General features: G+C 47.4%; 4 protein-coding genes across 10 annotated transcripts in view; 3 read left to right on the top strand and 1 right to left on the bottom strand.

Moving 5' to 3' along the window:
- LOC144170353 (uncharacterized) overlaps positions 1–56,386 on the top strand; it is a 313,794-nt gene extending 257,408 nt beyond the window's left edge. For 6 of the 7 annotated variants that reach the window (XM_077700102.1, XM_077700101.1, XM_077700103.1 and 3 more), the window contains 16 exons: positions 34,575–34,704; positions 38,029–38,299; positions 38,887–39,493; positions 41,219–41,464; positions 42,491–42,653; positions 43,331–43,443; positions 43,554–43,724; positions 44,387–44,575; positions 45,327–45,506; positions 45,664–45,768; positions 45,901–46,158; positions 46,733–46,861; positions 47,579–47,663; positions 49,269–49,427; positions 53,005–53,082; positions 54,204–56,386. In XM_077700102.1, coding sequence (XP_077556228.1) covers positions 34,575–34,704; positions 38,029–38,299; positions 38,887–39,493; positions 41,219–41,464; positions 42,491–42,653; positions 43,331–43,443; positions 43,554–43,724; positions 44,387–44,575; positions 45,327–45,506; positions 45,664–45,768; positions 45,901–46,158; positions 46,733–46,861; positions 47,579–47,663; positions 49,269–49,427; positions 53,005–53,082; positions 54,204–54,439 — 3,120 coding nt within the window. In that variant the 3' untranslated portion in view covers positions 54,440–56,386. Of the gene's footprint in view, positions 1–14,051; positions 14,485–34,574; positions 34,705–38,028; positions 38,300–38,886; positions 39,494–41,218; positions 41,465–42,490; positions 42,654–43,330; positions 43,444–43,553; positions 43,725–44,386; positions 44,576–45,326; positions 45,507–45,663; positions 45,769–45,900; positions 46,159–46,732; positions 46,862–47,578; positions 47,664–49,268; positions 49,428–53,004; positions 53,083–54,203 lie in introns of those variants that run through there. The other variant, XM_077700105.1, reaches the window with a different exon arrangement.
- Positions 56,387–59,915: 3,529 nt separating this feature from the next.
- Positions 59,916–92,537, top strand: LOC144170351 (mitogen-activated protein kinase kinase kinase 20-like). Its single transcript, XM_077700099.1, has 21 exons — positions 59,916–60,037; positions 62,168–62,557; positions 65,019–65,106; positions 66,065–66,169; positions 67,556–67,621; positions 69,152–69,180; positions 70,299–70,382; positions 71,049–71,189; positions 74,026–74,100; positions 74,885–74,939; positions 75,070–75,121; positions 75,842–75,977; positions 76,376–76,420; positions 77,113–77,143; positions 80,456–80,592; positions 80,986–81,045; positions 81,882–82,229; positions 82,673–82,747; positions 83,383–83,650; positions 84,229–84,556; positions 86,149–92,537. The coding sequence occupies exons 2-21, from the start codon at positions 62,180–62,182 to the stop codon at positions 86,534–86,536; spliced, it is 2,889 nt and encodes a 962-aa protein (XP_077556225.1). The 5' UTR covers positions 59,916–60,037; positions 62,168–62,179; the 3' UTR covers positions 86,537–92,537.
- Positions 92,538–98,401: 5,864 nt separating this feature from the next.
- LOC144170350 (carcinine transporter-like) lies at positions 98,402–116,537 on the top strand. The gene is made up of 11 exons (XM_077700098.1): positions 98,402–98,649; positions 99,679–100,080; positions 102,595–102,698; positions 102,814–102,968; positions 103,641–103,809; positions 105,071–105,200; positions 105,454–105,545; positions 107,056–107,270; positions 107,895–108,076; positions 109,002–109,180; positions 114,072–116,537. The coding sequence occupies exons 2-11, from the start codon at positions 99,679–99,681 to the stop codon at positions 114,121–114,123; spliced, it is 1,680 nt and encodes a 559-aa protein (XP_077556224.1). The 5' UTR covers positions 98,402–98,649; the 3' UTR covers positions 114,124–116,537.
- Positions 116,538–118,852: 2,315 nt separating this feature from the next.
- LOC144170349 (intraflagellar transport protein 81 homolog) lies at positions 118,853–136,290 on the bottom strand. Its single transcript, XM_077700097.1, has 14 exons — positions 136,065–136,290; positions 134,907–135,010; positions 133,823–134,003; positions 132,656–132,811; positions 126,845–126,955; positions 126,619–126,703; positions 126,095–126,258; positions 125,859–125,954; positions 125,588–125,734; positions 125,334–125,483; positions 123,337–123,555; positions 122,143–122,229; positions 120,965–121,131; positions 118,853–119,911 (listed from the first exon to the last, which is right to left on the bottom strand). The coding sequence occupies exons 1-14, from the start codon at positions 136,206–136,208 to the stop codon at positions 119,662–119,664; spliced, it is 2,061 nt and encodes a 686-aa protein (XP_077556223.1). The 5' UTR covers positions 136,209–136,290; the 3' UTR covers positions 118,853–119,661.
- Between the last annotated feature and the right edge of the window lie 5,528 nt (positions 136,291–141,818).

The following is a 141,818-nucleotide window of genomic DNA, read 5'->3' as shown; positions in this document are numbered from 1 at the left end:
GACTGAGAGCCTGGAAGACAAACAGTGCAGGCTCTTCGTTATCGGTGCATCGCAGGACTGTCGGTACAATGCGACCCCCCCCCCCCCTACCTTCGCGTCGTACGTTGCGTTGTACGACGCTCTTCCTTGTGTTTATTTTGTGATGCGGCGAAGAAAAAGTTACGGCATCAGCGTCGATCGATACGATCGTTGCCCTGTTCGCATCTTGTACCCTCACTGACCAACCGTTTGCACATAACAAGGTAGTATTATCGTAAGGTGCGGCTAAACTTAAAGCGGAGGAGGTGGGGCCTCTCGGGGTTCTAGCAATTGACCTCGTTTTCCCGCACGCGGCGTGCGTATTTCACGTTGTGCGGCGCGGCGCCGATGGCCCGTGAGATACGCCTAGATTGATCGCCCGTTTCTCTCTGGAGGCGGCGTGTGGAGACCTAAGTTGGGAAAGTTAGGTTCTCTAGAAGACGCATGGTTGCCGGTTAACTTGGGAGAGAGTGAAAGGGGGAAAAGGACGGGGCCGTGATTAGTCGTTCGGTAGTTGGTGTAGGCTGGTTGAAAACGAGTGCGTTCACCGGTCGTGGAATGCGTGTTTGCGACCTAATTTCGCTTCTGGAGAATCGCACGAGGCGAATTACGCGGTGCAGGGTGAGCGTGTGTGACCTGTCTGAACAGGCTGGATGACAGAGTGCCTTGATCAGGTCTGAGGCGCGACATTGGACGTGGGGGATGGGAATGGCATCGCTTCAGCGTTTCTTGAAGGCCTCGCGTTCTGTAGGAGTGGTTTCGGTTGGATCAAGTCGTGTGCCTTAGGCAGCGCTCGTATTGTACACTTCCTTCACCCCGTCTCTCTTGTTTCGTGTAATCATACGATACAGAATGTGGGACCCTGAAATCAGTTTTGCCACTCCCGAAAAGGCTGTATTCTTTTTCAGAACATGTAAACCTGCAAGGTTTTCTGGGGAAAAAAGAGAGAGAGAGAGAGAGAGAGAGAGAGAGAGAGAGAGAGAGAGAGAGAGAGAGAGAGAGAGAGAGAGAGAGAGAGAGAGAGAGAGAGAGAGAGAGAGAGAGAGAGAGAGAGAGAGAGAGAGAGAGAGAGAGAGAATAGTGTTTTCTGCCAGAGCTCGGAGGTTGTAAATGCCGTTATTTAACGAATTGCCGAGCGCTCTAATATTACTTTTTTGTAACGTTTAGAAAACAAAGGGATATAGAAGGACGTTCCACGAACTGAAACCGATTATTGCGTGCGCCGTTTCTGATTCTCTAGCTTAATTATTCTGTATACTTTCGTACAGCCGCGACGCGCATCTTTAAGGTTAGAGAACATACGCTCACGCTTGAAATAGGGAGCCGTTTCGCTGACGTTAATGCGAGTAGTAGCGCTCGACTGGGGGAAACGTCGCTTTGTGTTGCAGGGTAGCAGGCGACGCGCTTCGAACTCTCCCGCCTGCTCGCGCAGAATTCTTCCCCTCTACTTCATTCACTGCACTGAGAGGCTTCACACTCCAGCGTAACGACGTCCCCTAGCAACGCTTTCTCCGCTTTTATCGCCGGGCGCCGTTGTCTAAAGGGGCACTAAGATAAAAAAAATACAGCTGTTCAGTTTAAAAGAACCAGCCGTTGGTAAGGGACTTAACAACTACATTCAAGCCACCAAAAACGTTTTTACCCCCCCCTCCCCCCCCCCCCCCTTCCCACACCGATATCGCAAGAAGCATTGAAGAACTTTCAAATTTCGCGCCACACTGACGTAACATGGGAGGGAGTGGTGTAATCAGGGCCAGCACTAAAACAGTTATTAGCACGTTAGCTGCGCCGCTGCTGAGCACGAGGTCGCGGGTTCGATTCCCGGCCGCGGCGGCCGCTTTTCTAATGGAGGCGAAAAGCAAAAACGCCTGTGTGTACGAGATTTCGGCGCACGTTAAAGATCTCCAGGTGGTCGAAATTAACCCGGAGCCCTCCACTACATCGCCTGCGTTGCGTCGGCGCGTTAAACCCTACAACCAATCAATCAATCAACGTTAGCTGCGCGTTAGCATTCAAGTGATAAGATTAAACAGTTATACGTCCCACTACAATCGGCCAATCACGTTTCCTGGCGGTGGCTTTTGTCGGCGGCCGCCAAACGCACAAACGAGATTATGTGACGTCATAGAGGAATCGTCCCGAAGGGGCTGGGGAGGCGCCACTGCTTCGTCTGTTTTGCTTAATATCTGGATATTTGTTCGAAGTTTGCGATAGAATCGGCATCATTGTTACGGGGACAAGGCAGTGTTTTTAACGAACCAAGCTTGTGTTTTGCCTTCACGGCCCCTTGAAGATGGAGACATGCGCACTCGGGCGTAAAAAAAGAACGGATGGAAATGGCGACGTAGTCAATTTCTTCCCGCTGTCACGCGTGCGTGCCCGCGAGTTGTGGCGTGCACGGCTTTTACGGCTCAATCTCACCAGCTCCAACGCCGCCGTCGTTGCGACGCGGCCTTTCTGGGAATCTGGCGACTACGCGTGTGCCATTTTTTCCCAGCTATGCATGCGGTTCGCACTGGGAGGAATTTACGAGCGGTGCGTTCCGAGAAGGACAGCTGGGTCGAAGAGTATACCAATTAGGACGATCAATGGGCGATGCCAGTGTTGCCTGGAACTATCCAGTGAGCCGCGCAAGTGGCCGTTAAGCGCCGTAAGCCGACCGGTGTCGTTGTTTGGTTCGCGTCGACGCCTGATTTGTGTACAAGCACGCGCGCACAAGTTTTATGCTGTTGTCATTTTTCTTTTCAAGGCGAGAGCCTCGTGCATGGCCCGTTCTGCGAAAATCCGGCGTCGACGTTGTCAGCGTGCTTTCGGTGATGGTGCCAGAAATGCTATTGGCTGAGACGTCAACGTCTGCCCACCCACAATATTTATCCTATTCTCACAACTTTCGCATAACTTTTCGCCTCCATTACATGCCATTCTTACAACTTTCCCAGAGTCTGAGTAATCACCTTCACACTATAAGGAGACCCGTACGGCGTCTTCCCCACAATGTTCCAGGATGAGCAATAAAAGGGGCCTAGTGCGCGAATTTTGGGAATGATGAAGCCCAACATATGATTTGACAAAAATAAAAAAGCATGCACCCAGGGACGACATGCAAGGCGTGCAGGGCGTTTCGCATTGCGCAATGTCCCCGCGCAGATCCCCTTTATCATTCAGATCGAACGCTCTCGGCCCTGTCATTCGTCCAATTTGCGCATCAGTCCACTTTATTTGTCCTTCTGGAGCATTGTGGGGAAGATGCCGTACGGGGACGTTTCAGAGGGCAGGTTTTAGCCGGACTGATAAAGGTAATTGTGAAATGCCATTGACCTCGTCGATGCATCCATCTCTTGGCGTTCTGTCTGCCTGCGAGTTTCCTGGCAATCTGCCTTGCACTGCTTCGAATTTCCTTTCTGTCTTGCCTCCTCGTATCTTCTGTATACCTGCGGACGCAGATACGGACGACACACGATGAGATCGGCTTCCCCGCTGCGTGCATAGCGTCGTGCGTTGCGCACAGTGCCAACGGCAACGAACCGGGCTCGAAGGAACGCGTGCCTGTTGTCCCCCTCTCGAGGTTATTGATTCGCCGGGTTGACTTCCATTGGAGGCGGACCGATTCATCGTCTCGGTCCGAGCGAGCCCATTGTCTTCCGCCCGGAGTGGTCGGGGCTTTCCGTGATCACGATTTGGCTCCCCTTCCGCGGAGCCTTGTCTCCGCCACCACCAGGGAGGTATCCGCATACCTGGCGCCTGCGTGACCCGTCTGCAGCGTCTATTATTTCCGAAGGCAGCGCGATCGTTGGCCTCTCTGCTTTCGCCGCGCCGGATGTCTTCCTTCCTTTGAGGGAGGAGGGTAAATTCATCGGCGAATCATTGTGCGGTGCCGCCTACCACCGCCCCCCTTATTGTTCTTTTCAGCGCAGTGGTATGCATACCTCATTCCGTTGCGAATAGTTGGGTCGCACGACGGAGTTCCTCGCCTCGGGGACGTTGTTCTCGGTGCCGTGGATTTCTTTCATCATCGTACAGTCGTCAAATTAAAAATCATGCACCCCTCCTTCTAACAACGACTATGGTTGAACGCGAAGCTTTCTCGTGATGGATTCCTTGGTTGGCCAATCCCACACTGCGAGTATGTGCTATGCTACTCCGGAAGTGCGCACTACTTTTCTAGAATGCCCGCAGCAACTCTGCACTCCGTAGGCCTAACGTTTGGGCCTGACGTACGGCGCGGATCGGTCTTCGCGTTCGCTTTGACCATGTCGAAATCGAGCAGCCGAATAGACGGCGGCTTCATAACGCGAGGGACCCAGGTTTGATTCTGGCAACGGGAGGCGTTTTTTTCTTTCACTCCCCCCACAATCAATCATCATGGTCAGAGAAAGTTGGCTTTCCTGCAGGGCGTATGGGCGTACAACGGCATCAGTGAGGACACTAAAGCTTCGCTTGAAAAACTAATCTGTTTTGGTTTATCCTTTCTCTCGTTTATTTGCTACCACCGTGGTCACTAGGCCAGGGTTCTGCCGTTTTGTGATAAATTCAGGTGCGTATGGGCGAAGTCTCTCACTGCACATATGCAGACTATACAGCAAGTTTATGATTATAGTATTCTCCTCCAGAGAACCTGGTGACGTCCCCCTTCAGATTTTTTTTTTTTTTTTTTTAAGTAGAATGCGTGACTGTAGAGAAATTTTCCGGCAAACCTGGAACTCTGAATTCGCGTTATTTTATTGTTATTGCTTACAGTTTTTACCTTTACGGTGGTATCTTCAAGTGCACGGTAAGCACGTGCCGCAACCCACGCTTACGTGGCGCAAAAGAATCTTCGTGCGCGTGGTGTCCGAACGGGGCGGGAACCGGCGTACCCACGCGGGCGCTGGCCCAGCTGTCGGGAATGGGCGGGCAGCGGAGGAATCCTGGACACGCTGCCGTTTCGCCCTTGTTCCGCTTACATTCGGGGTCAGCGACGGTCCCGCTTGGCGGCCTCTCGTTCCTGGCGCGAATCAAACTATGCACTTCCTCGCTTCCTACGTGGTAGCCCGGCGGAAACCGTGCCCACTTCCGGCTGCCCCTTCCGCGCGCTAGCATAAAAAAAGAGACAAAAAAGGAAACTCGCCTGTGTTTGTTTATAGCTCGCAAGGCCTCGGTCACTGAAGTTCGTATGGAAATCCACGATCTCGACTTTTCCGCTGCCCACTGCCGTTTTCCGGTCTTGTCTTCGTGGCGCGGTGCATCATTTCCTTTTATCTACCGTAACCGGATGTACGCCCTTTGCTCACCATGCAAAAATCTTATCTGTAATGTTATCTGAGTGACTCGTTCTGCATTTCCTTAATAGCCGTATTGGCTATATAGTAGCGAGTGGGATACAGATCGGGAAGCGAAGAAAATCTGTGTGCGTTTCTGGTCTCGGTGATCGTTGCATTCAGCCACGAATTAGTGGCACCTACCTACCTAACTCGCTATCTTTCTGAAGCCTTATCGACCTGTAAGGCTTAAGCGGTTTAGCATGGGCCTGCTTTCTACACGCGCACCTAAAGTCATCGTGCCCTTGTAGCGTGTAGGCTTTCTGGTGTTCTTCGCAAACGAACCTTTTGTGAACCACTTCGGTAACGTCCTCAGTGGACACCTGTGTCGCAGGTATACGTGTGGAATTTAGCGGTGCACCTTACGGTTTTACTCAGTTCTGCACGTTTAGCTACTGAGATATCATGCTTTTTTTTTAATCTTTTTTTTCTGTTTAAGTACATAACTTCACATCTAACCTGAAAAAAAATAAGAGGGAGTGGCAATTAATTGTTTCTTCCTATACATTCTAGCACCTCGCGCGCTGTTTCCACATCGCGTTCCCAAATTTTTATGTTTCGTTTCTTTTTTTATTTACAGCTATACCGTGCTGGTCGAGAACGTTTTTAGTTGGGTTGCTTTATCAATTCAGTGTAATTTAGAAGAAAAAAACGCGTTGAAAGCTGTTTTTTTTTTTTTTTTTCGCGTTTCACAGCCTTACGGGATTCGCTATTCACACACCATTCTCAGGGTCTTGTAACTGAGGAAATTGCTTCTTTCGTGTTCGTTACAACAACGTAGTTGTGACTTGGCGCCTTTAGGTCGGGAGACCATGCACGTCGGCAGGATTTTGTCTAGAGGGCCGCAAACCCGTTGAATCGTGGGCGGAGAGGGAGAGAGGGAGGGAGGGGGCAAGTGCCCCCTTTGCACCCCCTGCCGAGTGGATTGATTCCTTTCTCTAACGGCTGCGTTTTCTATTGATGGGAGAATACTCGCGTGGGTGTTCATAACGTATAAGGCCGAAATACTCTGTCAACTGCAAGTCCTCCTCCTCCTCGTCTCTTGCTCCCCCCGGGAGGCTCTTCATCATGGAGGAAGGTTTCTATGGTAATACGATAGGCTTTTTGAAGCTCGGATACGGGCATACACGGGTATCTACAGGCAGCTGGATGAAACATGTGTTGCTGCGGCAGCGATCGGGAAACCACAGAGAGCATATTGTCGTAGAGTGCATAGAGACGCGACTACGGCGGGGAGAGGGGGAAACGACGTTGGCGGAGGCTTCGCGGTTTGGTGTGAGGAGGAGCCATACCGGGGACGAAGAAGCGGCTGGAGTGGTGGTGGGAGAGAGGTAGAGACGAGAGGGGGACGTGAGGGGAGTAATCAAACGGATGAGAATTTAGAACAACAGGGGGCGTAAAAAAAGTGTGCAAGGGCAGGAAAAGGGGGGGTGGGAGCGGTGGAAGTTTAAAACCCATGGGGTAAGGGGAGATAGGGGGAGGCAAATCTATTAGGTTAGCTAACGGTAGTGCAAATTGTAATGGACCTCGAGGTTTCCCGGCTTTAATCCCCGTTTGATATGAATGATATGAATCCCCGTTTGATATGATTTGATTTAATCCCCGTTTGATATGAATGAGGGCTTTAATCGAACTAGCTGCAGGGGCAGCGCGAGCGCGTGCCACCGCTTCGTTGCAAGAACTGAAGTTGATGATGATGAGCGTCGTCTGCCATGCGTGATGAGGAAGAACTTCCAACACAAATAAATAAAACAGGCAAGTCGGTTGCTGGCAACCGACGTCCCGATTCTTGTCATTGACATCGTCATCAAAATCCCGTGTTATCTCCACTGACGTGAAACCTGGGAATGGGCGAAGTACGCAGTATATAAGTGTATTCTTGACGCCTTGGCTTTTTTTGCCCACGGAGGTGAAACCGTTGGGGGGTAGAGGCATACAGCTTTGCTGTAAGTATCGTGTCTTTGAAGCACGAAGCGTTATAGCGCGAGGCGTAAGCGATTGTTGCGGTGTGTTCTTGTAGTACGCGTTTTCGCCCACGAAGATGAAACGTTCTAGCGCGAGGGGTTGGAAAACGAGTGTGTCGGTGTTTAGTACGGTGACTACATGATACGACGGCAACATTAGACGCCGACAGCCCGAGCCGCTAAAGGGCTTCGCCCATAAAACAAATGTATAAGGTTATTTACGGTATTGGAGTTTTTGCATTCCTTCGCAAGCGACTTATAAAGCGCTAGACACATGTACGACGGGCGCACGCGATTCGCATACGACTGATCGTTACGACTTATTATTGTTAGGATTCGCCAAAACCGGTCCTAACAATAAGTCGTAACGATCAGTCGAATGCGAATCGCGTGCGCCATGGGTCCAGCGCTTTAGAAGAAAAAATCTCGACTCTAGGGTTTGCCGTATCGTACGGACTCCGGCTATGCCGACTAACCAGAAAAGCAATGCCGACACCTCATCTTCTACTAGACGCGGAGGAGGCCAGAAATCTTAGGAAAATCCAGACCAATACCTGCCCACATAAGTCCAGATTAGCACTTATGTTTCCGGATAAGTATAACGAATAATGCCATAAATGTCATCAGAAGGCAGACCTCTTCCACACTGTATGGAGCTGCCCGACCATATGGCAACAGAACAACTACAACACATCACTAGAGTCCTGGGAAGCGGCACTGTCCAGCTCGGACCTCTCCAGTCAGGGAGAACTGCTGGAACAGCTAGGGGCTTTCGCCACTGGAGTCCTGGAAATAGGATTCCACACTTTACTACTACTACTACTACTACTACTACTACTCTAATAAAAAAGAAATTTAAGGACGCAAGAAGGGGCTTGTGTTCTTACGCAATCGTCATCGTCTTGGTGTCATCTTGCATTGTCACTAATGCACCTCGCGCGCTTCTTCCTCCTCCTCCCCCTCTTCCTCTTAGGCCGTCCGGCTGTCTTTGCACTCCCCTCCCCCCCAAAAAAAAGAATATAAAGAAATGTTACCGTTCTCGCTAAGCAAAGGAGGAGTTTTCATAACATGTGAAAGTGGACCGTACCGGACTGCATAGTGAGAGTTTTACCGCTCCGCAGACCCATCCCCGAGACGCGCGACTGAGCGTGTGCACTCGTTGTCGCCGTGGTTAAATCCGACATTGTTCTCGTCCACTGAATGGCCGCAGCTCCTGGGAATAGACACACTCAAGCTGCGAGCGCAAAGTCGTCTGCGCTCTCTTCGCTGTCGTGCGTCCGCAGACGAGTATAAGTAGGAGGCCACACTTTTGCTTGCCGGCTCTTCTCGCTCTGGCAGCCGCGGACAGAAAGAAATGAGGCGTCGTGGGGCGACGATGGGGCCGCCGCGCCTTTTGGTCTTCGGGAATGACGCGCACATGGGGGGACGCCGCCGAAGGATCCGAAACGAACTTCTTTTGTCTGCGCTTCGCGTCGCCGGGTGTGTGGACGGCGGCATTGTCGGCATCGGCTAATCTTCTGGATGTCTGTGGCGAATGCGACACTGGGCAGGAGCGCTATAATGAATACACGGGAGAGCACAAAAGAGGTTTCTCGGCGTGGGTGTGCCCTTTCACGCTGAGGACTCGAAAGCCACGGCGGGAGGGCTCAAATTGCTTCTGTATAAAGTCAGTCTCCGAAGTGTCTTGCTTTGAACAAGTTTCCGAAAGCGGTTTTTGGGGCGCGCTTTAAAATGGAACTCGGTTGATGCTTCGAGAACGAACGGATTGACGGTATACCTGAATTCGCATTGGTATTAGCTTGGTCTAAGTGGTGTATGGCGTGATAAAATAATAGTGATAACGTTGGTTACTGTTCGTGTTTAGCGCTGGAGTGATGAGGGGTAACTGGGCGCATATATGGATTTGGGGTCTGTGGAATATTTCTCTGTGCGCGAGTGCTGGTGGATTTGGGCTGGGGGGTTATGTAGAAGTACCAATGATTTGCATCCAGAAACGAGAACTGTTGTTACGAACCCTCCTTGCAATGTTTCCGGCTTTGCCACTGTTTATCACGCTACCGAAGTGGTGCCTGCCGAGAATGTCTCCGTGTTAATTCCCTGAAGCAGAACATGTTGATTCAATCTGTTAAAGTTTATATCCCTTTCACGTGTGATCTTCAGCCTAAGAAAGTAATACATAGCTGCCAAGTCATCTGAACTGTAGCTTTAATACACAGGAACAAAGCTATCGGCGGTAAGCGTCGTGGATTAGGGTACAGGATCGTGTGGATAAAGTTCTAGCTCAACGGGGCGAGGAGAGTATGATTTGTACCAGGCTTGTGTTTGGTGTGTTTCTAAATATGAGGCAAGTGGACTGCATTTGGGATAATTAATTAATTAATTAATTAATAGCAGGACCGAAAGCGGAAGAGAGGCATAAAGTATTCGCTAAAAGGGGAAGGAAATCCGGGAGGCAAAGAATGCATAATCGACTGACGCGGGCTTGGAAATCAAGACACGGTAGGAATCGGAAAATTACGCGATTGACTATTATCGTGATCAATGGTTCGTTCCGCTGGCTTCGCTCTTTCCCGCAAGGCCGGGCCTCACCCGTGCGTTATTACGTAAACGCTTTTCTAACGACTTCTCTATTTTTCACCTTCTGTCGGATACACGTAAGAAGCCGTCGTGCCGTAGCGTGCAGGCACGCCCGGCGGACACCGCTTGGATACTCATCGTCCCCGGTGGTGTTCTTGTCATTTGTTGTGTTCTCCCTCTCTCGAAGCGATGTAAACTTTATTTTTGTCGCCGCTAATTGTCTCGCGTATTGTGCGCCGTTCGCCAGTCACGACTTTTGTGCTTCCAGCGAGGTCACCTTAGCAGGCGCGCTGTTGTACAATGAGCTCGCCCTCCACAGCGGGGCTTCCTTCCTTTCCTGGACGGCGCCAGGTTGAGGGGATCGCATTGTCCCGTCCCGCTTCTATCACCGGTTTGTTTTGGTTCCCGTAACCTTGCCGGACGCGTGCGGTACATCTGCCGCCGCGGTTGTCCGCGCGGGCTTCTCCCGCCGCATCCTTGCTCGCGTGAATCAGAAGCCATTAGCTGCCGTCACGTCGGGCATGCTCGCGCCGCGAGGCCGCCTCGGAGGACGCAGATAAGAAGGCTGGAAAAAAACGTAACCGAAACCAAAATGCTGGCGTCGACGTCGTATAAAAACACACCGTCAAAAGAAAAAAGAAAACGGTGCTGTACGGTTCTGTGGCGACCAGGATGTTGCGGTCTTGTGTCTTCGTGTGTAGGCTGGGCGAGATGTTCGGATTGGGCCTCGTTTTGAGACAACCGTGTCCGTTTCCGCGTTCGCGGGGCGTGCGGACACCCGAGTTACACTTCAGTGGACTCGAGGTGAAGCACGCATGCTGCAATGCGTTGAAGCCCTCTCGCGTCTCCTGACGCAATTTTTTGTCAGCTTGCCCTAAGTGTAGGCTTTGTGAGTGTCGCAATAACCATTCTAGTTGTTTAACAAACACAGCAATCTCACACAGGTCTGCGCAGCCAAGAAGTGTTTTGCGGCTAAAACTGTTGTATCTGGCGCGTTTGTTGCGCTTATACATTGAGTATGACACGGCTTCCTGGGAAGGAGGCTATACCTGGGTCGCTGGTAGCTCACGAATTCTATAGTTCATATCACAAGCTAGCTGCAGCACTGTGGAGGCTACATTGTTATCAATAGTGCGCCCACGGAGGGCGCCTAACTCGCCGTGAAGGGGGTCCTGAAAGGACACTCCCTTCTCCCCTCTCGGTAAGTGGCACCGCAAGGCCCCGGCGCCTTTTGTCGCTTCCTTCGCGGTGAGTTAGGCGCCCTGAGGGGGACAACAATGTAGCCTCCACAGTGCTGCAGCCAGCTTGTGATATGAACTATAGTTAGGTTCGCGTGTCCTTCACTAGGGGACTTCACAAGAGTACTTAACGTTCAGAAAACCGCTGTGTACGTGGGTCGAATTCAGTGTCAGTAGCGCATGTGCAGTCAAAAATAACCGAGGCGTGGGTTCAGGAATTTTGGCGAATTTATCCGCATATGGGTCTGGGAAGTCAGTCATTCTTAACTGAGAACCGCCCGCACGGCGCACATGCTCAGTTTATGCTGACTGCTGCGTAGCAGCGAAATTCGCTTGAATTCACGACCCCCCCCCCCCTCCCCCGCCCCAATCGTACATTTGACTGCACCTGTACTCTGAAGCCACGCCCATATATTTTACTCGCCACCTTTGCACGTGTTCCTTCTTATTATACGTGCGGGATCACTTCGAGGTGTTCGAGTTTCTGCCAGCGGAGACTCGACTTTAGTTTTGTGCGCCGGAATGGATTACTTTAGGAAAGCGGATTTATAATAACACGTTGAACATATAACGGTTTAACGAAGGGCGTGCAAAAGGGAGGGGTGTCTGCTATAAGCATTCTTGGGCGTGGCGCGCTAATCGCGGCTTTCGAATTTCCCGAAAGTCGCCTGCTTTTTTCACTGGATTAAGTAAGACTGAAGGGGAGGAAAGAAAGGGTAGGCGGGTCGACCATTGCGCCTGGTGGGCGAACGTAAGAGAGCGAGAGGAAGAGGACGTGAGCGATCGGTCACTGTCCGCACCTGTCGCCAGCTGGCGTCGTCTGCGCCCCTGTCGGCGTCGCCATTATGCCGTTTTCGTCTGCTACAATCAGCTCGTCTCATCTGCTCGCCTCTGTCTACAGCCGGCGTTGCGGAGGAGCCAAGCGTAATATTAAAAAAACAAAATGCAATGGTGCAAAGACTATTTCGCGAGTCTGCAACCGGCAGGGGCGGTGTACGCGTTTCCCGCAATGGCTGGCTGCTCGGCGCTGTGCCTGCCCCGCAGGCAGGTCAGCACCGGAAGATGGAAAGTTTGTCATACGCGCGTGCGTTCCGTTCGCGCGTTGGGCGCCGTGTAAGTGCCACAAACTCTGCGCGCACACACACGCGGGCGCAGAAAGAAAAGCTTGGTTACGTGCCAAGGTTTCCCCCTTTTTTTTCGCCATGCAGCTAAACAGCGTCGGCCGACGTGTGCGCGCCTTGCACCGTGGCGGGCCCAATGATCGTAAATAATTTTGGCTCGCGCTGTCGCGGGAAGCTGGCTGACTTAGCTGGGCGGAGTCCGAGCGCGGTTTCTTGAAGGCGAGTGCGCTTAACGACCTTAGGGACATTTATAACGAGGCCTTACCCGTTGGGGTTATGCTGAAAGGCACGCGGCCGTGCGATAAAAAGCGGCGCAGCGAGAGGAGTTGTTCGTATACTCGCCGAGGTGCGAGGAACTGCGCGCCGTGGCTTCGTGGAATGTTCGCGGCAGTGCGATGCCTTGCTACGGGAGCCTTCCTGCTCGCATGGGCTTCTCCACTACAGCTGGGAAGTCCGCCATCACCTTTTTTTGTGCGAGTTGGTTCGTGCTGTAAGTGCCGCATTAGGAGGAGTCCGAGCTGTAGAATGATCCCTTAGTTTCGCATCGCTCTTGTGCTGCCTCTTTATTTGGCCTGCGCCACCCTGTGTCAGCAACCTCTTATCCTTCGCGTGAGGTCGCGAAGATGTTGCGCCTTGAGGTGCGTAATACGGTTATGAGAGGCTTATAACAGAATCCACACGCATGCAGCAGAAATGTTTGTTTCCTCAAGACAGGAAGCAGACTTCGTTATAAATGGTACTTCGTTAAAAGCGGCCGGGATGATTTGCTCGTCATGCACTGCACTGGAGACCGCTAAGAACTTCTGGGAAAGCGATAATTCGAATAAAGCGATTTTGTTATAGCGAGGTACTACCCTACTTGCACTTCTGGCGCCCAATTTATTCGTTCTGTTTTACTAAGGGGGAGGGCTACTCGTTTGACCTTCACATCAAACCACTCCCGTGGGGATGGTTAGGGATTTTTCTGTTGTGATTAGCTATCAGGCATTGACGACGCGCGGTAATGTGTGTGTTTCTATGTGCCCGTCGCCATTATCGCCGCCAACATTGTCAATGTTGCTGCTGCTGATGGAAATGCGGCGGGTCTTACGTGCGGACACTTTTGCTTAGAGCCCGCACGTGACAAAAATCTATTACCTCTGGGAACGCAATGGGAGCTGCTTGAAATAGTCGTGTTACTGCTGCACTGTAGCAGAAAGTGGCGCTCGATGGAGAACGGAACGTGCAATGCGTGCGGAACAGCTTGTACGCCGCACGTGACTGATTGAAGCAGTGGGTCGGCGGAGCGCGCCTCGTTTCTCGAACACCGAGAATCGGAGCAGGGGCGCTTTACGGGGCGGCTGTTCGATTGTAACGGCGCCTTTACTACAGGACGTCCCGTTGAGTAACGCGCGGCGAACGGGACGAGTGGAAGCTGGGGGTGGGAACGTGACAGTAACCTCTGGCGAAGCCGGCCTTGCTGCGCGAGAAAGGAGGCCACGGCCCGAGCCTCGCGGTAGCCCGACGAACTGGGTGGCTGCCGCTGCTGGAAGGGCCCCCACCGACGGTGAGAGGAGCGCGCTAACCCTGGGGCGGCAAGCGCCACCTCCTCTGGAAGTCTGGAAGGCGCCCTGCTTGAAGGGTCGAGGTGAATCTCTCATCGCGGCCGTGCCCTGGGAACCGTTTTCGTTCACCCGCCGCCAGCGCGTGCGAGGAGCCTCGTAGCACGTGACCGACGCGGCAGCTGTCCGGGGAAAGGAGGACAGGCACGAGGGAAGCGTTGCGGAGAGGGCGCCGGGAGAGGGGGACAAGACGACCCCCTCTGTGAGAAAGGAAATGCGGCTGCTCCTTGTGCGCGGGACGTCCCACGCCGGGATTGTTGGAATGCCCGCGACGATGATGGTTGTGCAGCGGCGAGTGTCGCCGCGAGCGACTTTGGCCGTCGCGGCGTCGACTTGTTGACGCGGCCCTTTCTGTGGTGGTGCCCTGCGCCGTGCTTTGATCTTCGCGCTTGACGCTGTTTTCCGTGTACTGAGGTCGTGTGCTCTTGTGTGGTCCAAGTGACGACGCCGGCGGATGTTGAAGACCTGTCCCTGGATTGCGCGACCGTTACACTAGCCCTTCTACTGCTCTCAGCTACGCCGTGTTGGACATGAGGCGCAAGAAGTTGAGGCTGTTGCGGCCGCCGGATGAGGCCAGCCAGCAGGGTCGGCGTCGATCCCTGCCTTTCCAGGTGGCCGACGTCTGGGGAGCCGTGCTGTCGTTGTCCAAGAGCACGCTGAGACTTCTTGTGAGTCGAATGGCCTACTGCGAGCGCGCGGAGTCATGCGGCTCCGTCTGTGGATATAAGCGTTTGCGCCGAGCGCGGTTGAAATGCATTGCTTGTACTGGCCTAGTTTAAAGTAGTCTCGTGTTTTTTGCGCAGTATTTGGTTGAAATATTCAATACACTATGAAACGTGGATGCGGGAATCGCCTCGCTCTAGAGCCTCCGTGACAGGGCAGAAAAACAATTGAAAAATTGGGCTAGGTTCGCTTGAACGACTATTTTAGTGTTTCTGCCGAGAAAAGGTTCTCACAAAACGCATTTTCTACGCCTAATTGACGCTGTTTTTTTTTTTTTTACTTGCACAGTGCCTGCAAGTTACCAGAAGGAGATGCAAATATCGTGTAGATAAGTTTTCTGTATATGTGCGCTACGCCGGGCTTACTCCTTATTCGATACGCCCTTGCATAACTGCTCAATGTGATTTCTCAAAGTACAGCTTATATTCTCCGTGATCTGAGCCTGCCTAAATTTTGATGGCATTGCTAACGCCTAAAATACGCGAGCGAGTCAGGACCCTTGCTGGGCAAAAACGTTTGCTGCAAAAACCGCCGCCTTTCTTACGGAGCTCATTTTCTCGTTTAATAGTACGCGTGTTTTAGACTCTACGCGTCGTATGTCACATAAATTACGTCATTTCAGGATTGCTACATCAGTATTTTCATTGCATGCGTGTTCCTGTGCGCATCATCTGAATATTTATCTTTGACGGTGTACAACGACTGTATGCCACGAAATGACAATTAGCATAGGTGCGGTCTTGTTTCCGTAACGCCATGAAAGTACTGGCGGGAAACCAAACTTGATGGGAACGGTTCCATCGCGCGTTTCGCGATTTCGAACGTCAGCGTTCCTGCCGTGCGCTCCTGGTCAAGCCTTGTAATGATGGAACGAGGTCGCATTTTTACGATGTTAAAAAAATATGGGACCACTGTTCGCTTGACGACGCCCGTAGATTGCTCGGCTCTTTTGTGGGCATCTGCACCCTTGGCGAGTCTCTTTGGCGTCGTCCACGCAAAGGTCTTCGCCCTATTAATACGAGTTGCCGTCGGGTCGCGTAATTGAGACTAATGATTTGCGTGCCCGTATCCTTCTTGCACTTTATAAAAAGAAGCTCCGCCTGAGCGCCCTCTCCCTTCATGCGATGACTCACGCCGAAACGCGCGAGACGTTGCACCGGCCGGGTGCTTCGTGGAAAATATTTGCTGTCTTCCTAGTTGTGGCGCAACGACTGCTGCCAACCGTCGGGCAGCAGGCATGGCGTGTGCTTTTGGAGTAGTCACGAGTTTGGACTGAGCGTCTTCTCGAGACTGCTTTTTTTGGACCGTTTGCAGCAATATTGCAATATGCTGCGTACTGGTGCCACGTTAACGTAAAGCTAGAAATTTGTAAGCAAGAAAGTGCCGGAAAGCTGGATAAGAAAATTAAGGCCGAATTCCTCGTTTGAAAGATTAAATTACTTATTTTATTGATTGATTGATATTTGAATCCCTTTTGTGTTTTGGTAACAGCACGTGTCGTACGTTCTAGAGTACCAAAAGCTTGATCAGGGCTAGTTGGTTGAACATACTGAATAAATTTGAGGCGCTAAACAACGGGGACCAGAAGAAACAAGTAGACACAGACAAGGCGCCACTTCCAACTAAACTTTAATTGCGAAAACCCCTGGATTAAATACACTGTTTTGACGTCATGTTGGGCTGTAAAAAACAACGCAGGGGGCCACATGGCTGAGCACTGCAAAAGGTGCACTCAGCAGGGAACTAAATGCACTCCGCTCTTCAAACAGGCCACGTTTTTAAAATGGGTGAGAGGTAGGCAAGAAAGAGAAATTGTGGAGGCGTACTTCATTCACAAGGCGGGAGATAAGTGCATCAGTACACCATCGGTTACATTATCATTCAAAGAACTCCAATTTTTAGATGGAGGTTGGCACACGTTGTTGGTGTGACGTTTTTGCATGACGTCAAAACAGTGTATTTAATCCAGGGTTTTTCGCAATTAAAGTTTAGTTGGAAGTGACGCCTTGTCTGTGTCTACCTGTTTCTTCTGGTCCCCGTTGTTTAGCGCCTCAAATTTATTCAGCAGTTCTTAGAGTACGTTCTTACAAACACTGCCCTTCCAATTTTAGCGCTGATAGATGTTAGCGGCAGTCAAATTTTGTCCGTACCAGGTGTATTGTGCTATGTCGTTCTATCTCGATCACGTCACGGTATACCTCCCAAAACATATGCTCCCTTCTGGGGGAAAGATGCATACCTTCTCGCACCGGTGACGCTGATCGTACGATGTTTGTTTGTGAAATAAATCCTGGGGAGTGCTCTCGTATTTGTTTCTATGACGGGAAGCGAGGCTCAGGCCTGGCGGCGAGGGCGACTCCGGCCAAGTCTGAAGTCTTAGTGTAAGGCTTTAACCGCCGGCCCAATAAAAGTTTTTTTCCAATCCAATCTCCGTAGAAACCTCGAGGCCGTCGTCTCTTGTTTCTCGCGAAGCGTCGCTTTACCCAGTCATAGTGCAAGGAGCGGAGTCAGCAGAGGCGTGATTTATTTGTCACCTAAACACTGTGTCCCCATTGTTGCGATTTCTGATCGAGATTTTGTCCTCGGATTTTGACAGAATCGCACATTGTTTCAGCCTGCGTGTTCACGCACCGGAATTTCTGTTCACCGACGTCTCACACTAAACAAACATGCGAAAGAACTTCTAGTTCTGTTTGTGAAAATTCCGTTATTCTGAGCTTTGTTTAGACTCCTTTTTGGCTAAAGTTATCCAAGACTACCGCCCCTTGCCACGCTTGCCTTCTCTGGGGATCCACTCTGTTACCCTTAATGGCCAACGGGTTATCTTGCCTTCGCATTACATGCCCTGCCCACGCCCATTTCTTCCTAATTTCTGCTAACATGTTCTTAACACTCGTTTGTTCCCTGACCCGCTTTCTTCTTGTCCCTCAACGTTACACCTATCATCTTCCGTTCCATTGCTCGCTGAGTCGTCCTCAATTTAAGTTGAACCCATTTAGCGAGACTCTCAGTTTCTGCCCCGTAGGTGAGTACTATAGCGTCACTAAATAAAGGCTGCGTAGCTCACTTAGTGACGCTAGTGAGTACCGGTAAGATGCAACTGTTATACTGTTTCCCCTTCGGAGACAATGGTAGGCTGCCATTCATTATCTGCAAACGTCTGCCGAACGCACTCCACCCTATTCTTATCCTTCTAATTATCTCTGCCTTATCGTTGGGATCCAACGTCATTACTTGACCTAAGATATATTTGCTTGCCACTTCCATTGCCTCGCCACCTATATCAAACCGCTGGGCTCGATCCCGAGCCTATTGAGCGTTACTTCCGTTTTTTTTCTGCGAATTAATTTTCAGGCCCACAGGGGGCGGCAGAAAGTTAGGTCGGCAGATGAGATCGATAAGTTTGTTGGGATAAATTGGTTCGCAGTTAGCACAGGACCGGGATAATTGGAGACCTATGGGAGAGGCCTTTGCCCTGCAGTGGATGTAGACAGTCTGATGGTAATCCAAGACTAAGGTACGGGCAGACCGTGAATGCATTTTCACAAAAGCCGGTGTCAAAATTATAGGTAAGCCGAGAATTTAAGCTTAGCATGCGCTACTTATTTGTTTATTGTTCGCCCTTAGTGCGAACAAGTAAAAACGGTACCTATTCACGTAACACGTACCGTTATTACCGCACACTTACACGAGCTGTGTGTTTTGATGTCGACACTGACCTTATTCACATCTTGGGTTGCACGGTCTTAGCCACGCATATCTCTATCACCGTTCGTACGCGTGTTTATTTGGCACTTACGTGGAGTGCAAATGAGCGTGTATATAGGAGAAAGCGTGCATCTTCGTTCGGAGGGCATTTAAGTGGTCCTGTTTAGGAGCAGGATGAGGTGTAACAACGCGCCCCGCTGCACGCCCAGATTCTCCGCCTGGAGAGCTTTGGTGATTGCGCTGCCGTACGGGGGAAATTAACACCGTTGATCGTGGCGATAGCGCGAGAAAATAAGGCCCCCCTCGTGACGTCACCCAGAAGTGAATCGCGCCACTATTACGAAGCTAGTTTCGCCGTGTAATTGGGCCGATTACGTGGAGGCCGGGGAGAATGTGTCCCGACAAAAATTGCAGCCCCCTCGCTCCGGCATATATATATATAGGCGGCGTCGTCTGCATTTATCGAGAGGCACACCCTCGGACAATGCGTAGCACTCGCTGCTCGCAGGGACGCGTGTGTCTGCACCCGTGGGCGGTGAAATTCCAGCGCCGCGTCGAAAGTTAAGCCTAACTACTTACTACTGTTTTTTTTTTTTTTTTCTGCGCACCGCTGGGGGGGCGCGCGCTGCGTTCGACATCTCGTAATCGGCCTTGTAAAACACGCGACACTTCATTTGGTACGATCGGCGAGGTTCTTAAACACACGAGGAAACGCGTGTAGGTTTATACTCGATAGCTCAGATACAGGCGAAGCCTTATGTAGCACACGCCTTCTGTACAACTTTTTACCTGCGCGCAGTCCTTCTCGGGTGCATGATCGCGATGGATGGCCTGTCCCGTGAATGTTGAGTCCTGGTACACGGGTTGGCAGTGCGAAGATGGTTCCTTGTATTGCGCGCACCCTGTCCGTGGTTGCACGGGGAGACGGTGGGGCTTAATTTCCAGGGTATGCTCGAGCATCCACGCGCTCGGCAGCTCCCGTGTGCCGCATAAAGGAGGTCACCGGCCGGCACGACCGTGCGCTCGGCAGAGCTGCCGTCGGAATGCAAATGCGACGCCCGAACACCGCGGCGATCGACTCGAAATAGAATCAAAAGGCCCGCGGGGACGGGACAAGCAACAACGCAGCCCGAACCCTTATTCCCCCTCCCGTTTCTTTTTTCTCGCGAACAAGTTTCCCGTAACGTGCACAGACGAGAAATATGGCCCTCGCTGGTGTCGTGATGGTACACCTTGGTGTTGTATCGAGCTCGATGTGGGAGCACTTTACGTGCGTATTGTACTGGCCTAGTGGCCTTAACGCGTTCGCGATTGCGAGATCGCTCTTGTCTCTTCTTTCCGCCGAGTCTTCATTTATATCGCGGACGTGGGTGGCCCCCGTATACAGATTTCCGTTTTGTTGTTCGTGTGGGAAACGGGCGCAGTGATATTTTTGCGGTAGCTGGCTTAACAGCGGGCGTGGTATCGATTACGCGTTCAGTTATATTTGGCTCCGCGCGCGCGCGTGTGTGAGATGGACGTCAGTTCGGTTGTTGTCAACGCCGTCCCCAAAAGCGAGTGATAGAGCTGACGGGACTGGATCCTCTTTTGGTACGCTGCTTAGCCCATGCTCTTTTTAGAGGATGTGTAAAGAAAAGTTTAATTGAAACTTTTAGAATGGCTGTCATCCACTCTGAAGTACTATATCTGAAAAATAAAAGTTAGACATTGATCCCTGATCGAATGACTGCTGCGAAGCTGCTGCCCATAAGTTGATTTCAGACGTATAAAAAGGCACGAACTGTAATCGTACTCCTCAGCCACGATCTTCCTCTCCTCTGAGAGCGATAAAGGAGGATGCATACTTGTTGTTTGTTTCTTTGTTTCTTTGTTTTCTCTCCACATGGACGATGGCGATGATGACGGGAGCTCGAAATATTTCGAAAAACGTTCTCTAACTCTTTCCTGCAAAATTGGCAGTTCCCGTACAATATAAGCTATACACTCCTCTTCAAATTTATACCCCTGCTACTCTGGCATCCGAATGTTATTCGAACCGAATGCCATTCAGAATCCGCTGTGCTACACAACAATTTCAATGGCGTTTGAAAGCTTTGACAATCTGTTTTTACACATTAATGCAACAATCAAATTTAGTAACAGACTTTGTCAGTAAAATGACATCGCAATATAAAGAACGCAATCGTTGACGTGGTTTTGCTGAATTCGGAATCGCAATCGAGGTTTTTTGTGGTTTTGTGCTGTCTGTCCACACTGGTTTGTCGCTTTCTCGCGCTGGCGCTGAGTACGAAATTATTACGTCATGATATCATGATTTCAGTAAACGTGCCAGTAGTAAAAAAATATTTTGTTTGTTTTAAGTACGCCAGTAATGTATTTGTTTGCTGGCTTGGAACGCCCTGCGCGAGAGTGCTGGAAATGGCATTCGAGAGCCCCAAATGTGTCTCGGGGTGCTCGGCTGGAATGTCATTTGAGCCGAATGGAATTTTAAAACCCAGCGGAGCAGCACAACTTCGCATTTGAGTAAAATGACATTTTGTTAAAATTACATTCAGACGCTAGTGGAACAGGTGTATTAAGAATCTGTTAGTCGACTTCACCGGTTAATATCAGACAAAAAGATTTGCGCCGCAAGAAACCGGGCGTATACGCTGCCAGCTGATAATATTTCTTCAGCTCATCGCTTGCACTAAATATATTTGGCACCCCATTGCACTGTCACTAACCGAAACCCATCCTCCTGTCCACCATGTATACTGCTGGGCTTCCGTATGACGACGGCCGTTCGTGTCCCTCGCTCGGCACGCAGGGCGCTTCCGCCCTGGCGCATACGGCGTTTCGCTCTCGCACCTGTTGTCGTCCGTTGGGGCGCACTTCCGCCGGCTGCCACTTGTGCTTTTTAAGTGCACTCGCTATAACGTACTTCTAATGGCGTTACTCGATGCTCGTCGTGCGACTTGCGTCGGCGCAAAGCGCTGACGGTGGACGCACGCTATACCGAACGCTTCCTCCGCACGCGCCTGTCGCTCTCATTTAGATCGTGCATATATCGGCGGGAAACAAAGTATATGTGTAGCGCCGCACGATTCTGTCCCGTCGGTCCCGTTTTAAAATGGCGCTCGCCCGAGCGATTTCGTGCCGGGCCCAACTTGCGCTCTTGACAGCTGTAGGGGAGGTGAGCTTCAAGTTTCCCGTGGCGTAGTCGCTATGCGCGTCAAATTTGAGATGGTGCGTAAGTTTAGGGTTTGTTTACTTAATGAGATACACGCAGGCCTTTGTGCCTGCCGCACTGCAAGGCGGAACGGCTAACGGAAGGGCCGTTTAAAATGTTTGTAATCACGAGCATGACGTAGAGAAAAGGAAAAAGGCGGTCGCACGTATGGAGGAAATTGCACGTCAAGAGGGTGCGCGCACAAACATGGCGTGCTGCGCAAGTTTCGTTGTCAAAGCGTTGCCGAGTAGCCGTGGTCCCACGTACTTTCTTTTTCTTTTATCATTTATTTCTTTAATTTAGGGCCGATGTAGTGGAGCAACGCGAGTGTTGCCTTGGCGTTGTCGTCAAAAATTGGGGCAAACCCCTATTTTTCTTCGTCTTTTTATTACGGAAGTAATATTACCAAACTATGCAAGTTACCGAATGCTCTGCGTTCTTATCGCTCCAGCGCGCCCGCTGGTTCGATTGGAAGCATCTTTTCTGCGTGCGAGTTTGCTTCCCGGTTCCAGCTTGCATCTGAGGGGCGACCTTCTTGCGACTGCGCGGCGTGTGTTCACGAATGTGGAACGTTCGCCGCGCGCGCTCTTATCGACGCCGACTTGCGGCGAACTGTGTCCAAAACGCCAACCCCTTCCCCCATGCCCAGATTAATTTTATACCTACATAACAGGCTCTATTGGCTCGCAGGTTAGTTGAGCGACGGTCTGTGAGAGATTAGTCGACGTGTGGTCGTGTTTAGTATTATTATTTTCTCACAATGAGGTCGTCGTTGTGAGAGGGGGCAAGCGGTGTGGACCTACTTCGTAATGTCGACGTGCGGACGTCCGCTCGTATACGCTTCGATCGAGGTCCGTTCGCACGCCTATAGTGTATCGACCCACTAGTGCGACCTTATTTCAAGCGACGAAAAGAAGCCCGATAGGCAGCGAGAGGCAATAGCATCTGTCCCGGATGCCTCTAATCGACGTTTTTGTCTCACTATTTTGCTTCGGCGAATACTAGCGTAACTGTCACTTGGGGAAAGACGGGTGGGCTCGCATGTATTATCGAGATGGAAGGAAAGGTAGTCCTTCTGCCTCTTTCCGAGCAGTTGGTTTTCTGCGTAGTTCTGAAAGCGTTATCTGCCACCTTAATGCTAGAAAAAGCAGCTAAAAAAAAAACCAGCACACATATACACGGTGTTTTTTCGTTTTGTTTTGTTTTATTCTCACCAATGTGTGGTCGTTTGTAACAGTAGTTGCGTCCGCACTGTATTGCTGTTCAGATTTGGTCGGTCGAAAATGCGGTGCGCGCGGATGTGGATCGCGATCATGCGAGCTTCATGCGGCGTATGTGAAGTTTCAGAACTGGTCGACGACGACTTTGGTATTTCAAGTTCGGCCGTGGAGCACCCGAGTTTAACACATCATAGTGTGAGATGTAGTTTTTCTTTTTTTTTTTCAGGAATGTTGGTTGCTCTTCGCTGTCTCTGTTCATGAAATTCGACCAACGGCCACATTGCCCCCCCTCCAAAAAAAAAAAAGCATCCATGGTAACGGCAGTATAACAAAAGCCGCGAGAAAATAATTGTTGGTGTGGTGAAGATCACAAGACGTCAGTGGCAAACTTTGTAGCCAGCCAATTAGGCTTCATCTCATTTCGTTTATTTTATACGGCGGACCTTCGCAGATTCAATCTGGTTGGCACAAATAAATAATAATAATGGTTGTAAATACAGAAGGAAAAGGAGGCACCGGTGCACCATGTACAACTTTTTCTTTCTCGGCTTGTCTTAGAAAGTGACACCTTAGTGCAGGCCCCGCAAAACGTTGGCCAGGCACGCGTCACGCATTGTGATAACTGGCCAAGAAATGCACTGCAGGCAGATTTAATAACAAAAGTGCCGCGCGCTCGCTTGTCATCACTGTTTTAGGCGACAGTCCTATACTTCACATGAACCGTTTTGGCCAGACGTAAATGTTAACGTGTTGGCCAGTACTGGCCAGACGTAAATGTTAACAGCATATTTCATATCATATGTAATCACCATTCGGCCCTTTACACCGGTAATTATTTTCATTATCTCCCAACTTACCACTTCGTGACCCATTGTAAATTTTAGACCACTCGTATTGACTTTTAATATTTTTTGACGCTATTTGCCCTCTGTTGGCCTTGTGCCATTAAACAACAATCGTCTTCGAAAGCGGTGCGCTCACAGCGACCTCTGTACACAGTGCAGGGTGCCTATATGTAGAGCCCCAATCATAGGTGGCTTAAATCGCAAGAGCCCGATGTGTCAGTTCAGTTTCAGTTTTAGTTTATTGTTTCAACAGAAATGGTACAGTGCATAAATAACTCTAGGAGGTCCCATAGTCATAGACTGGGGAGGGACCTCCTATCCAAGTGCTTTACCTCGTCGTCTCTCGCGGTGGCAGTGGAAGGCACACCTCAACCTCTGTCTGGAACCCGAGAGCGTCTGCAGCGTGCTTGGAGTTATCTACATTTAACGATTTTGGGAAAATTGTTGTTTCTCTCTCGTGAGTGGTCCGCATTGGTCGCAGCGGGGAAAAAGGGCCCTCCGGACTTTCTTGGGAGTACAAGCGAATGGGTTCTCTGATCCGAAAGGCGAAGCGAGACTTGAGGTCGGCGGAAATGTGCGGGATGTGCCCCTTTCCACTCTGCTGCTGCATGCTTACCCGCACAGCTCAACTGACCTGCTCAGATGCGTCGGTCGTGCGTGCGTTCGCCGATAAAGCGCCGTCCGTGCAACATAGTTGCGATAATCAGTTGGGCAGCCGCATCATTATGGAGATCACGTATACGCGAATGAGTTCGGAGAACCCAGTTCGACCAGTATCGCTTTTGCCTCGGGTCGCCACCCCTTGTGGGAGTGAAATCGGAGAAGACTGGCGGGGATGTATGGGGTTTACGCTCCTTACGTGTAATGTCCCCGTTTCGGTTTTAACCATGGTTTCGACTGCAGAGCGGCTATGTCAGTGGCGCAGCGCGATCCTTGCTCGAGGGGGTTTTCTATTGGGACATTCGCACTCTGGGTGGGTGGACGATGGCCTATTCACGCAGTTCGCTCCGATTTGCATGCTTTGATGAACAAGCGTAGGTATAAGTGAAACATTTTCTTTGCTCTTTTTTAAAGCAATTGGGAAGAGCATAAATTTTGCAAAATATTCCTTCTGATTCTCAACCTGTTTACCTAGCTTTGTTCTGTTGCTATTAGTTTGGGCGTTTTACACTTGTATTTTCGAATGTTTTATGCTCGTATATCTGTAGCTTGCCGAAATGGCTGTAGTAATGACTGAGTGTTAAGCCGTAGCTAAGGCATAGTGTCTTCAAACAGTGTAAATTACCGTTGGTCAATTCCTGGCTGCGACCAGCCCTAACAGTTTAGCACGTTTCGTTGGTTCCGAGTATCGCGGAAGACGTCGAGCATCGCTTGAAAAGTCCCACGTTATTCTCTCGCGTTTACGCGCCAAACTCGATTACTCTGATTGACGAAACACCATAGGAACATCGATTCGGCGGCGACGCAAGAACAAATGACGGTTCGCAGACTTAACACTTTCGGAGTGAAAGCGACAAGGAGAGAGAGAGAGAGAGAGAGAGAGAGAGAGTATTAAGCAATAATGTGAAATGTGAGAGTGGTTCGTCAGTCCCATGCGCTGTCCGGACTGCCTGCCGTAGCCCTGGTGACAAGGACTTCTAAGGCCCGGATGCACGGGGTGTCCTTGCATGCAGGGTGTCCGATAAATAAAGAGCGCGGAGGTTGAGGGCGTAGTCTTGTAACAGGAAAGTTCTGCCGCTGGCAATAGGTCTGCTGGCCTCGCTGTCCGGTTCCTGTTGTACGGAGGTGGGGGAGGCCTGCGCTGGGTTTTTCCTCCAGCAAATTGTAGAGGCGGCATTCTTGAGCGCTATTGTCTACCTTGTTCCTGCTCTGTCCGCGCGTATGCATTCGTGCGCGGTCGCGGACGCGTATTTGTACGGCGTCGGCAGTGACAAAAGGAGCCGGCTAGTTCGTTGGCGTCTTTCTCTTTTTTTAAAGACAGTGTATGCGAAAGTGAGGTACGATTCTGCTTGTCAAGTATGTCTTGCGTGCTTTGAAGTGTTCGCTTTAAGCCGTCGAGTAGGCGGCGCGCGATTTGGACTGTTTCTTTTTTTTTTTTTTTTCTTGTTCTCTGCGAGCACGTTCTCTAGCAGCTGCTTGCATATCTACGGCCGCTTTAGCCGCTGCTCGGATACACCCGACGAATGCCATCGACATCAACATCGGCTACTTGCCGCGGATTGTATCACCCTCATATATACGTCGTTATCTACCCTTACAGATAACGACATACGGTGACATTGGCGTTGCTCTCGCCAAGGTCACCGATGCAGCGCAGTTAATAGTGTAAAGAAAAATAACGGCGTTATAGTACGTAACGTATTCAAACATCTGCCGGCGACAGCTCAACGGTTCGTGCTCCTCCGGGAGCCGCTCAGCATTTTCCTTGCAAGAGGGACCTTAAGTTAAAAAGGGACGGAAAGCCGCCGCAATGCCTGCTGCTTTCAGATTCAGTTTTCACTCTCGCCCTTGAGACGACCACGATATCGAGGGGGAAGGAGCACACCGCGAACCCGTATACGTCTTCCCCATAAAACCATCAGAGTAATGGCGGTTCTGTGGGGCGCCCACGTGGGACCGCATATGGGTGCGTACGTGTCCTTCGGAGACGGGGACGGACAGGTGGGGTCTCGGGACGGAAGTTTGAGCATGATAAAAAAAGTAAAGGAGCACCAAGGGGTATCACACGGGGGGAAGGGAGATACCCTCGCCACGTCCGGACGATAGTAAGCAGCGGCACCCTGTTCGGAAGGTGTAGAAGAGGAGGGGGCGGGTTGCCCATTCACTTGGCCAGGCTTTCTTGAAAACACGCAGCCTCGGAGGTCGGCGTGCGTCCGTTATTTCGGGCACCTCTGCTGCTGCACTGATGGTGGCCCGTTTCTTCTTGCATCACAAAATGCGGGGCTTCGTTCTCTCCCCTCGTCCTGCTTCCGGTGGGGCGGGGGACAAGGTTGAACAAGAACGACTGAAAAAAAAAAAAAAGTTCTCTGGAGGAATTGAGGAACGTCAGGCGGGTAGGTGCGGTTGTGAGAGAGAGAGAGAAAAAAAAAGTAGAGCTGTGTACGACGACCCCCTGGGTTTGCTTGTTTTGGATTCCTCCCGCGAGTTTGGTTTGCTTCGACTTCGAGTAAGCCGGCTGGTTCCAATCGTAAACACGTCTCGGCCGTGCGCAGGTCGCATATCTCGTTTGGGGAGAAACAAATGTAACATTGGCAGAAATGTTGGCCTCGCTCTTTCGTTTTCGTTTTTCGTCCGGTTATTTCCTTTTCGGTTCCCTTTGTCGGCGCAGTGGTAAAAATTACTACGTTGTGTTTCGCTCGGCGCCGCGTTCTGTGCGCGGTAAATTTCGTTCTACGGCACCCAGCGCGGGGCAGGTTAGGTTACGAGGAACGTGCAAGGAAGCTGAGGGAACTGCGGGCGCAGCGAAGTGTGCGTCGCATCCTCAAATACAATGGCAGACAAACTGAGCGCGGCGTATATTATATGTCCTACTCTTCGTTTCCCCCTACATTGTTTCTCAGCGTCTCGTGCCGAGGCGTCAGCGGCCGGCTCGAATTGTCGCCACAACACGTCTCCTTTTCCTTTCTCGGGCCCCAGTGTTAGCGACGGGGTACAAAAATACAACCGAAGACAGAGAATCTCTCGGCGCCGTCTCCTTTCTTTCCTTTCCCCCTTGCTTTCTCGACAGCAGACGATCCGCGGCGCCATCCAGAAATTTATTGGGTTACTTAAACTTCACGCGCTCGCGACGGTCGTCTTAAGGCTTCCTCAGAGAAGGGCTGCACATTTTCGCGGCGTTTTCTTTTGTGAGCTTTAGCACGCTGCATTACCGGGTTGCGCTTCCGCCTTCCAGTGCCGTTATTTTGATGATGAGTTCTTCTTTTTTTCTTTCTGCGCTGCTGCCTCCCGTATATCGGGTTTCGCGTGGGAGTTTCATATCTGGTGCCGCACTGCGGATGGCATTTGGTCGCGGAGAGCCTTGCGCTTTATACGTACACGTATGCGTAAGTGCTGCCTGACGCCCAAGTTGTGTGTTCGCTTTTATGGGTTGCTGTAACTCGTGCTTACGTCAGTCTTAAGTGAAACCGCGAAAAACGCTGATCTCGTCGTCGCCGCTGGGGCTTAGCGCTGATCGTGATGTGCGGCTGGAACTCGCGAGGCTCGTAGCGTATACGACACGGATCAAGAACGGGCCCTCGCCCAAGCTGTCGCCGAGGGGATATCATGAAGGCTAGGCGGCGCTGCGTTAACATCAGCAGTATCGTCGCTCGTCCCTACCCGGGTTTGTTCTTTTTTTTTTTTTTTTTCAGGGTGAAATTTGAGAACTGGAGTTTATGAGCAGCCAACGCCCCGTAGGTAGATGTCCGAATTTACCCAACTAATCACTCGTTTTGGCAAATCATGAACTCTGCGAGCGGATGGTATGCTGTCCTGCAGCCATTCATAGAGCGGGACACGATCGCGCCATAGTCAGTATTGACTATTTCTGAGAGCGTGGTTTTGGCTCAGTGGACAGTGTGCAAGAACAGGGGCGGAATTCTCATTTTTGTCCATTTCATGTCCGTTTCAAAGTGTCCTTTTCGAGCGGGCCGTCATTGGCTGAAAGCGCACGACGAAGGTGTGACGCGATTCGAGCGAGGCGGGGCTGGAGCGTCGCGCCTCTAAACGGACAGAACTCAGCATTCTGCCCTGGCTCCAAAAATAAGCCTCCTGATAGCTCGTCCGGGAGGCTGAAAGCTGCGCGTGTAAATAGCAAGCAGACCTAAATGGCAACTAACTGTTCTTTCGTACGGTTGCGATTTTGAACGCGGCGATTGAAGGCTAGCGTGACGAATAGGTACAGCCGCCTTGGTGGAGCCACATGGCGGATGTGTGGGTGGACTGCAGGCAGGCCGCCCGGCGGCCCTTTCTTCCAGCTGGCTTCACGCGTCGGCGGCCTTTGCTGGCGCCGAGTGCTTTGTGCGGAGCGGAGAGCCGAGACGCAGCGCGTTGTTATTCGTGTTCCGCGTACCCACCTGCATGCACACAGACGCACGAGTCATGCTCAGCCGCACGACCGGCTCCGTGTTGTCCGTCTGTGTTAGCGGATCGCAATGAGCCGGATGTGTATGCGGCACGGCTCGATGGCTGAAACGGCACCCCGCTGTCCGTGCACGTCTTACGCCCCGTCGCATTCAGGGTTCGCCGTCGCGTAGTGACGTAAGCTTGATCGTCACCTCATGATCAGCAGGATGGTGTGGCCGCAGTACGTCCTCAAATAACTTTCAGTCCTCAAATACGTCCTCAAATACTTCCTCAAATAACTGCCAAAATAACTTTCGGTAGATATCTACCGAGGTTTAGAACGGAGAAGCAGAATGAGTTCCTTCGAGGGGCAGGTGTTCAATTCGTAGCTGATGAATGTCGCCCACAGGCTTAGTATTACGCAGCTACTTGGTTGTTGCGTGAGGTTTCGTTATTTAATCATAGAACATATAATGACTGCCCATCCACCAGCAAACATTTTTTCGTGCATCGTTTGTTTGTACAAGTACTACAGCATTCCCATCGTAATCGTCATCATCGCCTTTGGGGAGGTGGATTTGCCTGTCCTCTCCACCATATCTTAGCGGATCCAGGTTTTTTCCGAGGGGAGGGTCAGCTTCTATTAGTGATGGTAAATGATGATGGTGATGATGATCAGGAGGAGGATAGTAGTCATTTTTACTCACCAAAGTTTTGGGCAAACAAAAATACAAGAAAAAGAAGACAAATCATCAACTAGACTTCTATAACCTTAGGAGTAATCTTCTTGGGGGGTATAAATTCCAAAGTTAAGAAGTGGAGGGGGGTTCAGGACATCCTAACTCCCCCTGCGAATCCGCCAATGTATTTTAGTTCCTCTTTATCAGTAGAGAAGTTCACTGTGTTTGGAATTCTGATGCGGAGGCGGGATGAATACTCGTCCTCAGTGGTAAAGCAGGCGTGAGAGCAGGGTAGGGAAGAGCAGGGAGGAGGGGTCGGTCGAATGCCTGCCTCTAGCCTAAAGGGGATGAAAAGCATGCATGTGCCATTCATATTCTATGAAGTTACCAGTTCCACACAAGAAAACACACAAAAAACGAACGTTTCCTCGGTTCGATATGCATGCTGCTTTGCTGACGCTGGGCGCTTTGCGGCGAAGCATCCATTCAGCATTGCTTGCTGCGGCCTGCAAACACGCACCGTGCGTGCATCAGGAGGGTTTGGCGTGCCGTCTAACGAGAACGCAGCCGAATCCGTTGCGCCTCGCCGCCCAATGAATGCATGGCGCACAAGATGCCTGAATGCGACGCACGGGCGCAAGAGGTGACATCGCATGAGTGAACCCGAAACAGTCGCGTTGCTTCGAACCTGTTTGCGATTCAGGCTTGCATGTACGACCTACCGTGGATTACATACAGTTGTGTGTGAACCACGCCGCTTGCATAAGTGACAGTGCCAACTGCAGATGGCGCCGAAACAGTTCACCCAGATCCAGGGGCCGTAGCCAGAAATTTTTTTTCGGGGGGGTTATAAATTTTGAGAAGGGGGTATTTTTGCTGAAAGCAACAGTAAGTATTGCTTACGTACTGCCTGGAAAAGATTTCGGAAGGGGTTCGAACCCCCCCCCCTCTGGGTACGGCCTTGCCCAGAGCATTCTTGAACAGCAGTGTTCCGGAGTACTGTGGATCGGGATCTTTTACTTCGGTTCCGTGCTGCGTATTGGTCTGCGTCATTTTTTGTTTCTTTCGGCGGGGAAAAATAGTGTGTTGAATTGATTATAGCGGAAGCCCTATGTGAGAAGGTTATCCCGAGATTCCTGTTTTGAGTTCTCGAAGTCACGCTTGCCAACTTTGGTACACAACCGTGGTGATGCAAATAGGTGGTACGCGCAATGTGTAATCGCTCGGAAATTGAAATCCGCGTTCGGAAGGTATCTATAGATCCTGGTTGCTGCATAGCAACCGAGTTTTTGTATTTACATTTGTATTTACATGTTAGCGGATATGCTTGACCGATATCATTTGATCGCGTGTGGGCGACCGCGCGACAGGTTTTCTTTGCAGTCCAGTTCCCTTACGGGAGAGGGGCATTCTTATTTGGTGGCTTCTTTGTCTTGTGTGCTCCCCGCAGTTGATGATGACTGTGGCGATTGATTTCATAGCTCAGCTGTTTTCGTCGATCTTTCTAGTCCCACTGTGGCCCTGTTGACATTTCCATTCGCGGAATGTCTAAAAGAAGCGTATACGGCGCATCGAGTGACAGGCAACTGCAAAGAACTCAGTTCCCGTTTCTTGCAAGTGCCACTGCAAGGACGCTAAAATTCGAGCTCTATACGCCTCGAGATTCGCGATCGCTGCGCCGCCTGCCGCCGCTTCTCCGCGGCGTTTGCGGGATTAGCGCTGCGTGGCTGATAGGTGGTCATGCAGTGTTTTGGTTCTCTTTCGCCTCTCTTTGCCTTTCCGCGCACTAAACAACTTGTTATGGTGACGTCTGTAAGCTAACTGCACGTTTAGGGCGCTTAAAAAAAAACAGCTGAGTCTTGGTTGAGCGCTCTAACGCCAACAAGAGCTACCCGGAGAGGCGCTTCTGCGCGCTTCTTGGCCGCTCTTGCGGGCGTCGGCGACGGCAGCAGCATATCACCGCTGTCAACTTCGAACACGTCAGCATAAGTGTATTCTATTTATTGCCGCCTCGTTTAGACCTGATATTGGCACTGTAAGAGGTTGGTTCGTTTAACAGCGCAGATAACAAATGCGGCTTTGCTTCGAATATGTACGTCGTAGAAAAATATGTTTCGGGGATGTGATAACCCAATAGCTGACAAAAACTTGTGCCTTTTATGGGAATATAAGCCACGCGAAAATGTTAAGTACACTCAAAGGCTGTGCATTGTCAGATATGTGCCCACTCATGCCTTATAGTAAGAACCAAGGTATATGTTAATGAAACCACGGGAAAATGAATGGTCTGCAAGTCAGAAATAAATAGAATAGTCGTACGGGAATGAAAAAAAAAAAAAGCCGAGTGCAGCCTCTGAAATGGTAAAGACGTTTTTTGAGCAAGGTAGTTGTCACTGCAGACCAACTAGATGCGAAATGCGCTATTTCGCTAGACATGGGAAGGGGGGGGGGGGGGGGGGGGGAGGAGGAGGAGGACGCTCAACTATCGTTGTTTACAAATGCGGAGTGAAATCAACGAATGAACGTTTTAGTAATCACACACACAAGCTGCGTGTTCACTTTTCGTTTGTTTTTCGACTTCAACGAACGGCTGATCACTCGGCGGACGCATTTTTTGAAGAATACAGGGTAGGCAGTTCACAAGCCATACGAGGTGTCGTTGGAAGAGTTGATTGATATGATTGATTGCAGGGTTTAACGCGCCGACGCAACGGAGACGATGAGGCACGCCGTAGTGGAGGGCTCCGGATTAATTTTGACCACCTGGAGATCCTTAACATGCGCCGAAATCTCGTACACACGGGCTCGTTGGAAGAGTGTCGTATCTGATAAGGGTCTCTGATTTCGGTTTATGCTAGATTCTGCAGTCTCCCTGTGTCAGATGACGATGTTTCTAAGAAGAGTTTGGTCACGGACGCGGATTACTCTAAAGCCCATCTTCGCGCTTCTCGTAGAGGATGAATGCAACAGATGAATCTTTGTGAGCGCTCACCTCGGGACAAGACGACACAGCATTAAATTTGTCGTCGTGTGCTGACTCCGGAGTGTAATTTTGCATTATCCATCGTACTTCTTTGGTAAAATCTTTGTTAAATTTATGCCGCATTGTCTTGTTCATGGTACTGATCAATATCTGATATGTGAATATTGGCAGGCGTAACTTGCATTCTGTCAGGTATGAGTGCTCCGGTGGATTTTGTAAGTGCACAAAGTCGATTTAAATCATAGTGTGTATGGCCGCAGCATGACCATCGGAGGAAACACTGCTTACGGAGACACTGCCACTAAATTTCAGGGCAGCGGAATTGTAATCAGCTGCATGTAAATGCTGGCTTCGGGACGCCGGCATGTGACACCCGCCCGGCGCTCATAGATCTCACTAAGATCGCGTCATAAACGTTTATACTCTCGTTGACACACCACGCTTGCAAACAGAGTGCCTGCTCCACGTTATTCGGTGTTTCGAACGCGGACAAACGGTAAATCGCGGTCTTGAACGAGCCCCAAAAGCAGCGGCGACAGGGGGAAGTGGGCCGGGGACTCCCGCGCCTGCTTTTGAAATGGGCCGCTAGGGGGATTTCAGTGGCGCCCCTACAGGCCGCGCTCGAGGCGTATACCGTCTTATCCTTCAACATAGCTCGACGAAAGCGCACACATTCCTGGTTGGAGTCGGGGCCTATTTTCCGGCCGGCGCCTTTCGATCCACACGCGTGCAACATCGACTCCGCATAGTTTCGGAATGCGTTTGAGTGGCTTCGATCAGCTACTGGCCCGTAATAGTTGGTAGGTGTACGCGTGAATGCGTCCGCCTTCAATGGAGAAGCTGGAGGCGTTCTTTCTTCTCTGAGCAAAGCGCTCGCTTGCTCGTGCAGCCCATTCTCGTGGGGCGATCGGCCGCGCCGCCTGGAGGAAGAAGAGTCGCGAACGGTTCGTGCTCCGTCCTTCCTCTTGTGTGGCTTACGTGCCGGCCTCTCGTCTGCTCGACTCGCGCCGTGATTGTGCTGTTTGCGTTCACGCGCCATTAAAGCCCGCGGCGGCTCGGACAGGGCCGGGGAGGAGGAGGAGGAGCGTTCAGGCGACGAGGCCCAGAAGTGTGCCAGGGCTGTTCGCCGGTCTCGTTGAATGCAGGTGACGCGGACGAATATACGGCACAGCGCAGATGCGTACATCAACGTCCACAACGGAATCGGAGTGTCAGGGGAAAGGGCGCCGTTCTTTCCGCGTTCCATCTTTTCGTATACAATGTTTTATTAAAGGATGTACAAAAAAAAAAAATTACTAGCCGTGTTCAATAGCCTGGAGATTGCATGTTTTGCGCGCCCAGGCGACCGATCGAGCTCTGACCCTCCGGATTATACTCGGGTACAAGTTAAGAACGGCTGTACCCTAGTATAGCTTAATTGTGTAATGGGGCTACCACAAGACGGCTGTTGTGTCCAGTCAGTTTTTTATGACGTCACTGCAACGTGCCTCACAAGTAAACCGTTCGGCCGCGAGCACGCAGTCACATGTTCGAAGGTTAGTATATGGGGAAGCCGCACTCTAGAAGCCCCTGTATGCCGGCTTTACCGCAATCCTTCAGAAAAGCCAATCACAGCGATCAACAGTGGAAACGCGGCGAACGGCGAGGCCCTGCGTACGACTCCACTCTGAAATGATATCTGTGCAATGATCACGCTCTCATTGCGCTGCGTCCCTGTATGCGGTCTCTTCTAGTTGTCATTTCGGAGTGGTCGGAACTGCTCCAATGCAGCTCCTTACTTTATTGACCAATAGAATTCCTGTTGCGGGAGCAGTTTTGGGCTGCCCAGGAATGGCAAATAAGAGAGAACAGATGTCTAGCGCTTGTCCTGTGCTCTTCGTTTCTTGCTTTCTTTTTGGCCCGTTCTCTCGTGTTCTAATAATGTTTCGCAACCTACGTAACATCACGGCAGCACGGACGCGCCGGATTTAAAAATGCGAAGATTCTATTGTAACTGGACTTCCGGATGTCGTTGTTAATTTTTAACTGCATATTTTTTTCCTTCTGTATTACTTGATGCCAGTTATCCTCAGGTGGTACCCGCAGGCGCCGGTGCCTCATTACTCAATCTGGTGTGCGTTCATTTTGATTGTGCATAGTTATCGCTTTTTTTTTAATTTATATTTGTGACTAGTTCCATTTAGAGTTCAATGCCTCGCAGACTTCTTGGATTTGGACTTCTTGCTGTCGGTGGTTTCCTTACCTGCTCTGTAACACTGATAGGCTTAATTTTACATCTTCTGGAACAAGTGGTCGGTGTTCTGCATTCTCATCGAAGCCTCTCTTCTTTTCTCGTGCCGCCGCAGGACCTGAACGGGAGCATCTCGGACAGTGGAGTGCCGGCCTGCGACGTGACCTCCGCCGCCGACCGCAGGTCCTCGCCTCCCGCCTGCCGCAGGGCTTCGGCCGATGGCGGCGCCTGCAGCCCCTTGCCGTGTGAGTGCACCCACGACCGTGTTCGCTTTGCTTTTTGTGGAAAACACGTGCGAACAAACCATGCCCACTTTAAGCGTCCCGAGCCTTGTAACCACGCACACAATGCTTTGGCGCCAAATTCAAACGCACAGTTCCGCTTGCGCGAAAAATGCGAAAGGGATGCGATTAAACCTATAGCTGTATCTAGTCTGTACTGAATGCGGAAGAATGCCGTTGATGGAGAAATTGGAATGCGGCAAGAATTGAGGGTCCGAAAGCTTTGTAGAGGCAGCAAACTCGGCATCGACTTCGAAGGCCGCTAACGTGGGCTTGCTGTCTGCGGAGCAGGACCGGCGGTGGTTGGTAGTGGTGCTGGATATCTACGGGAGCACGGAAGGGGCGCTATGTACATGAACTCTAGCGGAGTATAGTCCGCAACGAAAGTAGGGGAGGCCTCCGCCCCGTGAGGCTTCCGCCCGAGAAGCTTAAAAGCTATTTAAAATCCGGAGGGGCGTAGACGCGGACGTACGCGTAGGTGCACCGCACAAAAAAATTATTCATAAGTGCCGCCGTGCTTCCGGCGCTAACTCGGCATCGATCATTTTTTTATGCACGGCCCACCCTGAGCGTAATGAAGGCAAAAAAAAAAAAGTCTATAGGTAAAGCGGCGGGTACGGATACGAAAAAAGAAGAAAGGCGCAGGTGGTCTGACATCCTGTGCGTATCAAGAATGAATAACCGAGTTTCGTCCTCCGTGTTGAAGTCATGTTTAACAGGATGGAAAGTTGGGCGAGTTGGTGTTGGTTCATCTTGAAAACAGGCGCGGAAAAGACATTGACCAAGAAAAGAAATACGCAGGACGACGCGCTGCTAGCAACTGGCAACATTTATAAAGGAACAGAAATATACAGTGCAGCCGACCCACGTAACACAACTGATTAACACTTATACAGAGATTATCAACAAAATTACAACCTATCAGGTACAGTTTGCTATCACCGCACGTGTCGGCCCAGAAACGCTAACTCTGCGTCTTGTATAATGACCGAAGGAGGACCTAACGCACGTCGACCCCTCCCGGCTCATTTTCCAAGCTACCATAATCTCCCTTTGCGTCCTGCCAGGCCTGTGCCTAAACAACACGGTTGTTTTTTCGAAAATGGGTTTACACCCCCCTGTACCTGGCACTCTTTACAGTGCGTACAGTGCGAAGCCAGGTGCGTGCAAGGCCTGCCCACCAGCGAACTATGGGCAGCGAACTATGGGTAAAAAGTGCCAGGTACAAGTGTGCAAACCCATTTTCGAAAAAAAAAAAAAAAAAAACCCGCGTTGTTTAGGCACAGGGGCTTGGAAAATCAGCCGGGAGGGGTCGACGTGCGTTAGTCATCCTTCGGTCATTCTACAAGACGCAGAGTTGGCGTTTTTGGGCCGACACGTGCGGTGATAGCACACTGTACCTGATAGGTTGCAATTTTGTTGATAATCTCCGTGTAAGTGTTAATCAGTTGTGTTATGTGGGTTGGTTGCACTATATATTTCTGTTCCTTTATAAATGTTAGTAGCGCGTCGTCCTGTGTATTTCTTTCTTCTCTTGGTCAACGTCTTCTCCGCGCCTCTTTTCAAGAAGTCACGTTTGTACCGAATGTATGTTGTGTACGAGGAAGGTTCCATCGAGGTCTGTTCGTCTGTCTTCGTTGAACTGATAAATGGGAAAGATTGTCAAGCTCGGCCTGCCTGTGTCGCCTACCGTTCCCTTTTTCTCTAACTCTCCTCCCCTTTCCCTTGCCCTGTTTAGACCACTGATCTCCCTTGTCAGTAAAAAGTATTAGTGCCGCTACTTTTCTCTCTCCCTGTTTCGACACGGAACAGCACCAGCCAACCTGCCGTTGGAATGGATGCGCAGCTCGTGCCTGGGGCACTATGGACGACGATCCAAGCAGATGTATCAGCGCACGCGCCTCGGCGCCGGCTCTGTTGTGCCCAGCTGGGCCGCAGACAGCGAGACGCCCTCGAAGCGATAAAAAACTCCCCCCGTTCCCAAAGGACCTTCCCCTTCCTTGCTCGATCGCGCTTGGCGCGTCTCCCCGCACACATGGTGTCGCCTCACTCTCCGGCCGGCTGTGAGAGGAACAGGAGCATGTGGCGGTCGCGCACGAAGGCTTAAAAAGAAAATGAAAAAAAAAAATGCAATGCTTGGGCTCTCTGCGCCTGTTCCACCCCCGAGCGCCGAAATTTCGCCGTGGCACATTCTGGAAGCCCGCTTCCCCGCATAGCCAACGACGCATGCGGCGGTGCCGCACTTTACTGTTACCTCCGTTTTTCACGGTTTACTAGTCGCATGATCCTGAGTTAAAAAGTTGCTGAGCTCAAAATCAGCAAAAAAAACTGAGTTAAAAAGTTACTGGGGGCTCTACCTCGCCACTCCGTGGGAACCACACCTGCCCTTGTTATATAACCACTGTCTATGTGAAGGCGCAATCGGCTCTGACACTCTGCCCCCTGTTTCAACGCAAGGCCATTTTCAAAGAGGGGAGCACCCCCCTTATTCGTCCGAATGCCACCCACAGAATGTAAAATAAATTGCAATGGGTATAAGTTGCGCTGCTTATGTAAAAACGCCCGGGTAAGGCTACATGGTAGTTACGAATCGTTTTACCCGTCTGCTGAGCCCCCGGTACGGGCCCTTGGCCTTCAGTTAGTATTGCTTAATTGCCAATGTCCAGTTAATTAAATATTGTCATTGTTGTTGGCCTCAGCTGGCATGCAAATGTGAAGGGCAAATTTGTATAACTGGTTGAAGGGCTGATGAGGAAATAATTCGAGGCGTTCTTTTTTTTTTTTTATTTGCTCAATGGCTCACTGCATCACTGAATTTTAGATGTGAATAGTCAAACGAAATCCATAAATGATCTATAAAAAGACCTTTAATTGTGTCAGTCAGTTTATAATACAAGCTAGTTTGTGGAAAATGTCACTGCGCATATTTTCATGACCTACTTGGGCACTTACAACTTAAAACAATAAACAGTTATCACAGCCTGGTATTACAATTATTATAGGCAGTGTATTTGGGGATAAAGGATGGAAACTGTGACCATTGCTTTTGTTTATATGCAGCTGTCATTAGGACTGATGGCTGGTAGTGGACTTGCCAGTTGTTTTGACGCGATCTTCCTAGTTATCCCGCTCAAAGAAACATTTGCAAGTGAAATTCTTCGGCACGCTGAGAGCTTCGTGCCCATGTAAGCGACAAATCTTTTATTTGTTTGTTTGTTTGCTTGCTTTTTTATTGTTTGTTTTCTTTGAATTATGTATGACCGCCTGTGGTTTTTGTTTCCGGCGCAGCCCCCACACGCCCCGTTGCTTCGTCCTCCCTGCCTGTGCCCCATGCCGGACCCGAAGGCCGAACTGGGGGCTGCCATGCTGCCAGGGGCTCGCCCCTTCCACCACCAGCACCACCACCCTCGGCCCCTGCGGTGTCGGCAAGCAAGGGCTTGCTGCTTGGCCGACCAGGGAAGCTGATCCGTGACCGACCCATCTCGCGCTCGGAGCGCCACCTCAAGGCTGCCAGCACGCCCGAGTTCCACAGCGGCAGCTCCGAAGATGTCTGCTGCAGGTTCGCCGAAAGCATGGTTTCATTCGTGGGTCAAGCGGCACTGTGTGCACTGGGGTGGCTGTGCTAAGTGAACTTCCCCTCCCTTTTTCATTAAATTTAGGGTGCACTTTGTTTCTGGAGGGCCAGCTGTAGCTAGCAAAACTTCCCAGCGGTTGTCCTGAGTGAATTCTATTTTGGTTAGAGGGCAGACATTCAAAGACAAACCACCTGAATACTATGTGTGACAACGAGACACATCAGCTGTAGAAATATGTCGGAATGGTCGGTCCTGACCATTTTTCAAGAGAGTGATGTTTTCGGAAGTGTCAAAAGATAAATGCTGCATGGGTGAAATAGAATTGTGAGTCATGGCTGTGAGTCATGGCTGGTTTGGAGGCACACGCTTTTGGTGCATTGCCAAATGTCCCTCTTTGTTTTGTAACGTTGCTTTGTACGCAATCATTTGGAACTCAAAATGAACCTGTCAACGTGAACTTTGTGTGCAATGAATTTATTAACACAACACAATACGAGTGCTACATTTTTAGTCATAGGCTGCAGTCATACCGGTGAGACCAAAGAGGACTTGTTTTGTGGCTGCCTTGCAGGAAAGTGCGCCGCCCCTGGTCCCAGCTGTACAGCGATGCCGAGGCAGAGCAGCTGTTTGCTGCAGTGGGCAGCATGTCCGATCTTGACCAGCAGCAGCAGCACCACCAGCAGCAGCCACCAGAACCCTCCCCCCTTGATGCCGGTCACCAGGCGGGGGGTCTGCCCCCGCGCTACTCGTCCCTGCGGGCATCTAACCCTAGGCTCATTGCCGACAGCGTGCTGCAAAAGTTCCGCAAGACCTTCTCGCTGCGCTTCCAGCGGAGCCGCAAGGGGTCCACCACGTCGCTGCCCGGCGTGGCCGCCTCGGCCCCTGCCTCCACGGGGGTGTGCTCTGCGCTTCTGGCTAACGGGACAGGCGGCGACGGCGACTGGCCCCCCTGTGACTGGTCGGCGGCGCTGCCGGCACCTCCCCTGCCGAGTGCCAAAGCGGGAGGGGACGAGGAAGAGGGGGGCTTCCTGCCGGGCCCCACCATCCTGCGGTCGTCGTGCGAGCGCCGCCTGCACCGCAAGAACCGGGAGCTGCGCGGTTCCAAGTGCAGCAGCGCGGATAGTGGGATCCAGCTGGAAGCCCTCGGGGGCGGCCCAGCTGACCAGCAGCTGTCGGAGGTGAGCATTCTTTGTAGATAGAGATTTTTTTTTTTCTGGACCAGACTTTGTGTGGGTGTGTTAGTGTGTGTTAACTTGTAAATATGCCCCTCTCTCTCCTGTGTTCTGTAAATATGTCACCTCTATCATCTGTCTCTCCTCTCTCTGAATCTGTCATCCTCTGCCCAACCCACACCAGCAGGCGTTCTGGTGTCCACCCCTAGGTGTGACAATTTACGCCTGCTGGTGGTCTTTCCTTTCCTTTTTCTTGACAATAAATTCATTCATTTATTCATTCATGTGGTTTGTTCCACCTCCGTGCTCTCCTGCTTTTATGAGTGTGGTAAACATTCTTCCTAACCGAATGAGACCGACCACCTCTTTGAGGATGATTTCTTTTTTAATCATTGGGGAAAACAGGGTTGCATGCCTTTTTTTTTTTTGCCTGTGTAAGGCTAGAAAAGTCTATTTTTAACATATTGTGGGCTGTGTCGAATAGTATCGAACAATAAAGGGTATCGAACAATATCGTAATTACAATGCAAAATTGTGTTGCACAAAAGCATTATGGGAATGTTTTTCTGATTTTCTAGGTAGTTCAGTATTAAATTTAGTGTGGGATAACGACATTCAAGAACAAGTGAAACATTTTTGATTGTACAGAAGATAGGTGCCCGCTATTAGAACAATAAACGGTTACCACAGAATAAAAATAAAAATAGAATCAGGCAAAAATGTCATTAGAAGAAAACAGTGTACATAGTTCAGCTTCAAGCCTCATACATAATGATCACAGCAAGTGTGGAGATGGGCTTAAAGGAACACCCAAGTGTGTATACAATTTGGCTTGTATTAACAAAAAAAAAAATGGATTGGAAGTTGCACAAAGAAAGGCAATCATGGCATGGAGTGAAATGCTCCCTCCTCCGTTCCTAGAGCACTAGGAACGCTAGAAAATTGAAGAAAAGTGAACCCAACGTGAGCCAGAGTGGCAGGAAAGTGCCTTGTGGGGCCACGCCAGCTCATGTCGCTGGCATCTTGGGGAAGCAAAGCTGTGGAAAGGGCCATGGCATGGTACTTGTAAAAGTGAAACTGCTATGAAAGCAAGTGCAGAGCTCGTACTTCATTAAGTGTGGCCAATGCCTGACATGCTGTTCAGTTTCTAATTTGCTCAGTTGTGGAAGTAAACATTTTAGTGTTAAACCACCCATTGTTTGTCTATTCTACGCACAGCGACAAATTTGCATCAAAAACAGTCAGGGTGCTCTTAGGAAGCTTTTTAAAGTAAAGTACCCTTATAGCAATACTGAACAATTTTTCTGGTTTTGTCAGTATCGTCATACATGTACTTCATGTAAACCACTGTTTCAGTCAATTTCTTACTGTGTTTATCGCACTAATATTGGGAGCTACTAATATTGGGAACTATAGTTCATCTCACAAGCTACCTGCAGCAATGTGGAGGCTACATTGTTGTCCCCCTCAGGGCGCCTAACTCACCGCGAAGGAAGCGACAAAAGGCGCTGGGGCCGTGCGGTGCCACTTGCCGAGAGGGGAGAAGGGAGTGTCCTTTCAGGACCCCCTTCACGGCGGATTAGGCGCCTTCAGCGGGCGCACTATTGATAATAATGTAGCCTCCACAGTGCTGCAGGTAGCTTGTGATATGAACTATAAGTTGTTGTTGCTATTTCCGAGAGTCCTATGCTATCAGCCAACATCATCTTGTGTCGTATTTTTGTTCTCCAGGCCGACTCCACGGATGATAGCAGCCAAACCAGCATTCAGAGGCAGGCGGAGAGCATTTCGGCCGTGATCACAATCAATGGCGTCACCTGCTCGGGGCGTCAGGGATCCCAGTCTAGTCTTTCACCAGCCAGGCCCGACGCAGAGTCTGCGGCCCCCTCCCTCTGTGAGGACAATCAGCAACCCAGCTCGCCACACTCAAGTCCCAAGGGGCCACCGTATGCACACAAAGCACCGCCCCTGGAGAGGGTAAGGCCACTCTGCGTGCCAGCTCTCTGGTACCCTAAAAATGCTGATCTCAAAATTGGGAAGCTGTAAATGGTTTTGTTGAACTTTGTGTATGGGCTGTAATATTCTAACCGGAGTGATGCTCAGTATTTTTTTAACCAGCATTGCTGTCTATTAGGGATAAATGCAGCATAACGAAGGGAGTACGAGTAGGGGAAGGCTGTTAACTCAATTAAGGGCTCAAGTAAGAAAATTCGTGGGAAACAAAAGGGCGTGAGCATCACAAGGCAAACAGCGAGACTTTGTGTACCAAGGCTTTAACGTTATAAAAAGCCCTGGTTCAGCTTGCAGGAATAAGTAGAAATGAGAGTGGAGAAAGTTGAGAGAACTCACATTTTTGTATACAGCTGACGCTTACAGTAGCAAAACAGGTTTTAATGAAGTTGGAAATAAAAATGGCTCTCATTCATAACGTCATGAAACTGACTACCTGCTCAAAATGCATACAGAGATTGTGCAAGTTCTGTTACATCGTTTTCACATTGTTACAGTGATGTGCTGCGTATTACCTTTGTCAGTGTTTTCTGTATCCTAAAAGGTATTAACAGTCCTAAACTATACTTAATTGTTTAGAAATATAAAGCCAGTATTTTTGAAAGATGTTGAAAAGAACAGGTTTCTAGCTGGTTGCAACCTTCAAGCCAAACCCAATTTTTATCGCATGTATATCGCAAATTAAATACCTGGTAACAAAGGACCCTAGGTGTAGTCGAGCAACCGAGCAACCGCTATTCTTTTTTTCTGTAGTAGCAGTAGATGTGGCTCTGCAACCTGGTTGTGGAAGATTTTTGTAATAAATACAAACACCTGCCTGAGTAGCAGCAAAAAAGCAAAAAAAAAAAAAGAAAGTTCTTACGTGATCAGGTAGTCTACAAAGCCCTCACTTTGCAGTCAAAATATCCCCCGCATTAGTACTCTGAAAAACAAAAATCTAAACCCTCGTCCTTACTGTACATGGTGTCTTTTTTTTTTTTTAATTACCAACAGCAATTTTCAACGCCACCACCGATCAAAACTAGGATTGAGAGGAGTCGGCCAACCTTGCGTCGGCAGAAAGGCCGGAGTGCACTGCGGAGGTCCATCAGCCAGCCTTTGGACCTGGAGAAGTCTGACAATGGTGACCTGCCTCGTAAGGACCAGCTTTCTCACGGTAAGAGTGCACTTTGTTCAGGTGCTGTACACAGCTGCTGGAAATTTGATTTGAAAGAAAAGCGCAAAGATGGAACTTTTAAACAAAGCATGCAGCACATACATAGTTGCAATACCACTTGGAACAGCAGGGTGTATCTTTGGCACAACCGCCACAGTGGCACAGTGGCTAAGGCGTTGCGCTGCTGAGCACAAGGACGTGGGTTCAATTCCCAACTGCAGCGGCCACTTTTCTGACAAAGGCGAAAAGTGAAAACGGCCATGTGTTTGAGATTTCGGCGCACGATAAAGATCCCCAGGTGGTCAAAATTAATCCTGAGCCCTCCACTACGGCGCACCTCATCGCCTTTGTAGCTTCGGTGCGTAAAAACCACAGAATTCTAGTCATAATCAATAATCAAGTATCTTCAGCGCATAGTATAACCCAAATTTAAACTTGTAATCTGAAGTAGAACATTCTGCTGGGCTAGTTGGTGGTAAGTTCTTTGCTATGAAATGAAACAAAAACCACACAGGCAGCAAACACAAAATGGACTGGATGACTGCTTGTCTTGTCTGCTTGGTGCTTGCCATCATATTTTTTGTTGCGCGTCATACCACGGGCATTGGAATCTGAACTTAATAAATTACTTTGAACTGCGCCTTATTTGGGACAATGCTCCCCACTTCTGCTCCAAGGTTCCCTGGGCTTGTCCGACCAGGAGGCATCCAGGGACCACAGCACGGCGTCCTCGGATGAAGATTTTTCATCGGACGGAGATGGGGATTCATATTCCCATATTCCTAACGATGTGAGTGCTCCTTGTTTGAGAAAAATTGTTAGCATTAACATTAGCGAGCCAACCTGAGGTTATCATGTGGGAAAATCTGGCATTTTCTGCATATTTTTTTTTTCTTTCAGTATGAAGGTGTTACATATGTCGAAGCTCTTTGGGACCACGTGACCTTGGACTCGGAGGAGCTGGCCTTCCAGGCTGGCGAAGTGATCGAAGTGACCGATATGTCTGACAAGGACTGGTGGTGGGGGTCGGTTGAGCAACGGCATGGCTGGTTCCCGGCAGCCTTTGTTCGGGTGAGTGAAACTTTCGTCTTTCATCACACTGGGCATTTCTAATGGCAAGGGACCAGGTAATATAAATGACCACTAGAGTGTGCAAATGCAGTGCCACATTGCCGATGCACTGGGATTTCTCTGCCGTACTGTGTTCCTCATTGCCGCATTTTGAATCTTCCCACTTTGGGTACTTGGCAGGCATTGTGTGATCCGGGGCATGCTAAAACGTTGCAGCAAATTGGGATCTTTCTCGCTTCCTTGCCCTCCTAGGCTGTTGCTAAAATAATAAAAAGACACTTGTGTCAATAATTTTGCGTGGTGCTACCAAACCTGAGAACCCTTGTGTCCGAACTTGTCTGAGAGGAAATATTAATGTACCAGTGCCCATTTAACATGTGAGTGCTTGATATGAATGGGGTTGGTCTGATGATTATGCACAGGCAGCGGGCATTTATAGGTGTGCTCTTGTTGGGGTGTGTTACTGCAAGCAGTTTGCTTTCCACACTTGTTGGTAATTTGGTTGGTTGTAGACAATCGCAGCTTTGAAGGCATGGTAAAGAAGCATGAGGAATTTGATTGTCTGCCTCCGGAAAGACAAGCTTGCTCAAATTCTTTAAACTTCGCTGTTCCTTTACTTAATGCTTTGGCTATCACAAGAGTGGTGCATGGTCGGTTTGCAGCTCAAGGTGGGGCAGAGTGACACAGTGGAGGACTGCATCACCAAGATGGCCGCCGGAACCCTGACACAGCACAAACCCCGCAAGATGAGCATTGGCCTGCTGAGCAATGAGGAGGTGCGGGCCAAGGTGGTCATGGAGATTGTGAACACCGAGCGGGACTTTGTGCACCATCTGAAGGATGTCGTCGAGGTAAGCAGGAAAACATTTTGCCTTTCTGTTGTAACAAGGGCCTAAAGTCAATTAGTAAACAAGTTGGCCCATATTGATATCTGCCATGTCTATAGATGGTATTCACTGAAAACTTTAGCTGTCAATTTCTTCGCTTGGCAACACTGGAAACCGCCACGGACATGGCCAGTGCACCACGGACATGATGTGGCCTGTGCCACTGCGCCCGCACACCGCAGAAAAAAAATGCCGGCGTGTGTCGTCTGCTCGTTTCAACCCAATTCTCAACAGTGGTGTCAACAGATAGGTTATTAACCGTACTCACATTGGAGTCAAGGCATCAAGGCATTACTTTGTGTTTGGTGGGGTAGAGTTTGGAGCGTCCAACACACATCATGTGCTTACCACAGACAAGTGTTGCCATCCCGCGAAGCCCGGCGTAACCAGTGACGGAACACTCATATGGTTGCCTGCATACGTGCCTCGCCAGTGAATACAACCTATAGCTTACGGGGCTATACCACACTTGGTAACAACAGCGTTTTAATAAGCAGGGAAATTAAAAACGTTACAATTGGTGTTGCTACCATTTCCCATTTTCAGTACTACAGCTCGTGGTGTCGCAAATCTTGAAGACGAATTTGTGGATTATGTTGAAGCTGTAATCTCAACACACGTGCTTGTCTTGATACTTGTTTGGGCCATGTTTTGATCAGCAAAACATATACCCTTGATGAATAAATTTTGCACATTTTCTTCTGTTTTTCATCAGGGGTACCTGGCACAAGTGCGACGGCGGCCTGACATGTTCTCCGAGGAGCGTCGCCATACCATCTTTGGCAACATCGAGCACCTCTATGAATTCCAGAGCGGCTTCCTCAAGCGCCTCGAGTCAGCTGTGAACTGGGAGCACCCCCACCTCAGTGAAATCGGATGCGTTTTTGTGGGGCATGTACGTCGCCCTTTTGTGGTATTTTATTTTCACTTTACGGCACTCTACCATCCACCACCAATTGCACTAGTTTATATGATAGAGTACTTCGCAGCTGCAATTTTGAAACGTCGCGGTGAAATGTGGTCCTGAATCATATTGCTTTTTTTTATTTCAGAGGCAAGACTTCAAGATTTACTCCGAGTACTGCAACAACCACCCACTAGCAGTGAGCGAGCTCCAGGAGGTTTACGCCGACCCCAAATACGTTCAGTTCTTTGAGGTGAGGGTTTGTGTCTTATCACTACCTAGAAGCTTCCCCGTTTCGGCTGCCCTCTTGAGTTACACGTACGGTATCGTAGACGGCCTCGTTAATAGACCCCTCATCTCTCTTTCGTTCCGTCCTCCCTTGCAGGCGTGCCGACTGCTGCAGGACATGATCGGCATCTCGCTGGACGGCTTCCTGCTGACGCCCGTGCAGAAGATCTGCAAGTACCCGCTGCAGCTGGCCGAGCTGCTCAAGTACACGCGCCCCGAGCACCCCGACTACCGGCCCGTGCAGGAGGCCCTGGCTGCCATGCGGGGCGTCGCCCAGATGGTCAACGAGCGCAAGCGCCGCATGGAGTGCCTCGAGAAGCTCGCCGAGTGGCAGAGCACCGTCTACAACTGGGAGGTGAGGGGCTCACCACCCACATCCACAGGATGGAGGGAGGAGATAGGTGCCTTTCCCTCTCCTGCACCTTCTACCTGATTACGGACTATTATCTGGGTGCATTGCATGCAGGCTGGCGTGCAGGCCTTTGCAGCATTTGAAGCTGCTTGGAGCATATTATGGAAGAAAGCTAACATTATGCTTCGGGACCACTGCCTTTCTTCATTCTAACATCTGTGAATAAGGCAGCAAGTCTGACTGACTAGCACGTTATCCAAGCAGGATTTAAAGAGATTGCATGCGCACCGACATGAACAGTAACGTGGTTTAATAATCAGGCCAGGGGGCCTCACTTGATCTGAAAGCCTCAGTATCTCAGAAAAACATAGATTTCAGTCTTGGGACGCAAGCTATGTTATGAGACTGCTTCATCTTGCACAATCTCCTTGAATGGGAAAAGCTATTTCCGAGCTTTATTACTTTAGGTATCGTAAGTCCTTCTGTTGGTATAAAATGAAGCTGCTTCTACTGACGTCAAGAGCACGGCCACCCAACTTGAACGATTAAATTTTCATTTTTTCTCTGCATTCAACAGGGTCCCGACTTGCTTGACACAAGCTCCATGCTGGTCCACTCTGGTGAGGCAGTTCGAGTGTCGTCGCTGTGGTCCAGGGATGTGGTCAGCCTGTTTCTGTTCGACAACCTGCTAATCTACTGCAAAAAGGCAAGTTTTCCATCATCAATGCAAGGCAGAGTTAGCACTGGGGCTATATGGCAAGCTGTGGTGTAATCCTTTCTCGGTTAGGATCCAGAGTACAAATGTGATAGTTTACATCGCCCAGCCTATCTCACAGCATAGGTGTTGGTCTACACAAGCAACGCTACATTTCTTTCACCAAAACCATTTCGTAAAATATTTGCTAGTTAATCCTGTAAAGTTTCAAGCAGCAGATGCCAGAGTTGCTCTCAATAAAATGCTGAGGGCTATCAAGGGAGAAAAAAACTTTGTAAGCAAGTTATTATGTATTTTGAATGACACAGGCACTGCTAGCTGCAACTGTATAGGTAGATGGGGTGCCTTGTTAGATACTTTGCTATGAAGTGCATGGTTTGTTCATCTAGGCTGTAATGCCATAGATTGTTGGCATGTTGTCATCTAAATTAATTGCAATTTTTTCTGTAAAAACTGGTCACTTTTGAGCGCCTCCGTGAGTCACTAATGAATGCTTTGTACATCAGTGTGATGAAACTACTATGGACACTCATTCTTAGCAAGGGGCTCCTGCAAAGAACAGAATACCGTTGAGAGCAAGAGTACTAGTACTCATTTTGTGGTGCAGGTTCCTTTGGCAGTGCACGTAGGTTGTTGGGGCTTTGTTCCTGTAATTTGATGTTTGTTTCAGCGTGCTGAGCACAGCTATACTGAAATGTGTCTTTGCAGGACATAATAAAAAGGAACACATTGTCCTACAAGGGCAGGCTGAACATGAACTCCTGCTGTGTTGTGGATGTGGAAAATGGCAAAGGTAAGCAAGGAGCATTATTCGTTCCCTTCAAGTGGTTCCTGTCAATTTCATGGGTAAAATTAAGATAAAGCCTAGTGTCAAGATTTGTAAAGCGAAAAGTAGAAAAGTTGTGGGCAAACATCATTGCACCTAAAGTAACAAAGAAAGCTGGGCGAGTTGGTAAGGGTTGTGGGGACCAGGGTTCTGACGGCGGCCTAGCTCGATCCTCGAGATCCGGCCGCAAGGCTAGCTCCACTGAACACCGCCACGGATCACCAACTTGGCGTATCGGCAGTGAACAGCAAGGAACACAGGACACAGAATTTGCCCACTCCGACGTTTATTGCAATGCAATAAAGGAGACGTCGGGCGCGTCGTTCTACACCGCCGACCACCTTAGCCAGGGCGGGAGAGACAGGCGCAAGGGCGGACAAAGGCAGGCCAAAAAGGAGCGAGTCGTATTTACGGCCGCCTCCGGCGATGGTTCGTGTCCAAAGAGGCCCTCTCCTTGTCGCCCGTCGCGGACCAGGCCGCCGGAGCTTCCGGGCAAAACCTGTCACGTGAGGGGGTCGGCCGCGCCCCCTCGCTCTCACGGGGATCCTCCCGGAGGGGAAAGCGCGCGACCGCGAAGAGAGAGGTACCACCGCTCTCGCCTCCGCAGCGGGCCGAGAGGGATAGGAAAGATGGCGGAGCTCCGCAATTCCCACAGGGTTCATGGTGAAACGAAGCGCGAAGAAACGACAACCAGGTGGAACAAATGCAATGGGACAGAGTGCTACTATCAACTAAACTTTTATTGACACTGAAATATATTCAGGAAGAAAACAGATAACATACAAAATAAGGTACTGCACAACTTGGGCCAGACACGAGCGAACCTTTTAAGTAACATCCAGATATTCAACTTCAACATTAGACAGAGATGCGGAAGGGGCACTTGCACACTTATCACCCATTTTCGCAATGTGAGCTGCCTCCACGATTTCGCGCATCTTTTGGTCATGGTGTCGATATAAAATTGCTGTTTCATTGAACAGGGGACGGCATCCACACGACGAGCAATGCACAGACAGGTTTGAGAGCTTAGGTTTGAGAAAAGACGCGCGAAATCGTGAGGCAGCTCACATTACGAAAAGGGGTGATAAGTGTGTAAGTGCCCCTTCCGTATCTCTGTATAATCTTGAAGTTGAATATCTGGATGTTACTTAACAGAAGGTTTGCTTGTGTCTGGCCCAAGTTGTGCAGTATCTTATGTTATCTCTTTTCTTCATGTGCATATTTTCGTATCTTTTTCAATAAAAGTTTGGTTTATAGTAGGGCTCCGTCCTGTTATATTTGTTCCTCCTGGTTGTCGTTTCTTCTCGCTTCGTTTCACCATAAACCATTGCACCTTTTTGTTTTCTTTTTCTTGCTTTATTCATCTATCAAAAGTCTAGCAAGTTGACAACCAAAATCAGAAAACCTCTTTTTAAACATTTAAAAATTACTTCTTTTTTCTTGTATGAGGAGGGGCAGGCAGTCTGGTAATGTCAGCTTGTCCGCATGCTTGGCAAGGGGCACAGTTTTCTGGCCCTGGTAGTTGTTGCTCGAGTGGTGCTGCGATGCTCCTCCCCCTGTGCTGCCCAGATGCCCAGTTTGGCACGACGGTGCGGAATGCGTGGAAGATCTACTGCACCAGCAGGGACAAGTGGTACCTGTTCTTCACCAAGACGGCCGCTGAGAAGGAGCAGTGGCTCCAGGCGTTCTTCACCGAGAGGGACCGAGTGCGCGACGACAGGGAGCAGGGTGAGGCCCTTGGAAAACCTCCTTTTGCGTGTGGCGGTTAATGTGCCTGCAAAGTTAGCTCAGATGTCTTCATACAAGCATTCTTGAGCAGATATTTGTGTGAAAAAAGTACGTGGTAAAAATGCATAGTAAGTTATTTTTAATTATATAAGCCAACTAAGCAAAATAGCGAAGTGCAAAACAAAATGAGAAATTATAGCAACATGCAGCTGGCAGGAGCAAGCTTCTGGTAGATGTAGTAGTAGTATTAGTAAAACCCTATTACAAGAGACACTGTTATAAGAGACAGTTGAAAATGGCTGGGTTAGTTTCCTTATGTTTGCCATGTTAGCAACATTGCATACAAGAGACATGGTTACAAAAGACAGGCACTAAGGGCAGCTTTTTTGGGTCCGTAGAGTAATTTCTTCACATTTTCAAAAGGAAACTGTTGATGGGTGGCCTATATTTAAGGTCCTGTAGAAAGCTGCCTTAAAGATGAAGCTGTGGCCTGCATCCAAAAGACCGCAGAGGTTCCAAATGTGGACCTTGTGTGCTCCGAAACACTTACCGGTCATGTGATCCTCGTGACAGTAAATGGCGCCATAGAGGGTGAACCTGGAGAGCAGGATGACGGCAGGACATCGCAGGGCAAAAAGTGTCAACATGAGGCTGACAAACATCTGGGGCACTTTAGCAGCAGTGTGAGCAGCAAGAAGGCTTGCGAAGTGAGGTGCTTTACCTCCAGAAGTTGCGAAGGAGGCTGTTAAAGTAAAGCTTCAGTGTCCGCATTGATGCCATTGTATGCCAATACACCCTGCAGGAAAGCCAACTTTCTTTGATGATGATGATGAATGATCGGCGGGTGAGTTGAAAGAAGAATGAAAACGCTTCTCGTGGCTGGAATCAAACCTGGGTCCCTTGCGTTATGCAGCCGGCGTCGATCCGATTGCCCCATTTCGACACAGTCGAAGCAAACACCAAACAGCAGGTACCGATTCGCACCTTACACTCCAAACCCAAACGTTAGGCCTACGAAGTGCACACCTGACAGTGGCTGTGGGTATTCTAGAAAAGTGGTGCGTACCTCCAGAAAAGCACATACTCGCTGTGTGGGAGTGGCCAGCCAAGGAATCCATCATGAGAAAGCTTTGCGTTCAACCATCGTCGTCGTTAGATGCATAGCTTTTTACAATCTGCAGTCACTAGAGTTACTATGAAGGAATCCTGAGCAATTTCCTGAAGACAGGTTCAGACGCACTTTGATTCTAATACGTATATGTATATATAAAGGAATCTAGTCCGACTCCGCAGTGTTTTTAAAATTTTTACTTGCAGGAGAACTTGGTTACAAGAGACTCGTTTCCTGGGTTCCTTGAGTGCCTCTTGTGATGAGGTTTTGTTGTACACCTGTAAAGTCCAAAGAGCCATCCTACCGTAATTGAATGAATGAATGAATTTATTTCACAAGGATGGCCGAAGAGGGAAAGGGATAGTGAAAGGAAGGAAAGATCAGGGTGTCTACCACCTGGAAAAGAGGGAAAACCGGGAATTCTCAGGGATTTTTAATAGTCTGGAAAAACTCAGAGAAAGCTCATGGAATTTGTGCTTCGACCAGGAAAAATTAGCTGTACTTTATAAAGTAAGCAAAATTCACGGTAATGCTGGCGCAAGTAACCAAGTCAAAAGTGGACAGCCCTCCGGAGCCGCCGCAAATGGCACCGCCTGAAGTCATGGGTTCCAGTGAGAACTAGCTTCATACAGCTTGCAAGTCTCCCCTCCCCCTTGACCCCCTGTACACTTCCCTTGTGTTCTGGCATTTTTCCCAGACTCCTGAAAGGAGGAAGAAAATGTTGCGTGCTGTGATAGCTTGTTGTGGCAGCCTAAGGGAGTCTACAGGAGCAGGGGCAGTAGTAGCTTTCAATCCTATGCTGGAACACCTGGCACCATCTCGTGTGGTTTCTAGTTAGTTGACGCACGTTGCGAATCTTTTGAGTTGTGAATCTGGCGTAATAATAATAAAAACACATTTCTCTTAATTTCCAGCTTCAAAAGTTGGCAGCTGTGTTCAAAATACGTTTTAAGTGTCGAATATATACATTGTACCCTGTTTTAAGAGTTACTTTTGACTGCAAGCCGGCACTGCTTAGAAAGGCAGAGCCTGTTTCGGCTCCGTAGCTTTCACTGCGCACCAAAAGAAATTTATGTGGAGTCACCATAGCGGGGCGTAGTTGAGCTGTTTCTGATTTCCAATGTGAATCCCAAATAAACTCTTCCCACTCATCCTGCGCAGCGCTTTGATGCTAGAAGTATGGCGGTGTTTAATTAAGGGCACCTAATGTGGCGGTGTTTAAGAAGCAGTTGTCCCTCATACTAGCCAAAATAAACTCTTTGAAGCAGTGAAATGCAGCACTGAGGCATTGAGTGCAAGCTGAGAACATGGCAGTGCAATTTTACCATTTTCTTTTTTTATATATTTCGTTCACTGTGAATTTTACTACCACGCTGTTATGTTTTCTTTTTGAATGAGATAAAAGCTACTGGTTAGCATTCAAACTTTGTTATGTCACATTTTATTTTATAAGGTGCTCTTTAGAGGGTGACAGCAACTGGTGAAGTGGTGTCAGCCCGTGTTGACGTAAAACAGAGTTTCGTGTCACTTGTGGAATTTATCAAAAAGACTCGGGGAAAATTTGGAAAACTCGGGGAATTTGAAAATGCCAACTTGGTGGACACCCTGAAGATAGTCCACATTTTTAGGTCCTTCCCACAAGGTGTGCCTCTTTGGTGAAGGCCCACATCGTGAGCAGCGTGTCTTCCACTTGGTTTGGGTAGAGCCATTCGTTCAGGCTTCATTCGGACAGCTACTATATGCTTATTGGCAACTGAATGTTATACATGCTCTGAGAACCTCGAATGTACTGCAGAGAGGGAAAACATTGATTTTGCTTTGTTTCATTCGAAATGCAATGTTTGTTTGCTGGGTGTTGTCAGTTCATCTTATTTTGTTTTATTAACTCATGTAAAGTATCAATCTTACCTTAAGAATATTATTTTTTCTGGCAGTTGAACAAATCCAGGCAATTTGATGAAAATAGGGAACCGACCTGTCTAACGCAAATGAGCTTAGCTGTTTTTCGTATAGTCACAACGGAGTTAATTCTGGTAGTAAGGCGTGGGGCCTGAGCTTGCCGCATTTACACGGGATAAGCCACTTTTAAACGTACGTGTTACGTATAGTGGTTCGCACAGACAAAAACATCAGTGGGATGTTCCTGAAAATAGATGCTGTGTGGTAACAAGATCGAGGCACACTAAAAACAAACAAAAAAAAGTTCTGTGTTTTAAGCTTCCTCTTGGCTGGCATTCATTTAATTGTGCCCATTTCACTTCAAAGTGCTTCCTCATGAAATCAGAATAAATTACTTTGTAAGCGCGTTGATTTGCTTTGGGGTCTACTTAGCTCTGTAGTGAGCCCATGATGGTGAAAGTGCAACACTGTGCAGTCCTACCTTGCAGTAAACAAAGAATGCAGGTGCATACTATGGCACATGGAAAAAGTTGCTGCCTGGTAATGTGTGACCGTGTTTCTTTCTAGGCTATGTCGTGACGGAGAGTGCAAAGAAGTCGGCCAAGATGGCCGTCAACAACAAGCTCAAGCCAAAACGTCCAAGAGGTAAGCGGAGTGAGCCGACATCTCTGTTGCTTAATTAAACCAGTTCTTTTTAACAGCAGCGCTGTTTAAGCTTTTAGTTCCGTCGCCTAGTGGCACCAGAAGACTCAGCCCAGCCAAGCGCGCTATGCGCCTCTCCAGGATTGCCCAGCATTGTCCAGGCTTGCAAGTTGGCTTACGCCACGTAAGGAGCTTGGGAGAAAAAAAAGAAAAGAAAAAACGAACGCAAGTGAGCATGTGCCTCGTGAGGAGTGCCTGCCAACGGCCAGCTCGACCTTCGAGAACACTCTGCTTAGCGTTCGTGGTGTGATCTATCACATGCTTTTCTCCTTGCCAGTACACGTGCATTTGCTCCTGAAGTGAGGAGCGCAGACGCCAAGTTCTTGCTACGGACGCCAAGTTCGCGAAGCCAGTTGCCGTCAGTTCTAGCGCGTGCTAACGCGATACTTTTTGGGAGAGATGTGAAAGCCTGCGGACAAAATGATCCGAACCTGCCAGTCATGGAAATAAATATGGAATAAATATGGAAAACTTTAAGCGGCAAGTTCAGAAATACATTTGAGGAGCAACAGCCGGGTCTCCGACGAAAGAGGAAGGGCCGTCGGCCCTGCTGTTTCTCCAGCCTTGCACCAGTAGTGCAAGCTGCACAATTGTTTTTACTGCAGTAGCTTACACTTGTTTTATTGATTAAATAAATTGGTTTATTGGCTTGGTGCAATATCTTGGCCAGTAATATGGCAGGTATGTTCTGAAATTTTTTGGAATATTGGCTTTGTTCGAAGACCAGAGCCCTTATGGTAGAGCCATGCATGCCACGGTTCCATGGGTGAGGATATAGGTATGCGTGAAAATGTGCAAGGTGTGAGCTGTACAAAGGGCAAGTGTGACCAAGTTTTGTGACTGACGTTTTTCAGACAGAATGAAATTAAGGTAAAATAAGGTACTTCCCCCCATTCTTTCGACATGTTTGGTTTTCGCATTTAGTTCTATGATCTCGTATGTGATTTTGTAGTTCAGATTTATTGGAGGGAAATCCAACATTAGAACTGGGTGAGTGGCAAGGCTCACTCCTCCTTTATCCCTGCAAGGCACTGCTAACTTTGTCCGTGTTATTCCGCCCGCAGCCAAGCTTCCCAAGGGGCCCCGAACGCAGCACCCCGATGTGGCAGTGGTCGAGATCCTCCTTGAGCCGCCCGGACCAAAGCCTCGGACCGGCAGTCTGCCGTCGACCCTCCACACCAGCCACCACAGCGTCCCCACGCACAACGGCTTGCCAAAGAAGAAAGGCTCGGGCTGGTTCCACTTCGGCAGCGGCAAGAAAGTCAAGAAAGTGGTCGCCTCCACTTCGACCTTACCGTGAACACACTGTTGTGCGCGCTTTACGGGCACAGCTGCAGCTTTTTTTATTTATACTTTTATGCACAAAGGACCAGGTTGGACCCCAGGATTGCAGTCGCTACCGCGTGCATTTCACTTTGTGCACCCGCGAGAGACCACGATGTAGTCGCAAACCATTTTTATACGATCAAATTGCGTGGACCACCTTCTTCTTGCAGGCCCTCGGGTGTCTCCGCCAAAAAAAAAAAAAAAAAAAGCGAGCGCTTGCCGTGCAGTCCAAAACCATGCAATCACAAGACGCCTGCATCTTTGTTTATTTGTTGCGAGTGCTAATAAAACGTAAAATTTTTTTTTTACAAAAGTTAACGCGATAATCATTTTGAGCAGTTAATCCTGCCTGTGTGTGGTACTACTGTAAGCGGACAATGGAAATGCACTACAACACGCCTATACCCCTGGCAGTGGCCAGTCTGCCTTGCAGATTGCAATGTCACCTTGTTGCTCTGTTGAGGATTCGAAGTGGACTCTAGGTTTAAAGTTTCTTGGTCTCTGAGATTGGAGTGACGGTGATACATATAACGTGCCCGCTTACACAGAAAAGACGTTACCATTAGTCAAGGTGCTGCCCTCGATCAGCTAGAAATCTGAAAAGCTTTGTCAATCATTGCTTCTACTGCCTACTGTCTGCCAATGCCCCTTGTGCTGTTCAATCGCAGGTATATGTCCCTGTATACTTTGCCATGATTGTCGCTTGGAGGCAATAACTAATGCAGCTTGAACATCCCTATTAACAGGTATATGTTGTACCCCGCATGTTTCCCCTTTTTTATGTGTCTTTGCTGCGAGTGCTCGTCTAAGAAAGGTGCTCACCCGCCCTAACCAAACTTGCAACCGCATGCATTTCACCGGACAAAACCCTCCCGTAATAAATTTAATTGTGTGTACTATACTAGTGATCGACTGAGGCCTGTCAGGTGAGGATACTGAGTGTGCTGTTACGTGCTGTGCAGATCTATACCATTTCTCTATGCACCTGCCTGAGTTTTGCAAAAGAGTGGCAGAAATTGTTAAGTTTAGCATATGCCCCCCCTCCCCTCCCTCGCACATACATCTGTAAACATGGGCGCTAGTGCTAATACTGTTAGTTTATCATGCTTGCAGGGCCTTGAAGGGCACAGTTGCACGATTCATGTTCCGCACTGTTTATAAAGACTGTTCTGTACATAACTGTCCAGCCAGCAAACGCTATAGATGTTCTGTATAATGACCTAGTGTAGACGAGGCAGCCGAGACATTACAATCTTGTTCGCCGCAAGGCAAGTGTAAACCCTGTCCCCCCTTCTTCCTGTGCGCCTTACAGGAATGTTCGAGGCATTGTTGTTGCCAGTGCAGCGAAATGTTGACGGCTTTGTGTACAGGTACGACTCACTCACAGGTCTTTTCAGACTGTAACATTGTTGCATTCAGGTGTTGTCTGTATAGATGGCTGTAGAGTTTCCCCCGTATATCTTTCTTGGCCAATGACTGCACCGTTTCTGAGTGCTACTTGGCACGGCATTTGGCTGTCAGGGACAAAGCCTCGTCTGGTTGGAAGTGTAACGCCAGCGGTCCGTGCTAATTTTGTGGGTTTGCTAACGGAGGCATTGTCGCCAGGTTCGGGCCACTAGCTCCTTCCGAACAGCGGCACAACCTCTCTTGTGTAAAACGTCTTCCAGCAACAGGCACCTGTCTTGGACCAGCTAGTCTTCAGCAGGCGGAAAAGAGGACATTGGCACCTGAGTCATGGCACAGAGTGGATGTCCCAAGGCCTAAGCCCTTAGTGTGTCCACCAACTGTGTGTGTGTATAATTTTGGGCCTCTTGTAAAATATGTGCCTGTATATTTTAAATGTGTACATACTTTTATATGTTTCCACCATCTCTATGGGTGTTGCAGAGTGTTTTATGCATGGAATAAATATATGTTTACATTTATAAACGTTGTCCACCCCGTGTGCTGGTAGGTGTATGTCACTGCAGAGAAGTTGCTGTACATTTGGCTAACGAGGGATATTTGCAAGAATAAGTGAGTCCCGAGAAAAGTGGAATGTCTAGTGTCGTGGAAAGGCAGTAAATCTGAGGTAGCAAAAGTGAAGAAGCTCTGTGCTACAGTTCTACTGGGGCCTAAGGGCCGTATTTCGAGTCCCTCCTCTACTCCATTTGCTCCCTCCATTCGGCTGAGGGGAGGATTCCGCATTGCTTATGCACGGGGAAAACGATTTCAAGGATCTCCTCGACCGGAAGCTCGAGTGGAGGAAAGACTCGGAATACCAGGGTAAGTCTCCATGTTGCACACCTGAATTCGGGTCTATGGTACTGCAGAACTTTTTCATCGTTCGTACAGTGAACTACTTTATTCGACGTCGGAACACGGCATGAAGTACTAATGGGGAAGAGCGAATCTCAGCAAGCTTTTGTGCTGGTGGGGATGCCTCTGGGGTTCTTTGGCATCGTCCAACAGAACCACCAGGCGGTATTCAGCATGCACAGGGAGTTCTGGGGCTCTACAATTTGGGAAGCGGGCTTTTCAGCTTGGTGGGGGGGAAAAGCAAAGGCCCTAATGTCCATGCTGTCATTTAGCATGTCTGGCTCATATATTTAAATGTGCTCCTCTCGGTAGCGAAACAGTAGCTGTGGTTGAGGAATTGCTCGTTATGCTAACGTGCGATCGAGAAAAGCTTAAACCAACTATGCTTCCAAACTACAGAATACAATCCATGTTTAGCATATGATGTTCAAGCAGTGACTGCTCTCATTGGAACGTTCTTATGAGTTTCGTGTTGCAGTATAATGGACATGGCACCCTGAAAGAAGTTTGAAATGACTGCAAACAATGAGCTATGAATCTTGTAATGGAACTAGTGCAGGTCCCTAACAATCGCCAACATCAAGGAAGGAAAGGTAATGATACCAGACGAAGAAAGCATGAAAAATTAAAAGTCAACACGCTTTATGCGGTCGATTAAAGAAGGGGAAATACACTGGAATCACGAGTCCGATTCTAAGAGGAGTCAAATTGGACAAACGAATTGTCTCACAGTTTGGAAGGCATGTTCGTGAAGGTACAGATCAGTTGCGTGGCTGCTTTAGGCGTAGGCAAGCTAGTGGTGTAGATCCGTGCTGGTCCGTGCTGTCTCTAGCTGCTCTCTAGACCATCACAGGGGAACCACGGCTGCATGCCAGGTAGTGGGGACAGCAGCGTTAGGTCAGCAGGCTGACCTGTGGCTGTTTCATGACCACCGCAGGGCAGCGGCGGAGCACCCATTTACCCTGCCAGAATCGTCGCTTCCACTTTGTCTCTATTCCCGTAGCACACAACCACACAGTAGTGATTGGCCGTTGTCTCTCAGAAAATCGTCTTGTAAATATACTGAAAAAAACTTTTTTTTTTTAGAGGGGAGCAGCGCACTAGCGATGGGTACAAGTTGCTGGCTGCAGCAGAAAGAATTCATACTACAATAACCTGTAACATACACCAATACACCACTCTGGCAAGCAACAGCATTAGGCAGAACATTCAGCTGTCATGGAGTATCTCTTCGAACTGTTCTGCAGGACGAATTAGTCCACAAGTGTTCTACTATTTACAGTGTGTCTCACGGACGTGAAGAAAAAAAAAGTTGTCTTCATGTGATTGTGGATAAGCCCCAACTGTGCGGCCGACCAGGTCAAGTTAAAAATATGGCGGATCTGATAATCTATGCACAGAAATAAAATTTTTAACTGCAAAAGGTGCAGTAAGCATCACTTTGTAGCACTGTGGAAGAGGATGAGAGGGTTCCTTAATGAAAGCAGAAATCGGCCCTGCACAATGCTGGGATTGTTTCTTCAGATGGTTGGTGAATGCGTGATGAGGGTTAAATGCTAGAAATTTTAAACGTCTTGCACTCACAAGCACACACAAAAAGAAGGTGTAGAGAGAGGCAAACTGCACTGTAGTCCACATGATTTTAGGAAAACCACAAGGGCTTGGAAGCCCTGCACCATCTTTGCTGTTGCATGGGCATAAAAAGTATTTCATGTTTTCACCCGTAGTAAACTTCGCATCATCATTTGTGCAAACAAGAAGCACAGACAAGAACACAACACGTGTTCGGCGTCCTCTCTTCCACCGCTAAGGGGACACAAAGGTGGTATCGCCAATACGATCTACTTCGAGGCCCAGGCTAGAGCACTGGGGAGGGAAAGCTAAGTGACAAGCACAAGGTTTGATGAAAATGAAACAACGGACAAGCAAAGTAACTTCACGTGACTGTAGAGTAAATGTACCTTTTACAACATTCATGCATGAATGCACGCTTCATAGACACGTGGGGCCCTCACGATTGTGCTCCGTTTGGACGACTACTGCCACTTGGAGGAGCCGGAGGAAACAATAGCCACGCACATGATTGGAGAGCGAACAAAGAGGGTGTACGCTGTGTTTCTGTTGACGATGTAGAACAAAAATGCATAAAACACTGACCATAAACAGCGTCGCTGCGATTCAAAGTACAATTTTTCTGAAATGCTTTATTAACATAATTAATTTCAGAACTGCTTAATCCTCGCAAGCAAACATCGGGCTGTCCGCTTCACCACAGTGGCTTTGTGATGCTGCTGGAATGGCCTAGAAGCGACAGATTCTTGTTTTATTTGTATGAAAACTGCCCAAGGTAATCCATACACCTATAGTAACTAGAAGCTTTAGTTCACGGTAGTTATGTAGTTGTTTTAATTGTTCTGAAAAAACAACACAAAAGCCATTTTCTGTTGTAGACGCCTAGTATTGACCGGAAACACAAATGACACTCGGCGTAATGGCAGAGTCGAATTTGCTTCCTGATAGTTCCGATAAAACACGAGTTCCATCCCTTTCCTGAAACCATACTCTCCCCGTACGAGGCATTTGTTTACACAATGGCACAGAAAACTAAACTCTGCGTAACATTCGAGGTCACATTAGATTAAAGATACGGAACATCCGTAAGAAAGTCGGCTTTGCCACAAGGCGTTTTCTGTGTATCCTAATCTACACTATCTACACTACAAAATCTAGGTCATCTAGGTACCGCTACAATGAACTGGTTGTAGAACGCATAGAGTTTCTTAGTACTAACTTCTTCTTCTTACTTCTTAGTACTAAGTACTCTAAGTACAAGTACTAATACTTAGTACTTAGTAGTAAACTTAGTAGTTAATACTTCTTAGTACTAAGTAGAATTAACTCTATGTACTGTAAGAAACTCTATGGTAGAACGTACGAGCGGTACGAGTGGACATAGAGTTAGAGCTCAGCCAACGCCAATAAATTACAAAACAAAATGATTTAATTCTTACTGGCATTAGGAAGGGATTTTTTTATTAAAGACGATAGTCTAATTATAAATGATTATAATAAGGACACTTTTTACTTTTAATATACATAAATGCTTGAACACCAGTTTGTGAGGCGCCCCGTGCGGCTAGATGAACAAGTTGAGGTCACGTGCCTGTCGTCTGCACTGAACTAGGCCTAAAATTCCACCATAGGCCGTAACGCACGTACTAACTTTCCGTACCCTCATGAGACCCTTCATTTGATTACTGACTGAAGGCTTCAGGTGAGCCACATTGATTTCTTTCACATGCAATGCTCGCACAGCGGGAAAAAAATGGTGTGGTGGTTTTGCAATCTGCGGAACTTGTTAGAAGCACATATCCGATACTGTTGTAGCTAAAACTGAACACGACCGATCTTCGCCGCGGACCGCGGAAACACACTCTGCGATTGCCAATAATGGCCATGTCTCAGTGCCGTTACTCAAAACTTTAATAGCATATATGTTGGTATGGAAAAACGTTTTATTGGCTGCTAACCGCACGGGTAGCGAAGTGATGTTGCGACAGTCCGTGAAACCGAGCGCAATGTTTTCTGCGAGGATATTTCACGGTGTGTGCTCTGATGTCCCGAGTGTATGTGCGCGTTTGTTTTTGTTTGTTTGTGTGTTGTCAAAGCTTAGACGTTGTAGCCGTAGTTATAGGCTGAAACGACGTTGTGATTGAGGCAGCAGTTTTCAAGTTTCAGGGCAATAAAAGCGTTAGCAGTGATTGCGTGCCAACGTAGTTGAGAAAGTCTTTCTGCTTACTAATCTGAATTGGCACACTTGTAGCCGCTGAGTGTGTGGAAAACAAGTAAGCGAGGTCAGCTATTGCGCATTACAGTTTTTTGTCGCAGTGGTGTGATTATTGAGGCGAGACGCTGCCTCTGGCAGCCAGGTATATATCTGTATTTGTTTCGACGTCATTATTCGTGCGCCTTGTGTCAGTGCTTTTAGTTGTGTCGCATGTAATTAAAGTGTTGCTGATCATAAGATTACTTCACTGTGCGAAAAGTTAAGTTAACGCAAAATTCCTTAACGAATCGGTACTGTCTGATACGTTGTGTGTGGTTTTCTCGTGCGACGTGGTCGTCATGCTTAGCTTTGATTGGAAATTTCGGTCCACTTGACACATCTGCTGAACATTGATGTCGTTCGCCGACTGAGGACTCTGCACTGTATAATTTAATTAAGGTTTAGTGACGTAAATAAAGCAGCTCACATATTTTTTGCTTAGACGAGTTGTTTCTAACTTTCGCAAGTTTCCACTCAACATTACATGCATTAACAAGTATTCAGAAGTTATGAAGCTAAAAACAGACTTTCAGTTCCACATATTTCCCAGAAGTATTTATGTCCATTCCTTTTACTGAAACTGCATACAATTAATGCTGTAGTTGTATGCGTGTGTGACCGTGCAGGGCTCTTTTTCTGTCACACACTCTGCTTGAATACGTTTTGGGTGAAACACCTAGGCTCATTCCTATAATAGAAAAACAATTAGGTCTTCAGACACCGAAGCTTCATACGAAAAAGCTGTGTGGGAAACTAGCATAACCAGCAATGTGTTTGGCCTTCACCATAATGGAAAACGCACTAGACATTGGTGCTTAAAACAAATGAAGACTGGGAAAGTTGGTGCAAGCGCTTACTCTTCATCCCGTCTTTCGCATACCTCACCTGTTTGTGCTTAAGTGCTTAACTTTTTTTGGCTTGTAAATTGCCGGAAAAAAAAAAAAACTTTTTGTTGCAGGCGGCCTGTTCACAAAAGCTGCCAGGCTGCGCAATGCTTTGTTTGTCCCCTTACTGTCCTCCATGTTTCTTCGCTTGCTCTGGGGTTCAAAATGTGCAGACTGGTCATTCAAACTAGCTTGAACTTGAGTTAAGCAGTGACAGTAACAAATAGCAGAATACGAATGAATTAATTTTGTGGGAGCTTTTTTTTAGCTATACATGCTCACTTGTAAGGACAGCAGAGCATTTGGAAAGAATTTGTCAAGATGTTCGCCTAAAAATCATAATTAGGATGCTAAAGATGGCCACCCGAATAGAAATTGGTTTCTTCATTTCAACCAACAACAAAAGTGAAATGTTTTACATGGGCACTGTTGCAGTTAAAAAAATTTGCTGGACACCCAGTGGTTCCAGATGTCCATTGGTTAAGGTTACGGGAACTGTGATGTAGTCACAGCAGCCCATCAGTCATTTATAGATCTACCTTATTCATAAACGTGCTGTCACAGTTGCACCAGAAACTAATTGTTGAACTGGTTGCTGATAAAACCAACCTTTGCCAGGTTGCCAGTTCTGCTTTCGTAGCACTATCATGCTACTAAATATTTGCTCGTAACCCAATGGTTCTACTTTTCCCAGGCCACATTGACAATGGCCGCCGAGTCTGGTGGAGCTGCTGCCACTCTAGTTCCTTCGCAAGCCGAGGAGAGCACTTTGGTTCCCTCGCAAGTTGAGGAGAGCAGCCTCGACTTGTCCCTGAACCAGCAGACGTTGCCGACAAGTGAAGAATTTGCGGAGGACGAGCGCTCCAACGATGGCAGTGCTTCCTGGCAGGATGGCAGTGAGCTGACGACCGAGTGTGCAAACTCGGAGTCCTCGTTGTGCCCTCCGTTTCTGGAGGTGGACTTTGCAGACCTGCACTTTTACGAGCGGTGTGGGGGCGGGGCCTTCGGAAGCGTCTACCGGGCAAGCTGGAAATCCCAGGGGCTCCAAGTGGCTGTCAAGAAGCTCCTAGTCCTCGAGAAAGAAGTAAGTCCCTGAATAAATCTAACAAGGAGCAAGGGCTCCTATCCTTGATGAGTCATATTTCGTACCAAGTTTGTTTTGTGCAGGAATCAGGAGTGCTAATCCGCCTTTGTGAAAACACAGATTATATTTGGTCAGCTCAATATCATACTGTAAGTCTGTCATAGAGCATCACAGAAGAGTGACATGTTGAGCTGGGGTGGAAGTGAAACTGTTAGACCGACACACATGGAAGCTCAAAAGTGACCCACCTTTATTGCAGTGGTGCACCCTGCTTCTACTTATCTGTGCAAGTGCTTTTCCTCAGTACTTGTGGGCAGGGTGTGTTACACTCGCTCTGCGGTGAGGCAGTAACTTAGTGCAGCAGCTACGCACCCTCTCAGCTGAAAATTTTCTGGGCACAGCGCTTACTAGCTGAATAAAAAAAAATCGCTGAGAAAGTTAGTGATGAACGAATCGTAGCTTTTAACAAGCAGTAAAGTAAATGAATGAATTAATTTATTCATATAGGAGAGGTCGAACGCCTCATGTTGGGGAGGAGGATGGGCCGGAGGGGAAAAGGGAAGAAAAAGAGCCAGTTTGCACTGAATGCATCCATTGTGCTTCACATATTGATTTCTACCCATAGATACGTGTCAGTGGTGTTCTAACATGCAGATAAAGTGTTATTATGTGTGAATGCTTGACCATGATGGTACAATATGTGTTCATTGTGTGATGCTTCACCACAGTACTTGTTGTTCTGCTGCGAAGCGTTCGTCGCAGAAGTGTAATGCACTTCCACTACAGCTTTGCTTGTAGCACAGGGACGCATAAGCGCACTTGCATAGAACTGAAGTGCTGGGTAATGTGTAAAAGAATTATTACAAGGAAAAGACAGGCTTATGCTTGCATGTAAAAATTGTGGAGAAGCAGAATCATAAAGGGGCATGGAGGCATGTGTGTGGAGGGAGTGATGTGCTAGAATGCGTGGAGAAGGATTCCTTGGAGAGGGATCTCTCAGGCCAAGCATCGAGGAACGTTTATGAGCAAAAGTCACAAAAAATTATCTCCATTCTCGCAGCTGGGGATGGGGGGCTCGATACAAACTAGGACACCAATATAATTGCGGGGCACATAATTTGCTAGCATGTATTCTGAACCAGATGCTAAATTTTGGGGCTTTATGAAGCACATAAGTTTTAATTTTAGCCTCCCACCACATTGCAATCTTAGCATGTTAACTAGGGGATAGTAATTAAAAGGTTAAGAAGTTAGTGTCTGTATCCGAGCGCAACCCGGGTTAGAAAGAAGCAGTGGTGCCTTTTACAGTTTGGCTTGAAGGGGGCAGACTGTTCTTAGAGCTATTTTTTTTATTTACCAACCAATTTAAATGAAACTGCACTGCATTATAGAGTTTTTTGTGCTGATTTCAAATCTGCCATTAGATTCTTATAAGTTGATTATATTTTGAGTTAATTAATGATTAATTGCCATTATTGTGGGTCACAGTTACAAAATAATCACTCGATACAGAATGACAATTACCACGTGGCTAGGCAGACAAATGACTAAAGAATACAACGTAGGAAGAACTTTTTTGATTCAGTATTTTTGGTCGTTTACAACACAGTGAACTTCGCTCCTCCCGCGCTCTGCCAGAAATGGCTCACAGGTGGTGCCAATTGAACACAATAATAATTTTCCAAAGCCTCCATTTGAATAATTTGTTTCCAACATTGTATTCTCCATACATTTTGGTATCAGAAGCAAAAAGAATTACAGTTGTACCTGCTCTGGGTGCCAAGATATTCGAGGACGAAATGCTAGCTTTGCATTGCAAGAAAAGTGCCGTTTCACCATCGAACTCTGCACTAACTGAGCTGTAGAGTGCACTTTAAAATGCTATTATAATATAATAACAAAATATGGTGCCTTTTAATGAGGAAATTTACAGACTGATCAAAAAATGGCCGTGGAGGCTGAAAATGCCATTTTTCAGAAAACGCTTTTTTTGACCGTTTTTCGGCCCCAAAGATTCAACTGCCCCCTTAATAAACAAATGCTTGAAGTTGGAGTTTTTACATCTCAAAGCAGCATTTTATAAGAGGTCACCAATTCTTTGGTGCTCCTCTCTTTTTATTTTCTCTTGAAGTGTCTCGGTCTATGGTTTCTCGCTCCTTTCCCACAACTCCTCAGGGATTTTAGTCACTGATGTACGAAATGTTTGCGTGTTAGTTGCATGGCTGAAGTCGGCCTTGTAATACGGAATACGCAACACTGCAATACGCAACATCTTCACAAGGTTCCACCACAAGTTGCCACAGCACTTATGCACTAAATTTTCTGATGCAGGTTGACTGGGTAACGTTGCTTCTCCTTCCAGGCCCACGATTCCTGCATAATATGGTTCCTTGCAATAAACACTGGGCTTACCTAATGTGGGCAAGAAAATCATACCAGTGCCGCTTCTGCTTGTTTTCAGGCTCAAGTGTTGAGTGTTCTCAGCCACAAAAACATCATAAAATTTTACGGGGCTGCCACCAAGGCACCAAATTTCTGTATTGTCACAGGTAAGCCTATCTTTATTTGCCGCCACATTTTAATAAAGTCAACACACTGTTTTGTTTTGTTTTGTGGTTATTTCACTTGGCTGGGTAGTGTTTGTGTCTGGGCACCCTTAGATAAATGTTTTGTTAAATTTTAATTATATACTGGTATGTAGTGTGAGGTCTCTGTTGCAGCCTTATGTATTAAAATGTGATGTAATGAGGGAGACCTTTTTGCATGCTGCATCACAATGTATCAATCAATCAATCGCTTTATTCCGGTTTTCTTTTTCTTGGAAAATAAATTAAGTATTAAAAAAATAAAGGAATAAAAAAAATCATGAGTGCAAAAAAAGTAAATTATAAAGAAACTTGCAAAGAGATTCTTTTACATATTGTTTAAGCACTCATTGTAACAATTGCGAGGCCATTGTTATACCATTGGCAGATCTGAGAGACCCGCCGCGGTGGCTCAGTGGCTAAGGCGTTGCGCTGCTGAGCACGGGGTCGCGGGTTCGATTCCCGGCCGCGGCGGCCGCTTTTCTGATGGAGGCGAAAAGCAAAAACGCCCGTGTGTACGAGATTTCGGCGCACGTTAAAGATCCCCAGGTGGTCAAAATTAATCCGGAGCCCTCCACTACGGCGCGCCTCATCGCCTGCGTTGCGTCGGCGCGTTAAACCCCCACAATCAATCAATCAGATCTGAGAGAGAATTATTGAGCATTTAAAATGTACGCATGCTGCTACCTGATCTTTCTGCTCTTTATTTTGAGGATTGGGCCGTGCCAACAATGGTCAATTCAATTTTGTGTTTGAACCGTGCCATTCAGACAGGCAAAGCAACCACTTGAACCATGCTGCACAAACCAAACAAATCACCAAGGCCTGATGTCTGTTTCAGAGCTCCTTTATATATCAATAAAATCATGCGTGAACACATCGCTCATTTGCAACATTGAACTTCTTGTTTTTTGTTTTGCAGAGTATGCAGAGCATGGGTCCTTATATGCGTTTCTCGCCATGCAAGAAAACGACTCCATGCTAAGCTTTGGCCAGATCCTACTTTGGAGCATCCAGATTGCCTCAGGTAAGCAGGGGGAAATTTCAGTACAAGCTTGGAGAGTTGCATTACTTTTATAGTTAGCCTTTTCAATTTTTCAATGTCATTTCACATGTGCATCTCAGCATCTTTCTCATTAGGCTGTTCTCATTGGTCGGATGTTGGCCTTGTCACAGAGAGCGTTTGGTTGCTTTACAACTGTCATGCAACTGTCATCTCTGGCTTTACAACTGTAATGCACGGATAGTTTGATCAGACTACTCGAGTCACAGAGTGTGCGAGCTATTAAAGGGGCCATGCCAACAAAATACAACTTTGTTTTATTCAAAGGAATTCATGTTCTCTAATGCCCCCAACACTTGTCCGGAAGCAAACTATGCTTTATTCACTGCGTAATTAATCAGTTTAGGTTAAAATTTTGATTCTCCCACCAAATCGTGCGTTTTGGTGATGTCTACAATGAAGTCATAACGGCGCGTATACAAACGAACTTCCTCTGTGCCATTCGGCTCTGCAACCTTGCTTGCTGTCAAACCTCCCAGATGGCGCTAGCATACTCAGCAGTCTGCTGTTGCTTTATTTTTGACCATATTTGTGCCTGGCTTGCTTTTGTTTAGGAAGAAAATAATTATTTCATGAAACATGGCGCTCACTCGACAAATATGGTCCCATGAGACGCTGTCGCTTACACCATTCAGCCAGTGTCGTGTAAGACAACTCCAAAGTGGCAGGCTGCTGTGCAGCTAAAACAAGCATAGTGCGCACAGTGCCAACAGCAGTACACGTCGGTGCTTCTATGTTTACGTGTGGTTTCGTAACTTCCACTGTTTATCCCACCGTTCTTACTGCTATAAAAAGAATGTGCCCTAAATTTAAGTGCAATTAGCTCGTTCAGCAAGCTTATAAGCTCTGCCTAATTTGCTTTTCCTTTGGCCGGCCTCAGCCAGCCAATCGCAGAGCTGGTGCACATGACATCATAGGTTTTGTTGCGGGAAATGAGCTAATGGGTCGCTATTCCCTTTTTTCTTAGTTATGTAGCTTATTTCAGCGAAGTGTGTGGTAAAAGTGGTGTCAGTACGATTCTAACGAGGCACTCTTTCGAATGGACCAAACTTGTGTTTTGTCTGCAGGGCTCCTTTAAAGTGGTATTGGCTGCCTGTATCCTCTACAAATGCAACCGCTGCCTTCTTTTGTCTAGACTCTTGCTGTTGCAGCTGATGCCAGTGCCCCCTTATCTGCTTAGTGTCAAATTTCCTTCATGTAGTCCGCGTAGGGTGCGCAGTTTGATTGCTATCCATGTGGGGCTGATGTCACCTTTATGCTGCGCTAGTTTAAGCTACATAAATGTGGTCAATGCACGTTTCTGTGGCTGGGAACATGAAATTTGCAATTGTTAATGTTTGATGATTGCAGGCATGCATTACTTACACGAAGAGGCACCCATCAAAGTTATTCACAGAGACCTCAAGTCCAAAAATGGTGAGCTTGTTTCGGTGTTTGGTTGGTCGGGTCGTGTCAGTTTTGTTTATGGTTGTTGTTTTAATGTTAATGTAGTTATTGTATTATTCAGTTGTTCCTAAATATTTTATTTGAGTACTGCCATAATGTGAATTTCGAATGCCAGTTGCAAAGCCCTTTTTTAAGTAATACTAAAGAGGGTTGTAAGTAGCATTCCAAATCACTTTATCTACTTTGTTGTTTTTTACATTGCCTTGCATTACCAACCAAACTTATGCTAAATATCCAAATAATTGATTGCCTCTGTTCAGCTGCTCACTAGACTTCGACAAATACACTTAAGTGTCCCTCAGCAGGGCAGCATTTCACAGATTGCCGACGTGAATGTTGTGTGCAAATTGTTCCTGACCAAAAGTAAAACCCATAGTAATAACCGAGAAATCGGTGCACACTGCGAAGGCGGGATAACATCCAACCACATTGCTAAACTGTGCGACTTCAGGAGCATACAGGCCCGGGCAAATTGGTGTATGTGGAACCATGGAAAAAAGCTCGAGAAATGGGACGAGAAGAAGGGTGACACAAGTGTTAGTGGTGGATCATTGTTGAAATTCCGTATTTACTCGCGTAATGAATGCACTTGCGTAATGAACGCACCCCCAACTTTAGCCATCAAAATTAGGTTTCTTTTTTTCCCAGGTAATAAACGCACCCCCAAATTTTCAAACCTGCCGTTCCACGAATGGCTGTACTGTAGCCTTCCCACTTTAGTCGCTTCCACTGATGATGATCACGCATGCTACCCAGAGCCGTCTCTCGAAGTAAAAACGAACAAACACTCCGGCGCGGTGTCGTGGGACAGCCATGGAATCACGACGATGCTCAGTCGGCTCAGTCCGCTGAGCGTCTAGCCCTACATTTTTCGTGTTAGCGTTGTTACTTGCTTGCTTTTCCGCGCGTCTTTCACTTTTAAGTCGGCGATGGGCCGAAATGTCAGTTACACGGCCAGTTTTAAGTTAAAAGTTGTGGTGCACGCAGTTGAGCATGGGAACCGTGCTGCCGATAGACATTTCGGAATTGACGAGGTGAAGCTTTGAGAAACGAAGACGAGTGCAGTTCAATAAAAACTTTGTGCGTTTGCAAATTATGTATGCGTATAGTATTTACTCTGAAAGGTAGGTTATCTAATGAAATACTGTATTTTGTTTCGTGGTGGCCTTCTTTCGTCATTCATGAAAAGTGTCTGGAAAATACCCCACGTAATAAACGCACCCCCAACTTTGCTTCGATCTTACGGGAGAAAAAGGGCGTTCATTGTACATTCTTGAGAGTGGGGAAGGGGGCAATGGGAATCTGGTGAAAAAGACCTAAGGCCCTAGGAAACCGCCATGTTGTAAAAAAAAGAATGTTGCATGAGTTGTGAAACACAGTAAATCCACAAAAGAATCAGCCCAGACGATTTGTTAGAAACTGCACTAGGGATGTTGACAGATTCCCAATGGCTGTGGAAAGGATACTGTGCTTACGTGTCGTTTCTAACTTTCTTTGCAGTGGTCATATGTTCCGACTACACCTGCAAGGTATGAGTTTGAATTTGTGCACGTGAAATTAAGTCCCGTAAGTGGGCTCAGGTGCGTTGTGGGGAAGCCTATTGAGCTCGGTGTTGTCTAGTGTCTATTCATATTAGTAATGCGTAACATCCTTTGCCGAGTACCCCCACAGCCAGGACCGTATAACGTCCTCCATTTCCACAGTAATGCAGATTTCGTGGAACTTCCACCTTTATTTGTTATAGTAGCGTAAAGGGAGATAATTGTTCCGACAGAATTAAAAAAAAAAGAGAGAGAGAGAGAAAAACTAAACAATAGCGGAAATTGCGAACCGTGTAACGTCGTGCGCTTCCACAGTAATGCAGATTTTGTGGAAGTTCCACCTTGAATTGTTATAATAGCGTAGACGGAGATAATTGATCTGATAGAATTTTGAAAAACCAAAAAATAAGAAAAATACAAAAAGTAGAGAAAAGGGCAATACGGGTAACGCCAACGCCCTTCATTTACACAAAAATGCAGATTTGGCGGAAGTAACACCTGTAATTGTTATAATAGTGTAATTGGAGATAATTGGTCATACACAATTTAGAAAAACCAAATAATTTAGCTGTAAAGAACTCGCACTGTAGACAAGCGGCATAAGGATGCTACGCATTAGTAGACAATTCTCGGAATTTCTGCAGATTTTGTCAAAATTTGAAGTGCATAGAAAATATTCAAAGTTCTCAAATACTGATATTAGATTCGAACTCAAATTTAGCATTGTATTATTTGCCTTGATATTTGCCCATACTAGGTTTAGTAGGTGAAATTTTGATGACCTGATATCCGTTTCCCACTAAGCCGCATTCATCCCTGTGTATTCAACATAGTGATGGCCCGTTTCTTGTTTGCTCTGCTGAGTGGATCATAATATTCTTTTGTAGGTCGTAAGATTGTTTGGAAGCTGGTAGTCCTAAGTGTGTCCTTTTAAATACAAATTCCTCTGTAATGGAAGCATGTTTTGCATTGAACAAGATAGTAAGAGGTTAAGACCTGCCCAATCTTTCACATAAAGTTGTATGTTGCATTGATGTTCCTTCAAGGACAAAGCACACCATTTGTAAGCACTGAAAAACTGTCTTTCTCTTGAATTTTCTTACCAGATATGCGATTTTGGTGCTTCTCGGTTTCTGGGTGCCACCACCAGGATGTCACTCGCTGGCACACTGCCCTGGATGGCACCTGAGGTGAATTTTTCACTTTCCAAGCTTAAGTCTGGCTCAGCATTTAGGCAATTTTCATAAACGTCATGGAGTTGGAATGAGTCACCCGCCGCGGTGGCTCAGTGGCCTAGGCGTTGTGCTGCTGAGCCCAAGGACGTGTGTTCAATTCCCGGCCGCCACGGCCACTTTTTGATTGGGATGAAAAGCGAAAATGCCCATGTGTTCAAGATTTTGGCACACTTTGAAGATCCCCAGGTGGTCGAAATTAATCCAGAGCCCTCAGGCGTGCCTCCTCACCTGAGTAGCGTCGACGCGTTTTAAACCCCACAATGAAGTAATGTTGGAAAGAGTCAATGTTTGCATTAACTTAATAATTAGCTTGGCCTTGAACATTGTAATGCAGCTGAAGCGGCAATTGATATGTATTTGTACATACATTGAGAAGGCAAGGTTTACTCGAAAGGCTGTTGTTCTGAGTGACCTTTTATTAGAACACTCAAGTGGAAACCAGTCGACACACATCACTGTGATGAGTGTCTGCAGAAATAAGGATGAAGTGCTGGTGCGTCAGCTAAAGCTGATGGTGATTATTTACGGACAAGAAGGGAGCGCTGCTATGATTTTGTAATTCTCATACCAAGAGCGGGCCAGCCGCTTGTGGGGCTACCAGCAGTGTATGTGTCTGTGCAGGTCATTCAGTGCTTGCCATCGTCGGAGACCTGTGATGTCTGGTCCTTTGGGGTCGTTCTTTGGGAGCTGCTCACCCATGAAGTTCCTTTCAAAGGCATCGAAGGATTTCAGGTGGCATGGGCCGTCGTTGAGAAGGAAGAAGTAAGTGTGGCAGCGAATTTGTTTTGTGGGGGAGGGCGTATACATAGGATTGTTCGTTTTCGAGTAAAACCCGATTCCACCCTATTTTTACATCCTGAACACATTTCAGGAGAATCGGGTTAAACCCAATTTCTCCCCGAACAGACCTTTTCAAAGTAGCGATCCGAACAATTGTGGACTGACGGTCTCCCGTTCTCAACCAGTACTTGCTGGAAGCAAGCCCCACAAACACAGCTTTTGCATTCATTGAGTACTGGCATGACTCTACCGCTCACTACCCCAGGCTGGAAAATGCTGCGCTGAAATCGGTGTGCCCAGCTAACAGAAGCTGTAATATCAAGAGAAGTTTCTCTCACCTGAGATAAGCTCTACAATCGGACTGGTCTTAAATGGAGACCTACATGTTGCGCATGCAGAAGATAACGTACGTAACCAATGATGTGTAAAAAATCGATGACCAGGTTTGTGTGAATAAAATGTTTCATTTATAAAAAGTTGTCGATGGTTTTTACTGCCATCATCACTGATCCATTTCCAAATAAACGCCAAACTTCGCGGAGTATTTGCTAGAAAACCCTGATATCCCCCCCTGATTACCAGCTTGAAACAAACACCAATTTTAACATGTTAGAGTTAAGAAGCTCGTGGTACCTACTGATAAAATAAACTGAGTGTATTCTTAATACGTCTGTAGACTTAACCCAAAAAAGCCCATATTTCGGAATGCTTTTACAAAAGAACCTGATTTCTCCCCAATTATCAGTTCAAGAAATAGCACCCGATTTTTACTCCCCGATTTAAAAAAAAATATAAATCCCGAAAACAAACAACCCTACGTATACATGACACGCACGGTTACTGGTGGCATTGGCAACATAGAAACAAAGCACCATATAGCTTGTTTTTGGTCGCATTGGAATCGCGGATAAACATCTGTGCAGAGGATGACACAGGTGATCACAAGAAGTTACACTGAAGCGTGGAAGCAAGTTGGCCAGTATTGGGAGGTTACAGTGTCAAGGAAACAGACGCATCACTCGAGGCAGCAGCTGTTGCTTATTAACTCTTTCGGGACCGCCGGAAAAAGTGATGAAAAAGGGAGGTCTCGGTACAAATTTTTTTTTTTTACATAAAGCAAAGGCACCATCCTGCCTTAGCATATACCAAAATGCAGTTAATTATATGTTCTTTTACATACAATACCAAGTTTTACTTCAACACTGACGATAGAACCATGAAAAAATCTGAAACTAAGAACTTCGTAAAAAAACTACAGAAAAAGATAGAAAAAAGCATAAATATAAAAATATTAAAAAAGAATAAAATTATTTCAGGATATACAAAATCTAACACAATGCTTTGTTTCTTCATTGAAAAAGTTTGATGCGGCTAGGTGTAACTGGTTTTTTGTTTTGTGTGTGATCTCTTTGGCACTAGGGCCATGGCTACGTCGTCGCCCAGGTACTTGCCGGGCTCTTGTCTCGGCGAAAACTTGATCCGTTTCTGCGCTGGTGGCAGGAGATCACCACCATAGGTAGTTAACACCCTAGCGAATAAATATAAACCAGCCAGAACATAGTTCGAGCACACATACCTACTCCAGAGCCAATTGAAACCGAATCCAACACCCACCTTTGAGCGCGATTTGATGTTCCAGGCTGATCGACACCCGAATCCTCACTCGAGCTGAAATCCGATCTCTAAAGCCGCATTTCGACTCTTCACTGCCACTCTCATCGTTAAAATCCACAGTAGAAGGCGAAGATATGCGAGCCGAGACGAGGCGGATTTTTTATCGCGCTCGCACGAGTATGACGCCATGTTTGTTTACATTCGAAACCACTGCCCGTCAGAATAAAATATCTGACGCGTTGCCGCCTGGCGATAAAAAAAGAAACTTCACAAAAGAGAAAACTCCAGTTTTCAAATTATCTCCTAGATGTCGCTAGGTGTTCCATCGAGCGAAAATTTGTATTCTGCAGGCTCGCGAAACCATCGATCATATGTGATCGATGGCCTATGGAGCGGTCGCGAAAGAGTTAGGGCAGAAGCTGTCAGAAACGTCTGAGATGATGTATCACCATCTTGTGCGTTTCTTTGCACTACGATTTCAAAGGTTATGAATTGTGAACTTGAAACCAGATTGGCAGAGCTTGCCTGAGTGTTTTTGCAAGGCGAAGAGGGCTACCGTTTTAGTTAGGTAGGACCGCTACACATGCTCGGTAGGCTTATTTAGTGCCATTTGGTACCGTCTTACAACTCGTTTGGTTCTGGTTGGTTCACTTTGTGGCATGCTCTTTTTTTTTTGTTGGGAAAAACACGTGGGAAGGAGAAGGGATAAGATATGTCGGCTTTAATTATTTTATTCGACACAAGTAGAGCGTCATTTGTCATCAAGCAAAAGATGAACTTAAGAGCTGTGGGAAGCCCGACCTTTTAAGTTAAAACAAACAGTTGATCAGCTTTAAGTGTCTTCTTAACACCGCAGCCCTGCTAATTTAAAGGCTGCATTGTATTGAGAAGCTTCACACGTATGAGGGTTGTGGCAGCGATGAGCTGGTGTGTGAAACTTTTGGCGGGGGGATTTAACCATGCTCGTCAGCCCTGGCTGGTTGACGAGCTGACGATTTTTTTAATTGGTTTACACAGAGTAACGATTGGTTGTCCATGAAGGAGAATAGGGGTCCAATTTTTCTGCATTCGACATTTCTACCAACAACAAAATGGATACTTTTATTTTTCTCTTGAAGTTCAGTGTGGGGAAATGACAATAGAAGAGATTGAGTGCACTTATTCTGTTTGCCTCTTTATTTCTCCTGCTACCACTACGGCTCAGAGGCTTACAATTCCAAGCACTTGCCCAGCAGCCTTTGCAAACTTGATGTCTGCCTGCTGGAAGACAGATCCTAAGGTGAGCCTTCACCCTGAACATTGTGATGCGCATGAACACTGTGGCACTGTGCTTGTGTGGACTCGAACAGCAGCTCTTTTATGCGATTGGTGTCGTATTCTTTATACTGAATGTGAACGCTTAACCCAATGAATACCCCCTTGCATGCTGTTGCTTTGTAATCATAATGGTACCTCATAGAAAGGTGCTGAATATTTTGTCTAAAAAATTCTGGCCTTCCATCTTCAATGAGAGCGTCACAACCAGGGCAAAAATTACCACCAACTCTAGATCATCATTTGTTGTTAAATGTTGTACAGAAGTGATTTCTGTTATTGCCGCTGTTAGGCAAATCTGTGGAAACCCTAAGATTAGGAACCAAGTCAATTGTTCTGCTACTACGTTAAGCAGCCTGTACAAATGCTTGACTACCAGTGGCTAAGTTTTACGTTAATTTGAAAAGAAATTCAGGGTTAACTGCTTTTAAAGGAATTAGTCAGAATGCAGGGTGGTGTCTGTGATAAAACCTTTCTTCTCCTCAGGAGCATGTATATATATACCAGGGGCATAGGTGGGACTCATAAGAAACTTGTGCGGTAACCATCTGATTTACCATTGGTGCATGCCACAACCTTGTGCGAGGATTTTGTTTTGTGGCATTGAGTATACCCATGAGTTTAATGTTTATTTAGCTGTGTATGTTTTGCTGTTCTTATCTATGCTGAATCTTGTACCGTTTCTGACTAACAATCTTCCAAAGGTATACCATGCTGCTGCAATGCGTCGTTGTCTTTCTCACTTGCAGGAGAGACCCCGGTTTTCCAGTATTTTGCACCACTTGAACACAATGAGTGAAGATGGTGAGTTTTGTAGCAGTCAGGTTGCTCAAGGAAGTGTGCCTCGACTTCCCACTCTTGAAAAGCGACTTGTTGCATATTGTGCCGTAGTAGGGTTCATGCGTGTTTTGCGGCGGCCATCGGTGTTTTTCAGATTCTCTGTGCAACCTTGCGTCTGCGTACCTAACTCAACGCAGTGTGTGGAAGTAAGTTTCATGCTCCTCTCATTTACTGGGCATATTACTTTCACTGCTAAGGTGAAATTTGTGTGACCTTTACGGTACTTTTGGGCTTTCCAAATCTGCCCCCGCCCCCCAAAAAAAGCCTTCAAGGCTTTAGTGTAATTTGAGGTTAGTTTTACAAGGAAGGCAGTTAAAAGACGGTTATTGTACTGTTCAAGTTCAGCCAGGTTCTTGATTTTGCAATTGCCAATGCACAATTGCCTATTTTTGACTTTAGCCTTTCTGCAAGAATAATCAGTGTTTTAAAGTAGATGTAAGGTATAATTATGGTTATCAGTGGTAATTGAGTTGTACCTCATTAATATTCCTACATTCGCGCCGCCTCATCGCCTGTGTTGCATCGGCGCGTTAGACCCTACAATCAATCAATATTCCCACAATAACATGGACTATGCAAATCTTAGGCAATTTTCGTGGGGGAGATTCTTCTCAGTGTATTTACAGCTGATTAATATCAAAACTCATGGTTTGGACAATAGACAGGGTGTAGGTTCACCAAATCCCCCTGGGGCCCATGTATTTTTGTCTTGGTGATGAACGGCTGGCATCAGCAGAACGTCGATGGGAAATATCTTCTATATTTGTAGCACCTTCCTCGTAATGTGGTCTTCTGCTTGTGATTTCTCAAGCTGACAGTATGTGCATAAGTTAACTTGGCTTTTCCTGTGCGTTTCTCTCGCGTAGGCAAGAAATTGAGTCCACTTTGGAGCTTATGAAGCGTGCCGAGCGTGATCTCAGCCAGAAACAGAAGCAGCTGGAAGAATGGGAAAGCCGTTTGCAGCAGAAGGAGCAGTTGCTCGAACGACGCAGAGGTTGCATGGTGAGGGGGCTCCTTCTCTCCTTTGGTGGCCTTTGCAAGGCTTAGTTTTTCGCAAATAGAACTTGCCAAAGCAGTGTCTCAGCGAGGCAAGACAGTTACGCTTTTAAGCAAAGTCTAACAGTTCTCAAGTAATGCAATCAGTTTTTTTTTTTTTTTCCCTTTTGTCTTGAAGTGTGTTCTGTAAATTGGTAGCAGAGCCGCTTGAATTGCGTGATTATTCTTCATGTGTGTGTCAATCCGTAGCAATGCTTGCAGTGCTGTGCGCTGTTGTGTGCATTTTGGTGTGAGTTAGAGATTGTAGTTGTGGTTTCTCCTTGACTCTGTAATATTGTGACTCAGTGCTTGACAGCCATACCAGAAATTGTTCTGACATGACATGAGCAAAACATGCTTTACAGGAGCTGTATGTTCACGACGTAAATACTTGGACCGTGGACCATGTGGTGAGTTTCATCTAGAGTCACCTTTGGTAGTGCGAAGACTTTTTTTCTGAGGATTTTTTTTTAGCGGTTTGACGGTTGTGTAATTATTGTTAAAGCCTTTGCATTGTTGCTTCTAAGTTAGCTGTCTGAGAAGTGTTGTTTGGTAAAGTAGAAGAAAATTCATATACTCAAGTACGTATAGAAAAAAGTCGAATGGTGTTCAACTGGTAAATGTGGTGGTAGTGCAAAAGCGATTGGGCAAACACGTCCCACAGCAAGCAGAAGCAGCAAAATGAGGCTGGAGAAAGAGGAAAGAACAAGCAACAAAGAGAAGAAAGAACAGGAAAAAAAAAAAAAAAAGAGGGTGCGCTTCTATTGGCACCAGGCGAACTACTCTGCACATTCCCTCTGCACCTGGCTGTTGCCTAGCAACAGAGACCAAGTCTTCTCTTTTTTGCTGGCTTTGCATTCTTTCGCTTGAAAGGCTTCAGAAACTTTGGAAGCTTTAGATGCTTCACAATCATGGCATTTTCAGGAACTACATGCCTTTTGGTCTTGCAATAAAAATTCCATTGTTAATTTTTATTAGTTGCATTATTAATCGTATAATCATGATAATTTATTACGGTTGTTTCGTACTAGTATCTCTGCCGTAAGCTGTGCGTTGCTTTGCTGTAGCGTTTAAAGCTTTGCATATTCTGTTCTCGTTTCAGTTCCTGTGGGTGCAGCAGTTAGGCTGTGATGGTGAGTTCTTGAAAAAGTTGTAAACAGCATGAAGTAGCATGGAAAATAGCTTTTTAATCCAAGGTCGCTGAGCAGCTGCGGCTGCTGGCCACCCGCCCCGCCTAATAGGGCCCGATTTTAATTGAAGCGGTAGTAGATGGGAAGAATAGAAGAGTGGGAGATACCGCCTTGGCATCGTTTAACCAGTAAGGATTCTCGACAAGCCTTCACGGCTCTGAAGACGGTGAATTCAACCAGCGCCTGGCGTCTGCGAGGAGCACGGAACTGGCGAGGGAACCTGAAACTCGGGAGAGTATGGTGGACGAAGTGCTGCAGCTTATGCTGAACTCTGACAATGGCGCATCATTCAATGCCTTTAGCAACGATGACTGAACAAAATACAGTCAAACTCCGCTACAACGAAATTCACGGGGATCGCGAAAAATTTCGTTGTAGCGAGAATTTCGTTGTCGCGAAAAAATCAGTAAATAAAGAAAACAGGGCAGGCGTCTAACTGGCGTCGTGAAATCTCCCACCTACCTTTTCGCCCCAATGTTGCCAACTTGCTTGGAGCTCGCTCCGCCAAAAATAGCACCCTTTTTATAGCACGGAGTTTATATCGTAATTTGCGGTCACAACGCGTCTCGTGGCGCTTAGACCAGCGTTGTAATATGCGCGTCGTACTCGTGGAGATCCGCGCAAAAGCAGGCGTCGTGAAATCACAGCGCGGAGTTTATATTTTAATTTGCGGTCACTGATATGCACAGGATATGCACGACACTCTGGGAGCATTTTATTTCCAAAACTTGAAAAAATCGCTGATTTTTGACTGCTTGCGCTTTCCCACGAGCAACGGGAGAATGCGCTGCTCACAGTCTGCGAGGAGCTGCATGGCGACATCATCGTCATGGGCGCCAAGGAAACTACGTAAAACGTCCAAGGAGTCCATGACCTGCGACGCGGTCACTGACGTCGGGACCGTCGGAACACCATGCCCGACTTCTTCGTCGTCGGATTAATCGGCGGCGGCGGCGGAGGCGGCGCGAGCACTCTTGAGGATCTCGGCATCACTCAGCTCCTCGTAGACGATCACGTCCGCGTCGGCATTTACGTAGTCGCTCAATGCTACGTTCTCAGGAACAATGCCGGCTTCCTCGAGAGCTGCCCATGCTTCGGCCGTTGTCGCGTCTTGCCCCGGTCCAACGTCGTCGGCAGCTTGTGCATCGTCACTTGAACGGCACATCTCTTCGGGTCGAATCGAGTGACTTGTGTCCCGGGAAAATTTCGTTGAATCGGGAGAACAATAAAAAAAGTGATTCGTTGTGGAGGGAGTTTTAATACATTGGGGCCTATGGGATGCGGGCGGGGAATCGAAAAACCTTCGTTGAAGCGGGAATTTCGTTGTAGCGGAGTTCGTTGTAGCGGAGTTTGACTGTAAACACAAATCATCTATTCCTGTGTCGACACGATCGCTTATGTCCTTTCCACACTTGACCTGAAAGTTCGCCCATATCTTATTTTTTACTCGATAGCTCCGCAGTTTTGGTTGGTGGTGCAGCTACTTTTTTGTAGTTTTTTGCTCCTGACCCAAAAGTTTGCCCATCCCATATTTTTCACTTTGTACAGTGAAATCTTCGTATAACGAACTTCAGGGGGCTGCGGCAAATTGCTCGTTATTCTGAAGGGTCGTTGTAGTGAAAATCACAAAATTTAAGACATCAAATTACAGTGTAGACCACTTAAAATGTAACTGATTATAGTGCGGATAACATGGGCTTTCCTGGCCACCGGTAGGCCTCCCAAAGAACTCGATGCATAAGCGTACCGCTCATAATGTGGTTGCTTGGAGGGCCCACTGATCGAAAGGTGCAGCTAGGGCATCATTTCAGGGTCACAAAAAAAGAAAGTAAAAAGATGGTAAAACGGAAGACTGGGCGAGTTGGTACTTGTTCATATTAACAGCGCTACCGACACAGACAGAAAGAAGAGGGCACAAACATGGCGCTGTTTGTTTGGGCCGTGTTTGTGCCCTCTTCTTTCTGTCTGTGTCGGTAGCGCTGTTAATATAAAAAGATGGATTCAGCCAGCTGAAGCAACCCGCGCTCTTTTCTCTCCTCTAACTTGGACACACGCAGAAAATAAAAGAAATAGGCACTCTTTAGTTCGTGTGTTCCGCTTGCACTCGCATGATAACCTGAACTGCCCTTGCTTTCACCACACCTCTGAAGATAGCGAACTCACCTCCCCACCCTCGGGTGCGGTAAGTTGTTGCGATTAGAACCGCATGCAGATAAGCAACCACCCTTTATTCTGTTTCGAACGCCTGGAGATTGTGAGCCGAGATACGCCGGAGGTTTCCACTACCTGCACGTTGTGCTGATAGGCAACCGCCTTCGGCATCGCATGCGCAAGTCGCAGATGAAAAAAAAATGCCGGCTTGCGTTCATATCACTTTGTCTCCCTGGTATAAGCCAGGCTTCTGCCCTGTCTGCGGCACCTAAAAACGTTAGGCGAAAAAAAAAAAAAAAAAAAAACATTTCTTTCGGCGTTTCGTTTTTCTCCTCCCACATCGTACCAGGTTTTCTAAGCCCACGCTCCGATAACCTCCGCGCATGCCTCCGCGCTCCAAGGCACCCATACAACCAGAAGCGCTGTCTCCTAAAAAGGCTGTCCACCCTTCATTTTTAATTTTGTTTCTGCTCCTCCTCACCTACCTTTCTTTCCTATCTTATCGGTCCACGCTTTCTACGGAGCAAGGTGCCTAAAAAGGTGTCGACACCACATGTCAAGACAGTCTCGGTCCCTTTTCATCCATCTTTCACCCTCTTTAAACCTCGTAGCATAGCATAGTGCAAGGCGTCCGCTTACTGTGCTTTTCCAAGTTGTCTGCTAGCCTACGGCTCCAGTTGCCGCGATTGTTTCACTAAAATCCAAGAATCCCCGGGCTTCAAAATATGAGTTCGTAGTACTGAGGCATTGTTAATATCGCACAGAATTAAATAAAATGACCGTTATTTTGAAAAGTTTGCTTTTCTGAAGTATGTAGCAGTGAAATAATTTTACGTTAAAACTATAAGCACTCAGCGTGGGATTTCTTAAATGTTCGTTAATCTGAAAAGTTTGTTGATGTGGTGTTCGTTTTACCGAGGTTTGACTGTACCTCTGTAGTTTGGGTGGGTGTTCTTTCGTAACTTTACGGTTGGTCATCAAGCTTGCGATTCTTTGCATACAGCTAGACGTGTGCCATTTGTGCCACTTGCTTGACGTACTACCACATGCCACTGGACTTCATCCCTTCCTTGACCTACTGGTGTATGGTGGTTTCGCTTGCAGAGGCGACCAAGGACCTGGAACAGTATGCAGAACTGTTTCGTAGCCAACAGATAGCGGGCAAGCTACTCCTGCTCCTCACCGTGGAGCATCTCAAGGACATGGGAATCGCCGCTTTGGGACACAGGCTGGCGCTGATGGTGTGTGCCAGCTGGGCTTTGCATTTCTTTCTTCTTTTTTTTTCTCTGCCACTTTAATGGGAGTTCGGTGCTACCAACGGCTCTGTGAGGACCTTAACACGTGTCGTTTTTTTATTTTGAAGCGTAATTTGCACGCTGTACAGTTCATCTTTATCCCTAGCCTTCTTTTGTGTGGCCATTCCCTACCTACGTGGTTCTTGCATGAAATGTTGGTCCTCATTGAATTTGCTGCTGCCACTGGTGTCGTGGCCAAAAATGATTAAAACCAGGGTTGTGGCTTTTTAGCGAAGTTCACGATTGGTGACAGCATACGAGTCTACAGCTTTGGTGTTCTGACTGAATCACTGACAGCCTCTTTCTTTTTTTTTTTTCCCCTCTGCATGAATTCTGCAGGATGAAATTGAAAAGCTTGCCATGGAAAACAGACGCAAGTTTGAGTCATCCCAGCGTGAGGTGAGCCCCGTGTTAAAAGTGACATCACTCAGGTCAGCTGGCATGTGCCACTGTTCTAGTTCTCAGATTTGTATCGACACTTAAGTACAAAAAACAAACAGCTTGTTGTCACGGCTGTTTATCGTTTCTCAGTAGGAATTTTATTTGAAGCAAAGCACTGTGTATTCAAAATACTGTGTATGCAAAACACTAAGTAGTGGGACAACATTTGACTTGCTTTGAGTTACTGTAGCATTTTAGCAGTGTTAGCTTGAGAACCTGGAGTGGACAGGTTTTTTCTTCGCTACGGAGGAGAAGTTTTCAGCATCCTGGCCCCTACCTATCAGTGCTAAATTATCACGATCTGTTTTTTTTTTTTTTTTTCCAGCTATGCCAGGGCTAACTGATACTGCTATAGTACCATTCATTTAAATAATTTGTACCCAGGTGAAGAGGAGACCAACATTTTTTACCCATTAATTTGACTAGAGGTCTTTTTAAATGTTTGAATTCAAATCTAATTTGTTTTTGTGTGTGTTAGAAAGCAGGAAGTTTCATCACAGTATTTTGATAGGTGTCATATCATATCATCACATATCTATTTCTATTTATCAGTCCCTCACATTTATGGGCTGTCCAGAGACTTTGCTGAGCTCACCAACAAAAGCTTGGAGTGCTGACGTACTAGAGTCTTGTGGCCTTTGGTTGGCAGCGTTCTAATGAAACCTTGTTTTTTCTGGGGGGGAAAAAAGAAAAGAAAAAGACCCGTTGTTGAATTGATCACAGATGCTGCTACAGTGTGCGATTCCAACGAGCATTTACAAAGCCACCCGTTGTCGCTGCCTCCCTTCCATCAGTCCACCAGCCACCACGGCCACAGTTCTTCCCCGTTCGGGTCCTCGGCCCTGGGATCGACGAGCTTTGCCTCCCTGGCGGCGTCCTTCGGGTCGTCCCTGGGTTCGAGGCTGTCCTCCTCCGTGCGGAGGCCCCCCAGCTCGGCGGAGCAGGGGGACCTGGTGCGGCTGACGCTGCTGTTTGGCAGCCACGTGCGCCTGGGAGGGGGCCCCCGGGAGCACAAGTGGAAGGCCTTTGTGGAGCTGGACACGGGCGAGACACACTCGGCCAGCGACGCCGCCACCCACTGCATCAGCGACGTCACCTTCGAGTGTGCCCAGTCCGGGCTCTTCCTCACACGCATCGCTCAGGTGGGTGCTCTTTGGCTGCCACTGGTCAAGCCTCCCCGGAAGATCATACGTGTTGGCACCAGGAGCGCACTTGGGACAGTCTCAATACAAGAGTTCAGAAAGCATTCAGACAGTCTCACGGCAGTCTGAGTACTTCCTCGCACTAGAAAGGAATGCACCGAAAACAGGACATACAGAGAACATAGACACACCACACAGTGCAGAAAGGTGTGCATTGTGCCCTTCTTTCTATTCGTCATGCTTTTTGGCTCATTTCTCTATAATCGTGTTGGAACAAATAGCCCTTCAGGTTGCTTTGATGAACACCACAAACTCGGTTGCCATGTGTGTCTTGATAAAATTTTCTCAATAACTATGTCTTCTTTATTACTCTAGTGCATGCTGTTATTTGCTTCTGGAGTCACCGTATAGGTTGAGCGTGGTTATGTTCGCTACTTTTGCAGCCGCCGTTTGTGATGGACCGATGGTGCATTGGAATTACTCCAGAAACGGTGGTCACGTGTGTCGTGAATTACGCGGTAAGGATTCAGGCTTCCTTCTTCAGATGTTGTGCAGCTGCACTGTTACTGTAGCACACGAAACAGAATTTCTGACAAAGAAATATTCACTGTATGCATGGGCACCACGCAAGGGCAGAAGCAGATTTGTAGGACATTTCAGTGGTAACAAAGCACGTGTTGGCTGGCTTTGTTAGGAGCATCAAGATTGTGAATGGTAGCTCCTTCGTCATCTCTTCCATCCAGTCGGAACACCGAGGACTTAGTGTCAGTCACAGTTGGTACACTCATTGGGCCTAACCGTTAGACTATAAAATTTTTGCACGATGTACAGCTTTCGCATTACATTGCACTAAAAAATGGAACATTATTGTATCGAGGTTGCAGCCAACACACCTATTTGTCTTCACCCTTGGTCTTGACTCTTTCACTGCTGTGGGGGATTGTCATTTTTTACAAAGGGCCAAAAGAGGTTTGTTTTTTGTTCAATTTAAGGATTCACTCCATCAAATGAAAGTGCAGCCAGCAGTAATATTATCTTTAACAGTGACCTTGGAATGATCGCAATATGTGTAGGTGTGTGCAAATCTTGTCATGGGAAGTATAAGTTTTGGGATTGGCCTGGAATTTCTGCTGTCTCTGCCCCCTTGCCACAGCTGTGTGTGGTGGAGCCAAGGTTCACGCTGCTGAGCCACCAAGTGCGCCCGGAAGGCGGCGTCCCTGAGCAGACGGAGGTGGTGCTGCGGCTGGGCTCTCCTCCCCCCTACCGCCGGCAGGACGGGCCGCTGTCTCGCCGGGAAGCCCACTCTGCCCCGGCCAGGGCACGCCGCCTCTCCGAGGACCTGCTACCTGAGGCCTGGCGTCAGCGGGGCAGCCTGTTCGGCAGCTTCTCCCCCACGCGCAGGCCCACCCACCGCCGATCACGTGAGGGAACCGCTTGGGTTGCTCTTGCACTTCGCTGGCGGCACCCCAGACACTGAGGCGCATTCCAGTGAAACAGAACAGTTGGCAAGCAGCTAAATATTCAGGTCAGGGTGTGGATAGGGCAAACTATAATTTGCAACAGAGTTTCGCCAGAAGCATATTTTTCTTGCACTGAGGCCCAATTTTGGATAAGCGAAATAACAAGTAAAAAATGAAAAAAGAAAAGAAGCACGGTTTTATGGGTAAACGTTGATTTTTCGGGTAACATCTGATGGTTGTCTTCTGATGTGCTGTGCGAAAAGAAAAGGGAAAAAGGTAAAGAAAAAGAATCCCACCTCTTTGTCGTGAACAGAAAACAGATCAAAACCAGAGTTCTTGGTTAAAAAAGAGAATGCTCTTGCCTGCTGTGATTGCCAAGCCTGTTTTCTGCCAGCAGTGGGGGAGTCGGTGGTCCTTGCTACAACCTACAACATCACAATCCTGCGCTCGTACTGGGGAAATCATGTAATGCCCCTCAGTTGCAGAGAATCCTGGAGGTCGAAGCTTACTCGCATTTCCCTGTGGTGCCTTGCATGCAGGCTCCGGAGGAGACGGCTGCTGGGGAGCGTCCTCCGTGCTGTCGGCCGCCGCACGCAGTGGCTCCCCGCTCTCGTCGTTTGCGTCCCGACGGCTACTGGCCACTGGCAGGGACCTGTCAAGTGATGAGGAAGAGGAGTCCCTCGCCCACCTGGCCTCAGAGCTGGGGGCGGGCGGCAGCACTGCTTCGGCCAGGAGGAGCCGCCTCAAGGACCACCGCTGCCACCGACTGTCCTTCTCGCTCCACCACTCCAGCTCGGAGGACTCGCTCAGCGACCACGGCACCTCCAGCCTCCGGTCCCACTCGCTTGCCGAGAAGGTGGCCTCCGGGTGAGTGAGCAGGCAGCTCGCAACTTGCGCAGAATTGTAGAGCTCTTGGGCAGGCATAAAGTATGTTAACTTCGTAAAAGATTGGGCATATCATTTGCCTGGTAGTGAAGGTAAAGATGTATTGAAGAAAAGTGGTTATGCTGGCATCAGAGCAGACACCGAAAGCTTTTTTTGGCTACCACTTTATTACACCTTTTTGGGATGCTTCTGACTACAAGGATGACGCCCCCTCAATGTGTGTAGTAGTTCAGTTGTAAAAGATGCGGGATGTTATAAGTGTGATGTTTCTAGCCTCCCACCTGCCACAAAGATTTTTATCATATTTTATTAGCTCACTATCGCCAAACATTTCGTGGTTTGTGCTTTCTATTGAATTGAGAGGCCTGAGATGGAATAAGGATGTGTCGGAAATTTTGCTGCAGTGGCAACTAGGCACCTTCAGATTTCAGCCTTGCTTGCTTCAGGCATTGTGCCATGCTGCAGATTAAATGTCTTGATTTTTATATGCTATCCATCTTTTATCCCAGGAAAAACATATCTCTCTGCAAAATATTTTAAAATGGCTTTTTTTCCTTCTGGTTGCTAGAGGGAAACAAAGTGATTTAATTGGAACGTTTGCCTGCTAGCTTTTGTGCTGTGGGATTGCTTATAACAAGTTTTGTTTAATTAAATCACTATTTGGTGTGGATACAAGATAAACCTATAAAACCTATTTAAACACAAAGCGTACGAGTTACTTGAGTTCCTTTCTTTTGTGGTAGTTCAGTTTAAGGGGGCAGTTGGGTCTTTGGGGCCAAAAAACGGTCAAGAAAAGCGTTTTCTCAAAAATGGCATTTTTGGCCTCCACGGCCATTTTTCTATCAGTCTGTAAATTTCCTCATCCAAAGGCACCCTATTTTGTTGTTATTAAATTATAATAGCATTTTAAAGTGCACTCTACAGCTCAGTTAGCACAGAATTCGATGGTGAAACGGCACTTTTCTTGCAATGCAAAGCTAGCATTTCATCCTCAGATATCTTGGCACCCAGAGCAGGTACAACTGTAATTCTTTTTGCTTCTGATACCGAAATTTGTGGGGAATACAATGTTGGAAACAAATTTTTCAAATGGAGGCTTTGGAAAATTATTATTGCGTTTAATTGGTACCACCTGCGAACCATTTCTGGCAGAGCGCGGGAGAAGCGAAGTTCCCTGTGTTGTAAAACGACCAAAAATAGCTGAATCAAAAAAGTTCTTCCTATGTTGTATTCTTTAGTCATTTGTCTGCCTAGCCACGTGGTAATTGCCATTCTGTATCGAGTGGTTATTTCGTAACTGACCCAAAATAATGGCAATTAGTCATTAATTAACTCAAAATATAATCAACTTACAAAACATCTAATGACAAATTTGAAATCAGCACAAAAAACTCTATAACGCAGTGCAGTTTCATTAAAATTGGTTGGTAAATAAAAAAAATAGCTTTAAGACCAGTTTTAATAGAAGTCGCCGTAATCTGGTTCGTTTGTGTTAATTTGTGTCAGGGCAAGGCAAGTTTTTATGCGGGATGCAAGAATAGGGCATGACTTTTCGCTTCCATCGTGTGCTTCAGACTTGCAGGCAGCTGTCCAAGGAGTGAAGAGGAGCGGCATCGCCGGAACAGCACCCCCACGCGGCGCCGAGATCCCAAGAAGTACCGGCATTCGATGAGTGACAGTGGCTTTGCGTCCTCCGATGCATCCAGGCAAGTGCTGCGGGTTGAGAAGTGCCACGTGAAGCTCAAGAGCGGTGGCGACCTGCCGGCCGACCAGGCCGAGCTCGACCTTGGCCTGGGCTCCAGCCTCGGCTCTGGTCTGAGCTCTGGCCTGAACCGGCTCAGCTTCAGCCTCGAGACGGACGGCTTCCGCCTGGGTGGCCAGGAGCGCAGGCTGGGAGGACTGCTTGACCGAGTGGCCGGCAACATCGGCTGGCGTCGCATGGGCTACGACGGTTCTATGTGAAAGGAGAACAGTAATGTGGCACTGCAATGCTCCCGTTGGTTCAGGCATGGCAGGAATTGATTCGCTTGACTGGGTGGGGCTGTCTTTCTGCGAGCCTCATCCAGGGGTCGTGTCTGGTAGCTCTGCCCTTACGTTTTTATATTGTAGGTTTGTTGCTGAGGATGATATTCCGTTCCAAGGTGGGTACAAGCTGGCACTTCTGGTGCGATTCAGAATGTTATTAAGGGGGGTCGTGGCAGATAAAACTTCTTATTTAATTTATGCACTGAATGTAACCAAACATAGTGCACAAGGACACTTGACTGTGACAAAGTCGAAACATCAGTCTGTAGCTGTCTTGGGTAGTTTTTGAGTTACGAATGCGTCCTACCAATCGCTTCATCACTAAATTAAATAATTAATGAAGTTTAATTTCTACATACTTCTGTGCTGCTGTTTTCATGAAGGCGTATTGTGTTCAATAAAGCTGTTCATTACTTGTTTTGGGCTCTGTAGCCCAAAAGCTAAACATTACCTAAATTTAAAAACCTGGTACAGATTTTCAGCATACGCTTATTATTTTTACTCTTTGGATAGAGAATGAACGTGATGCATTTTTGTTGACACTTATTGCGGGACAGAAACAAACAAACAGCTTAAACAAAAATAAACAAACAGTACTCCATCGTAAATGCCCTGGTACAAAAACTTGAAAAAATGTAAGCTTTCATTTTTATTTAATGAAGGGATGAACTACTTAGCAGGATGCATTCTTTAGTTTGTAAAACAATACACGACAGCTACAAACAGATTTTTGTTTTGGCTTTGTCTTAGTTCAGTTCATTGTACTAGTGCACCCAGTTTGGTTAGACTCGGTGCACAAAATGCAGTCCGTTATCAGTTCCTGCCTGGAAACGCAACACTGCCGTGGCGGTCCACTGTCAGGGTACGCCCGAATTGGACGTTCAAGGTCAAATTTCGTGTTTTTTTTTCGCTTCGATGCATCCGCATTCTTTGTACACATGATGCGCCATCTTTTGAGGGATAAGTTAACTTTGTTTGTTCAAGTTTTCTTTTTTTTTGCACTAGGGTGCAGCATCATGTTAAGCACAGGCCTTCTGGATTCCGGAGTGTTTTCACGTGTGTGCTGTTCGCTGAGAAGCATGGCCGCTTTCTCGTCGCCTGCATTCTACAGTGGTGCACCTAGCGAAAGTGATGATGATTTCAGTGAGGAAGAGAATGGCGTGCCTCCACCAGGTAGTGATGGCAGTGATTCGACGAAAGCGAGTGACGAAGACCACAACAGTGGCGAGGACAGCACCGTGTGGATCATTATTCTGTGAGCTGCGCATTTTGTTGAAAGACAGTGGAAAAATGGTGGCTAAAGCTTTTTCTTGGGATCTAGAGGTTTCCATTGTCAGTAGTATTATTTGGAGGCGCACACAGCTGCAGAATCATGGCAAGAAGGGTCAGCGAAACCTGCAGTGCCGATGCAATCGCATCCAATAGGTGGTGGGTGATTCGAGCGCTTGAGCCAATAAGTGGGGCCCGTCTGCACGTATGGAACGCGAGGAAAGGCTAGGTGGAATGGGAGGGAAACTGTGTTTTTCTGCAAAACCTGCTGTAACAACCCTGGCCTGCACCCAGGATAAGGCTTTGAGCGGTTTCACACGCTGCTCAAATATCGGTAAAAGAGTTGCAAGCAGAATGCAACAGAAAAAAACAAATATCCCACGAGTTTTTCTCGCACAGTTCGTGTTTTTCTTCGTGGTGCCAGCAGCTGGCAGAATAGTTGCGGACCGGAACGGCCGGAAAGTTGGTAAAAGTTCTGGGCCGTAAAGGGCTAAACATGTTTATACCACGTGCCCCGCCTTTAACCCAACATAAAAGATACCAAACCGTTCTTATTTGCAAAAAGAATGCATTGAATTGAGCTGAGAGAGCATTTTACAGCAAAAAAATCGCTGAATTTACCACTGCTGAGGTTTGAACCCAGGCTGTTCACTCCAAAACCTGCAATTCCACCCCTAGGCAACTTAGATCAATGAGCGGTGTTCTTTTGGTAGTTGCTTAAAAGAATAAGGAGTGTTCCAAGTGAACCAGTGGATGGTGCTGCGTGTGTACAGGAAGTGCTGACCTTGTACCTAGTTGGAGACGGAATGTCGCTGCTAAGGCAGATGTCTGGCTGCTTTTTAGGATGTATATTGCCATTTTGTTTTGCCCGCTTTTATTGTGTTTTTTAAAGTTGAGATGCTGTATGGCCCGGTTCGAAGGTGCTGCTAATGCAGATGGCTTCTGAGGGTGTCCAAAACTGGGAATCCTTCATACTGTACCTTTCAAAAACACGCTGTGTACTGCAACATTGCTCACCCACATGTTGTTCTTCATTGTGGTTGCCGCAAAGTTGGGACTTCTGTGAATCCTTCGTAGTGCTGTCAGTCGCTGTCAAGATTGGAAATTTCACAGTACTGCTGTCGGCTACAATTTTACGGGTTAGGTTCAATCGTGACTGCAGTTCCATTCTAATCTGGCACTAGAGGCAAACCTGTAATATTTAGAGCACACTACCGCAGCCGTGGCCAAGTGGTTAGGGCACCAGCCTCGGCTGCGGGAGGTGGGGGTTCGAACCCCACCGCCGGATACCCACCGGTTGATCAGGGTACAAGCGACCCCCGCCCCGATGCCCTGGGCTTACCTGGGGGAGTGTACGCTTGGGGGAGGTCCTCCAGGTATGCCGTCCTCAGCGCTTGGTGGGCTTAAGGCACTCTGATATTAATCCTCGTTAGAGCACACTGTGCGTAGCAAACTGGAGTCTGTTATTTTCCTTATGTACTGGAAAGTTTGTTTGCATGAAGGGGGACGGAAGAGAAAACAAATGTTCATTCGTAAATTAATGGCATTGTTGTACAGCAAAGTCCAAAACAAATGAAAGGTGCCAGCAAGGCAACTTTGGCAGGGTGTAGGCAAAAGATTCAGGCATTGGAGGTGTGTCTACACTTGTGTGTTTGACAAGGTTATCATTTAATGCTTCAGTATGCATGAACACAATTGAAGTTCTGTGCTTGAAGTTTTTCTTCAGGGAATGAAAGTGACGATTGAAGACATTGGATTGTCTGCAGTGAGCACGAGTAGGATTTCCTGCTTCTCTTTCATTGTGCGCACATCTGCTGCTAGAGTTCAGTCTGTTCAGTCCTTGCACATGGGACCCAGCCCAGAGAGCGAAAGGACGCATGAAAGGAGGTCCTTTATTTTATTTTTATTTTTTTAAATTCTTTTCTTTTCGTTTCTGCACTCTTTGTTAGTTAAAATTCTGCAGTGACTTTTTATCTGTGCGTTCTATTGTGGAGTAAGAACATTTTGTTAGCAGAAATGGGGCTTTTCTTTTCTGATGGACAGATGATGTGATATGGACTTGGAGAAGTAATGTGCTGGCAACATTTTGTGGCTGGAGAGCATGGGCGACCGGTGCGGCGGAACGAATGCGCACCTGCCCAGTCGGGCCCTGGGTACCCGCTGCCATAGCGTTAGCGGACGCCTGCCACTATGCTAAAACTCTCTATTGTCATTATATTACATTTCATGGTCTTTTATTGCGGAGTTCAATAGCTTGCATCCAATAGAAGATAGTGGCACGTAGTCTTTTTATTTTTTGTCACATTATCTGATCACCCTCATGCGGCCATACTGATGGCGGATTACTTGCTAAAAATGTTCTTACTTCATGGCTTCAACAGGTCTCCTCGATTTGGCTGCACTTTGTGCACTAGTTCACAAAAGTGTCGGGAAAGTGCAGCGCCAGTTCTGTCAGTGCGAGTGCAGCCTTACACTAGCGCTTTCTGTGCAGCGGCTGAATCGAGGGCAAAAGTGCACAAGCCTCGTCTGCTGCGATCCATGTTGGCGCGCCCGCGTTTTTTTTTTATTATTATTATTATTTTGGGGGGGGGGCGTCACCCTGCACTCACCTTGTGTTTCGTACTCAAATGCATGTGACGACCATTCTCGCTAAAACGGGAAACGCTGTCGTTTCTACTCCGTTTACTGACACAAGTATCGTGCTGGAGCCGTCTGCTACGATGCGCACCAAAAAACGCGCCAAAGCACGCTGCACCTTGCACGAGGCGAGAACTCGCACAGAGGCTAGTGCAGAAGTGTAGAAGAACTCAGGCAGCACAGCGTCAAATCGAGGGCCGAAGTGCAGGTGGCTTTAGCTGCACTGGCAAATCGAGTGCAAGAGTGCTGCACCGCCCCAACTGGTGCAGAAAGTGTAGCCAAATCGAGGAGACCAAAAGTTGACTTGCCAATGGTAAAAAGAAATCTGCAGACACCTTCCACAATACAGCTAGCTGCCTTTTTCTTTTGCCTACACCCTTTGTCACTGCTGATAGCTACACCATCGCATAAGCGTAGCATCAAACTAAATGTTTACCTATACCAATTCCAGCATTAGTGAAGCCCCTGTTATTGTTAAAGGAAACCATCTGCAGTTCTGAGTAAGGAGGTTTTGGGTGCCTTAGGTTGTGTAAAACTGGAGCTACATTGTAGCCCATCAAGTACTGCTATAACAAATCTGGCATTAACGAGCTCTCAGGTGTAATGAATCAGTTTTGACTACCTGTTTCCATTTGTATTCCACTCAGTGTGATTTGAGCCCTGGTGTAGCAAAGGTCATTTGTAACCAACTGATTTCTGATTTCCAGTGCATTAGTTGCATGCGGGCTTATACTCAATAGTGAACTTTGCACCTGGTCTTGACATGTTTGCTTAGTATAACAGGGTTCTACTGTACATAGGCGGATTGAACATTCTTGAAGAACTAGAGTTTTAAATTTAAAGTCTTGCGAAGGGGCCTCCGTACACCCCCCTTAGTTAAGCGTATTGCAGGAGCACCTAGGAGATAAAAACTTAACTTTGCTAAACGTTTACCTTTAATAACACAATCTGTTCAATAAAATTTGCTTTTCCAATTGGGAACAATAAATTAAGAAGTGTTTCTTAATGTTTCGATGGCACTTCTTCCATGGCTAGCAGAAGCAGCTGCAAACAGTTGATTACAACTCCAACTCCCTGTCGAGATGGCAGGCTGGTCTGGTTGCCCCTGTTTTCCCCCACGTCATGGGAGCAAACCAGGTGCCGCTTTTGACGCATACAACCTATGAGTTGTTTCGCAGCTCTATACATTGAATAACTCTGCTAAAGGCAGCTTACATCACATAAATTGTGATTAGAAAGGTTACAGCACTTTTCATCCTGATCAAATTTTTCAGGTTGTAGGGTTATATTTAGACATGGACACCATCTTACAGTACAGGAATACTTGGTATTGTATAGGTCGCACAATTTATTAACAACCTTCACTGTTTTTTTTTTTCTCCTATGGCGATGTAAGCACAAAAAGTATAGCATTCTTGCTTGTTATTGCCGTGTCTTACAGCTAAAAAAATAAATACTAGACTGTGTTGCAATAAAGTATTATTTATATGTGAGAAAGGGCACGGCCTAGGTGATAGCCGTATTGTTCAAAATTCTAGTCAAGGTCACAGCCCTGCAACTTTCAGTCAGGCGTACTTTTATGCCACACTTTTTGTTTTTGTGGCATTCAGGTTTCGTGAAGACCAGCTATGATGGCGCACAGGATTGGCGGTCATGAGACAGGCGTAGTATTATATCTGTGATGAAGTTGCTGGGCAATGGGGCGTTATTGCGTGTTTTGTTTTTCTTTGCCGGTGTGATCACTGAGAAAGGTGCACTGTAGTTATGCTTGCACTCGTAGGAACTTTGGTATGTGTTTGCTGATTTTTGCATTGTTTTTGTGTGGTAAATGTCTGACATGCATTTTGGTGCTGGGGTGACCAGAAATTGTAATAGTAATTAAACCATTTCGCTAAAAGTTGTCTGAGGCAAATTACAGGATAAGAGTTATTCCCTTCCTTTGCTGTGCATAATATCACTTGTAGGTTTTAAGGGGGCTCACTGGTCTTTAACCAAAAAAGTTTATTTTTGCAGTTATGATGATGAAACTTTAGGGACACATGTAGTTTCTCATTCTGATTGTAGATATCAAATTTGTTTTTGAGTAAAATGATTATATTGAAATTTATTTAGATTTCTATATTCAATTTTTTGACAGCTTTTGTAAAAAAACTGCTGGAGGGATGGAGCTAAACATGGAACCAGTGAACTCTGCACTAATCAAAGAGTGCAATAAGACTAACATTATCGTTCTATCTGGTCTGTAGCAGAAGTTACGATCATTTGAAGTTTGGGCCTGAAAGGTGGCAACCAGAAAAACCGGTTTTGCCTTCCAGGCCCAAACTTCAAATGGTCGTAACTTCTGCTACAGACCAGATAGAACGATAATGTTAGTCTTATTGCACTCTTTGATTAGTGCAGAGTTCACTGGTTCCATGTTTAGCTCCATCCCTCCAGCAGTTTTTTTACAAAGGCTGTCAAAAAATTGAATATAAAATCCAAATAAATTTGAATATAATCATTTTACTCAAAAACAAATTTGATATCTACAATCAGAATGAGAAACTACATGTGGTCCCCAATTTTCATCATCATAACTGCAAAAATAAAGTTTTTGATCAAAGACCCATGTGCCCCCTTAGACAAACAAGCACAACGTTGTCATTGTAAAAAGTTGCTTCAGGGTTGAAAAAAAACGTACACAAGAAGCTGTGTTGAAGTGATACTCATTAATCCAGTAGGGTTCTGCAACAATTTCAGAGCAACAAGTGCAATAAACACCTGTTTTTCCTTATCATATAATGAAAATGGTCGAATTAAGAGAATGGCTTTTGCAAGTATTTTGACAAAAAGTATTTTGGCATGCAAAGGACAAAAAGTGAACTTCGTTTGGCAGTAATATGGAAGAAATTGCACAGTACTTGGCTGTGCTCCAGGTGCCATATGTGTTTCCAATTTAGGTGCTAGCTTGCGAGACAAGTTTGCCTGACTGGATGGATGTGTGGTGCCGGCAGAGATTAGTTAAGGTTGACGCACAGCAGCCATCTTGGGTCAAAGTGCTTCAGCATGTAGTCATTCATTCTTCAGACAGTGAAGCTTGGAACTGAAATCCATTTCCTCCCCTTTTGTAATTAAGAGGCAGAGTACTGTTTTGTTTTCTGCAGTTCATCATGCAGTCATTGTATGCCCTTAGTCAGGATAATACTAGTACAAGTGTTGCTCAAACAAACTGTAAATTTTTCAAAGGAACCTACTTTGCAGCACGAAAGTGAAAGGCACGAACATTACCTAAGGATGGCCTGTAAATGAACATTTTAAGCTAGAGAAGTAGCTTTTATGCTGCTCTGTACTCCCTTTCTACGTATGTATAATGATTGCAAGCCCACATATAATAATCGCTCTACAGCAGTAACTCCAGTGTCACTCGTACCTACCAGCATCCGACATCGCAGGTTTCTTCCAGAAACTGGTAAAACTACACACATCACGCATTCTTGCCTAAAAATGAGATTGCATTGAAAAAATGTACCTACTAAATATGACTGCGTGTTCTGCTCCCGAAATTTCACCCAGGAGGTTTGGTCATTATCGTCGTCCTTTTGAATACAATCACAGAATGAAAATGCCTTGATTTGGCAATCGTCATATGAACTGTAACTGAATAGGTAGCCAAAAACTGTAACCAACATTGGACATGAGGGATTGACACTTCTGTTAACTGCATTGCTTTCACAGATTATAGGCCAATCCTAATGCCATCTTGCAGCCCAGCCAGCACATGTATTAGAGGGCAATGAGTGCCGCCGTTGCCTTCACAGAGCTTCATGCATGCCTCTATGCAAATCTTGCAACCGCCTTCACAGAGCTCCATGTATGCCTCTGTGCAAATCTTGCTACCGCTTGCCTTTTGCTAGCATTTTTATACCAACTGTGAGTTGGAGATAAGAGTGTGTCAGTTGGAGCGCTTTCTGCTTTTGTACAATGTTCACACTTTGTCTATTGCACCATTTAGCATTGCTTTAGATGGTGCAGCTATTTTCCGATTATATCGCCCTTCTCCTAACGCTGTGTAAGTGAGCACTGCATTTTTGGCTAGTGCATAAGAGACAGTGCCTTTGACTGGTTATTGTGCATGTACTATACTTGCATCACCACTGAGCTTTTCTATTGTTTCTAAAACCATGGCTGGTTCCGCAAAAACCACAAATGGCAAGAGAAAATAATAAGTGATATCTGACTGGATAGTGGTCAGCAAGGTGTGCAGTTAGTGTATAATTTAGATTCCATTTCTCTGTTTAAATGAAACTTGGAAGATAGCCGAATTGAAATTTAAAAAGTCTCCAAATTTTCAGTTTGGGCTTGAAAAGATTTTACGAGTCAAGTTCAGTGTGGTTCATTGGCTCAAGCAGTTATTTCTGAGATGTAAAATACTGTAGGCTGAGAGAAGAACACCTGAACTTGTCCAAAATGCCAGTTTAAAGAAATTAATGTTTCTGCAATTTTTTTCTTGTCCCCGAAGTAGTGAATTTGTTAGTGCAATAAATCCAGCTTTTGGGGGCAAGAATTGTGCAGTGGACGGACGTTTTTGAAATTCGAGTTCTAAATTTCGTATAATTAATGACAGTTTTCTTTTTGCGTAGCCTCATATGCCCACCATACTTTCTGGGTGATTTTAAAATTTCCGTAGTGCGGATAGTTTTCATGGTCCGATAGGTGTTTAACAATGTTTTACTATACAAAAAGTTCATAGGCAGGCAATTCAGCAGTCAAGCCTGATTGTAGAATTTTCATGTAGCATACAGGGATCATTAATATGCACAAGCAAATTGATTGCTCTTCTATTTGTGTGTGTGTGTATTCTGCTCAAAAAAGAAAAGTTTTGTTTCCCCAGCTGTTCCTGGTGTTTTATGTATGCATTTGTGGGAGATTTCTGCCGTACAACTAGCAACTTCTAGCTCTTTGTTGGATACAGTCACAAATTATTGCGTAGCAATAAAACATTATGAAAGCTGTGTGTGATTTTTAAGTTTTCAGAGTCATAGAATGCCAACGCCAGTTAATCTTTTTCAGAGAGCTTGAATTTGTTAGTGCTGCTTCAGTGAGCACCATTCTTTGTTCGGCCACTTTAAATGCCTACAGGAACACCTTTATTTTCTATTGCTGCTGTAGTTTTGCATGCCTACAATAGCTGGGGCAAATTGCTGTGAGAGCACACTGTTGTCCACTGACTGACATATCTCCTGCCTACGAAGCCACATGTCAAGTGTCAGTATTTTGACAATTTTGACAAAAGTTACGAAGCAGTGTGCGCTAAGGTGTATTTCTTCACACTGCTTTGTCGCTGTTTGTTTTTGTTTTCAAAGTTAGCTTTTAAAACTCAAGAATTCATTCAAGGGCTTCTTTTGTTTATACTTTTTGCCTTGATCTCCTTTTATTTTATCTTCCTTTATTAGTGGCATAAGCAATTCATATGAGAAGCGTTACCTTTGCAATTTTTTTTTGTTCATTTCAGTGTCATGATGACAAGCTGGTACACTTTACAAAATGCGTGCAATTGTTAATCTTCAGTATCGTTCTGTAAAATAACATATTACCTCTGTGTCTGTTGAACTTTTTTGTGCATTATCTTTATTTATTGCTGCCTTGGTAAGCTCTTGTTATCGCCCCCTGTTTTGTTGTTTGTGTTTTTTAGACACAAACGTGCGTGGCCTGTACATAAAAGCCTGTGTTGCTACAACCTTCAGTATTGGTTTGTTGCTGCTGTCATGTGCTAGGTGGCCTTTGCCGCTTTTAAATAGAGTTTGTTAGCAAATACACTTATAGGGCAATAAAAGATACATTCTGTTTGTGGTCTTTGTGTAATGCAGCATACCGAGTGGTGAAAAAGTTTTCAGACAACCACAAAAGGTGTGTTGCGATTTCACTTAAGTTGTGGGTGATTAACACAATTGTATTGAAATTGGCTCCCAAACCTTGTTGAGTGAGGCCAAATCATGTGAGCAGTGCAGGTGGTGAATCCTTTCACAAGCATGGAGCGGTTCTCTAACTTGCCAGCACTTGCTGCTTCTCACCATCGTCAGGCGCACTGTCTGGTGAACTCCTTTTTTTTTTTAACGGACAGCTGGTGCTCCCTATTCATGTGGTCAATTACATCAAAACTGGCGTAAGCACAGCCTTTACCTACTATTGACCCTTTCTCCACATGCATACCTGCAGTTTCTTCTCTTTTTAGGCTCAATGAATTGGAACGATCTTGTATGTACTTAGCGAGCTTGCAAGCATACATGGTGATTTTTCGACAATGTGGGGTAAGCAGCTGTGCTTGAAAAAATAGCATTTCCCCTACACAACATGCAAGATGAATGCAGTTAATCCTATGTAGTAATGACGAAGTGGCAATTATGATGATTAACATTCATTCATCTTGCTGGGTACTGTTGGGCACCAAAGGGAGGTGACATCGATGAACATTTTGTGCGTACCGAGCCAGCGAACTACACTGATTTTCCCACAACGTGACACTGACAGCATTACTGTAAACAGAGCAAAGCTGATGTTGGTGGAGGCGCGCTGGTTTGAAAGTGCCTGCTACAGAACTTTAATATGCTTTACCCAACCAAGAAAGGCAAATTTTTTGTGAATCCCTCTCTTCTATAGGGCGGGTATGCCTATTAATATACTTGTGCTGTGTTCTTGTAAACCTTTGTTTGGTAAGCAGAGAAGTTTTGCTTTTCATAGAAGCAGGCAGTGGTACTAATGCCGTCACCCCATAGAACAGTACATGTCAAGTCCACTTACTTCTCTCATATGAGTCATCAGTTTAATTATGTGGTATAACTTCCCATATTACTCAGCGAAAGCGTGTTTTTCAGAAAGGTCCATGCATAAGCACAGCACAACATTGAAGTCTGTCTTCAGATTTGCAGCTTTGTACCGCACTTTGCTGCAGCCTCTGACCACGCAATTACCTGCTCTCTATAGAAAATTCCCGTGACGACACAAAGACAGAAAAACATCTATGCGAGGAACACCCGAGAGATTTGGAGCATGTGCGAGTGGAGGTAATATTCAAGTTGCATCAAGTCCACTCATTATGATACGTTTCAGTAAGTAATGGAACAACTTATGTTGCAAGACAAGACTGGGAATGAAGGTGGTCGATGTCGGGCAGTGTTGTGACGATGACTGCTGAAAGAGAATTCCCAAACAACTTCAGTGTGAACTACTAACCATTAATGAAAGTCTTGATCGAAGTGCAACATGGTTGTAGTCTTGGCAAACAAATGTGATAGTTTTCTGGAATCGTGCCTTGTCCATTGAAGCTATTAAAACATCGTAGCTGTTACATTTTGGTATATTTTCGAGCAATGAAATGGAACTCGCTAATGTGTCTTACTTGAGCAACGTCGAAGGATCAACGCTATTAAAGTAGGAAAGAAGGCTAAAGAATTTTTTTACCAAAACAACAACAAAAAACGGTACTGGAATGCAAAAAGAAAATCAACAGAATATATCTCCTTTAGATATAATCTCTCCCGCCCCAGGTGTGTGCTGGCGGATATTACCATGCCATAGTATCCGAAAGTCGCTCGTAAGCAATCTTCAGCTCCGCCCGTAAAAGTATACGTGAAGCTTTGCAGAGAAGCCAGAAAGTTGCGTGCCTTGCAGTGAAGCCAACTCCTCGCATCGTCGGGCCGAGGTCTGGTGGAAAGAAAAGGACGCTGTGGAGGCAATTTTCTTAACAGAGCGAGGGATTAGAGCATTTTTAATAGTCAAACCTATATTTGGAGACCGCGGCCCTAATAAATCTAAAATTGGGATTGAAATTGCAACCAAACTCCCGCCATGAAGTCAAAAACCGAGAATGATTCGCTCAGCTGGTATCACGTAGCTTGTGCGAAATTATCTTGTTTCAGGTGAATTAAAGTGGCATCATACAACTGACAATTACCAATGAAAGCTGCAAAAATTATATTGTTTTTGAAATAAATCCGGATCAACCCTCATTTCACAGCGCCGGCCGACAAATGGCGCCGGTCTCCGCACCCATGTGATTGCGTCGTCTGCACGGCAACAATATCGTCGTTCTTTTAGCGTTATCTTCTCGGTATTTTGCCGGTAGCGCGCCACTTAGCCATTCGATCGCCTTTGCTCACTATTTTAAGGTACGTACCTTTACCTTTTTTCGCGGCGACTTAATCCGCGTAACAGGAAAAATTGCCTGTAGTAATCGTATCAGACTTCACAAGCGTTCCTTGTGTGGTCATTCAAAGACTGTCGATTGGTTAACTTTCCCGTGCATTTTTTGAAAGCAAGAAGAAACAGCTACATGGCTCGCCTTGCTAATTATGCAGTTCTTGCTGTTCCTGTGGCAGGTCATAGCACAGAAGGGTCGCGCCCTTCCGAACTTGTAAATCGGACTGCTGTAGTAGAGTTGCAATGCGCATGGTTCAAATTACGTGCATGTCGTTAGTTTGTTTTCTAAGTATGAGGGCTGTTCGTAGTAGTGGTAAGGTGTCTCGTTAACCTATTCACGCCCAAGTTTGCCGGTTTTCTGTTCACCGGTCCTCCTGCGCCGCTTTTCCGCCCTGACCAATTGATACGCGTACGGTTGTTCTACAAGTTTTTATGTAATAACGAAGCGTATTGACATTCTTCGCGCCGTTACAGCTGTGCGGCAGAACTGCTGCTTGCTTTATTTGAAAAACAGAATACGGATGATTTAGCACTGTTTCGTTCGCTGAGGTGTCATAAAAGGTGCAGTTGCACAAATGACGCTCACTGGGCTCTGTACACCGACCCAAAACTTCTGCATAGGTCATGAGAACTTGCAGTTTCACGTAGTATCTTCGCCGGTCGTCTCTGGGAACACTACTAAACACTCGATTTTTCTACAATTTTTTTTTGTATTTTTAGAATAAATGGGTAAGTACCGTCGCTGTTCCTGTGTCGAACAAAATAGACCGCGACCTTCGTGAGAAGCTTGAGCGTGAATGGAGCAGCGGTTCGCTCAGGAAAAAAATTTAGTGTTCCATTTATCGATCTAACAACCCGCATATGAACTAGGAAGAAAAGGGGGTGGAAGTCTTCTTTGGAGTCTTCAAAGTGATTCTGATATACAATTCCTAGTTCTCTCGCAGGCAGATTTGATCAGGCCTTGGGACCTCCTGCTCAGTTGTTTGTACCCCTTGCAGATGGACTTCAATGACGCATTGTCGGGGGCGGGCGACTTCGGCACCTACCAGAAGTTGTTGATTCTGTTGCTCGTCGTCCCCTCAGGGGCTCTGTGTGCGCTAGTTTACTTCACCCAGTACTTTATCATCCTCATTCCGGAAGATTATTCGTGTCGCCTGGATGAGCCTCCCAGAGAACTTCTGGATGCCTACAACCTCACCAGTGACCTCCTGAGGCAGCTTGCTCTGCCCCCAGACGAAGAGAGCGGGAGCAGATTGAGCAGGTGTCTAATGTACGACACAAACCTGACATCTCTTGTGATGACTGGAAACCTGACGTCAAATGCTACGTGGGACACTGTGGCCTGTCGTAACGGCTGGGACTACAAGTACGGGAACCTCTACCCTACTATTGCGACAGAGGTGAGAGCACAAACAAGTCTAAGGACATGGTCGACTCTCAATAACTTGACCTCGGCTAATTCTCATTTGTGGTACAATTAGAGATATTCGGAGATCCTGTATAAAGCTATGTGTTTCAATTTCAAGGTATCTGATTTTCCTCTCCATTAAACCAAATTTCAGTCATGCTGCTAGGATTGAATTAGGGAGAGTCGAATCTAAGGCGTTTTTTTTCTCAGTGATCTAAACAAAAATGGTATGCATTTATCTGTGCCCAAAGGATTGCACGACAAAGCTCACCATCATTTGATGACAGAATCATAATAATTCAGTGAGAGTCAGTGGCGGTCATCCCAGACATGCTGAGAGCAACCAAAACTTTTTGATTCTCCACACGTTATCACTATCGAAATGAACAGCAAATACCATGGCATTGCATGGAAAAGTGCCTGACCGTGAAAGTGTAAAAGCGACCCGCCAATCGATTTTCTACACCTACAGTAGTACCAGTAAATCATTATTTGAAAGAGTCGTCATGCACTGCTTGGCCCATAGAGCGTCGTCCTCTGAATTCTCTTCGGGGTGCGGTGTCATCAACTATATAAGTACTACTTGCACTGTGGTCCACACATTCCGGTTACCTGTTCAAGCAGACATTTGGATATCCTCTTCACTGATAGACAGTTAGTTGATCAGTGGATAGCATGGGGCCTAACTTCATCTTAATACCTCTGTGAACAACAGGGGATACGTAATAAGACTCCCTAAGGCTTCCAGGCTTACATAGGGGCAACAGGACCATTTATGTGGCGAGTTGATACTAAACACAAAATACAAGGTGCACTGCATCGATAGATTAGCTCACTGAGAACACGACTATACCACTCTTACACTTAGCTTTTCTAAAATAAGATGAAACAAATAGCGAAAAAGTGAAGACAGGTGTTGTCACCCATGGCTATACTGCGCAACTTACACCTGGAGTGGTTACAATTGCATGACAAATATTTTAACAATACGCCTTCAGAAGTTTATAAAATTTTGACTGGAAGTTTTTTTATGTCATGTTTGAACGTCAAAGTCGAAGAACAAAAAGAAAGCTAGAAACAATATCCTGGGAACACAGCCGATAGATCACATGGCAACCCCAAACGCCAACAAGTTCGTTTCGGTTTCAGTGCAGTGCTGGTTCAGATACTTAAGCGGCCCTTGTACAGTGCTGCGGGCATAGCCACATTTATTGTGACCCTCTGCATGCTTTTGCTGCGCTAAAACAACAACAAAAAAAGAGCACACTGGAAGGCCTGTTTTGGCTAAGGTAATAATTTTCAAGTGTATGCAACACCTGGCATACACGTCTTCCTAGCTGCCACTAGATGGTGCTACTCATCCACACTTGGGAGGTTCCGCTATGCAAGGAGGCCTGTGTTAGCTACCTATGGATGCGTGGTTGGTTCTATTCAAACACGACATCATTCGCACGGCCAAATAAAGACAATATGATTTTCTTCAGCAAAGCGTACTATACTGATCACGGCCCCCGTGAAAAAACATTTTGCTTAGCTGTTTGGAGCAGCAAAGGACATGAAAGTTCGGGTAGCGTTGTATTCGGTTGCTTCTATACTGCTATACATTTCGCTGCATTGCTTGCTTCTGGATTATTGCTGCATGGGGTCGCCGTTTGCGTCATGGACTTGCTGTGCCCTAGGGAAATGAGGAAGGAAAATGCATTGTTTGATTAGCGATTTCTATTAAGGCATCTTTTGGCACCGAATCAACACTAAAATGGCTATGGGGGGTCAGACTTTCATTTGGAAACAACTTGTTGGTTGCCTTCAGTGTTTCAAGGCCTACACCGTGGTTGCCAAAAGCTAGCAGTACTGGCACTGTCCCTTGCAGCATGAGTGGTGTTTACACAAGGATTGCGGCTATTTGACATGTTCTTATGAATCGTGCTACACCATCAAAGCACCTTTATGCACATTAAGTTGCCTGAAAAGTATTGTGGATTGCTATGGCTCAGAGTTCAGCTGCTACACATTGGTTTCTTGCTTTGGTCTTTGGCAGTATGCAGCTATGGCTATAACTGAAGGAAAAATTGCACCACATTGCACAAATTGAAAGCAGGTGTAAATTAGTTGCAAGCATTTCAATTTGGTTGTTCTTGCAGATGGTCACAGCGTGTTTCTAGCTTGTAAAGTGTGAAACCTAAAAGCTAATGCATGACCGCCCCACCAGCTTTGGGAGAAATATGTACTGTCTCAGCATTGGTATGGAGGAAATGTTTGATTGTGTGGTGGTACCATCTTGGTGGTGGTTGGGCTGTTCAAGCTCTGCACATGCTGAATAAGAAGTGTACATGCCAATTTAAATTGCTGAATTACGAAAATCTTTGCTATTGCTTTCCAAAACTACAAAAACTATGCAAGTTGGTTCAGGTGCCTTGTGCACCATTAATACACCATCTACCTGCCATGTAAATATTTACCTAGCTGAGTGAATGACTTATATCTGTTCTTGCCTTTCTGTCCTCAGCTGAACATGGTGTGCGATCGAAGTCACCTTTCATACTATGTGCAAACATTTTTCTATGCTGGGACAAGCATAGGCTCTGTTTTCTTTGGGTTCATAGCAGACAGGTAGGTCATACTCAACAAGTATTTTCGCTTCTTTTTTTTTTTTCCAGCAGCTTTTCATTTGAGAGCTCCATTACCGTATGAGTGCACTGTGTTTGCAGTACGGTTATCTGTGCAGGTATGGCCGGAAGCCATCAATTGTGGTAAGCTATGCAATGGCGTGGCTGGCAGGCTTGGCGTCATCTTTTGTGCACAACCTCGCGGGCTTTGCCATTCTGCGCTTCCTTGTCGGCATGTGCATCATTCCACTCTCAGAAGATCCCTATGTTCTCAGTGAGTATACTGCAGGTGCCAGTTGCATCTTAGCGCAGCTTTGGAGCGCAAGCTTAACGAAGTTAAATTCTGCTTGTCGAAACGACTGGTAGCTAAAACGGCACAGTTTTGGTATATTCTGTGGATGTTTCATCAATGCACAAAGTATCTGCTGTACTTTCTTTAATTGAGACACGCTCATACAAGAATAAAACATTGAGTTGACTAAATTCACGTTTATGCTTCCGCAAATCAACACATATACATGCACGTTTTTGCACATGCGCACGAGTCATAGTCGTCCTTGCATATTTTCAGAGTTTTTCCATTGCAGATGCCCAAGGGACACCCACGGGCTGTAAGATTGGGACAGGGATTTAGGTACTTTTTTGGGATGTCTATTGGATGTTCCGTCATATTTGGGCAATATCTTGGGTCTGGGGGCTCTGTGTACGAAGCAAATCACATATTAAGCCTTCCGGTCCATTTAGCCGCTGCATTTCTTTGAAACTTGTCACATACATTTTATCTAATGATCAAGCAAGCTCTCTCAGCATTTCTTTGAAACTTGTCACATACATTTTATCTAGTGATCAAGCAAGCTCTCTCAAGTTGTTTTTCTAGCCGGAATAAGTTGGTAGGTGTTGCAGTGTCGTAATATGTGAAGTGCTGTGTGATGTGCGACGGGAACAGGCCTGGAGTACATTGGCCCCCGCTGGCGGACGCTGCCCATTGTGCTGTGGGCACTGTCGTACATCATCTTCTCCATGCTGTGCCCCTGGCTGGCCTACGGGATCCACAACTGGACCTACCTCTCAGTCTGCACCAGCATGCCCCTGCTCCTGGTTGTGGTCTTCATGAGGTGCGTGTGTGGCTGCACTTCTGCCGTGGGGGCTTTTTTGCCCGTCCCGCAAAGGGGCAGGGGAAAGGGCAGAACCTTGAAACAGGTTACACAAGTTGTGAGTTGGGGCGGATTGGGTTACGATGCCTTCCTTATCCTTCTGAAGCCCTTGTGCCCCAGTGTGGAAGTTTAACTGTAAGGTTCGACAAGAGCATACTTGCACAGGTCACTTGATGGTAAGAGCGTGATTTTGTAGTTTTGGCATGTTAAAAAAAATGTACTATAAGCGATACATTCATTCTGAGCACACTTGAAAGAAAAGACGGTTAAGAAAACTATTACCACAAAACTCAGGCAGGGGCAATTTTAAATTGGTATTGCGGCGGAATTTGTGCTATCTATGCGTTAATAAATAAAATGGATCTGGGGAACCGTCCCAGTTGACAAGTAGTGTATTTTTTTTGTCCTTTAATGTACCCTTTGTGGTGGCATGGGGGCTACAGTATTGTGTAGCTGAGCAAGTGAGGGCACTGGTTCAATCCTGACCTTCGCAGCTGTCCTTCTCATGGAAGTGGAAAACGAAAATGCCTGTGTGCCGAGATTTCAGTGCACATAATGGTCCCTCCCCAGGTGGTCTAAATTAATCTATAGTCTAAATGCTCAGTTGTCCAGTCAGTGCTCTTCCAGTACACTTACTAGCTGTGATGGAACTTCATGCCTTTATTTAGGGATAATTTGTGGTCTGCCCTAAATTTAATGCAGTCACTGTTGATTAGCTAACCAAATGGGTTTATGTGGGGCTTACCATACAAGCTTTTATCGTGGAATTTCAACTCAGCTGTTAAAAATGCTGAAATCATATTTCGAACACTGTTTGGTTGGGACTAGATATAAAAGCACCATACAGCTGGCATCAGTTGTCATTTAAATCACCAGCAGCACTCGGGCTTAGCATTCGATGCCACTAGATTAAATTTGTGTGGCTGTTGCTCGATGCATGTTGGGGGATGTTGACAAATAAAAGTATTGAGTAGACTTTTTTTTTTTTTTCAGCGGATGAGAGAGAAAGCTGGGTCTACCAATTACTGATACTTTTGGGTCTGCCACTGCTTTTTGTACGATACTTGCTGCTTTCAATGTGATGGCTTCCCAGTCACTTATCCTCAATAGCAATGCCAAATTGTGAGACTATTTAACATTGCCACTTTAGCTGCTCAAATACCCTCCACCCCCACCCTATTGCCATGAGATTTTCAAAGGAGCTTTTTCTTTGCATGTGCAGGTTTGTACCAGAATCTGCCAGCTGGCTACTGACACGAGGTAGGAATGAGGCTGCTGTCAGATACCTGCAACAGGTGGCTTTCTTCAACAAGCGACACATCCCAGAGAACCTGGAGCTAAAGGCAGAAAGGGTACATTTTTAAGGCCTGTTCTCGAAGGAACACCTTAAAATGCATGCCCATGATTAGTTTAACTCATAGAAGCATTTTATCATTACAGACATTTCAAAACACATAATTTGTTCGTATTCCAGTAAAATTATTCCACTTTTACTAATTTCACTCGGCACAAGCTGTACAGTGAGCAGTACCTGCATTGTGTCCGCCGAAAAGCACGAGTCACTTGCTCTGGCCTTGACTTCAGCCCATGTGTGTTATCTTCCAGGGCACCAGGGAAGAGTCCAAGAGGGTGACCTTCCTGGACTTGTTCCGCACGCCGAGAATTCGCAAGCACTCACTGCTTATGCTTTGTGCATGGTAAGCTCTATGTCAGTTGAATGTTCTTAACTGCATATGAAGCTCATCAGATCTATGCTCTGCTCTTCTTTGCCCTAGCTTATGTGTAGTTTACACTGCCATGAAAGGGTAGTTATTTTGGGTGTTAAACCTGTTCCCTGCCATTAAAGGAGCCATGAAAACAAAACACAAGTTTGCGTTATTCGAGAGATTTCGTGTTTTATAGTGCCCCCAGTGCTTGTCTGAATGCAAATGATGCTTTATTCACTGAGAAATTAATTAATTTAAGTTAAAATTTTGATTTTCCCGCTAAATCGTGCGTTTTTGTGGTCTGCAATGACATCACAGGGCCTTGTTTACTGTTAGTGAACCTAGATGGCGCCATCACACCGCGGCAAGCCGTTTTCTGCCTTTGGTTTGTTTGTGAACGTATTTGTACCTGGCTTGTTTTGTTCATGGAGACAATCGTTTCGTGAAACATGGTGCTTGCTCGATAAATACCGTCGCATAAGACATTGTCGCTTGTGTCAACCGGCCAGCGTCGTCTGAAACAACCCCAAAGCCCCACAGTCCTGTGCAGCTGAACCAAGCATAGTGCGCGCAGTACCAACAGCAGCATACGCATCGGTAATTCTATGTTTACGTGTGCTTTCGTAAGTTCCATTGTTTGTCCCACCATTCTTAGGGCTTTAAAAAGAATGTGCCCTAAATTTAAGCGCAAATAGCTCGTTCAGCAAGCTTATAGGCTCTGCCTAATTTGCATGTGCTTTTGCCGCCCTCCGCCAATCGCAGAGGTGTCTGGTATGACATCGTAGGTTCTGTTGCGGGAAATGAGCTAGTGGGTCGCATGACCATTCCCTTTTTTCCTAATTATGTAGCTTATTTGAGCGAAGTTTACGTTAAAAGTATGATTCTAACAAGGTAATTTTTTTAATGAACCAAACTTGTGTTTTTTCTTCATGGCTGCTTTAAAATTTTGCAAGCCTATGAAACTTGTATACCTCGAGGTGGAAGCAGCGGAGGTCTTTATAAATTACCTCTTTGAGGGTCCTGGCTCATCAAGCCTTGTTCTAGACTCAGTCAGCAACAAACGTAATGTGAAAGCTGTTGCAGTTGGTAGCTTCCTCTAATCAAAGCCTGCTTGCAAGGGCTTCTAATTAAAGCAGAGTAGTAGGTGTCCCCACATCTTGAAGCTTTTACACATAGGGGTACTTACACTGCCACAGATTCAAAGGGCTTTTGCCTTTAGCTTGCCATTCTGTAGCATTTGCACATTGTTTGTCCATCTGTGGTTGCATGTATGATGATCATCATTGGTGTAAGGTGTTTTGCTAGAGCCAATTTTGACTTTGTGAGTATATAGCACCTAATCACTGCGAAATGTAGCACAGTCAGTTTCAAATTTTTTTTGTAGAATTTGGTAAATATTTAGGTGACCTGCTGTTTGTGTGCATGTGCTATAAAGTTTACATGTAGAAAAGGTGTTGGAAGCACACGTCGATTGCTGCATATTTCTTGGATTGCTTGCCAGGTTTGTCACTTACTGCTGCTACCACACCAACGTGTACAACACGTCGTTCCTGGGCACCGATGTGTACCTCTCGTACACGCTTGGCTCCCTTGTGGAGCTGCCTGGCATGCTGCTAGTGCTTTTTGGCCTGGACACGCTGGGTCGCCGCTGGCCAATGATCATCGTCACGGGAGTGGCCGGCGTTGTCGGCATCTTCTCCATCCTCTTCCGCAATGGTGAGCCTGCTTGCGGTGGTGCTGTGAAGGGTGCAACAAAGCACCTCAAGCTGTCTTTGGTTTGAGGTTTACATAGCGGTTGGTGAGAAACTGGGGAGGGAAACGGAGTCTACGGGGAGAATGGGAAGGAGCCAGTGTGCATTTGCACACTTTTGTTGTGAAAAGCAAAGATTAAGCGAGGGATGCCATTGGGAAGATGGTTTTATTTTGCCAGGACCATATGTAAGTGGTAAGCATAAAAGAGAAACGTCTGCTGACATTTCTTCTTTCAAGGTGCATGCCAGTTGATGTGTTCACTGATTTCAGAATTTGCAGGTGAGCGAATGTAAGCGAGCGGCTGGAAAAACATAAAAGCAGTTGCAACTCTCTGAAACGGAAGATAATAATTGCCTCTGTTAGCTGCATCCTCATTTCTGGAATAATATTTACAGCTAGCGTATCTTCAGATCACATGCTCACTACTCTTAAAGCCGTCTTGGGGGCAAAATGTTGCTGTAGTGAATATCAACATGCTCGTCGAAAATTTGTTTGGTGTCATCCTTCAGTAAGAGGTCATGTTTCTTTGCTTGTCCTCTTTGACAAAGGCGCATGTTCAGTGCGATCCCTCTCTTTACTCTTGTGTAGGCTCGGCCGTGTCTGTGCTGGTGCTGAGCCTCCTGATGAGGGTGTGCCTGACGGCTGAGTACGACACCATCATGCAGTACTCGGCAGAGGTGTACCCCACCGTCCTCAGGGGTCGGGGCCTGGCATTTCTGCGCTTTGCAGGCACACTCAGCCTCTACGTCAGCCCCTCCATTGTCTACCTGGCAAGTCGCTCCCGAAAGAAGCTTCTTCGCGTGTTTAGTTGCCAGCTGGTAGCATACTTAATTTGCACTTCGCACAGTACTTCATAACAATGTTTTCTGATTGCACACGTAGGGAAGCTCAGTATGGATGTGATGGCTCCAGGGCTCTGCCGACAGTTTCCATCCTCCCTCTTGTTTTGTTTGGGGGAACCCAGGAAAGGATTTTATGCTAAAGATAAGAGCTCCAGACAAGCACATTTCCACATGGTACATTATTATACTCAATACATCTGACATTATACACATACACTTGTAAATTCTGCATAGAGCCATGCACTCTCTACCACATGGTGTGGGAGTGCCGTCACACACTATCCCTTGCCCCAAATCCAAATCCCTCATTTGAACAGCGAGAGGGTCAGTCAACTACCTCCGACCCAGATCACCAACAACATCTGGTAGACCGGGCAAGACAGGCCGCCAGGACCCAGGGCTTCTTGGACTAAAGAGATCCCCCACCTGGTGGTCAACCCAACAACATTCACTGCTCGATTGAATGTTTATTCCTCCTCCTCCTTCTCTCACCGGCATTTTAAGTGCCTTTGCAACATAACGGGCAGGTGATATATTTCACTTGTGTTCGAAAAACATATTTGTGAGCCTACTTTGTGCTAACCAGACAGATTTTGTTATATATGTGCAGTGCATTTCCACGCAATATTTGTGCAAAGTAGTGCCAAAGTGCATGTTCACTAGCTTGCTGTAACCCTGAGGCATATAAGCAGTTGGGATAACCAAAACATTGAATTACACACTGAATCTAGCACGTTTATCTCGATTGAGCAAAACATGTAAACAAGGTGCATGGTAATGGTCAAGGTCTGCGTTGCGCTGCATTGGTGTGCGCTGTTTGCTGGATCGGGGCTCTCTGTTGCTGCCTGTGCAGTCTCGGCTGGACCCCACGTACCCGATGCTCATCACGGGCGTCATGTCGCTGGCCCTGAGTGTCCTGTCGCTCTTCCTGCCCGAGACAAAGGGCAAGCACATGCCCCAGACCCTGCAGGACGGGGAGCTCTTCGGGGCGGACCAGAGCATCTGGGACTTCCCCTGCCTTGGGAACAAAGGGTCAGTCCCCTCTTTTTCCTCAAGGGGATGCGGGGTAACAGTGCTTTTTACATCGCACTTATTTGAAGGATTAGCGTTAGAGATCATTTTGTTAGAGCATTTTGTGCTTAAGGAATTACATTTTTTGTAATTTTGGCAAGCATTATACCGTATTTGCCCACATAATGATCGCTCTTTTTTTCAAAAAAATTTGGTGCAAATTTAAGGGTGCGTTCATTACGTGGAGTAAAGTTTTCACGAAAAACTTTTGAGCACAGATAAAGCAAGCAAGTTGCGGGTCAAAATTTTTACGATAGGTCTCATGAACATAATAAAAGCAATAAATAAAAACATAATAAAAACTCCGCACACCGCCGCCAGCCGCTTTGCAAAGTGATGCAAAATGCAGTGTTCTTATGAATTACGGAACTGGCTGGAACGAGTTTGCTGCGAGGTGACAACAGGGCGTCCAGTAATTGGCTGCCACTGTCACAATGTGGGGCATCAAAACAGACATGGCGGCCAACGATGCAAGCTGAGCACATTTCTCTTTGTCTTGGGAGTACATTATGTGCATGTAGTGAGAGTTTCTTCCTCATCAATATTGAACGCATTCTTGTCGATATCGCTAATATCGGCAAGTCTGTGGCAATAACTTAGCCATGTCCGCTTTGAAAGGGAAGGAAACAGAGGTAAGCACGATCATCATCAGCTGGACTTGGCATATACATACGACATACTGCTGCGGCAAGTTCAGGGTGCATTCATTGCGCGGGAAATTAAAAAAAGTCGAATTTTGACGACAAACTTCAGGGGTGCGATCATTACGCGAGTGTGATCATTATGCGAGTAAATACGGTATCTTATCTTAAACGGACAGACAACCGATTTTTGTCAAGTATATATTCTCTATCCCAAATGAAAGGGCATCACTTAAAGCACCTTGACGAGAAGCGGTTTTGCTGATAACGCCCTAGAACTTTTTAAATAGAAATTTTTAGATCTACGAGCCGTATGTGTACCTCCAAAAAATGATGCTGGCAACCATGACATAGAGTAGCTCGGCAACATACTTTTGTCTGTATGCGAAATGAAAAACGATGTTTAAAAACTTGTCCCCAGCTAAAAAAGTTTGAATCACAGGCTTTCCTGTTCCTTTGTGTGTTTTTTTAATTGAACGGTCTATTTTGCACGAATGCGCCATCTGTTGGACTAGAATGTGTTTTCGCTGTGCTGTTGGTGCTCGCCTGTTCGTCACGTCCGTATTAACATATTAGCTCTGTGCTGTCATCGTGTATACATATTTTAGTGGATCTCTGAAGTGTCGGTGCGGTTTGTTGACGTGCTGCGCGCCGGGCTGCCGTTTGGGGTATGCTTCGGAAGCGGCAAAGTCTGTGCAGCGGCATTTCTTCAAAGCACCGAAGGGTCCTGACGGATTGAAGGCCTGGGAAAGCGCGATTCCGCGGAAAAACTTCAAGGTTACGCCATAAACATACGTTTGTGACATTTATTGTGAGCCTTCAGACATCGTCAACTGTTACGAACACGTCGTGAACGGTCAAACTGTAAGGATACCGTAAGGCAGGTGGACTCGGAGGGACGGCGCGGCGCCCCATATTTTCCCTGACATACCTGAGCATCTGTCGGCACCAAAGACGTCAAAGTCATGCCGAAAACCACCCAAATGGATGACAGTGGTTCCCACCTGTGTTACGTCCGGCCAAAATGATGGGCCTTTGCGCGATGAAACTGGCGTAAGTGGCGGTATAAGTGTTGTATAAAGCGCCGAAGTCAGCACGTACGTTGGGAACTGAGCTGTGGTTCGCGGTTATGCAGGAATTCAGCAAATGTCCGACATTTCAATCGTAGAATGTGAAGGCTTCGTCTACCCAGGTTATCTTCTACAAGCTCGAAGATTCTGGGTGTGATTGAGAAGGCTGCAGTAGTCGGGCAAAACTTGTCGGCTGAAGTTAATTCAAGAGGTTTGCTTGTCCCGCCGTGTAGCTACAGCGATAAAAATGGGAATACTCAGCCCCAGCTGGCAAGGCGGAAGAATGTAGCATCATCCCTTAAAGATCATCCCATTTGTTCCAAGATCAGCCCTTGGAACAAATGTTACCTGTTTCCAGACGTTTCATCCGCAACAACTGCCGTGAAAGGGCATGCAGTGTGTACGTAGCACAACATATTCGCAGTGCTGTCAGATCAGATCCCTAGCCGGCGCGGTGACTGGCGCCGTGATGCTGGACGCAAGGACTCGGGTTCGATTTGCGGCCGCTATTCTGATAGAGGCGGAAAGCGAAAACACCCGTGTGTTCGAGATTTCAGCGCATGTTAAAGATCCCCTACGTGGTCAAAATTAATCCGGAGCCCTCCACCACGGCGCGCCTCATCGCCTGTGAAGTGTCGGCGCGTTAAACCTCTTATAAATCAATCTGACTAGCCAAAACTGAGAAGTGTTGCCTATGTGTAGATTGCAAAAAGAAACGAGCAGGAAAAATCAACGCAGAAGATAGCATAAGCGATGGCTCAACGGAAAAACTACCAGGCTAAACGCTTTAAAAAATCGGCACATCAGGGCTACAAGAAGATAAATGAAGGCAAACGCTTTAAAAAATCGGCATATCAGGGCTACAAGAAGGTAAATGAAAGTTTCTGTGACCCTAACAGATAGTCCATCAGATTTACAAACCAACAAAAAAGAATAGCAGTACGACAAGCATTCTGATCCAAGAAAAACGTTTATTTCTTTTAAGAAACCACATTTATACCTGTCAAAGAAATAAAAAACATTGGTTTAATAATTGGTTCAATTTTCTTTGTTAACAGCGAAGCTGCTTAACAAATCGTAATTTTTCGTGTCCGCACTTAAAATACCAAAAATTTGCTGAGCGCGTGCTGAGCGCGCACGTCAGCACTTGGTTTCCAATCGGCTCACTTGATCAGTTTTGTTGGGATTGTAAATATGTTGTTGTGAAAACGTGCCTGCTGCATTTGCTTCCACAGCATAAATAAAAATTTTGAGGCGTCTTTTCTTGATTCCAAGTAGATGGCGGGCTATTGTAGGCTTCCCCGCAGTTTCAGTAGCGTAAGATGCGTTCGGATATGCTTTAAACATTATTGAGCTATAAGAGATCCCGTACTGGGGGAAAATAAATATATGGAACGGGAAGCAGCTGAAGACAAGCGGACTGTGCAGTGTTTGCCTTGCCTTTTTTTTTTTTTCTTAAGTACAGCTTGTTTCTCGTCATAATGTCGATAAAAATGTAAAGCTCTTGTCACTAAAGCGTAAGAGTAGAGCAAAGTTGGATTTCGCATGTCAAAGAAGAACATAACGGTGTGCGGTGGTCGTTCACCGGCGCCTTTCCAAGCAACGAGTAGCAGACGACGCGCCGAGACCGATCTCAACGCTACCGCAGCACCACCGCCTGGTCGGCGACAGACCCGGCCCGCGCCGCTGTGCTTGGAAGGCCGCGCTCTTTGCCAACTGATCTAATCTAAAAACGTTGGTTAGCCCCACCGAGAGCACCCCAGCGACGGTGGGCGGCGTGTTTTTAAAATTTTCAAAATAATGTTTAGAAATACATACGCAATTTAACCTTGTACAAATACTTGTATTAAAAGGTTTTCAATACTTAAATAAACATTTCAGCAGTTACAGTAGTTGCTAGGTTTGCAGGTCACGTGACAGGGACACATATTGTAGTGTCAAGTTTCGACACTACGAACCGCCACCCTTCCGATTTCAGGAAGTTTGCTGCCAAATTAAAATTATTTCCGCCGATTTGTTTAGAAATTGCTTGTGGTTACCGGCTATATAAAACGCTGGCTTTCACATGAGCTAGAGAACATATACGCGACAAAAATCGGTTGTCTGTCCCTTTAACCATTTGCTTGGGTGGGCTTTGATTACATTGAAGAAGGTTGATGTTTCTTCATGCCTGTTGTCCACACATGCTAGCAATTTTACCGAGCTGTGCATTTTCTATTGATAGATTGTACAAGGAATTTTCTATTTATGGTTAAAAGCACAGTGGCCTAGGTGTGGCCAAGTTACCCTTGACTACATCAGTTTTACCATTGCCAATCTCAGCTGCTGCCTCTCGCACAGTTTCCTGGATGGGCACTGGGGCAGGCTGCCGGGCGCAAGTAGTATAGCATGGTTAGCTTTGTGAAAAGCAGGCATATTCGGAATGGGCACTAAGGGCATAAATGGCTACTGTTCAAATGCTTCAAGACCTGCTCCAAAAGGTGAAAGGTTGCTGTGGTCACTGCACATTGTCTTCATTATTATCGTCATCGTTGCCGTCATCATCATAACCATCATCATCCACAGCATGACCAAGGCTTATAATGGCTTCCAGATGTTGTGATCTCTTGTTTGACGAATCTGTACATAATTAGCCCTGAATTTCGTTAGGTTTGCCCGCCGTGACACCCTTCTACCTTCAGCTTCTTGTTGCATACCCTGGTTTCTTGCATCCCTTGCTGCATCCCTTGGACATCCACTAGAGCTGTAGTGAAGATATGTGGATTGCCCAGTGAATGTACTATGGTTACTAGTCTGATTGACGGCAAGAATAAGTGCAGCATAATTTTACTCAAAGTTGAACAAAGGCTACATTGCCGCAACAGTTGGCTTACACTTGATAAATCAGTGCTGTACAGACTAAAGCATGCAAATTCTTAGCCAGATTATGAGGCTGTCACTTCAGTAAGCCTGTGACTGTGGCTTCACGAATCATAATAGAAGAAATACCCTTTTGTTTATGTTGTTTTCCTTTGTTTTTTGGTTTTTTCCCTTTCCCTTGTATTTATTTTGTTTTCCTTTGTTTTTTTTCCCTTTCACTTTATTTTGGATCATTTAAAGGAGTAACTCACACACTCCCTCATTGCTCTCATTCCCTTGCAGAGAGGCAGCGAGATGTGACTCACCGGCTGGCCCGGAGGCAGCAAGTTGCTGAACGTGGACCAAGCACGGTTTCTTCTGTAAGCGTTATAACGGGTTCAGTTTGTTGGGAATGTAATATATTTTCTAGCTGGTTACGGAGCCACTCCAAACTGAAATGTCCCTGGTAGAAAAAGAAAAAATGCGTGCTTTTCTTTATTTTGGGGTGTGCATTTACAACATGTATGATGCCCGCAGGTGTACTGTTCCGAAACGTGTGATATTTTGATTAAAAACACCTAGCCTATTTCTTATTATCTCTTCAAAAAAACCAACAAGTCCTGTGGGGGTTATCACATCAGACGTGTTCAAAGATTTTCACGGTAATCAAAGCTGTCACAGTATAGCTGAAGACATGTTTGCTTGACAAGAAACAAATTTGTTAGTTTGGCGCCTTACAAATATGTTTTCCTGAACAACCTTAATATTTTGGTTCCGTGTTGTTAAATCATACACCACTTGGCATTTTGTTTGGAGTGGCTGAATTAGGTTTTTATTTAACATGATTTATTGTATTGCTTTCTTTTTTTTACATAACACATATATACTGGGCAGTGTAAAAAGCTGAATAACGGGTTACTACGCTGGGTATCGGGGCCTAAATTGTGATAATTATGGCCGGTTGAGTACTACAGGGGAAAAATGGTATTTTTTCTGTTTAAACACAAAGTGTTCTTTCTAATAGTTAAAGCCCTTGAAAATGAGTGTTTGTTGCAGGATGGCAGTGCCTTAGAAGAAAGGTTTTTGTCTGATAAAATAGGGGAACGGTCATACGGCCGTCAACATCAGATTAAAAGCTGGAACAAGTCCACTGTCAAGCAACTTACATTAGTGCAGTTTAGATTGTAATTAAAGGTTGAGGCCAATATTTTACAACATAAATAGTTAGGATCAGGATAATTGAATTGTGACTTAGTATATTTAACCAAAAACTAAAACTACAAGCCAGCTAACTAGCGCACTTTTACCTTTGCGTATGCCATAACGTCTTGTTGTGATATAGCTTTCATCAACGAAATGGTGTCACATCTTTTTGTGCACAGTGCAAAGCAAAACGAATTTGTGTGCGGCCCTTTCAGTGAAAACTGCTTGAAAAGGTTTAAGACATCACAGAGAACGAACTGTTGTTGGTATTTCTGGAGGTATTTCTGGAAGGAACCATGGGCATATGTGTATGTTACTATATTGTATAGGCTTCGAGCACTGGAAGCCGCTAAATGACGTGCAGTTATTTCAATGCGTCTTCACTTGTACACTGCAGTGTTGGGTTTTTACGGCACAGTATTTACATGCTACACCTGAAACTCTGCGTCTGTACGTGTGCCAATAGGTGTCATCTTTCCTGGCTGTTCTACCTGTCAAAGTGCCTGTCCTAATGTTAATGTAAGTGCCTGTCTTAACTATAGTGTAATCCTACAAGGTTTACGATGTCACCCGTTTTGAACAAAGTGTGTGTACTTACCTGTGTCAAACTAAATTGGGAACAAATTAGCTTGCTTGTTGACAGAAACATATCTTAGGCAAGTTGCACATTAAACTAATGGCAGTTTGTCAGCTATCAGTGTATAATCGCACTGGCTGAAAAGAGAAGTTCAACGTGTATGCGAGGTTGTGACTGAGATGCTTCTAACGTGCTGAGTGATCTGACGAGTGTTTCTAAGAACTCATTTTGTTTAGCTGCATGCCATTTGCAAGCTTCTCTCTACTGAAACAATCGTACTCGACTGGAGGCCGTTTTGCATGACCTGTTTGTATTCGATGTGTGTCTGGTAAAAGGAAAGTTGAAAATGATCTCGTGCACTGTGTGAAAACAGGTGCATGGTGCATGGTCACACTTTTGTCTCATTTGTTTTGATAGCTTACGAGGTTATCCAAGCGAACTCCAGGCAGCTGTAGCCAAATGGTATTGTATTAATGCGCACCCATTTAACCTTCGAATACTTCAAGAGGGTTGCATTTACAACGATAACAGGCCCTTGTATGAATCTCGCGATGGATGTTGGGGCCATGAAGCAGAGTGGTATCTATTGTTCCTAAAAAAATGTGCACTTTAGTTAAAAAAAAAAAAAAAGATCCTTGCACTTGTGAATTTAGCCTTTGCACTCATTTTTTTGACGGCATATTAACAGTGCCCAGGCTTTGCTCGAGTCCGTTTGTGTTGCAAAAGAAAGTGCTTGCCTTCATTAACTTATTTATATCATAACTGAAAGCTAATTCATCCTGATTATGTGAATGCGAAATGCATTGTGACTCCCAAAGATAGCTCGCACTGTTTTTAAGCTAACAGGGCTTGCAGCTGCAAAAACTGCCTTTAAAATGCACGACGGTTAATTCTTTTTAATATAGTCATTTGTTGCTGCCTGATGTGAACAAAGTGAAGTTTTTGTAATGGCTTGAGTGCAAATTAAATTAGTGGAAGCTGCTGACACACTCCTGTTTCTTGTCTTTCTCACGTAGCTGCTGAGTGCAGAACTTGGCATTTGTGCTGCAGATGTTTTATGGGGTCAGATTGTTTTTATTGTAATAACCTAAAACTGTGATTCTGCATATTTGAAGTACTAGCATTATTGTTTAGGAATACCAGAGAAAGTTTCATTGTTTAGTTTGTCCTGTATCTTTAGCCTTTTCCTAATTATGACATAAAGTTTGTGAGTTTTTTTTAGGGGAGGGAGGGATTTTACTGTTATATTCTCAGAGCATTAGAGATAATCCTTGTTTATACAGAAACCAAGACGAAACTGAGCTCGGGACTATAGTACTCCTTTTTGTTGTTTGTTCATATGGAGACAAATTTATGTCTCCAATTCAGCTAATGACCATTACAATTTATCGTAATAATGATACAGGTGTACTCGTTATCATTGTTCTTGTTTGAGCTGGTTGCGGCATCATGCTCCTGCCTCCCTCATAATACGGGCAGAGCATAGGAAATTCTACGAGTATGACCGCAGTGGGGCAACCCCAATTTTGCATTTCTTGCGATGCTCGGGGTTTTAGTTTCTGAACAGTGTACACTTGATGTACAAAAGCCATACGTTTTGGCTATTAATACTATGCTGATGTAAAACAAAGATGATGCATTTTTTTTAACAATCCAGGGAGCTCATTGGCATTAAACTTTTGTACCCAAATGTCCCTAAATAAAAGTTTTTGTTTGATGCATCTAACAAAAAATTACCAAACCCCTTTTCTTAGGAAACTGGGTTGCTCATGGAGCTTGACCTCGGGGAAAACGAGTCGTGCATCAAAATGCACGACCGTAAAACGAAAACAAAAACAGTTTTACCAAAATCAAAAGGCAATGACCGAAACAAAACCCTTTCATTTCGCTGAACTTTACCCGAGTGCAATTGTTTGGTATACCGTAATTACCTGATTCTAACGCGCACCTTTTTTCCGGAAAAATAGGTCGAAAAATCGCATGCGCGTTAGAATCGGATACGAAACCGAAACTGCCGAAACAACGGAAATTTCGTCTCGCCCATCGCCATCTCAAGATGGCGCCAAAGCTTTTAGCAACAATTTTTCGGACGCAGGAAGCATAGGCGCCCAGGCTTTTCTATCGGTGTTCACACAAATCGTCAAATCGTTCCACTTGCGCACTTGATAACAGCAATGGCAGCAGCGGCTCTCACGCGTTCAAAACGAGTGGTCGGCTGAAGCGTGCGCCTCTGGAGAAGTTCGCAGGATGGGCGTGCGAGGCATGGGCCACGATCCCATCAATCATGGTTGAACGTTCGTTATGAAGTGTGGCATCACCAACGCGCTTGACGGCACCAAGGACGAGATGTTGTGGTCAGCGGAGAGCCACGAGGAGGGAGATGGGTGAGATTACTTCGAGAAATAAATCGCCCGTTTATCTCGCATTCGTTTTTCTTGCTCACAAAGTTCCGTGCGCGTTACAATCGGAAGTGCAAGTTTTTTCGTTTTTTTTGCCAGGAAAACAGGGTGCGCGTTAGAATCGGGGGCGCGTTAGAATCGGGGTAATTACGGTATGTTGTTGTACATCATTCTTCTGCGATCATCGGGAACATTTACGTTCTGCAATGGCTGTCTGCTCTTCCACGGAGCAAACCATGCGCGGCCAACCCATGCTGCGCTGGAAGGCAAGCTGCCCGACAAGAGCGAGCGCCCACACCTGTGATGTCGTGTGTTGCGAGCGACAACAACGACAAGCGCAACTTGTGTGCACGCCGCGCAGCTGAGAATGGTGAGCAAGAGCTGCGCTCGAAGAGCACATTGGTAAAAAGTTGATTTTGTCACAAGGCGTTTTGGTGTACACCACCGCCGTCAGCAAAAGTCAGCCAGTACCACCTCTTAAAATTTTTCCCACCGGCTTTAAGTAGTTTGCAGTTTTTTAACAAGTTGAACTGAAAACATGGAAGGCTACCCACCAACTGCACACCATGTTGCTTTTTGTGGTCTGTGTTGTTGCCCTTAAGTATTTTTTCCACGAAGACATAATTTGTGACTGCCCATTGAGCAGCGTCAGCTTTCTATGGCTGACATGATGACTGGTTGCAGTTCCTGCTTAAGTGAAAAATTTTAACCTTATCGACATGAATACAATAGAGCTTACACTAATTCATTCCTTCTTGGTATGTTCTTCCGATGTTTTCATATAGAAGGTTTGTTTGCCATAACCACTCATGTGCAGATATGTTTTCCCCAACATACTTTTCCTGTTTTGTTTCTCTCACAGTTTTTTGAAAATATATTAATGGGAATTTACTATGCAATAACAATTTCTTCCGTAAATTTTTATTTCACAGTTCAGTTAAAGCTACATTCATAAGCACACTAGTGATCTAACACAGCCTGTTCCCTTTGAATTTCGTATTTCTCGGTTTCACTAAGTGATGGGCTCAATGACCAGGCATTAAAGCGGTATGGAAAGCCAACCTTGCATGAGTAAAATTGCAAAGGTGGGAACAAAGCCAGGCAGGGAAGTTGCCTGTGTGCACAAACTGACAGGGGGGAGTGTAAACAGAAAAAAAAATGCAGCTAAAGGGAAAAGCGGATGCTGGGGTTTTCTTTGTTAGCCAATCTTGTTCTTCAAAACTCACTTTTAATGACTGCTGCATGTAGAATCCTACTTTAGGGCGCATCATTTCACAAAATTTTGTGCCCGGAAAAAGAAACGGGATGTTTGGTGGTTTTATTGTACTGTTAAGCTCACGCTTTGTCAATGCAGCAAAAATGATGCGAATTTGACCTGCTTATCCCACAATATTGTACCCAACAGTTGAACTCGTGGAAAAGGAATTTGTTTGCGAGATAACAGGACACCAAGTTTTTTTGTAAACACAGGGAAAAATGGTCATTCAGGGGACTTCAAAGTACAACACCTTTGTGAAAACAAAGACCACAGCCGAGATATTTTGCAGATGCATCCCTTGGAACTTGTGACTGCAAATAAAATCAATACAGGAAATTGATTTCTTTTGCGATTTTTCAGTTCTCAGGACTAGTGTTTCTTTCAGTGGATACAGGCCGTGTTAACTGTGTACAAAACAACTATCATGTTGACCGCCCCATTTCTCAAGCGTGCCTATCACAGGACGAGCCAGTCCCTTGAAGCAGTGTCGCTGTGAGCCGCATCGCTGCCAGGCAGGGTCCCCCCCTGGTGGTCCCCGTAGGAGCCCGTGATGGCCGCCATTTTGGCCCTGAGCAGTGTCTGCAGGTGGGCCCACTGCTGGGTCTGGGCTCGCAGCGATGTCTGCTTCTCGCGAACGTCCTTCTGCCGCTCTCGCAGGGCCTTGCCCCGTTTCTCCTGCTCAGCAATCTCGTGGCTCAGACGGGCCCTGCAAGGGTGCGCAGCATCGTATGCTACAGGCTTCCCCTCATGGGTCTCTACACTCTTGGGTGTTTTGAGCACACGCTAGAGACACCGTGACAGTTTCTGAACTTAGTAGGGTGGCTGCTTACTACCTGCTCCTTACTGCCATCATCCCGTAGGTTCTGGCAGCGCAAGTTCATTGCTGTTTTCTCTTTAGGCAAGCCTGAAAAGTAGGCCCATGCTTTCCAGCATTTTTTGTACCCCACTATGCTCATAATCAAAGCTGTTAATATGGGCAGCCTTAAATCATACAAAAAAAAGGCCCAGTGTATTTGGCATAGCAGCAAGGCAAACTAAGTCTTCAAGGGCTGCTTCGCCCCCAATCATCTTAATTTGGTCATTCCCTACCTAATGCAATCCCCGACCTCCGTACACCGTGCACCGTACACGGACCATGTAACCATCTGGACAACCTACAACTTGGACTGCCAAGAGGCAGCGTAGATAGTTCAGTGCTATGTCTCACTGGGATGCCTGTTCTACGTAGCAAACAAGTCTGAACTTGTCTGACTTCCCTGCAGGCATTTACTACCCCAATCCCTGAGTCACCTGAGTCCTTGGCCTGTATCTACATTTCAAAAGCCACTTGACACGCATGGTCCACATCCTCAAACCTGACTCTGCCCGCCATGCCAGCCTCAAGGAAATGGAATCTGTGCTCATCAGCCTGCCATGTCTTTCCCCAGTCTTGTCCGCTCTTAACTTTACCTTGTCAGGTAGCGCCCTCTTACAGACGGCAATTGTGACTGCCCTGGGCCTTCCCCCATACACTTACGCACACCTTCTTCAAATGTCTGCACGATCGAGATTACAGATACTCAGCGTGCTGGCCACCTGGCCTTCCCTAGCACCATAAACTATGGCTAGCGCAACCTGCTATAGTCACTGCATGCTCGCCCACCTCGGGTACCCTACACCACCCACACCCCTTCCACCAGACTCAGTGGGGCTCAGCTCCACGTGTGCCGGTACACCGCCAGCACTCGTCCCATATTGTGCTGACAAGCACAGCACATACCTGAGTGAGGCCTGGCTGTCGCTGCCGCCACCGTCGGTTGCGGGGTTCCCAAGCACACCGTTCTCCTTGAGGAACTTGAGCTGCACCTCGTGGATTCGGAGGCTGTGCTGTAGGAAGTTCAGCTTGGACTCCTCGCTGTTGAGCTCGTTGCGCAGGCTGGCCACTTCCTGTTTGCAGAGCGTTTGCCCAGAGACAAGTTCGTTTGGCGATACCCCATCTCAAGAAATTTTTTTGTGCAAGTAATAAAGCAGCAGTCGAAGATTTGGTGTTCTAAAACAGCACAAATACCCACAAGATAAGCAAAAGAAGTGGAATGGTCCTTTTATAGTGTACGTGTACCTACAGGACAACCGTGTTCTTCTTGCCACTGCTGCAGAGCGCAAATTAATGCATATGGATCGGAATTAGCAGTGCTGCGGCTACTGGCAAACATGAAATTCGTATGTATGGGATCTTTGCAGAGGCAGCATATCACCATTCAGGGCACAAAAAATGGCTGGGTCATGGCGGCTAGAAACGCAGAATTTTCCGTAGGGCATAATACATGACTGCCCACAGTGTGCATATGCCCCTTGGTGTGAGTTGGGCAAGCAGGTCGCCATGCACTTGGGCAGGGAACACCAGCTGCGCCATTCACATTTTCTGTCTCTTCAAAGACCGCTTGGATTTTCACGCAGCGGACCCATGAATTTTACTCCTTTCGCTGTATTCCTTTGGTGCTGAAGTTTCTGAATAAACTGAGCATGGCTTTTGGGCATTTTTGAGTGTGCTAAGAGGAGGAATTCGAAACAGCAGAAATGTACATGCTCCTCCACATGCAAGTGCTGCCAGAGAACATATTTTGTGTCATATTGTTTACTCCTAAGGACTATTTGGTGTATTGAGATAATTAAATAATACCTTTGCTAGAATTCTTTACCTTGAGGCAAATAATTTGGTGTCTTAACATCGGCTATTTTTGCCTCACCATCTCAGTGTCACTGAAGGGTTTTTGGTGCCAAATACCTGCAATCGGAGCCGTTTTCAGATATTCTTCCGAAGAGAAGTAAAGAAAAGTTCCACATGGTAGTTCCCCATATTTCTCTTCATTTTCTGATTATGGTCTTTGCCACAGCGAAACGAAACTATGTTCAAAACAGGTGCACAAGGATATTGATCTGCAGTTGTACAATACAAACCTGTTCTAGGCTCGCCATGCTGCTCTCCAAGCCAGCTGCGCAGGTGTCGTAAGCTGCCTTCTTTTTCTCGTACTCCATTGTCACATCCTGTGCAGCACAGTGATCAACAAATACACATTCCGTGATCTCGCAATAAACCAACGCCTTTTCTCAACACCTCCCACATTACTCGTTTCGCGTGGCGTGTGGTTCGACCTAAACCTTATAACTTTACTTGCGTGTGCGTGTGTGTGTGCACAGATGTGTCCACAGGCTTAGCTGGAGCGTCACATTCCACGCTAGCGTGGCATATCTCCAACATTTTGACGTAAAACAGTTCAAACCAGTGTGTACGATTTGAGTGGCATGTTTAACTTCAAAGCAGTGACGAAGTTGTGACTATATTACCTTTCGCTACGAAAGGAGAAGATGGTAAGTGAGGAAAGCATTGTTCCAGCTAAGACAGTGGACGACTGTACTCGTGTGCAAATTGAAGGGGGGGGGGGGGGGTAAAATGTGTAACTTTGTTTTAATTGCAGATCTGCCCATGATTAGCTTTTGTTCGGGATTAACCCTGAAATAGCTTTGTAGGCATTGGTAAGCATTACGTATATTAAAAAAAAACCAGTTTGATATCTGCATGGGTGTCCGAGATAACTATTTTTGAAAAAAACTTTTTAGCCTTTTTGACTTCTCTGGGGCATTACATACATGAACAAAAACCAGTTTGATATCACAGGTTTAGCCTTTTTGAAAGGAGCTTTGAACATACTCAAACATCCAGTGTTACTGAGCCACTACGCCATGCATGATATCAAATTATTCCTTATCTATGTCCAGCAGCATGGGCTGGGCTTTGATGCATTACCTATAATGTCAGAAGTCTACTTCCCTTTATTGATAAAGATCGATGTTGTTTGTGAGGGCTATTTGGTCACAATAGACTAATTTGCTATCGACGTGTTCATTTCACTAGTGCAAGTGGCACCATCATAAGTGGATGCTGGGCTTTATCGGTGTGGGTGTTTTATGCAGGAATGCATAGGCACTGCATATAACATATTTATCACGCATTGATGTAGCAGAATGTCATACGCAGCAATGCAGCATAAGTTATTCATCCTATAGTGCAGGTGAGGTCATTTTATAAGGCGTGCGGTTAAGCACACTTTGCGCTGCTGCTTTTACAAAAGAACGACGCAGTGGCGCGCATGCCTGGTAGTTCTTCCTGAGTGGCCTGAGGTCTTTGATGGCGGGTGCCAGGCGGCCCTTCCTCTCGGCGATGCGTTTGTTGAGGCTGGTCACCATGGTGGCCATGTCCTCGAGCGTTGTCATCTTGGTCTCGTCCAGCGCCGCCTTGCTGCCGGAGACGCTTTCCAGAGCCCCCTGCAGCCGGTGGTAGCCGCGCACGCCGTGCCGCTCTTCCAGGGCCTCCTGCAGCAACATGGATGCATCATCCACCCTAGCCTGGTATGCGCATGGCTTTGAAGTGAGTCTCCGCTAGTTGCCTATTGGACAGACACCTTCACGTACCTGGACTAGCAGTGTAAATAGTCCTGGTGCCGTTGTAAATGCCTGAACAGCGAGCGCAGCCAGGAAACTGCTAATGCTTTAATGCATCAACAGTTTCCTGCAGCTGCGGGAAGGACACCGTGACACGTGAACATGACGTAAGTCGACAAGGAAGTTGTTAGAACATACACCTAGGAAGGAAGCAGAACTGCCGACTGGGAGGGTTAAAAAAAAAACCTTCTCTTCACTGCTGCATAAATCTTGGTGTGGATGTACAGTCGGTAAAACGCTTGTCTATAACAGCGATTTCGACTTCAACCAGCTACATCCGAAAACTGCCGAAACATACTCATTCCAAACATGTCAGAGGCAAAAGCGAAGGGTTAATACTTCAGAATTCCGCAGTAGTTTTATTCAAATCCTGCTCTGGCGGGGCAGGATAGGGCTGAGAGTACGAAAGCTGTGTTATAGACAAGCCTTTTACCGGCTGTACTTCATGAATGGGCAGCCAGTGCAGACCTATGTTCTTAAAGGTGCGCTAAACAGGGTTCAAAAAGTTGCAATTCTACGCGCGAAATCGCTGGACTACACTCCAAGAAACACCATCCCGCGAAAATGGTTTAAAAGCGTTACGTTTTAGCTGAGTTATCGTTATTTAAAAAAAGGGCCAGCATAAGGCCTTGAGCTTTCGCCCTTTCTCCTCGCCTCCAAAGCATTGTGTAAGCTATGAGTTCATCGGCTCGGCGAAAGACCATCTGGACAAACAGGACAAGACCCTTGTCGCTCCGAGATGCGCGCAGCCATTGGCTCCGCTCGACGGTACGTCACGCCTTTCTCTTTTTTTTTTTTTTTTTTTTTTGTAGCAGCCGACGTGCATGCTCCGCCTACCACTGGCTGCGCCGAGCGGGGGCCTCCGGTCGCCCCGCTCGCACTACCGGGCTTCTCGCGTCGGCCGTGCTTGCGTTGACAAGTCAGTTTTAAAACGGGAAACGAGCGTGTGGAGGCAAGATAGGGGGGTCCCAAACACAACATGCGATCTCCCCAACGAATAGCGGCCCGCTAGCGTTCTGCATGCGGAGATGTCTCCGGGTCGCACAGAAAAGGCTTAGCATCGCCGCAGTTATTCTGTCACCGCTTTATGAAGCCCAGCGCAATTTTTCGCCGACGATACCCAGCGCAATTCTTCACCGCACCATCACGGTCATGGCTGACCCTTGGTTTCTCCAACCCTGGTCCCTCCTGGTGCTATACATCACACAAGAGAATGGTAGGAAGGTGCTGGTGGGGATTTAAAGGAACTGCGGAATAGTGCTCGAGATCGTGCACGATGATGGACAAACTGAACTATGCCAACATCTTCTTCATTGAACCACCGGGCCCAACAATGCGACGATAAACACGCACGAGGAGACGTACCATCGAGTGCGGCTGACGTCCTCCGCTAACCGAAGGACGCAGTACCAGCTAAAGGGTAGCTAAAGAAATCAAGCTTGCCCGGCTCCCCTGCCTTCCCCTTTCCCACTTGCATCAATTCCCCCTTGTCCACGCAGTGCCTCTAGGAAAATGACAGGACAAACGTTTCGCGAAGCCATTAAGAACGGAACAGTGTGATCGGCGTGCTTGAGATAGTAGAGACAATCCCAACTCACCGTAATTCTGTAATGTTAGTAGTATTCATTGCCGTCGATAAAGGTACCCACCAGGCTCTGCGCAAGGTCCCGCTGCTTGGCGGCGAGGATTTCCTGCGTCCGGGCCAGCACGCCGGTTTCGGCTCTCAGCTCTGCCAGCTCCTGGCGCTGCTGCTTGTACTGGCTGCTCTTGCCACGGAGCGCGTTCACGTACTTCTTGAACTGCGAGCACGCGCGCCAGAACGCGTAAATTTCGGGCTGTGCTTTGCGAAGAGCTAGCACTCGTGGCAGTATTTATTATCACTATCTTTAAATCCCGTGCGTACCTCGTCTCCTACAAGCACTTGCTCCCCGTTTGCGGTGGCGAGCTGGCTCTGCTTTTCCTGCAGTTGGGCCTCCAGTTGGCTCACTTGCAGCCGCAGCTCGTTCAGGGTTTCGGCCGCAGCCTCCTTCTTGCGTGCGATCACCGCCGCCTGCAGCACATCGACGTAGGAAAATGGTAACCTTCCGCTCAGCAATTTAACACATTAATACTACAAGCGCAGTGATTGCACCGCAGGGAGGGACGTGTGATGACGTGCAAGGTCAATGCACAACCTGTTGCCTGAAGAGCGTCAACTTGTCGTCCGCAGACTCCTGGTTTCTCATCTTCTGCTCATAAAGAGCGTTGATTTCCTGGTTTTCAGACTGCACCTGCACGGTGAAACCCGAGAAACAAGGAAGAGAGCACGTGAGATGTATGCGTATACGTTTGAGCGGGCGGCGGTAGCCACCTAATCGTATTAAGACATTGCTGAAACGCACTCTTGCCGTTTCTGCATATTCGTGCGTACCTTGGCCTTGAGCCTGGCGAGTTCTTGCTGTCCCATTGATGGTTCGGCCGCCACCTTTTGCAGGTCCCGTATAGCATTTTGGCAAGCGGTGATTTCCTTGGGAAGTTTGTCTCGGACCAGATAGCCGTTAGCTCGGAGCTCTTCCTCCAATCTCTTCAGTAGGCCTTGCAAAAAAAAAAAAAAAAAAAAAGGAAAAAAAAAAAAAGTACCAAGTGGGCATTTAATTTCTGCTAAATGTCTTATCTTTAGACAAGAATTGACGAATTAGTGTGGACCATTCACTCCTGTCGCATAAAACAGGCTCCCAAGTGTCTGAACTCTTAAGCAGCAATTCCAGCTTTGAATCATGAGCGAAAACTTCTAATTTGAATTTTAACTCGTGCTGTCCACGGGCAGGTGTTGAATTTTACACACTCGATGACTTTTACATCATTGATGGGCGAGGCGGACCTCATGTGTTGTTCAACAGGTCGCTGGGTTGACTTTAATCAACTGAATCAGACTGGACTGCAGGATACGCGTACCTTCAGGCGTGGCACCTGCCCCTGCATGCTGCAGATCTCTTAACTGCTGTGTCAGCCTTTGGATTTTTTGTTCGCAGTGGTTCAGCTGTAACGAATAAAGAGCACGTAAGGTTCCTTGCAGTGACAACATGTGTGTGCCCATTGTTGGGATTTGGCTAAGGCGCGGTTGAGCGCTTGGGCCTCCTTAATGCAGCCCATGCACGGTGCACTCGTCGCATTATCTCACCGCGTCCCTCTGGCCGTTCCTCTGCTGCGCAAGCGTGTGCGCCCTGTCCTGCTCTTCGCGCAGGTTCTTGGCCAGCTGCAGGAGCGAATCCTTGTTCTGCTGGGTCTCCACCTGCGTATACCGAAGCGTCCAGTGCCGCACTTAATCAAAGGACGCCTTGCCCGTGGGGCAGTACGTGCTCTTTAGCGCTTGGTAAAAATATGTTTCTCATCTATCGTAAAAGGTAATCTTGCCTGGAGGGTTGTTGTGAAAAGTTGTGTATCGACAAGAGGCTCATATGAATGCTCAGTGCTGAAGCGCAAACGAAGCAACTGCACGTGCGGAAACTGACCGATAATGCACGAGCTTTTACGATGGAGAACTCGGAGGAGGTTCGTCGTTTAGCCAGCACTTGTAGGTTTAATTTTTATTGAAGTGGGATATTCGAGGTTCGCACTCCTGAGGTTTGGCGCTGCCCATCGCCCGCGGCTTCGTCGCAGCTACGGACGACTTCGGCGGCAGGCATCTGCGCGACGTCACGCTCTGTGCGACCGTCAGTCCTCGTTCGCTACGGCGTCACGAAACTCAATTAACTGCCGCAATTGCTTAGTATTCGCGTACAAGACGCAGCGCTGCCAAATCATCAAACTCTTCACGAACGCGTCGCGCATCACCAACGAGAACGAGCCCGTATGCGGTCTGTACGTTCCTTGCCGATACGAGCGGGGAAAAAGTGGACCGATCTCGATGCCGTGATGCAGCGGTCGGTCGTAGTCCGCCGTTTATAGTATCGCTCGTTTTTGCGCCCTTGTAGCAGAAACGATCGTTAGCGAGAACGGGCCTTACACGATATGTCCGATTTAGAGTATAGCGGGAATCCCCGGATGACATACCGCAGTGACCGCATATTCTAGGCACTATAATGTAACCGCCAAGGATCGTGGGCGTCATGGTGGGCGCTCTAAACGCCCTCCGTCGCATATGATCTAACTCCGCCATGGTGGAAAGATTAAAAGAAGCTTGCTTGCGATAGCGGTCGTCAGTGCGCGAGGTGATCCAAGTGCTGAAACATACGGTGATGGGGAAAGGGCAAAGAATACTATATATGGCAAGGAGCAAGAGAATATAATTTTCTGGCATTCGCCCTCGCTAAGCTAAACTGGCTGACAGCACTGAGCCAATTTTAAAGTAACCCGTCTGCATATTCTGCAGCGATGGAGAGAACCGCGAGCAAAACTTTCGCGCGCGCAAACGTCGGCACGAGTCGAAGGACGAGGCGGGGATGGCCGGCCGTGGCCCCAGTATTTGTACGTCGCGGCAAGAAAGTCAATAAAGTTTATTTCGACTCTTGCGGGTGATGAACTAAACCGGTTTTATAAATGGTTCTTACAGGACTCGCACTTCTGCAGTTGTGCAAGCGCAATAGAAATACCTGGACTAGTTATTTTGTCTTCATTTTGACATTAATTCATTAATGGCGTCATTTTTTTTTCATGAAGCACCCAGAAAACAAAATTACAACGACGACATCAAAAAAAGCATCTGTTTATTTTCGACGAAAGTCATGCTTCGCAGACAAACGTTGTAGGAAGGAAGGACGGAAGGAAGGAAGGAACAGTGCAGGAAAGGCAGGGAGGTTAGCCAGGAAACTGTCCGGTTGGCTACCCTACAAAATGGGGATACGAGAATAGAAATTAAGTGAAAGAAATGACAGCGGTACATATTTAAAGAAAGAAAAATACGAAGAAAAGTACCAAAACACAAGGCGTGGACATGGCAAGTACAAAGACAAAGCACTACACAAAACAAATGCACAAAACTGAGGTGAATTGGCGAAGGAAGAACGCTGCTCTGAAGTAATTCGTCTCTACAATCGTTCAGATAGGCCCTTGTCCTTCAAGCAGCGATGTAAGGCTTTTGTAGCCATGTGGGCCTATGACGGTGAACGTCTGACCCAAAATAGTCTGTTCTGTTTACGATTAAGCGCTCCGCTACCCTCTGCGCGCGTGCTGCAAGTTTTGTGTAGAGCTCCGGTGCTGTGTAAGAAAGCCTGCCTTTCTCGGACAGGCTACAACATGCATGCCGGAGAACGGCCGGCGCGTGGGCTCCTCGCTGTCGGTGAGTCACCCTCGGCGGCTGCAAAATATGAAACAAACTGTTCTCTGTGTGTAGAAGTGCACCTGCGAAGCGGCCGCCGCAGTCAAGACCTCGCCCCCCCCCCCCCTCCCCTTGCCTCACAAAGTTCGGGAAAGAGTCGGTGCCAGGGGCAGACGGCCTCACCTACCAGATGATCCGCAACCTGGATGAGGTGGGGTTCGGCAAGCTCCTGATGGCCTACAACCGCATCTGGGAGACGGGGCAGCTGCCGCCCGAGTGGCTGCTCGCCATCCTGAGGCCCATACTCAAGCCGGGGAAGGGCCTTTGGGTGGTCACGGCATATCGTCCCGTGGCCCTCACCTCCTGCGGGTGCAAGCTGCTGGAGCGGGTGGCGCTGCGCAGGATGGAGGCCATCGTGGTGGAGGAGGAGGCGATCCCGGAGCAGCTCACGGGGTTTCGAAAGCACCGAGCGGCGGCCGGCTCCATCACTGACGTGGTGGCGGCCCTGGAACACGCCCGTGCCACCAGGCAGGTGGCTGCCCTGGTGCTGCTCGATGTGAAGGGCGCTTTCGACAACCTGCAGCGCCCCGCCATCTCCTTGGCCATGGAGGAGGCCGGCATTGCGGGGAAGCTGCGGGGCTTCGTCGAGGCGTTCCTAACGGGCCGGACGGCGCAGGTGCAGGTGCAGGTGGGGAACGTCTTGTCGGCACCTCGGCCAGTGGATATCGGCACCCCACAGGGCTCCGTCATCAGCCCCTTCCTCTTCAACCTGGTAATGGCAGCCCTGCCAGGCTGCCTGCCCAGAGGGGGGGGGGGGGGGGCACAGGGTACACATGTCGGTGTACGCCGACGACATTGCCCTGTGGGTGCTTGGACCGAAAGGAGACGGCAGGGCGGTCGTGCAGCAGCTGCAGGCGGCTATGGATGCGGTGCGGTGCAAGCTTGAAGGTGTCGGCCTGCAGCTGTCGGCTGCAAAGACAGAGGCCATGCTTGTGCACCCGAGCGCAGCCGCCCGCGGAAGGACGAGGAAACTCCGCATAGACGGCGAGGAGCTCGAGTGGAAGACCAGGGTGAGCTACCTGGGGCTCACCCTGGACCACAGGGTGGACTTCCGCCAGGCCGCCAAGGAGCTACGTGCCAGGGCACAGCTGGCCACCTCGGCCGTGCGGAAGATGGTCGCCCGGGACAAAGGCTGCTCCCAGCAGACAGCCCTGCGGCTGTACAGCGCCTCGGCCGTGGGGCTACTGATGTACGCGCTGCCGCTGGTCACCCTGCGGAGACCCAACTGGCGGCAGCTGGAGGGCGACCATCGAAAGGGCGTCCGCGCCTGCCTTGGCCTGCCCCGAAACTCGCAGTGCGACAGGACGCTGGCTGAGGCAGGGGTGTGGACGCTGGAGATGACGGCCGAGCAGAGGGCCCTGGGCCACATTGACCGGCTGCGCCGAGCCGAGGGGGGCGGCCCCCTGCTGCAGCGGCTGCGCACCCACCGGCACTCGCGCATGGGGCGCATGCTGGCCCGGTACGAGCAGGTGGTGGGCACCACAGACTTGGGGCCCTCCAGCCGCCCTCCGGACCTGGCGGCCGAGCTGCACCTGGAGATTCCGGGCCTGCGCAGCAAGCGGCGGACGCCCCACTGCGGGTTGCTGCAGCTGACCCGGGCCGTCGTCTGGAAAGAACTGGAGGGCCACACCCTGGCGTACTCGGATGGCTCTGTGCGGCGGCGGCAGGGCTCCGCTACAGCGGCCGCCGTGCTGGGGGAGGCCACCCGGCAGGCCCGGCTGCACTACGCCGCATCCTCGGCCACGGCAGAGCTTGTGGGGGTCCAGCTGGGCTTGGACCTGCTGCTGGAGCTGGAGCCCGCACCCGAGCGCTGCGCCCTGCTGTGCGACTCCCGGGTGGCTCTGCTGCGCATCCGGGAGGGCGACCCGCACTCCCCTCTGGTTCGAGGAGTGCGCGAGAAGGCGGAGCGGCTGGCAGGCAGGGGTGCCCGGCTGCGGCTTCAGTGGGTGCCCGGCCACATCGGGCTCGAGGGCAACGAGCGGGCGGACGAGCTGGCCGCTGAGGCCCACGAGCTGACGCCCGCGGCCACGGATGCCCAGGCAGCGGCGGACGACTCCCGCCTGCTTATACAGCGGCACGTGCGGGCACAGCACCCGGACCCACGGCTGGCTGCTGGAGAGGCCCCACCACCTGTGCGGGCTGCACGGCTGCCCCGACAGCAGCGTTCGGCAATCCTGCGCCTCCGCGTGGGGGCGGTGTGGACGGTGGAACGAAAGCACCGCCTGGGGCTGGCAGACAGCCCTGCCTGCCGGCACTGCCGCACACCTGTCCAGTCCCTGCCGCACCTGCTCTTCGAGTGCCCCGAGTATGCGGCAGGGAGGCCGGAACTGCTGGCCGCCCTGGGAGGAAGGGCTCGGCCGCTAGACGAGCTACTATGGCCGCCGGGCAACACCAGGGAGAGGGACAGCGTCCACGAGGCGCTGGGCGGCTACCTGGATGCCTCAGGGCTCCGCCTGGCACTTGACTCTCTGGCACAGTGACTGTGTGAACTTTTACGAGACTGTGCGAACTTTTTTTTTTTTTCTCTTGCTAAAGACTTTGTGTGGGTGTGGGAGTGAGTGTTAACTTGTAAATATGCGCCTCTCTCTCTTGTGTTCTGTAAACATGTCACCTCTATCATCTGTCTCTCCTCTCTATGAATCTGTCATCCTCTGCCCCAACCCCCACACCAGCAGGCGTTCCGGTGTCCACCCCTAGGTGTGACAATTTACGCCTGCTGGTGGTCTTTCCTTTCCTTTTTCTTGACAATAAATTCATTCATTCATTCTCGTGTGTGTCTGTAGTGTTTTCGGGCCGCGTGCGTAAACACGAGGAGAACTGTTTGAGCGTTAGCGCTTCGAGGATAAATACTCGGTTCCTCCGAGCGCCGAACGGCATTCTTTTGACAGCATCGGACCGCGTTGTCGCTTTGTTCGAGCACTGTTGCAACCGTGCCCTGAAAGGTGCTGTTCCTGCGTCATCGTTGTTCATCTCTTGCCATACAGTAAACCAGCTAAGTTCTTGTCGTCAACACCAAGGCAGCAACTTTTGCTGGCTGCTCGACCACCGCGCTACCACACATGACGGAGGCGATGGAGCCCGGTTCGGGGACGCTTCCCGAATGTAAAAGCGGCGAAGGCATGGCCGTCGAGTTGGTGGAGTGTGGGGGGGAGTTGCTGCCTCGGCGCTGTGAATCTGTCACAATGGCACGTCAGGTGTTCAATGGGTTCTGCGGTGCTGCAAACACCGCAAGCGTGGCTGTTGGCCATGCCAATAGTGAAAGAGTAAGCACTGGTGAAGGCAACACCTAGCCATAAGCGACAAAGTAAGGTGACGTCCGAGCGGGGCACGTTACTAGGCAGAATTCGGCACTGCAAATCTGAGTCGAGCGAGTGTAGACGAGCGTTCGAGAATTCTGGTGTGTTCCACTTAGCGGGAGTGACTTTTAAGCTCAACGTACCTGTTGACGGTGTACATCACTCGCTGTCCTACATTAATACATATTAATATATATTATAACTTCTTTGTGTCAATCTCGTGGTAGAATCATGGACGGTTTGGTGAGCACTGGGCCGATAGTAGTTTAATTATTCCAGGAGAGGAATCGCTGTAGACGCGCGTTTCAGAAGGTACTGTTCCGGTCGTGCTTCATCAGCACAGAGACGCATGCGCTCCATATACTCCCGCAGGCGTTACCTTTCGGCGTAGCTTGGCGACCTTCTTGAGCAGCTGCTCCCGCTCCTGCTCCATGTGGGCGATGCCCTTGCGCAGCTCCTGGGTGTTCAGACCGCTGGCCCGCAGGGCCTCGCCCGTCTTGTGCGCCTCCTTGAACTGCTGCATGGCAGCCTCGTACTGCACGGAATTCTCCCGTCACGAGGCGCGCCGTATATGCGCTGCCTTGGTATCATATTACACCGAAGAAACTGCACCATGCATGATCGTCATGATGATATCCGGAGGAAGGATAAATAAAATTTAACAACGTATGGGTACGAGCTAGTTGGTACTCCATTATAACTTCGTTAGGCGCAGCAAAGAAAACAGGACATGGGGGACAAGGACCACTGCCTAACTTTGCTGCGCCTTGTTTGCTGCGCCTAACGAAGTTATGAAGGCTAAATCAAGCCTAGTTCATTGTACTCCATCCGCTCTCTCACGATTCCGTTTTTGACATGATTTATGCCACAAAAAGAGGCCTAGCACGGGCTGTTTAGCAATGGTTTTCACAACTTTTGAAGCAATCCCTCCTGACTGAAGCCTCTATTCCCTTCCTGCCCCCGCTGGCCAAATGATTTCCATTAAAGGTCACGAGTCTCGCAAACAGTTATCTTGCATGCACGAGTTATATAGATCTTCCAACTTTTAATGTGAGGGGGTTAACGCTCCCAAAATGCAGCTGCAGCTGTTCTAACGTTAGAGAGAAAGGTTGCATTAGTTCTGCGTATTTTTAGGGGCGAAGCCCCTTTGAAGCTCGGGCTGTCGACGTCTCCTGTCATTGTCGTTTCATGTAGTCACGGCACTAAAACACCGGGGCACTCGTTTTCCAACGCCTCGCGTTAGAACACTTCGTGCTTAAAAGACACGAATAGTTTACAGCAAAGCTGTATACCTCAACCCCCGCACGGTCTCATCTCAGTGGGTAAAAACGCCGAGGCGCCAAGAATACACTTATACACTGGATTCTTCGCCGCTCTCCAGGTTTCACGTTAGTGAGGATGGCCCGGGATTTTTTGTATTCCATCTGACACACATGTCAAGGTTATTCTGGGGGTTCGGCTAGATACGCCTACTCTCCGTTTAGATCACACTAGCTGGTTTCCGGCTTAACGGACAGCGCGCGGTGATGATGTTTCGAGGTCGCACCTGTGCGTAGAGGGTCTGCAGGTCTACGTCGCCTTCGAGCTCGGGCGGCAGCTCCACCTTGACGAGGAAACGGCCGAGGTACGCCCTCTTGCGCAGCTCGGGCAGTCCGCGTAGCGTCCACTCAAGGACGGGCAGCACGGCCTCCTTGGAGCCCGCCACCAGGCCCTGGCGAAACGAGGCCCTGCGCCACCCACGCATGCATGGAAGGTTTGGGCTACGCCCTCGAGGGCTTTTTCTGGTGGGGTGGGCGCGTACGGGGCAAGATACATTTTCTACCCCCTTTCATTCGAGTTAGCACAAAGAGAGATACGAAAGCTTTATTTCTAAAAAAAACCCTAGTAAGAGGCCATCATGCCACAGCCTCTTCGGCGGGAGAAATGTTGGAGGCACATGTAGGCAAGCGGATGAATAGCTCGCCTTTTGCTTACGCACCATGTGTCAATACCCGCTCGGGAGCTTCTAAAATGTTTTTACTTGAGTTTTCCAATATATATCATGTACGGTACAACCAGTAACAAAAACGTGGGTAATTAGGCCAATTCTGTTTTCAGGTTTCCACCGAAACGCGGAAGCTCGCGCACAAAAAAAGGGGGGATGTAACTTTTCGACCTCTCCGCTTCATTTGCAAGTGTCTTGTGCAGTTAAGAACAAACTCCCTGCGTAAAATCACCTCTCTGAGGAAACAAAAATCACCAAAAAACAAAATGCTGCCAATGATGCCGGCTTCTCACCGACACGGGGTCCTTAACGCTATGCTTTAAAATAGGAATGAAATGTAGCTTCTCTCTAAATGAGGCGTTTTATTGCCCGTCTTAAACGGGTCATATTAAAAGTTGTGCCCTCATATGGCCCCACAGCGCAATGTAAGAACAAGACAATGTATATTCTTGCTTTGTGCCTTACTCTCTCACCCAGCGCACAAGTAGGGGAGTTAATTCTTTAATAAGCAATGTCCCCCAAAAAAGCGCCTGTTTGCTCATCGCCGACCGTTGCCGCAGAGACAAAACGGCACTAAGTTATCATTGTCTTGGTTCCACGCGGAAATCGCTTATTCTGTGTGATATCACCTATTCATCTTACGCACAGGCCCGCACTGTCGGGTGGCGGCTTGTACTTGAGGATACGAAGAAAGTTGAGGTTCCGCATCGCCAACTGCTCGGGGTCTTCACTGCGCACGTCCGCCTTCATCTGTGACCAGGTGGAGAAGGGGATGGTGGGAGTGTGAGCGAGCAGACGGGTACGGCATCGCAATGCTGCCTTAATTCGCTCTGTCTGCCTGCTTAGCTGTCACTGTCCACAGCAGTAAACTACTTTATTACTTGTCCGCGAATCGGCTTCTGTTAGCATGTGAATCCTAAATACCCAAGTAACAAAATGATATTCGGTTCCTGTAAACGGGAGTTCAGATTTTAGCCGTACTCTACTCAGCTTAACTACACGAGACGGTAACTGCGTTCCAGAACTGGGCGTCGATTAAAAAAATTTTACCCGATTAATCGGCAGCATACTTGCATCGTTTCCTGTTGTTACGCAAGGCGGATTATTTGAACGCGCGCATGATTCTCGACATTCTTGCGCAGAATGTCAACATATCCACTCATGGTTTATTTGATCACATGACTTGAACCGATTATGCGGTTAGAAATATTAATCTCCAATGAATCATTCATTCGATTAATCGGAAGGTTAATAAATCAATCGCCTACCCATATTGTGTACATTACAACAAAATATAATTTTGTCTTGGCTAGTAGGAGGAATTCAGTTTCAAGGGGCGCCGACGCTGTCGTCGATTGTTTGCTATGACACCTTATACGGTGCCAGTCATTGAGACGTTTTTGCTAAAGGGTATAACGCGACATCGTTAACGTGTTACCTATACACTGAGCGAGTAGCCTTAAATAGCCTGCTGCGCTCACAAAGTCCTCTTTTCATATATCCCGCTTTTTATTTGTCCCAGCAACATTACCACGTTTCCCGTTAAATTTGACGTATTTTATTAACTAGCGTTTTCTTTTATAAAATATCTCGCGCGTTTAATTCTTTACACAGTTTGTCGGAACAAATAGTGAACTGCATGTCACTACAAAGGTACAACGATTATTCAGTGCCTTTGCAGTATTGTTGACGCTGCATCCTAAGACCTTATACACGGGCGCGCTAAAAGGTCGGACTGTGCGCGTTTAGATGCGTGTCCCGCAACCGCCGTATTCTAGGAGGGGGAGGGGGGATAATGCCTTACCTTCGGTTCCAGTTCAGCGAACACGTCTGTGAGCGTCTGCAGTAACTGGTCCGGTCGATAGGCATCGAAGCTGATCAGATTCAGCTTCTTGTTGAAAGGCTCCTTGTTCAGTTCGTGAACAATGAACTTGAGTTGCTCGCTCATCGTGCAACGTTTTGGAGCGACTTTTACAGTAGCACCGTATCGACGCCACCCTCACAGTCCACGGAAAAATCGTGGTTTTCGTTTCCAGGCGCGACGCTGTGTTGGTCTCCGCGTCTTTGGTTGCCATGACGACCTGCTGCGCGAGATGGCGCTGAGCGGCGGCCGTTCTATTCAAAGATCACGGCGCATGGTTGAAGCCTCGCTACAAAGCGTTCCAAAAAGAAAGAAAAAAAAATGAGGAAAGAACGGTAAGCTAGAAGAGGAAGCGATATTGTGATGGAAAAGGAGCTTGTACAAAGTGCAGGCGACCCTCAAAAAATACCAGGACAAACAAGGTGTTTGTGAGGCATGTGCTGAGAAACAAGGATAAAACAGTTCAAGGACGTTGATTCCTCTTTCAATGGAATTGAAATAAAAACATTGAATTTGACGGCGAGTGGTTACTATTCACGCACACGCAAGCAGACTTGGGAGTGATTTCAGAGGTATCTCCACTGCCGGACTCGGAGGCTGAATTTATGTATGTGCATCATTTGAACTTTTCTGTTACTGAACTGCGTAGGCGCGGCCCGGGCCAGTAATCAGTCGGGGCCCGTCTTGACGACAGATTGTCCTGATATCGTGTCACGCTCCCTCCGGAGCAGGTTTGTCCGCCCCGAAAAAAAAAAAACTGGTTCGCAGTATAGAAAAAAAAACAATTAAGAAAGGGAAATAAGGTCCTATGGCCTTCATTTTGATATGACGGCTTATATTGCTCCTCTAAAGACGTCTTTCCAGTAATGCATTTTTGCTCAAAGGTGAAGCCGGAGTTAGAGAAATCAGTGTAAGCTGGGTTTTTGTAAGCTGGCTTTCTCACATTGCTTGCTCTGCAGTGAAGCATGGACATCTACGGAGGGAGTATGATTAGAGAAAACGGCTCTTACTTTTACGTTATGAAAGTTATCCCGAAACAAATTATATGAAATTGAGCCCATAGGGCGGCTGTACCATTATGCCGAGTCCCATTTACTGTGATTAGCCAGTTCACAGTGAAGTTGTAAACGTTACAGCATTACTGTCTGCTGTCAATACATGGCTATCGACGAAGGGAGTATGGTTACAGAAAGTGACTGTAAGTTGCAACTGTTGTTTTACCGGAATCACCCGGAAACAAATTATTTGACAATTAGCCGCCAACACGACTCTACCATTACGAACGAGAAAAAAATCCGAAGCTAAACAGAATCTTCGTAAAGATAACCCACAGCTCTGCTGTTTCAGCGGATTTCACATTGGGTGGAACTTGAGAGAGAGAGAGAGAGAGAGAGAGAGAGAGAGAGAGAGAGAGAGAGAGAGAGAGAGAGAGAGAGAGAGAGAGAGAGAGAGAGAGAGAGAGAGAGAGAGAGAGAGAGAGAGAGAGAGAGAGAGAGAGAGAGAGAGTTTATTGAAACAGCAGCGACGGGGTAGGGGAGAAGAAGAGTTAGGAGCTGTGGGTGGCAATCTTATTCTGGTAGGCCGCGTGCCGCGGCTGCCATCCTCGCCCGAGAGATCAGGGCCTCAAGAACTTCGAGCTGGCAGCTCTGCAACGAGTCAAGGGTAGAAGATATTGGCGGTGGAGGGTTGGTGGAGCACGTGTGGGTTTAATTTTCTCACTTTGCCGTCACTTCTCGGTGGTTTTTTGTTGGAGGAGCGGTTTAACCGTGTGGTGGTGGTGGTGGTGGTGACGATGGTCCTTGGTGAGAAAGCATAATAAAACAGGAGATCGACCAATATTCAGGGTAAGCAAAAATTACTAACCCATTCTATGTCATCCTTTGAGGCTGCATGCAATAACGTGGACGTGGAGGTGGAGGGAGGGATTCGCTCCTTAATTCACGTCGATGTGTCTGCGTTGGGCCGTTATGAATGCCAAAGGTACCGAAATTATTTGGTAATTTGAGTAGCACGGTTACACCTTATTTTTTCAGCTTCGTTCTTTTTGATTTTATACCAGATAATATTTGCTTTAGCCGAACCTCAGATAATAATATCTCCTGCCGATATACCCTATTTGTGGGCGGCGCGTGCCATATTTATTTAGGGATTCATCATCATCATCATAGTTGTCGTCGTCCCCGTCGCGGCTCGTGCACGGGGCTCGCGCACTGCTCGAACAGTCAGGCCCCATTCCTGCACGAGCGCTTCGAGGCAAGGACAAGCCGTTCGACTGCTGCGTTGGCAGGCATCGAGGCAACCGTCAACCCACGTAAGCGAGCTTGTAGAGGCCAACATGCTGCGGCATACTAGCGTATGCTAATGTGTCTGCTTCACAAGATGCTCATCGTGAGGAACAGCGCGAAAGGACGGGGGCAGCGAAACAATCATGGTTGTGCCCGCCCCTTCACGCCGTTCTCCACGATGGATAATTTGCCCAACTTCGCTCTGGATAACCAGCTGTTGGGACGTTTTGTGGTGTGTAGATCTTGCCGCAGAACGTTTCTGAAATAGCCCACTCTCGTCGACCGAATTGTCTCGGTGCGTTGTTCCTCACACGCTGTTCCCCACGCCGAAGCTGATCGCGGCTATTTCCCTGTGGTGACCGGATGAGACCGTGCAGTGACGAAATAAGATAGCTTCGTATTTACAGCCCGTTGGCAGAAAGCAGCGTTCTAGCGCGTGACATGTGCTCGCGTCTCAGCCGCCGCTTCATCGTCGTTAGCGAATTTCAACAACTCGCCTCGCGGAGAAAGGCGTTCTGTACGGAGGACGGCACTGCACGTCTAGCGGGTCGAGCGCTGCAACTTACGTCAGTGGGGCATTTTCTCAGTACAGGTTCTAATGTAAGTCCTGCCAGTCAGCTTAAGTGCTGTCGACTGTGTTACGCGAGAACGTCGTCTCCTTAGTTCCCGGCCGTGGTTTCCATGGTAGACGGGCAGGCATTAATTGGAGCAAGTACGCTTTTGCCCATCTCCAGAATTGCTCCTTAATGACCGGCCCTTGTGTCCATAACTCTTCAAATTGTGGATAAAAGCGGGTGAGGTCTTCTGCTTCAAGGTTAGGCAGGGAAGTCAGTCGGTATCTAAGGAAGTGAGACGGAGTTAGGGGTTCGGGGTCCGTACTGTCGCTTGACACGTTTTGCTGGATTTTGTGAGGAACAAATGTGTCCCGCTCTTCATTATCTCGCTGCAGCATTAGTTCGACCAGCGACAATTTTACTATTTCTGCAGCTGTACCATTTCTGTTACTACGGTAACGGGCGGGTCATGCATGTGATTAGGACTGTTGCATTCGGGCCGCCGTGACGCGGGCATACCTATAACCTATGATGAAATAGACGAGACGGGTGATATTGGAATGAAGTTAAGAAGATTGTGGGGATTATTAGAAGAGTGCGGACGGATTTCGCAGGCGTGACGTCGCTGCCACAGCTCCTTTCTCCCCGGAAATCACTGGAGACCCGCCGATGAAGTTACCCGTGGGCGTCGGGTGGACGCACCTGCGTCTGCTGGTGTGGAAGTGCTACGTGATCGTGGTGAAGCGGCACTGGCTGGCCTTCTGCCTCGAGCTGGTGGCGCCCGCCGTGGTCTCGCTGACGCTGGTGTTCGCGCGCGAGAACATGGACTATTCGAAGGTCCCTAACGTCACTCACTACGAGCCGTTCAAGTTGCAGAGGCTGCCGCCGCGCTTCGATGTGCCCCCGCCCAGCGCAGCCCGCTGGATCTTGCTGTACGCGCCCGACACCAACGCTACCGCCGCCGTGCTCACGGCGCTGGCCGCGTCCGCGGTGCCCCCGCTCTCAGGTACGCGCCTGCTTACAGAAGACGTATCCTCCTGTATGTCATGTGGCGAAACAATTGCCTTGACAGAACAGCTCCAAGTTGCACAAGCAAGGGGATGGAAAACTTAGCTGATTGCAAGCATGGGGATCGGCGCCTGTATTCTTAGTTCACCAGTCCTGGACTTCACCAGTTCACCAGTCTTTCGCAGTTAAGGAAGAAGTAATGTCCGTGCGTAGACCTTTGCGTTTATTCAAGAGGGTGACGGTTCTTCTATGGTGATCGAAACGGCCTTGATCTGAAACTGGCAATCGTAATAGTGCTACTCCTCAAAAATACGTATCTTGGATTGCCGCTGGCACATCGCTTGACCAAAAGTCACCAAACCGTATACCTTTGGAAAAGGAGGCTGGGGAACGTGGTTACAGTATTTCTTCCCCGTTGGTCTCTTTTAACGTTATGAGGAGCTGCAGCTGAAGTGATCCCGCACCTGATGGGTGAGCGACCCTCCAGTATGCCAACAAAAATTCCCGCCGCAGAGGGGAAGGGGGGGGGGGGTCGAACAGCGGGAGAGACGAGGCGAGCAGATGGAAATAGGAACGTTACTGATGCAAAGGCAAGTGACGTAAAATAGCGACAGCCAATCAGCTACGCGCGAGGAGAGGTGATGTAAAGCCGAGGCGGTGCCAGCGGCAGCTCGCTCTCCCACGGGGGTGTTGCACGAACATGTTCAAACGCGTCGCTTGTGCGCTGTGATGGGGAGCGCAAAATGGAGTGTGAAGCGAGTTCAAGACCGAGCAGGTGGGAAAAGAGCGTGAACTGGGAGAGAGAGAGAAAAGACTTTATTGAAACACATCCTGCGTGTTAGGAGCCGGAATGACGAGACTGCTGACCAGCCAGCAAACGAGAGTATTGGGGCAGGAACAACGCGAAGCACAGCTATAGCATGGTGTGCAGATGCGGCTCGATAGCGACATGCGATAAATGCTATGTTGCGGACTTGTGAAGCCGGAGTAAAGCATGCGCGGAGGGCGGATCCTCTAGCCGCAAGGGAGAGGCATGCGACGCTAAGTCATATTTAAGGACCCACCGATGGAGCTTATTCGATTATGGCCTAAACCTTCTGGGGAGAGATTCAGAGCTCCAGAAGCAAAGACGACGGGCATGCCGGCTCACTCGCTTGTGGTTATGGCTGTGCTTGTCGCCGTAAGAACATTCTACACACTAAACTTTTTTACACCCTTTTAGCCAAAAAGGGTGTAGCATAGGTGGAAAAAGGGTGTTGAGAGGCCTTTACACCCTTTTTCTTGTGTCTCAACACCCTTTTCCTAGCTCTACGCCCTTTTTGTTTGAAAAAAAAGGGTGTTGATCAACTTCAACACCCTTGGTTTTTCTTAGGGTGTTGAAAGAGTGTGGAAAAGGTGTTCAGCTGTTCATTGAATAAGGCCATGTTCGGATGCATAATAGCACTGTAAAGAAGAAGACATCCCCTCATATACTCCTCTACTCACAAGAAATTTTCAAACGCAAAAAAAATTGCTCTTATGCAATGATCGCTCGTTTCCTTATTCGCTGCACCACATGCCCCAAGTTTAGCTTTGGCACGTGAAACACCAATTTTAAGCTTCAAAATTAAGAAGACTGTAGTCGTGTGGCGAAAAGGATGTTTACCAACTGCAACACCCTTGGCTTTCTGTAGGTTGTTGAAACGGTGTGAAATAGGTGTTCAGTTGCAAAAAAAGAACAGCGGCGCTGGGGGTCGACCTAGTTTCTTCCGGTGTTGCTAAGTTTTGTTATGTTTGCTAAGCTTTACAATCTTCTTGCTAAGCCAGGATGACCGCTCAGGGAAGAGGCCAAATTTAACCGGATTTCACAA

This window comes from Haemaphysalis longicornis, unplaced genomic scaffold, assembly GCF_048455015.1.
Source record: "Haemaphysalis longicornis isolate Haplotype H1 unplaced genomic scaffold, Haemaphysalis longicornis Haplotype H1 scaffold_2, whole genome shotgun sequence".
Taxonomy (NCBI): Eukaryota; Metazoa; Arthropoda; class Arachnida; order Ixodida; family Ixodidae; genus Haemaphysalis; species Haemaphysalis longicornis.
The sequence above is the reverse complement of the archived record's forward strand: the minus strand, read 5'-3'. Positions and strand labels throughout refer to the sequence as shown.

What these genes read in the sequence shown, in the direction of transcription:
- LOC144170351 (XM_077700099.1), top strand. Translation starts at nt 62,180, where the DNA reads ATGGCCGCCGAGTCTGGTGGAGCTGCTGCCACTCTAGTTCCTTCGCAA. An exon ending in AAATTTCTGTATTGTCACAG is followed by an intron (nt 65,107 to 66,064) that starts GTAAGCCTATCT and finishes TTTGTTTTGCAG; the next exon opens with AGTATGCAGAGCATGGGTCC. An exon ending in TTGAGTCATCCCAGCGTGAG is followed by an intron (nt 81,046 to 81,881) that starts GTGAGCCCCGTG and finishes CCCTTCCATCAG; the next exon opens with TCCACCAGCCACCACGGCCA.
- LOC144170350 (XM_077700098.1), top strand. Translation starts at nt 99,679, where the DNA reads ATGGACTTCAATGACGCATTGTCGGGGGCGGGCGACTTCGGCACCTAC. An exon ending in ACCCTACTATTGCGACAGAG is followed by an intron (nt 100,081 to 102,594) that starts GTGAGAGCACAA and finishes TTCTGTCCTCAG; the next exon opens with CTGAACATGGTGTGCGATCG. An exon ending in AGAAGATCCCTATGTTCTCA is followed by an intron (nt 102,969 to 103,640) that starts GTGAGTATACTG and finishes CGACGGGAACAG; the next exon opens with GCCTGGAGTACATTGGCCCC.
- LOC144170349 (XM_077700097.1), bottom strand. Translation starts at nt 136,208, where the DNA reads ATGAGCGAGCAACTCAAGTTCATTGTTCACGAACTGAACAAGGAGCCT. An exon ending in TCGCCAGGCTCAAGGCCAAG is followed by an intron (nt 125,955 to 126,094) that starts GTACGCACGAAT and finishes TTCACCGTGCAG; the next exon opens with GTGCAGTCTGAAAACCAGGA. An exon ending in GGGACCTTGCGCAGAGCCTG is followed by an intron (nt 123,556 to 125,333) that starts GTGGGTACCTTT and finishes ATGTTGCTGCAG; the next exon opens with GAGGCCCTGGAAGAGCGGCA.